Consider the following 144,179-nt stretch of genomic DNA (forward strand, 5'->3'; position numbering starts at 1 on the left):
GATGGGGGAAGCTTTTTCTATACATATTCATAGTGGTGAAACAGCGCGCGAAAAACAAGGACAAAAGGAAGAGGACAACAACACGAGCGCTGACTAACAACTGAAGTATTTATTACACCGTGAAAAAGTATATAAGAGCGTGCATGATCATAAGAATCTTCATGTACAGCCGTGAGCTGAAGTAAACGGACCACGGGAGCGGTGGCCAAAACTAATCGCTGCGCCGTCTGGTTGCGCGACGCCTGCTGTCGAGACCGCGCACAGCGCAGGCGCGGCCTAGCAGTACAGAACACATGCCGCTATCGCTCGCCTCTTCGCGACTGCTTCTTGCTTCGATAAATCAGCGCCAGGGGAACCGCGCTTTCCTTTTGCTGTCTGCTGTTCAACACACCTGTGGAAACGGTGCGCTGGCGAAATCGGCGGCAACGCGGCTCCGCTGGCAGGGTGAGCGCACGTTTTTTTTTTTTTTTGCCCCCCCCCCCCTCCCCCATTCTCCGCTGCATATATTTTGAAGCAGAAAATGAAGCAGAAAAAAATAACTTTGCAGTCGAAGAAAATAAGACAAAACTCCATCTTTGTCGGTTTTGAGGATAGATGCGAAATTATAGCCTCCCGAGAATATCATCGAACTCGAAAAATTATTGATGCTGAACGTACAGTCGGGGACTTAATTTTGCAGACCACGCGAGCGCGTGGCAAAAGCCACCGATGCGCGCTCTGGAGGCCCGGCGCCTGTTGTCGAGACCGGCGCGGCGCGCATGCGCGTCCTGTTTTACTTGCAGGCACGCTGATTTTCTCGCTTCCTGCAGCGGTGCTTAAATGGTCACTCAAGCACCGCATAGCGACGCCTTTGTAGCATTCCTTTCTTCCCGATGGCACATTTAGGGCCTAACGTGACGATTGCGAGGGCTTTGGCGCAAGTGCTGCTCGCGTCATGATAAACACTTGCGCGTCATGTTTTATTTGTTTGTTTTGTGCTTTATCATTTACAGACGAGGAGACTAGCGGCTTGCAAACGGCGTCCACGAATGAAGCTCGTACGAAGCACAGTCTCACGGTACCGCGCTACCGACGACGAAATGCCAGCTATATGAATAGCGAACCTTTATTCACCTTGTTTATTGTGTAATTTGGCCATTGAACATATATTCCAGCTCGCTCTCCGCTGCTCATAAAGTGGCGATTTGCAAGTTTGATAAAAGAAATTATTTCGATGTTTTTGCTTCCTACTTCATTATTTAAAAATGATAGAAATACGTACTCACATAAATTGTCTGTTCGCTCTGCCCGTCGCATCTGTAAAAATGGCACCTCTGTCTCCCATTGAATGCCGTAAAATTATTCGCTACTTTTGAGAAGCTGTTTTTCAAAGGTACCTTTGCCGGCTTACTAATAGGCCAAGAGATGCTGTTAGCCGAGGAATTCATTCCTACGGGGGTGAATTGCTTCAAGGCCGGAGCAATTCTTCAAGGTCGGCTTGCATTGAGTGATTATGAGGTTTTAACGCTCCGATGCTACAAAGCCGATAAGGCGCATCGTAGTTGAAAGCTCCGGATTAATTTTGATTACCTGGAATGTGTAACATGCGCCGAAATCCCGAACACACTTGTGCATTTTCTCTTTTCGCCTCCATCAGAAAAGGGCCACCTTGCAGATGCCCAGCGGAGCGGAAGGACAAGGTCAGCAAGAAAACAGGAGGACAAGCTGATTGTTTTTCAGTGGTTAAACACCCGTTCATTAGTGACAAAACATTCGAAAGGCCCTAAGTAGCAATTAATATTACGGCGAAAAGTAGGAATAAGGTTATGTCGTACTTCGACGGGAACCCTAGGTGCCGTCTTGAATCATGCCGACGCGCCGAACGAACAGACAATACATATGGGTATGTCTTACAATAATTTTCAAGTAAGGAAGTGGACATTAAAATAAAACAGAGGGTTTCTTTTATCAAACTTGCAAATGGCCACTTTATGGGCAGCGGAGATCGAGCTGAAATATATGTTCAGTGGCCAAATTACACAATAAACAAGGTGAATAACGGTTCGCTATTCATATAGCTGGCATTTCGTCGTCGGTAGCACGGTACCGTGAGACTGCTTCATACGAACAAGCCACTAGTCTCATCGTCTATAAACGATGAAGCACAAAACAAACAAATAAAACATCACGCGCAAGTGTTTATCAGGACGCGAGCCGCACTCGCGCCAAAGCCCTCGCAATCGTCACGTCAGGCCCCATCTGGAAAAAGGGAATGCTACAAAGGCGTCGCTAAGCGGTGCTTGAGTGACCGTTGCAGCACCCCTGCAGGAAGCGAGAAAATCAGCGTGCCTGCGAGTAAAACAGGACGCGCATGCGCGCCGCGGCGGTCTCGACAACAGGCGCCGGGCCTCCAGAGCGCGCATCGGTGGCTTTTTCCACGCGCTCGCGTGGTCTGCAAAATTAAGTCCCCGACTGTACATGCTAAGGCTTTGACAAATACTGCTGTGCTTAGGTATGTACTGCATTGCTTTATGAAACTTCGTTTGCCGTATGCGGCATAAGTGCCAGTTCGCAAATGCTCAGGAAAATCCAGCTTCGCAATTTTCTTCAAGTTCGAGGCACCGAAACATACATTTAATGTTAAAAAAACTATATTGCGATATGAGATACGATTGAACCACGCCTTGAATGCACAGCGACTATCGAGACGAATGCAAACTACATTTTTCGGTTAGATTTATTTGCACTTGAAAACATTATTCATAGTTCTTGCGCACTTCTGTGGCACGAGTTGAAATTGAAGGATTTAATCCAAAGGGGGTCGTTCAGTCGATGATTGAAGATAAAAAGATTACTAGCTTATGGTCGACGGCCGACCAGGTCGACTAGGTTCACCGAAACCACTGTGAAAATCGCTTTACAGCATCCACATTTCTGACTGCTAGGATAATTCTAAGTTTCATCCATCACACAAAACTAGGTTAATGGCCGACTAGAAATGATTCCGTTTAGTTTCTTGGGCTAATTTGGTTAATACCTTCGTAAAAATTTGAAAAACTCGTAAGCCGTGTTTTTATATATCCTACATCGTAATAACTTCAATATAAACTGCGAAACAAAGCAACGTGGAAACGTCAGCTTCGCTGGATGCATTCATGTTATCAATGAATTAGTGGGCCACTATTTCTGCCTTTTGGTTTTGATAACTTCGAAGCAGTAATAAATGCTCCAAAAGCAAGATTTACGGTGTTTCACTTAACCAATCCCCCGTGTGGTATTTCTTTTTGAGCCGTTTAATTTATAGGAAACATACGAACTGCCCCGAGCACGCACACGCACCGACACATTGTTCACAAAAAAGCTGCTATGCTCGATTCGGTGGGTGTCCTTGGCAAAAACCTAAGTGCTATAACAAGGTGTGGTGTGAACAATTGCGGGATTCGGTGACGGGGCGTAAGGGGTTGTGGCAGTTAAATAGGATAGGATTTACTGTATTGTGATGGGAAGCCTGTTTCGGGGACAAGTTTTCCCTGGATGAGGCGCAAATATACCAAAACAAGCAAAATAGCCCGTTAGCTAAGAGAAAGCACCCACGTTGGTTGGACATTTTTTCGGATGTATTTGTGATACTGAATAATAAAAAAAGGCTACGAGACCAATTCTGTAGCACACTATGTGTGGCGGCGTAGCACCATTGCCGCATATCAGGTGAGTCGCATCGCTTTCAATGATAGGGCGGCACCCTGCAGCTTTCCTCTAACTGCGGGGCGTGATTCCTCCGGCGCTGATTTATCGAATCAAGAAGCAGTCGCGAAGAGGCGAGCGATAGCGGCATGTGTACGGTACTGCTAGGCCGCGCCTGCGCTGTGCGCGGTCTCGACAGCAGGCGCCGCGCAAGCAGACGGCGCAGCGATTAGTTTTGGCCACCGCTCCCGTGGTCCGTTTACTTCAGCTCACGGCTGTACGTCTCACATATGCACAGAACAGCCACTCATTCAACAACTGGCAAGATAGGCTACTTCAAAATCCAGTAGCGATATGGATGGGCAACTAATACAATCATCTGAATTATTTTTCATACAAAAGGCTTCAGCTATCTCCCCTACTATCCTATATTTGTGAGTCATTAAAACAGCAGTAGCAATAAACAAGGGATAGCATCCGCAGCTCTTACAATGCGATGATAAATGTGACGTGGGCGTGCCCTTGAGGGAGTTTCGATGTTCGCGGTGGTGTATTGCGTTTCTTTGAAGTGCAAAAGAAAGTACATCGGGCAAACAGGGCGATGCCTCAATGAGCGCTTGCGCGAACATTGAAATTGGCTGCATCGAAGCGGCTGCAAGTATGCAAGTTTATATCACTCCTGCCTTGGCCACCAAGAGGTGGCTGGCAGTATTTATTAAATAAATAAATAAATAAATAAATAAATAAATAAATAAATAAATAAATATCCCGTCATGGGGACACCTGTTATGCAGCCAACTGATTGAATTCTTTAGCACACGTTTTTTTATTATTTACGTCAGGTTGTTAATTTATATTCGCCCTTTATTTGTGGCATGCAAGTTAGATAAGACAATTGACTGGTGTTTACGATGGTCTAACGCCTTCTTTACGTAAGTTTTTTAAATTACATGCAATAAAAATTACATAAATTACATGCACGCTCTCAATATCCCAAACATAACAAACATATGTTAGCCCCCAAAAATGCAACAAATCTTATGAAAAGTATTACGGTGACTCGGGTATTACGTAGGCTGGGCTGTCATGCTAAAAAGAATTAGCGAACGCTGTTCCCTCCAGCTTTTTTTTTTATTTTTTACGGACACGTCTAAGATATTGTCGTGGAGGAAGAACGGGCCTTTTTGAAAACATATTTGAAAACATATGTGCAAGTTAACGCGGGAAAGAACTTTAATGAAGTACACAATGAGCATTTCAAATTTTTTTACAGAATTGAGTACGCAGACGGGCTACATACAGAAAAAGTTTACAAATTGTTGCAGATTTTTCACAACTTCTGGCGTGCGCGTCTTGGCGAAATTTTTGTCACGATGGGTGGGCGTTAGTTCTACTCCCGGAACTGCTGTGTTGCTTGCTTCCGTGTTCTCCTCAGTTAATCCATAGAAATGCAGTTGCTTATGACTTTCAGGATAGTGTTTTTCTAGGCATGTTGGAGAGTAACTGGCCTGCCATGCGGCCACATGTGCCTCAGAACCTAGCAATGAGCCCGAATATAGTACGGGTCGTCAACGTCTAGGTTCCATGCTCGACTGCAATGTTTAACGCGCCGGCGCAACGCATATGCTGAGCCGCGCCGTAGTGGAGGGCTCCGGATTAATTTTGACCACCTGGGAACCTTTAACGTGCGCCGAAATCTCGTACACACGGGCGATTCTGCTTTTCGCCTCCATCAGAAAAGCGGTCGCGGCGCCTCACTCACTAGGCTTTAGCTGCGTGAACTTTCCTGCCTTCCCTCTACATCCTTTTTTACTTCCTTCCTAAGTATCCGGTCGGACTGAAGCATTTAAATTTCGCCACAAAGGACTGACACTTCATTCTTCTGCTGGAGTTCTTTTTTCTTTACTTGCAGGCAGGGAGGCACGACCGTCTTTGCCCCCCCCCCCCCCCCCCCCGCGGAACGAGCTCGCACAATGCCAGGCGGGGCTCCCCTGCTCGTTACCACTAAAAGGGGCGCTCCCTCTCCAGCTCAGGGAGACGGCTTTCGCGGCCGGGGGAGGCGAAACAGGGGGGAAGAAAGACAGGGATTATGGACAGTGGAATTTTGAGACACGGGGGGAGCGGGGCGGGAAAACTGCGACGGGGGAAATGCGACATGGGGAAACGTGCTACACCCCTGGTCTTTTACCGTCCCATCCTTCGAGTTGTTGCGATCCAGGTACTGACGTACCAACTTAGCCAATTTTTTCGCATTTGTTTTAGGCGTTAGCTCTCTCTGTATCTCAGCTTGTTTGGTTTCGCACGAAAAGCGGTCTCGCACTGCGCCACATTAGTTGCGCGTTGGCGAGTAAGCATACCAGACAGACAGAGGCATGGTCTCAGTGCACTGAGCTAAGTATTTTATTTAACTGATAACCACACCAGCCCCACAGCCCAACTGGTTAAGCAGCGTTGCTTTGGTCGTGTGATGAATAGTAAAAATGGTACTATGAAGTGTTTGTTTCTGTTTGCAGGTTTCTTATCACAGATTCCCAGCTGAAAAAGAAATGAAGAGGAGATGGATCGCTGCGATCAAGAGAGACGGAGGACCACACTTTCAAATTTCAAAAGCAACCGCAGTTTGCTTGGAGCACTTTGTAGAGTCCGACTTCTGGACTAGTGTAGCAAGTGGGCGGCGGCTGCTCCGTGACTCAGCTGTGCCTTCAGTTTTTTCGTTTCGAAAATCAAAGCCGCCAAGGAAGCCACCTCGTGAACGAACGTTCAACCCTGCCACGAAAAAGCAGCACAGCAAAGAATGTCACCTACCCAATCCAGACCCCAGTCGGCTTTCACTGCACGATGCAGAACATGGAAGTGAAAACCAACCTCCCACGCTGGATGTTCTCTCTCAGCAGCTAGCTGCACCCAGCACAGTTCATGAAAATCACGCCCCACTACAGGAAATATTTCTGGGTAGTGAATTTCAAATTCAGGGGCAGGCTTCAGCTGTTGTGTGCGGCTGCAGAGACACCATTGCTGCACTGGAAATGGAACTTGCAGCAAGCAGGGAAAATGAGCAAAAACTGCAGCAGCAGTTGGACAGACAAGAAAGTGCAAAAAGGGAAAGTTTGTTGAGCCTGCAAGCACAGCTAAATGCGCAAAGAAGTGAGCTACAGGATTTTACTGCTGCAAGCAAGCAAAAAGAAGCTGATCTGCAAAAAGAGCTCCAGGACGTACAGCATAAACTGACTGCTCAGGGCAAGGAACTTGGCCTGCTTCGTGACGAGCTCGTTCAGGCTCAGCGCAACATTGAAAGCCTGGAAGAAAAGAATTCTCCATTTGGAATAGAAAAATTTCAAGAAAGTGATGAGGACATTCAGTTCTATACTGGGTTGAGGAGCTATGGCCATTTTGTTCGTTTTCTGAAGTTTCTGGACGCTGGGGAAGACGGCGAAAACATTAGACGGCACCAGGGCAGCAGTGGCCATAGAAACAGTGGCCGACGGCGCAAGGTCAATGGCGAAAACCAACTTTTTCTGGTTTTGATTAAGCTCCGGCTTGGGTTATTTCATCGGCACATTGGCGACTTGTTCAATGTATCAACCAGCACTGTATCCAGGATATTTTCATCCTGGATCGACTTTATGTACTCGCAGATGACTGAACTGCCCATATGGCAATCCCGATGTGCAGTTGACGCTGCCATGCCAGCAGCATTTATAGACAAATACAGGTCAACTCGTGTGCTTGTCGATGCAACCGAGATTCACTGTGATGTGTCGTCATCATTCGTGACGCAATCGGATGTGTATTCACATTACAAGTCAGGCCACACGTTTAAAGGGATTGTTGGTGTGGCACCTAGTGGGGTGCTGACCCACGTGTCAGAACTATTCACAGGAAGCACGTCCGACAGAGAATGTGTTATCAGGAGCGGTTTCCTGAAAAAGAGGTTCGATCCCGGTGATTCAGTAATGGCCGACAAAGGTTTTCGAATCGAGGACCTTCTTGCGGAAAAGGGTGTTCAGCTAAACATACCGCCTTTCTTGAAAGACGGGAAATTTACGGAGCGTGAAGCCCAGAAGACCCAAGAAATTGCAGCGCTCCGCATCCATGTTGAACGGAGGATTCAGCGTATCAAGACATACCACATTTTTGATCGTTCCATTCCGATCTCCTTAGCCCCCTTGGCCAATCAAATATGGGCAGTTTGTGCTATCTTGAGCAACCTGCAACCTCCTCTGCTGAAGGAAGAAAACTGATGAGTGCATACTGAGCACTATATACAAACACGTGTAAATAATAAACCTGTACGCTTATTGTGGTAATGTTTGACTTGGTGCCCTACTACGGCAGTGTGCCTCTTGCTGACAGCTTTCCAGGTACGGCAGCAAAGTAGAAAAATAGAAGTCGTCCAGGTCTGCTTTTAACGCTTCCCACTCGCTCAGGCACAGTCTAATCCTCTCAACGAGCATGAAATCTTTTCCAAAAATGACGAAGTCTCCCCAGCTCAGGACAGACACGCCCATCTGACCGATTACCTGCGAGTAGTAAAAATGATTTCGCTTAAGCCTGGGGCCACTGTCACTCAGTTCAGAACAAAAGCTTTCTGCAACAAGCTCGTCTGCGGTCTTGTCACGGACTGAATATGGGCACTTGATTTCTAAAACACCATAGCCCAGCTCTGTCGGGTCAAAGACAATCCTGTCGGGTGATGCTCCAAGCCATGGAAATTCCGGATTCACCAGCAGGCCGCAAGTGCTGACAGTCGCGTGGTGTCCCATGGTGTGCAAAACCTCCTCATACCTTCTGGCTGCTAGAGGCCCGTTCGAAATTCCGTACCTGCAAATGAAACAGCAAAAAATAGTGTTCGTACAAAGTAAAAGTACAAACCCAAACCGGCATTCCCAGCATTGTAACCAGTTGAACCATAGAACTACTATGACTTCCCCACAAGGTGCAGCTTAACCCACTGCAGTACAAAGAGCCAGAGTGCTCGATTTGATGCTTTGCACGCAACAGCGTCGAAGTTCATTTTCAGACATGCAGTTTTTAGAGCCTTATTGCAGGATATACACTAGAAGGAATCTGACGTAGCCAAGTACCAACTATAAAATTTCAAGGAAAAGGTAAAACTACCTACATTGAGCCGAATAGTAGCGAACGAGAACGCTCAGTTAAATATTCAACCGGTAATGCTGCAACCATAGTAAGGCTACTTTCCAAGATCTTGCAACTGTATATACAAGTAGCATAAATATGCTTGGCAGACATTCAGCAGCATGCCCCCCCCCCTTCTTCCCCCCAAATGGTGAAGTCTCTTCGAAAAGGCCGAGTTTGGTTGTGCCTCTTTACTGAAAGGTATTTTGAAAACAGTGAAAAATGATGTTTGGGCCAATTTACGTACTTTATGGGAGCGATGTTAGACAGGTCCTTGGTGTCCGTAAAGGCTTTTCGAGGTCCAACGAGCCCTTGTTGCCACGACACCGAAGTTGGATGATGTCACCCGCAGGCTCCTTTCCTCTCTCCACCTCCCACTTTTTGCCTGTTTCCGTGTGTCCTGCTCAAGCTGAGCAGAAGAAGCTGGCGTCGTGCACACCTTCTGTTCATCGGGAAAAAAAAAACGAATACATTCGCTTACACTAACTAACCAAGCTTCATTTGTGGCAGATAAAATTCACTCTAAATATATGGACTAATAATGCACAAGCTGCACGTCAGTGCACCTGGGCACTACTCTGGTAAAAAATAAATATTGTCATTTGTACACATGCGTTTCAGCGGCTCAATGGTTCAACAGCGTTTGGTAAAGGCTAGTACGCATGAGGTAAACTTTGATAAAAATAAAGCCAATGAAGGGGCACAATGTGCAAACATACCTGCAGGATCCTGTTTTCTTTCAGATGGGTGGGAGGAACCCATGTGTCGGAACCTTCAAAAAAAGTTGGTGCAGGTAGAGCTTCAGCAGGGGAAGGGGCTGCAGGTGAAATCCCTGACACACGCACATCGAAGCCATGAGGCAGGAGTGACTGTTGGCAGGCCATTGGAGAAGAAGCCGGTGCCAGGCCATATCTAGTCTTTTTGTACGGCTGCCCAGGAGTGTTCAACAAACCCAGCGCAAACTCATCGCCGGGGTCCAGTGACAACAAATTTCTGGCGAGCTCAACTTTGGCCGCTTCTTGCTGCTGTTCGTTGCGGGGGAAAAGCCGACGCTCAGTCGGCCGTCCGAACTTTGGAACAATCAGTCCACCTTCTCTCACGCTCCTCCAGTCAACGTCCTGAATGGACCTTCCTTTTGTAGAACAGGTACGGGGCACCCGCCATTGTTGGGGAAGGTCCGTACATGACAAGAGTTCAGGGGGTTCCGAGAACCCTTTGGCCTGGAGGAGGGAAACTGTACGCAGCATTGCCATCAAATGATTGCACGCTAGTTTTCCAGCCACGCACTCACAGCTGCCATCGACAATGGCCCCTTGCCTGTCTATTGCAGCAATAACGCTGTAAGGTTTGGAATTGTTCTTCTTGATGCGGTGGCATTCCGCCTTCAAAAAAAATAGTCCATCACTGAAAAAAAAAAAGTTACACACAACATTTATACTTACAAATGGTGAACTTTACGCACATTCCACAAACTCATCTCTCAGATGGTTAATAAAGTGCCTTGGCTTTTACTGCGAAAGCAGGTCGTAATGTTGAAACGCTGTGTCTGAAACCTCCTTGAGCTCCTCCACTGTCCAGGGGAGAAAATGATTCGTGGAACATAATGGGCATGCATAGGTGCATAGGGGAATGCTAGAGAAAGGGATGAGCTATTGCAGATTAAACACAGAATGCTGCGTGGCCATAGCATTGAATTTATGCCGAGATCAGAGCAGTTTAACGCGAAAGTACACTAGCCGAGCTCAATGCTGCTCAGGTTTGGTTGAACCACATCTGGCGTACATGGATGTAGCACGTTCTGACACAGCCTTGCATGAAAACTTGCACATTTTCGTTCCTCGTCGCTTTCCTCGAGCCGAAATTTATGGGACACTTTATGTAACACTTTTCGTCACCTTCATGGCAAGCTCTTCACATTTAGAACCTTTCTGTAACTGCTTGTCAGAACTTCAGTAACACTTATGAAATTTAGTTGCACAGAAATTAATAACTTCACGAGTGCCGTACTGATTCCGGAGCTTGTAGTACATGTTTTAATTTGCAATGCACTTCTACTGGCGCCATTTTTCTCTAATAAGCAGCCACTTCATAGTTAAGCACGTTTAGCTGTCTTTCCTCTTTAATGTATTTAGAGCTTATAGAATTCGTTTAGGACGCACTCCTAGAAGCTTACACTTAGCGTTGCTGGTTTCTCAAGACGAATTTCCGGCTGTTTCACAGAAACACAAGCTCCTTCCCTATTAATAAAATTACTACTTGGTCGGGATTTCGTTGGTGTTGCTCACTCGCAGGCACAGTTACAGCGATGTAAGAGCGCGCGCAACTTCCGAGGGGGAATGCATATTTTACCGAACCTCAAGCGCTGTGCGAATTAGTGCTGCAGGAATGTTCACACTTTAGAGAACGACGCAACAAAAACGACGAATTCTGTGACTGTTGCTTCCACTTTACGATCCAGTAGTCGCAGTTACGTCCACTTTTTGGGTGCATCAAACTGCTCAGCGCCTACTTTGTACGATCGACTCTCACGCAAACATTTATATGGTAACAAGCTTGCTGCAGTGTAATACACACAGTATTGATACGAAGTGCGCTTTGATCATTCGTGAACCTTAATGAGAGAGAGAGCATACCTTTGCTTGCAGCTGTTTGTCTTCACGGACGACGGCACAACGTAGGATTCTACGCTAAAGTTGTAGCTGCGCTCCAAGCAACGCTCCGTGGTAGACTTGATAGAGTAAAACTCCAATATGCGCTTCTCGCTGAGAGTCGGTATACCGGAGAGGTTGTCCCATCCGGTAATAGGAAATACCAATTTTCGAGACGCGCACGCCATATCACTCGCCCGGTACTGCGTAGCTACTGTAGCTGTACTGTAGCTACAGCTACAGCCACTTCGGTACCGCCGTTGCCGCCGTATCGCGGCTTCCTTCATCATGGCCGCGCTCCAGGTTGCCCGACTGGCTTTCCGCTCGTCGGCTATGCCCGTAGCATTCTGAAAATGGTCTATGGCGGAGCGAATCGTCAGAAACGGTCAGCTAAAAGTCCTGTCGCTCACGTTGAGGCTCCGCAACAGCTTTTGCTGGTCGTCCTTAGTCATCCTTCTAGTGTGGTGGCGCCACTGAATTTGTTCCATTCGCGCCCCCTGTCATACCGCGCCGTATCTTTTGCTTGTTTCGTACTACGCCGGTCCGCGTATCTCATTTGCACGGCCAGGATGACTGCGCGAAGCCGGCCGTGTGTGAACTGCTCTGCGGTTACCAAATTGGAGCCCTGAGAAACACTGAAAAAATAAAGGATATATTTCACTCGCCAAAAAAGAAACACTAGACGCCAGTAACCACGTCTTCGGCGTCAACGAAAAAAGTCAGACCGAAGCAGGGACGCCTGTAGTCCCGCAAAATGGCGTAATTTAAATTAATAGTTTTAAATACAAGTGCGTCTGGAGGTGAGAGGAAGTATGGAATACAATTTAATGCGTCAGGATCCTTTGCTATCTACCCCAGAGCACGAACTGGGTAATGCCTGGCATTTGCACAAAAACGCGCAACGGGAGATCGAAGTTAGTACGTGTAGTCGTTGTAATAGAGTAAATGTAGACCATTTGTCGAACGAAATCAGAAATACATACCGATTCCGCGACCGATTCCACGCCCCCGTCGTGGGCGCCGGGGGATCGGTCGAACAGATCAGCGCCTGCATGCAGTGTTCTTTATCGTGACGTTTATGAATGCTTCTCTGTTTTTTGACAGTGCCAATATAAGCCGAAACGGCAGCCAGCCACATTTAAGCCCCGTTTACATTGACCCGACGAGGGCGCGTTGAGTCGAAATAAACAGGTTTTTTGGACTCGACCCCCCCATGTATAAGCGGACGGGGTGGGTCAGAGAGCCGTCGCGGCGAGTCCAGTCAACTCGGAAGCAGGGGGTTGGTTAGCTCTCTCGTCGGGCTGAGTCGGCGGGCCGCGGGGAGCAGAATACCGTATTTTCGCGGTTCTAACGCGCCCCTAATCGTAACGCGCGGGTAACTTCGCGCAGGAAAATTCGAAAAAAAAAAAAATGTGACACTGACGGTACTGCGCAGATGGAAAAGACATGACACCACGTACCTGGAAGAGGGAGATTTTATTTGGCGTATGCAGCTCTGGAAGTCAATAATGAATTGTGCTTCACAAGGTTGCTTATCCAGCTGCTGCTGGAAATAAAGTTATAGCGGGGAACACTGAAGCTGCCTGCGATTTCAAGTGCCTTGATCTTCATAATTCTAAGCGTTAGGGGCTAAGCAGAAGCACAAAAAAATGTGCAACAGCTGACCAGGGTATTCGGCATGCCATTGAGGAATCAGTGCGCCGAAATTCACTCACGTGGTGTTGACGGATTGTTTTTATTGGACTGAGTTGGATTTTGCGGGTACTTGGTGTCCGTTGCGGATGGGAATGCTGCTGGCCGCTTTAAAGCCTATTTCGGTTTTGAGCCCGATTGTAACGAGCACACAAATATTAAGCTACCTTTTTGCAAGAGAGGGTGCGCGTTAGAATCGTGAAAATACGGTAGCCCCTTTTCCGGGAACCCCGCCGCTCCCCTCACCTCGATTCTTGGACGGGGTTCATATAAACTCGGACGCGTCGAGGTAAGCTGAACCCGCCACTCAACTCACCCCGCCCCCGTCGCGTCCATGTACACGGGGCTTTAGAAACGCCATATCCACGCGATTCACCTGTTCCAGGCCCATTTGTTCCGGGACCATTCTTTACATGGCCGGATTCGCCTCACCTCCAGTTGAGCAGTTTTCAAACGAAGCCATTGAAAATACCACTCTGGGTGAAATGGCATATTCCGATCATTCTTCGGCATGAAAACAGTACCTTTTCACGCCCTTAATATTGCGAAATGAATAGACCGTATTTCAGTAACGTTTACTTATTTAAACATTCACTTTAAGCCTCAGCACCAAGGATACGTAAGAAACCCCTCTGGTCAGCACTTCGTAAAAGGACTGAAACAAGGGGTTTATGCGAATGCTATGAAAGGTTTGTGTCCCGAAAATAAAGACTGTAGCGATATATTTCACTTTATTGAATTTTTGGACAAAGCCGGCCAAATACGGGTGGTTCAGCTACAACGAAAAGTTAAAAAACAGTTTCCCGCCAAAAAAATAATAAACGTGTTTTGAATGCAACTGAGCACACTCTGTTTGAGCGGTATGGCACTTCGCAAGATCATTTCCGGCTTGTTCTCTCTCTCTCTCTCTCTCTCTCTCTCTTAGCATGCTTGAAGCCTTGTACTGCCGCGGCTTTCCACATCTGCCCACAAGACTGCTCCGAAAATGAAACAAAAAAATTACGCCCACCTCCCCTCGCGGGAACACTGGTGTGATGCGACACTGAGGGGGTTCAAGCGCAAGCGGAGAGCAACCGTCGACCGAAAGGCCGCCGGGGAGAGGCACACCGGTTATATTCTAGGCACTATATATGCGCAGCGCGCCCGAAGGAGAGGAAACCGCGGAGAGAGCAGCACCGCGCGCAGCGCCGCCCACCGGCGGAGTGAGAGCGCGCTGGGCCGCACACGCTCTCACCTGGGCACGCGCCGGCGCCAGTGCGTCTGCCGCGGCTATGACGCAACACAATCCAACACAATCCAATTTAATCCAATCCAATCCAATCCAAATTTAATCCAAGCCAAGCGAAGCCAAGCCAATCGAATCCAATCCAATGCCCCTCGCGAGAGAGTGTTCGCTATCGGAGAGGAGAGCGGGAGAGTGGCTGCGGACAACGGACGCACGCCGCGGACAACAACGGACGCACGCAGGAAGGACAGGGCCGCCGACAAGAGATGCTCTGAGCGTCGCATCTAAAAAAGAAAGCAAGGAAAGCGACGCACATACGATGCAGCAGCAAATTAGTTGTTGAGAAGTTACGCTAGGCTTCCACTTCAAAGCATCTAGGCAGACGTAAGTGCCCCGAAAAGTTTTGTTTCGGCTAAATAAAATGTTTGCCTGTTCCTCTCGGCTATACATCTAGAATTTTCGAGTAATGAATGGCAGTCAGAGGCGGCGTCTATCCTTCGCTAATGTGTAATAATTTCGGGTATGCTTCAATAGGACAGGTGTCTTCACGGTATAAAATGACCGAAATATGAAATATAAATGAAATAAAATTTAACATAGATATAAAATTCTTGCGCATGATCTCACTATAGATTTCCAGATGGATAGAGGTAATAAGCCACCATGCGAGGTGTTCTCGCATCATATGCTTTCGCATGATGGATACTCTCAACCTTCTCATCTAATGAATGGAACTAACGTTGAGGGAATGTGCCCGAAATGGTATCTGAAAGGCTGAAGCTCCGACTAATAATATTTTTTTAGTCGTAGTGATGCGTCACTCCGCTGTAATTGACTGTATGGGGTTTATCAACAATGTTGACGCTATTTGACAAGAATGCAGAATCAGTTGTGGTAAAATTCTTCACGCAGCGATCATGCGCGTGAACACAACGCAAACCAATGACCTAGTGTCCCGAATCATTGTATTGCACTTCAAAAAAAAAAATTGCTGAAACCACTCCGCAATACACCGATCCCTTTTAAATTCGCCTTCACTGCAATACACAGCTGAATTGCTGAGAAGATAATTTTAGGTACCATATAGCCAGCGTGGCGTCGAAGTAGGAAGGCCCCGGGGTTATTTATAAATACTTCCATAAGACCCCATGCATCTCTATGAGACACCGTTGTAAAGTCGACTTCACTGCTACACCCAAATGCATTGAGGCTAAGGCCCAAATTTTAAAACCTTCCTTACCTTACTAAGGTCGCCTTAGAATTCGCAAGGAGGCCTTAGTTCAATTTTGGAACGTTCCCTACTGAGGCTTCCTTACGAAACGCTCCCTTGATGTCTCCTTACTGCAAGGTCGCTCGCGGGCTACCTTGATGCGACCTTACCCCGCTCTTTCAACTGGACGCACACTTCTCCGCAGCACTTGGCACACGCCTCGTTAAGGCGCGTTCCCACTAGCCCGACACGACGGCGACGACGACGCGACGGCGACGCCGACGAGTCGCCAAACCATCGGCCAACTGCCGAGTTTACCGACCGCGCCGGGTTGACCGAGTTGACCGACGCGTCCGGCGACCGGTCGTCCGACCGGTCGCCGGACGCGTCGTCGGGAATCGACCGAGAAGCGAAAACTGCTCCCCGACAACATTCGTGCCGCAATGAATGCGGCTCTATTTTGATAGTTTCTGGAGTGTAATAAACTCAGTAACGTCCACGAAGCCCATACAACTACAATCCGTATTTTGGCGTTCGAGGCTTCGGCCGTGCTCTTCGGCGACGCCGCTACCCCGCAGCTGCCACCTGCAAATGCGTGTGCGATCGGCTCGCCTGTAGAAAATGTAAGGTCAGTTTCGTGCAGAAGAAGAGTTACGTAGGGTAATTTGGGTAATAAGGCATCAACATCGGCCAAGGTTTTTCATGTGAAACGTAAAACCAAAGTACAGCAAGCACTATCCCCGCAGTGGGAAATCGTAGTCGCAGCCGGCAGCCGTGCACACACATTATTGCGAGCGCTTTCGCGAAGCAGCGGAGTTGATGGCGATAAGCTATTGTGGGGGCTTCGGGGAACGTTGCTGTGCAAGCGCTATTTAAGAAATTTCAGTTTACCAGCCAGGAATTGTGTAAACCAGCTAGTAAACACCGACGTATGACACGGAAGGATGGGCCTCCATCTATTACCCAGGCTATTTCGCAACGGAGCACCATTTGGGCAGTGGCGCAGTGCTCTCGCGCGTCGCGCCCGTGCGCTGAAGTTGGGGGTTCAATTCCCGGCGGGGTGAGGTTTTTTTTTTTTTTTTTTTTTTTTTGCGCGTGTGTGTGTGTGGTGTGTGAGCGGTTGTTTAGAGGGTATGGTTTGCGCATCCAATTTGGGAATCGCGTGATTTTGAGAAGCAACCTCGTCAACGTTTCGCAGCCCACAGTCAGCAATGGGCTCTGGGTAGTTACGCAGGCGGTGTGCTTGCGCCTGTTCCCAAAGTACGTCGGCTACCAAACGCAACGAAGAGGAAACGCTTATGACGCGGAGTTGTTTTACATCACGCGGGCACACGTTGGGCATGCTGTTGTATTCGTCGCAAAGTCGCTTCCACACTTTAGGTTTCGCGTGCAGCGACATGGCGTTGCTCTTGTTGCACTCTACAAAGTTTTTGTATTTTCGTACCAGTTCTTGGAGAAGTTCTTTTTTTTTTTTTTCTGTGTAATACACTTTCCCGGGCATGGTTACACTGGCGCTACGCTCGCACAAAACGTTGGCTCGCACGTTTCGACGCTAAATGCGATGTTGACAAAAATCAACGTGAGACTGTTGCCAGACTAGATTTGACTTACAAGCAACTGCAGTAACCGACCGGTACAAATTGTTTCAAGAACTGCGCAATAAGCAAACATTAAATATATATGCCCGTATAAATGTAAAACACGACAAATTACATGCCTATCACGGCTAATGAAGGCACATTTTAAGAACAAATTGCGCTTACCCTCGCACCCATGTGCACGAATGTCTTCCTTGACGGGAGTAAGGGCGCCCTTTGGTAAGGAAGGTTGAGGGAGGCTTTAAAAATGAGAATCGGAGCTGCAAGGTCGCCTCACTGTAAGGGAGCATGAAGGGCTCCTTCAGTAAGGTGAGGAAATGGGGTAAGGTAAGGAAGGTTTTAAAATTTGGGCCTAAGAAATCTTCAAAGACAATATAAAAGGTTTTGCTTCGTATTTATTTATTTATTTATTTATTTATTTATTTATGCGAGAGGTTGCTCTACGGGATAAAGATCCCCAGTTCTTAAAGGTACAGGATTGCAGCAGTTTTGCGCAGAAAGTTCCGAGCAGAGACCCAAACCTGAACGTTAGGCCTACGGAGTGCACACCCCGGTCGGCGGCAGTCGTTACGACACACGACCGACTGATCGTCACAGCGTCAACGAGGACGAGAGATCCCGTGACGGCAGAAGAGGTGGCTGTGGCTCTGGCGCTCGTTCAACCGGGCGTCGAGGCCGTGGTCACGGACTCCAAGACTGCGTACGGCAACTACCCAACTGCGTACGCCAACTACACACCCTGGCGGCCAGCGGCCAGGAGTTGTTGGTGACATATGGGTCCCGTGAATAGGGAACCACCCCCGTCTGGTGCCTGTGCACCACCAAATCTTTTGGGCTCAATAAATGTTGTTTCATCATCATCGCAGTGTGTGGATTGACCAACCAAAGAATCCTCCACAAGAAAGCTTCGCGTTCAACCACCATCGTCGCTAGACGGAGGGGGGCATGATTTTTTACTTTGCATGTTTTTACGCAGCGGAAATACCGTACATCACACCTTACAGACGCACAGACGGATCTCCTCGTTTAGTCCCTACATCAGTGATTACGGAATCGAAAACCAGGTTGAAATTATTTATTCCGCCACCCCTGTGACGAACTTTCCTACGTCTCGAACTTGCGCATGACGAATGATCCTAGGCACCAAACGGCCGGTGACGAAGCGGCTTATGACGAAACGACACGTGACGAACGGACCTGCACCCGTTTCAAACAATGTGGCACTCGCAGCACAAGCCGACGCGCAAAGCATGGATTCCTCCATGACAAAAAAAAAAAAAATTAGCAGTGGCCTAGCTCGGCTATGCCAGGATATAGGTAACGTAAGCTAAGGTTCAGCTGGTTATTCTTAGCTTTCCTGGTTGTTTAGGATAAGCTGATTATCATGCTTACTGCTGCTAAAACGATTTCCAACCCAATCCAGTCCAGTCCGATTTCGGCAGCGATTTCGGCACCTTCGTGCAACCGGCCTCCACCCTGGCCGCCCTCCCGACCTGCAGCGCTGGGTTCACGGACCATTTCATCGGCACCTTCTGGACTTTATACGAGAAGCAAACTTGTTCGTGTACCTGTGAATCGTGCACCGTTATGCCGCAGGGCAAACTTTAGAATAATAAAGAAGAAAAAGTCACTGCTCCTCGCGCACGCGCAGCACGGCTCTCCAGGAGCCACGCGAAACGGCTATCAAGCGGCTCCGGCGCAGCGTCAGACTTTGCTGGGTCTAGGAGAACTCGTCAAAAGTGAACTCGTCGCAGCCAACTCGTCATAGGTGAATTCGTCACATAGGGCAAGTCGTCATAGGCCATCTCGCACTAGGGAAACTCGTAACCTAGGGCAACTGGACACTCGGCCAACTCGTCACAATTTACGTTTTTCGTCTATCATGTTCAAATGAAAGAGTACAGAAGCTTGTATATTTCTCATCTTATGCGTAAAAATTCTTACACTCCTCCTTCAATTCACCACCCTTAATGTTTCCTTTGTCGCCTTCGAGGAACGCGCCAGCCAGACAGCGTATCTTATTTTTTTTTTTTTGTGCAGCTAATTACGTGAGCCTTTTATATTAGGTTTCTTTTGCCCGTTCTTTTTTTTCTAATACATTTTTTTTATTTTTGGTAATTAAGTGACGGCGCTGTATTGGGATTGCGATTTCGTTCTGTGTGTTCGCTTTTTAGTATTTTGATCTTTTGTTTTCATGCTTGCTGACAAACGATGATTGTCAAGCTGGGTAACTTTCATTATGTTAGTCTTCATATCACCTGAAAGTCAAGGCTGGACTTAAAAGTTGACCCCCCCCCCCCACACACACACACACTCACACAAAAAAGTGTGACGAATATTTTTTAGAAGGAGAAGAAAAGCAAAAAAAGAAACCGGAAGTTGTGCTGAAACCAAAAAGCCAATTTCAACCAACACCTTCAAACAACCAAGAGGCCAACATTTTGCCCTATTTGTAGATATATACACAAACAGGCAAAAAGCTTCAAAAGAAAACGCAAAACAAAGAAAAAGTCGACCCCCCCTCCACAGAAAAAGCGTGACGAATATTTTTTTGGAAGGAGAAGAAAAAAATAAACCTGAAAAGAAACCCCTTACCTAGTATAAAAATGTGATTTTTTTTTTTGCAACAAGAAGCGAAATAAGAAGGGGACAGAGGAACATGTGTTAAAATAGAAAAACCATTTCAACCACCGCCTGCAAACTAACAAAAGCAGGGGACCCCCCGAACTCTGTAGAGGTCAACCTGGGAGTAATTATAAGATTAGAAGCCACTAGCTTCCTCTCCCCATTTTCACGACATAGGCCGAAAATGGAACCGCGAGACGACTTTTCCTAGCACGAGAAAGTCAGTGCTACCACTTTTCCTAGTACGGGATCACCTAGAACGAGATTCCCTCTTTGACCAGGTTTCCCTATGACCAGTTTTCCTAGGACGAGTTGGCTGCGACGAGTGGACCGGTTCCCGACTTTGCTACTGCGCAACGGATGCGCACAGCTGGGCACGCACCTGCGCCAGTGCGTCTGCCGCGGCTATGACGTCACTCCTCTGGCATGCGCAGACCGGCGAATGTGCAGACCCAATTCTCTACACACCCGTACTCCAATTGGATTGGATTAAATTGGATTTTATTGGATTGGAAATCCAATCCAGCAAATCCAACCCAATCCAATCCAAATCCAATCCAATCCAATCCAATCCAATGCTCCTCGCGCGTGCGCAGCTCGGGCCTTCAAGGTCCACGCGAAACTGCTCAACCTCGGCCAGTGGAGCTTACGCTACAAAAATCTCGGCCGTTCTCCACACTAGGACACCCACCCGGGGACGAAAGCAGACGGGCGCTGAATAGGCAGGTGAAACGAAGAGGGAAGGGGCTTCGTGGGAGGGAGAGTGGTACCGTCGGCAAGGCGTCAAGGTCGTCCTTCTCGCTGCGGGGGGTCGACGCCGAATCAATTAGGGGGCGCCCCCGCCGCGAGCTGCGCCTAAGCCTCGATAATCCGGGCATTAATCTGCGGGGAACCCAGGGCGCTAATCCCCCGTTTAAGTGCGACCGCCCTCCGCACTGCTGCGGCCATCCATCACGCGCGATCGGCCATCGGGCCGCGTATTGTCAACGCTCGCGCTCCGCCGCCTGGCTTGGGTGCAGCGTGCCGGAGGGGAACCACCGTGCGAGGGCGACAGCGACGCAGACATGGCGGCGCCGCAAGTTGGCGGGGTTTCAGTGCCAAAAACGTTGCTCGGCTCCTTATTTGAAAAAAGAAAAAAGAAAAAAGTCCTTATCACAAATACGCTTTCCGGCGCGAGGAAATGGATCACGGTTTTGGTGCTCATCGCTGCTCCCGAGGCAAGTGCATCGTCTCAAGCACTTCCAGTTACTCCTCGAAGGATGCATTTGACGAAATGGAAATGTGTGTGCAATCATGGAGTCCAGTTGTTGCGTGAAACACAGAACACACCAAAGCTTTTCTACGTGCTAGTGTAAAATCGCAGTCACCGACCAAGTCAAAATAGAACGTCTGACTTGGTCAGGGACTGCGATTTGACACTCCCAAATATGACCCCTGACCAGACGAAGTTTCGTCGAAAACTTGACCAACTTTTTGATAGGTATGATGAGAGGCCCAGTTGGGAAAGGGGGGGGGGGGGAGGGGAAGCCTCAGAGGCAAATCTCGATAGTGAGCTCTCGTCAAAGGTTATCATCTTCACGTGTACTCCTGAATCTTAGTTTTCAGCAGTGCGCAGTAGTCATATCAGTGAGGCAAGCGCAAGCATCTTACCTTCTGATGGCTTCGCGACGACAGTCGTTAGTTTAGACGGGTGGGTCCTTCTATAATGAGCGCAAAGCAAACAAAAGAAGGAGGGGGGACGCATCGGAGGAGGGGAACAAACACAGCGCTGAATATCAGCTGAATGGTGTATTGTTGAACAAAGATATGAAAACATGTGCCCGCGCACGCAAATTAAACCCGTGCATCCCATCCCCCGAAAAGAAGAAATAAGCTGATCGTAACCACTCACGTCCTCAAGATAAGAGAACTGATTCTCTTGTAAATTTAGGTGCGAAGCACCTTACGACATCGCTTTGTGTGTGCCTTGGCGTCCGTGTACACTGTGTTATGAAACGAATACGTGTATGTCGGCCCACTTTAAAGGTTGCAAAACGCTAAAAAAAGCCCACACCATAACCAGAGTCCTTCAATGCTTCTCTGGTCATGAAACTCCCGGCCAAGTTTCGTACGGGAACAAAGGCTACCGCGAGTGGCGCCACCGCAGAACGGAGGGCATCGAGCGGCCGCCGCTGCTCTGTAGCCATACCAGCAGGCAGGAACGCAGTAGCAGCATGCCCGTACGCAGCAAATGTTTTCGCCACTCACGAAATGATAAGTCCATGCTGATAAGGCGGCGAACGCCTGTTTTATCTTACTCCGTTGTCCGTTCCCTGCCAAACGCGCTCTGACCACGCCCCCGGCTGCCCTCCGATCAACACCAGCGCCGTGGCGTGGCAGCGAACAAAGCTCTCCCATAGCGTGATGGCGAAGTTTCATGACCAGAAAGCCATTGAAGGACTCTGCCATAACCATCAACGCTGATTCGCGGGGAAAAGGTGAGAGAGAGAGAGAGAGAGAGAGAGAGAGAGAGAGAGAGAGAGAGAGGGGAGAGAGGGGGGGAAGAGACGCACAGCACCGTGTAAATCGAAACATCTATGAACAAAAGGTTCACAAAAGGTTAACAAGAACAAAATAAAAGGTTCACGAACGGTTAGAGAAAGAGAGAGAGATAGAGAGAGGGGGACAGAGAGAAAGAGCAGTTTCCTGTGGCTCGTGGAGAGCCGTGCTGCGCATGCGCGAGGAGCATTGGTATGGATTGGATTGGATTGAATTGGATTAAAATGTATTAGATTTGATTTGGATTGGATTTGATTGCAGGGGATTGGATTGGATTGGATTGGAATTGTATATACTGTACACACGCGTTGTCACTCATTTACATGCGCGAGTGGGCAATGCCACGGGTGATTTGCGGTAAGAACGATCCCCAGTGCTTCGCCCACTCGTCATGATTCACTTCGTGGAGATGCGTGAATTTTTTTTTTTTTTTTCGAATTTTTTGCCCGAACAGTACGCATGCCCTCGAAATCAGATAGGCATTTGCGGGAGGCACAATAACCCGCTAACCGTAAAGGGCATTTCGTAGAGGGAGCAACTTGTCCGGTGATTCGGGCTATGTGAACGACGCTTTCCCCTGCTTCGGGGACAACGTGGCATCCAGGACGGCGCAGACTGCGAAAGATAAACCTCCGAGGTGGGAATACTGCACGCCCCTCGTCGCAACCACGACGGCGCCTTTCTCGTGTGGACATAGTGCACACTAGAGTGACACCAGTGCACACATCGAGAGAGGGACTACAACGGGCTTCAAGTGCACGTGTTTTCGTGGCTGCTCCAAAATGAGTGCCCACGCTGGAATGAGGGCTACTTGTCCGTGCTGGTGGGCTGGTAATGAATGACCTGCGAGCCCTGCCCGGCAGCGTAAACCTGCATCATCAACTGATGAACGGCAAGTTCAGGCCTTTCTTCACCCGTGGCTCTCTTTTCTTCTTTCACGCTAGTCCCTATTCGTTTCACGCCTGTTTCGTGCCGATCGGTGCCTATCAGGGGCGTAGAGGGTGCTTGGGGGGGGGTTCTAACCCCTCCTGAAATTTTTTCCAGGCAGTCCGTAAGAAAGACTTAGGGTTCCTTTAAGCAAAACTCACCCCATTTCATAACCCAAAGCCCCCTCCAAAAAAAAAAAACCACTGAGGGGAGGTGCGAACGTCAGCGTTAGGTGAAGTGATTATCGATTGCAATGTTTAATTTAAATATCGCGGTAATTTGATTGCACTTATTGACTAAAATTATTTCTTTAAATTACAAGCGTCATCGTGACCAATCCCGCCACGGCTTGCGTTACTTTGTGGGTATATGTAATCCGCGAATATCAACTAAATGCCATGCGCAACTTTTGTTTAACACGGAAGTTTTTTATTCCAGGATACACAAAAATGGAAAAGTAGCACACTGGCCTGTCACTCGGTCTGGTTTCTCGCCATGCTGGAAAGGAAGGCGGCGAAGGCAAAGGTGCAGAAACATCCCCCTCGCGAGGGGCACGATCAAATGCAGAGCATTTCCGGGGGCGCACGACGTTAAGTAGTTTGCGTTACGTTAATGTTGTTGCACTTGTTGCTGTTGGTTGCGCCACGCGCGCGCGATGCTGACGTCACGATCACGTCAGCGTTTAGTGTTTGGGGAGTTGGTGGTAGCGAATGCGTTGTATCAGCAGCTTCTTGACGTAGTTTGAATGAGTCAAGGATATAAGGCGCGTTCGTAGCCTATCATTCTGTGTCGGCTTTGTGGCGCAATGAGTAGAGCACCATGTACCTTGCGTTCCGCCCGCAGGGTCGTGGGATCGAAACCAGGCACCGGTATGTATTATTTTTTTTATATAGTGTAGGGGGAGGGGTGCGGACTACTACGGACAACTAGAACGGGTGACATCGTGAGTTAAAGAAATGCTCTGCATTTAAAACTTTCACAGACGTCATATCCGCCACGGAAATGACGCCAGCACAACGGAGCAAGCGGCCCGTAAAGGGTGAACCCCTACACATAGGGTCTTCTTGCGGGGAAGCAACCTTTAGTACTAAAGAGTACGTTATGCTAGGGGTTATTTGTTTTGGGGTTTTATATTCTGACACAACAGTGTTTTATGCCGGTATACAACAATATTTCGCTGACGTCATATCCGTCACAGAAATGACGCCAGTACACTTTGCCGAAGCGACCCGCCAGGAGGACGTTACTCGCCAAGCAAACCCACAAGACAGCCGCCGACCCCAAATCATGCTCAGTTGCACATTTCGCTGCGCATTTCACTTTCGTGTATTACTGATTCCTATGGCAGAGAAATCACCCACGGTTTCTTTAACCACCCACTACGTCATACGTCACGGATGAAGAAATTCCGATATCATGCCGTAAACTAAAAGACCGCATGGATGCAGCCAATTTCACCGGGTAATATGAAGCCAGCGGTGATGATTACGAAGCCACTGCCTTCGTTCATTGTACGATGCTATCACTGCGATGGCAACGCCATCTATTACACAACCCCCTCGCTGCAGCCGTAAGGGCTTTTAACTGTTTGGCGATACCTATGCGGTAAGCACGCGTCATCCCAACCAGCCAACCGTGATACTGCTTTTGCACAGACTGCTCTCGATGTGAAAACAAGACAAGCCTTGTTCACTACAGCTGCGGAAATTCATGGCATTATCGAGTGGAAGGGGTTTATGATCAACTGTTTTGTGTACGCGTGTTGTTTGCGTATCTTGAATGCGCGTGCATGTTCTGGGCCTTCCTATACCATAAGCGACGTTGATCAGAAACCCATACGCGCCGCATTTTGATAGACTCGTGATTCTTCTGCCTGAAGACTCAACGAAAGTTGAAGTAACGGGCCGCACATAATGACAAACGAAAGTTACTTTTGTTTTGTTTCTTGTTTTGGAATGAAGGAACATATTCACTGCTGGTGTCGCTGAACACAGAGACACCCGCACATTTAATGCGGCATTAAGGTCAATAAGTTTTTAAGCCTAAAATAACACTAATACGGAACTCAACCAAGAAGACGCGCTGCAGACGCAGCGCTGTGTTCTGGACCATTCTAAGTTTAACGATGTAGCAGCTCACCTAATGCTCAGTCTTAATAATTCGGTCCCACAAGCATTACTACAAGAACGCGGTGAATGGAATATTTTTAACCCGCTGTCATGACTTGAATACCCGAGACACATTTAAGTAACAGTGTCAGTCTACGGCTCCAAGCTTTTCAGGTAATCCCCCCCCCCCCCCCCCCCCCTTCCGCTCTAAACTTATTCTCAAAATGGCATTATACTTCGCACTGCCAACACTACCGCACAACATGAATTACATACTGAAGTTACGCGTAGCCGTAAATTCGCTTTTCCGCAAAAATGACAGTGATCTGCAGCCACCTAACGGGCGTATCAGTGGCTATTTTCCACCCGAACAGGATACTCGACGGTCGGACAACCGGCGGCTGTTCTTCAAAGCGCTTTCGAACGCCGCTCGCTCCCTTGCACCGTGCTCCTCGAAGTAAAAGCGGGCGTGCGAGACGAGCGAGAAGGCACCGAGAAGACGCAGCGTCGCGAAGGCGTTTACACAGCGCTTAGGGCCAAACGGTTCCAGCGTCGGGTTTCCCGCGACGGGCGGCGTGTCCTCCCCCAGGGCTTCGTTCCGACCGCGACGACGACACAGCCGCGACGCGACCGGTCGCTTTCGCAGAACGCCTCTCCCGCGACGCGATTTCTTTCCGCGAACGGCGGCTAACGAGCTGTCGTCAGTGGCGCGGCCGCAGCAGCGGTCGCGTTTTGCGAAACGAGCCCCGGGAGAGCTCAGGGTCCCCTTTGTGCTAGCGCGCTGGGAGGCCGTGGGGAGCCCATTGATGAAGAGTTGGTGCTAAACAAGTGCTGGACGCCTCGATGGTGGTCTCCGATCCCCGCTTGGGTCCGTCGTCGTGTGGGCGTTTCTAGGCACGCCGTTTTCGGAAGCTCGGTAGTTTATGGCCTTTTTTATGACGCGCTCAAAAGTAAGTGTACGCGGCCGGAACGGAGCCTCTCTCCGAGCACACCGAGAGGTCCGGGGAAATGGAAGAGCGCGTTCAGCTTTCTCTACAGTTCGTTGCGTCTGTGTTTGCATTCGTAAAGAACTAAGCCTTGTGATGGGGCAGGCATTCTGCCTTTTGAAGTACCTTTCTCTTGGAAGAGTCGCAGAGGTATTGTGATAGGGTAGGTGTATCCGCAGGCGGCTTTTTTTGGAATTCCTGAGATTGTTAGCCACGTAAGGGCACCAAGCTCAAAGTGGTGTGCATGCATACATACGTGTATGCATGCACATATGCATACGCACACAGATGCATGCATACGTGCATACATACGTGCATTCATATATACATACGTAGAGTGACGATCGATTTGAAGGTGATCGCGAGAGCATATCGATCAGTAGGCTTTTCTAGCTGCATAGAGGCCGTATTCAGAACTTTGGAGATGTAGCGCTGCATATTCCCCCCGTAGCCTCTTGCATGATACAATCATAATAGAACCCGTAACATGACACTACTGCTTGTTTCTTTTCCACTAGAGTGATAATCTTCAAATTGATCGCGACTGTGCATACATACATGCATACATACATGAATACGTACGTACACACATAAACACAAACGTACGTACATGCATACATACATACATGTATGCATGCGTACATTCATGCACGTACATACATACATACATACACACATACATACATACATACATACATACATACGTGCACACATGCATACGTGCATACATACATGCATACATACGTATGTGCATACATACATACATACGTACACACATGCATACGTGCATACATACGTATGTGCATACACATACGTACATACATACATACATACGTGCACACATGCATACGTGCATACATACGTATGTGCATACACGCACATACATACATGCATACATACATACGTGCACACATGCATACGTGCATACATCCGTATGTGCATACACACACATACATACATACATACATACATACGTGCACACATACATACGTGCATACGTGCACACATGCATACGTGCATACATACATGCAGACATACGTGCATACATACGTATGTGCATACACGCACATACATACATACATACATACGTGCACACATGCATACGTGCATACATACGTATGTGCATACACACATACATACATACATGCATACATACATATGTGCATACACGCACATACATACATACATGCATACATACATACATACGTGCATACATACATGCATACATACGTGCATACATACGTATGTGCATACACACATACATACATACATACATACATACATACGTGCACACATGCATATGTGCATACATACATGCATACATACGTGCATACATACGTATGTGCATACATGCATACATACATACATACATACATACATACATGCATACATACATACATACGTGCACACATGCATACGTGCATACATACATGCATACATACGTGCATACATACGTATGTGCATACACACATACATACATACATACATACATGCATATGTGCACACATACATGCATACATACGTGCATACATACGTATGTGCATACACGCACATACATACATACGTGCACACATCCATACGTGCATACATACATGCATACATACGTGCATACATACGTATGTGCATACACACATACATACATACATACATACATACATGCATACATCATACATACGTACATGCATACATACGTACATACATACATGCATACGTGCATACATACATGCACACATACGTGCATGCATACGTATGTGCATACACACACATATATACATACATACATACATACATGCATACATACATACATACATACATACATACATACATACATACATACATACATACATGCATACATACGTGCATACATACGTATGTGCATACATACATACATACATACATACATACATACATACATACATACATACATACATACATACATACATACATACATACATGCATGCATACATACATACGTGCATACATGCATACGTACATACGGGCATACATACGTACATGCATACCAAGCAGGTTAGAAAAAACTTGTTTTTGTTAAACCTCCTTGATGCATACATGCATACGTACATGCATGCATGCATGCGACTGCGTAAACATTTAAGTAAAATACTTCGTGTGATAAAGATAACAAAACCATAAACAGAAGTAACACTTCGCGTGCGGGCTGGTGGCCAAGCTTCATCGGCACGCCGATTTCGTGAATGAAGCGTTTCTGCATCCGTGCTGATGCGGCATCGCCACTCATCTCCGCATATATACCGTGGACGCTGTTGCATGCGCGGCGGACGGACACACTCGTCAGTCTGATGCCACGAAAAGCGCGCATTCGCCACCGTGTTGCAACGCCAGGAGGGGGGGAAGAAGCGACTACACGCGGCGGATTTCACCCTGCTCTCCCCGGGCAGCGGCGCGAGCATCCCTCTGCGTCGACCAGCGGCCGCCGCGTCGTTTGTCAGGCGCTGTCGCACGCGCGATTTGGCCGCGAGCCATGGTCGCCACCGGGCGCGCGCGTTGCCGCAGCGATCGGGAGGGCGGGCACCCGGTAATGAGCCGTGGCCGAGGCCCCGCTTCGTTCCCGGCCTCTTCCTTGCGCGCCTCCGACTGAGCTAGCCGAGGCATCCCGGCCGTGTCCTCAGGTTTGCAGCTGCGCGACGCACCGGTATGTGGTCGGTGCGCGCGAGACAGCGCGGATATAGCACGGAAGCGCCGTTAGGTACATAACGTGCACTGAGTGACAACTGCGAAATTTTCCTCTCTCGCTCAACGCCGACGCAGGAGGCGGCGTGCTCAACGGTGAATCTTGGAGCCACCGGTATTATCCGTTTCGAAAGTAATTTAGAAAGGCACGCTAGGCCTCCCTCCAAGCGATTTGTCTCAATCGCCTAAAAAGCGAGGGGTCGTCTGTTTCTCGTGTTTCAAATAAGGCGATTTTTTATTGATGATTTTAGGTTTAACGCGCTGACGCAACGCAGGCGATGAGGCGCGCCGTAGTGGAGGGCTCCTGATTAATTTTGACCACCTGGGGACGTGCGCCGAAATCTTGTACACACGGGCGTTCTTGCTTTTCGCCTCCATCAGAAAAGCGGCCGCCGCGGCCGGGAATCGAACCCGCCACCTCGTGCAGGAAGGCGATTTTTTGGTGGTATATATATATGACTGGCACCGCTTCTGCTTATGTCCATGAAGCGTTTACCACCACACTTGTGCGCAGTGCGCTGTCTGCTCAGGCACAATTACTGAGCGAAGAAAACGCGGGTCAGTGACTGTGTCAAAAACAAAACGCCGTTTCTCTAACTGGTCGTGCGTCCCCGGCCTAAATATGGACTGGGTAACACGCACGCGCAGTAAGACACCCCAGAAACCAACACGATCCTTCATCTGCGGGTAAAACTGTATGTTAACTGTTTCCGATTACGATGTCGGGGTAAATCGGATTTTTCATAGAAAACCTGCGGTCACAGGACGTGTGTATGCGTCGAAAGTATTTGATAAGATAAAAAAAAAGATGGGGCTAGGCATGGCATCGGCAGGATTTGGTCTTGAGGGGGCAAGCCCTTTGCATCGCGGGGAGAGGAGAGGGCCGGGGAGTGGAAAGTGCTGGTGTGGCTTGAGGGGGGGGGGGGGGGGGGCGAGTGCACCTCCTTGTCGACGACGATGGTGTTCTGATGCATAACGTTGAAGAGTAAACATTAGGGAACATTGCTTAGCCACAGTTGAAAGGTAGTAGTTCTGAATATTGCCTCGAAGTATGCCTTTAGAATCGTTTTGCTTGTTTTGCTAAGGCTTTGAGCTGCTGAGTCAAAGGACGCGGCTTCGGGTCCCGGCGCAGCGGCCGCTGTTCAAGTGGACGCGAAAAGTGAAATGCGGGTATAGATTTCTGCGCGTGCTAAAGTTCCACCGGTGGTCAAGATTAATTCCGAGTCCTCCCACTACAAGCGCGGTTCATAGAACAGGTGTAGCTTAGGAGCGTTCAACACCCTTTTCTTTTTAGATGCAGAGCATCTGATTCACTCGCCTTGTCCCTCTGGCGTCGTCGTCGTTGTCGTCGTCGTCGTCGTCGTCGGCGTTGTCCACCTCTCCCCCATTCTCCTCGCCGCGCCAGCTGCGCTCTCCGCCGCTCACCCCCTCTCCTCTCCGATAGCGAACACTCTCTCGCGAGGGGCATTGGATTGGATTCGATTGGCTTGGCTTGGCTTGGCTTGGCTTGGATTTATGTGGATTGTGTTGGATTGTGTTGCGTCATAGCCGCGGCACGTTGCGTCATTGCCGCGGCAGGCGCGCTGGGGCCGGCGCATGTGCAGTACTCTTTCTTCCGCGGTTTCCTCTCCTTCGGGCGCGCTGCGCATATAACCGGTGTGCCGTTCTCTGGCGAAGCAACATCCACGCTTGGCTCAAACACCTAGAGTCCACGCCACTTTACAAGTACGCCAACGTCGTCATCGACTGGGACCGGCTTACGCAGTCCCCTCAACGTTATGCGCGCTATAAAACGCGGTCCAATTCGCCGCTCCGCCTATGCGTCGCATCTACACAGGGGTTCCCGCGAGGGGAGGTGGGAGTTTTCTTTTGTTACCAATGTCTCGCCGGGCAGGTTTTCTTATCTCGTGTTGAAAAACCGGACCTTGTGTGTGTTCCTTCTGGCGTTAGACCGCCTTGCGCTGTTTTGTTTGATAAGAAAAAAGTGTAAACTATTCGCCGCTCACCTGTGGACTCCTTTCAGTGTTCTCTTACTGGTTGTTTCTAAAAATTGGAGCGCTCCAAGATAAATGCGTGGCGAACAAACGCCGCGGTATTCAGTTCGCTTACTACTGAGCACGTAACTTTGTTTGACTGCTTCTTCGACGAGTACGTTTTTCTTGTTGTTTATTGCTGAGCACAATGTCGCTCCAGTAAACTTAAATTTCTACAAAAACCTTGCGTCGTTCTTTGCTACGTGACGGTAACGATATTTCCTGACGTATGAGAATAAAAATGAATGTTTATTTGTATTTCCAGCTCGCATTCAGAAATTCCATAGAATTTCTGAATGTGGGCTGTAAACCCGGAACTTCACCCTGGTTTGCAAGTTCCGACTTCTGTTTGCAACCCTCCTTCAACACCTTGTATTCAGAAATTATGAATACCGAAAAACCTATACGAATCGGTGACAAACAAATACGACACGAACGTCGTTTCCCCATTTGTCACCTATTGCAAAGTTTGATTAAAAGCATTTTTCCCATACTCAACTAAATGGAACTCGACGCGTGTATGCATTGTGTTTACAGGTCAGATGTGGTCTGGCCTCTTTAAAGTGGGCAGTGTACTACAAAATTCTTTTCCGCTTCTCTATGCACGGATGAACTAAATACGACTACCAGAGAGGACGGATATGTTGTCAGTGTTTTAGTGACTGCCTCGTAACAAAGGCTCTAAGTACATTTAAACTTAAAGCCCTCTGAATAATATTGTAAAGCTCTAATAGGGTGATCATAATCCAACCGGAACGTACAAGAATCTGTGTAGTTGTAGTTAACTGACCATGGAGAGCGCGAGTATTCCTGTAAAAGACGCAGTGGTTTAGTTTAGACGAACGCGGTGGGTGACGGCCCTGAAGTGTACTCTACGATAATATATATGTTCCAAATTTACGTTTCTTTCGACGGCTTCGAATAACACCAAGTCTGAGATGCACTGAGGTAGGTTCTTTGAAATTGAGAAGAATGGCGCCTGCATCACAGTCTGTCCACAGTTTGTCCAAAGGATGTCCGCAGGATGTCTACAGGATGTTCACAGGATGATTAGGCGTTTTAGTGCTGCAAGTTGGAGTGAAGATAGTTCGTGTGTGCTCCTCAGGTGAGAGGTGGGCTCGGGGTGTTCCTGAGGACCACGCATTCCTCGCGGCGAGGAGGGGGATCCCCTCGAAAGGAATCTTCCACACTGAGTCAAAGCGGGACAGCGGTCATTCATTCTACGCTATTACACTCTCATCGGCCGCCGTCTCTTTGGATGATGAAACAGGTATAGAACGACCTCGGTGCTGTTCGATGATCCTGTTCACTGCTTATGCTTTCGCGAATAGCGCGAGGTCCCAAGGATCCTCTTATTAGGCTGACCTACCAACGTCTCGTCCGAGGAGCGGATGATTATGACGACGACGACGACGACGACGACGATTGTGATGATGAAAATGACAATGGCAACGACGACAATAATGATCATTATGCGTGTGGACGTGCGTACGGATACAAGCCTGTTTTTTCGGACCCAGGTGCGGGCAGCTCATTCTCTGACAAAGGAACATGGCTGCCAGTTTTTAACACAAAAGTGTTCCCGGATACACGAAGGTTTCGCTGACGTCATATCCGTCACGGAAGTGACGCCAGTACAACAAAGCAAGCGGCCTGTAAAGGGTGCACCTCTGCACACAGGTGTTCCTGCAGGGAAGCAACCTTTAGTGCTAATGAGTAAGCTTTAGTGTCTGCCCTAAGCAGCGCTAGTATTAAACCAAGAGTGTAAAACATGGTTATATTAGTCCTTTTTGGTAAGATGACATGTCATCACCCCGCTTCAAAGGGGAAACCAATAGCAATCATCATCAGTACGTTGTACTTCGAGTTTTTCGTTTTCAGGTTTTATATTTTAACACAAAAGTGTTTTATGCCGCGATACCCCAAGATTTCACTGACGTCATATCCGTCACGGAAATGACGCCAGTACACCTTTGCTGATGCGACCCGCCAGCAGGACGCCGCTCGCCAAGCACACCCACAAGACAGCCGCCGGCCAGCTAATCATGCTCAGCTGCACATTTCGCTGCACATTTCACTTTCGTGTTTTGCTGATTACTATGACTGAGGAATCAACCACAGTTTTTTTTTTTTTTTTTTTCAGCGTCGCTGGCTGGTTCTCTGGCTGGTTTATACAAGCGGCCGGAGTTGGCACAGCGCTTCGGATGGCCCCCGCGAACTGCGGTGGGCGGTCGGAACTGTCCGGTGGGTCCCCCCCTCCGCGAACGGCGTGACCCGGCGCGTGAGCTGGCCGCCTCATCTGCTGCTCGCGGGGCCGGATTCTTCTTCCTCGGCGGGCGCGAGCGACGACGACACGCAGGCCGACGGCGGAGACGCCGTCGCGGTCGCTTAGCGTAGCGCAGCGTCGTGCAGCGCCGCTTCCGGATGCGCTTTGTGCGCGTCGCATTGTTTTCCTGCTAGTCGCCTTTCTATTTGCGCGCGCCGCGCGTGCGCCCGCGCCTCGCTCACGCCATTCGTTGCGCGCCGTTGCTATATACGCCGCGCTCTTAGAGCTGGACGCTGGACGCCGTTCACGGCGGACTCGAGGAAAAAGCGCGCAGCCGCCCGGTCCGAGGCGGCGTCAACGCGGAGGGGCCATCAGCTCGGCTCGCATGCGGGCCCGCGCTGCAGCAATCGCGGGCTGCGCGTGTAGTAAACGCGCATGCTAGTGGAGTGCATAAAGCGAGCACACACACCGTAATGGTGTCTGCCAGCGAGAAGGCGACGAGGCAAATACGCGCCTCGGAGTCCGCGATGTCAAGCGCTGTGCACGCCTTGCGCCGGAAGTATATATGTAAACGGCTAGGCTTGCACGCATGCATTGTCGACGCGTTTTAACCAGTTCCGCTCACGTTAAAGAACTATGCTGGTGCTAGACTAGCCGTATAACTATCGGCAAGTTACCAAAGCAGTAGTGATAGCTTACTCTCTGGGACTTACTGCGTAGCCATTCGCTGCCTTGCATTGAGAACCATTACCTTGTGCGCAGTACACGTCTTCCGTGCAACGCCTGCAATAACCGCCGCCAGCCGGTTTTTCAGTCTCCTATAGCTCTTCACAAGAGTGCACAAACTCCCCGTCAGATGCTGAGTGCCAAATTACGCAACAGCATATTCTTCCCCGCTAGATGCGCGTAGAAGAAAGTAAAATTGGCTAGGTACGTATACGACGTCCAGCTCACAATCGGTGGCTGTACGCGTGCACATAAGGCAAGCACATCTGCGCAGGCGCCGTTGCACCACATGTGGACCAGGTGGTGTTCACGGATTTTTTAGTATGCTATAGAACACTCTTCGTCCACATCGGCAGCGCAGACGTACATGCCTCCTCGAGGAATAATATTCACTTTATTCACGATAATACATTCGTGGCTAAATAGAAACAAATTTAGCGCACTCCCTTGGCAACGGAAAAAACCGGGCCATCTCCACTAACCTGAAACCTGCAGAGGGGCGAAGCATGCAGTATGTATGTTTATTCTCGGCGCCTTGGCGTTTTTGCCCGCGGAGATGAAACCGTTGGGTGGTAGAGGTATACAGCTTTGCTGTAAAAGTCTCGTGTCTTTGAAGCGCAAGCGTTCTAGCGCGAAGCCTTGGAAAGCGAGTGTCCCGGTGGGTTCTTTTAAAACGCGTTACGTTCTACCGCGAGGCGTTGCAAAACGAGTGTCCCGGTCTTTTAGTATACGCTGACTAAATATGAAATGACGACGATGACAGGAGACGCCGACAACCTGAGCCCCTAAACACGCGCTGTGGTGTGACGAGAGAAATGAGCGGGTGGGTCGTACGACGGCCGTTCGGGCTTCGTTCATTTCTGTAGTAAATGCATATATCGTCGGTCACTTTCATTGCAGCAGCATGGTTGCGGCTGGTTGCTTTGCAACTGCTCGACGCCTGAGCCATGGATAGTTTCAACCAATAGAGGAAACGTTGTCAAGTAAGTTTAAAACAGTTTGTGATTTGGCGAAGTTTTCAAATCACTTCTCTATGAAAAAAAAAAAAAAACTATTGGAATACAGCTTTAGTAACTGAGCACTGCTCTTGGAAAATGAGGAAAAGGGTATGATTAACGCATAGAACCCGCAAACACCGGCATTCGCGAAAGCTGTAACTGAAAGACAGGGGTTAAAAATTATGTGCACTCCTCTATCATAAAACCTAACACGAAAGAAACCATAGGCCCAAGATAGATAGAGAATAAACGTTTAATGAAGTAAACGGTGGTGGTAGAGCCGTCACTCGGTGAGGCACGAAGTTGGTCTTTTTTGTACGAAACAAGCTCCCTCCTTATTCACCGGTGTCCTGTTTACGTCGCATGTGTTCTCCGGACTCTGGAGATACCTTCACGCATCATGTGTATATGCAGACGCGACTATGCACGACACGAGCGCTCCGGTATGTAAAAAATATATATAAATCTAGGGAAAGAAAACTCACAAAGCACCCGTAGAAATAGTACAAGTAGACAGTCCGAGACACGGCAAAAACAATAACAACGAAGTTTACTCACGTATGGGCGATGGGACTTCCCATCATTAGAGTAAAGTTACACCCCATTGCTGCCTGCAACAGTATACTTTGATGAAGGCAAGTGTGTTATTGTTCTTGTTGTGTATCCAACTCTTTACTTATACTGTATATATATATATATATATATATATATATATATATATATATATATATATATATATATATATATATATATATATATATATATATATATATATATATATATAGAAAACTTCTAACAAGGTAGCGATTGTTGCCAACGTTTCGCAAAGAGACTTGCCTTTGTCAGGGCCTTCGTATATATAAAATATACATGTATATACGTATAAAATATATATTATAGATAAAATATAATATATACTTGCCTTCGTATGTATCAAATATGCGTAAAACTTGTAACACGAAGCTGACTGCGGAACCTTTTGCCTGTGCGCCTCGGAATACTTCGGCTGCCACGCTGATTTTGCTCGTGCTGCACTGTGCACCTTACTTGTTACTTTACCGCGTACACAAATTGCGTTAACCGCTTGTGCGCGCCCTCACAGGCGTAGGCTCTCGCTCAGAGCAGAAAGCAAAGAGAGCGTTACACCGAGTCAACGCACAAAACACGCGAGGCATGTCGTAAGATGCCGGCAGTCACGCACTTCCGCCGTGGGGACATGCGGGTTTGCGCTCATTTTCCTCCGGGAAGCAAGGCGTAATGACGGCGACAGAAAAAGACCAGCACTCAGAAAGGAGGCTATCACGAACGCACTGGCTTTCCTCACCCCTTCCGTCCCCCTTCTCCTCCGGTTCTTAATTCTTTCATTCCGAGAATCTTGTTCGTGCAGTTCTCACTCCGACAAATGTAATGGATGTGAGGTAATTAATGCGAGTTTTTAATGACACTCACAAAATTTAATCGATGTGAATTAATGGATGGGAGTTTGTTCTGAGATGTGACAAAAGACGGGTACTGAAAAAAGGGGGTGTAGTAGTGCCACAGGCCTTGTGTATAAAGTTTTTAAGACATATAGTATTTATTTTTGAATTCTCTCTCTCTCTCTCTCAACAAGGACTCCAAACAATCCGTGTACGAACTATTTCCAATCAAAGTTCAGTGTTTGGGATCGTATACAACGATGTCGCCGCAAAATACCAATGCACTTTTTTTGTAAAAAAATTTAGTAGTGCATTTTGTGATCGAACTATATATTTTTACAATACGTAAATACGAAACCAAGCAACTGCGAAACAGTTCCGTTTAAATGGTTTGCGTAAATTGGCCGTGTTTCCTACTAAGTCTTACACAGTACGAATTGGTTTTTGGTGGTCACATTATATCCAGTCGAGTCCATCATGCGATCCAGAAGTTTACGCCACACGTTCTGTGAAATTTATGGGGTACCAAAGCAAAGTTAAACACTAACTGCATTCACAGCCGCTGTGCATACTGCACGAGCAAAGATAAAACGGTTTGATGCGTTTAAGAACTTCTGGTTGTTGGTGCCTGTGTAGAACGATTTCTAGGCACGGTTCTGCGTCTTCTTTATAAATACATATCACGAAGAACGCGATCACCTTCGCGCCCGTTTTCTCCTAGATTATTTATTCATAAATTGCACATGGTGTTTTTTATTTGTGCGCAAGCTAATGATCGAAATGGAGCCCTCAGAAACAACATAGAACCATTCCGAAATAGGTAACCTGAATATAAGCTTCTGGGCGCATCACGTTGTTTTCTAGAAGTGATAAAAAGGACGACCTGGTTATTTTGACTCGCGTTGTGAAATAAATGTTTTTTTTTTTTTTCATTTGGCACGTAACACCAACAGTTGAATGTTACGTATATTTTACTACTGTGCACTGTATGTACTCCTGTCATGACGCCAAACTGATCTGATCGTATTTGCATTTTATTATTTTATATTGCTCTGACATAGGAACAAAGTGCATTTTTCAGTGTGTTCTGTACATATAGCGTCTCAGCGCACACGCCGTTCATTGCTGGACGGGGTCGAGGGCCCTGTCAAGCCGCTTCTTGCAGGTTTTTCCTTGCCCCTTCGATGTACCTTTTTTCACTTGGATGTAATTACTGTGGGTGAAATAAACTTTGACTTTGATGCAGTGGGCACGTGCTAAATTTCCAAACATTTACACATACGCATGTGAGGTCAAAGTGACCAGCGAGCAAAAATTTGTAGATTCGTTGTCGCATTTTATTGAAGATAAAGAACGGAAACGTTCTTTCGATATGCATACCCACGTATTTCTTCTGGCCCATACAGCTGTCCCCTGTAAACAACGCGCAGTAGTTTTTTTCAGGTTGAAAACATGCCTAACAACGTGGCCTCTGGTGATTTTGGTGTTAGTGCGGTGAGACTGAAAGTTGAGGTTGTGTATGAGCTTAAAGTTGGGCTAGGGTAAGGGGTGGATTGAGGGGTCGATGGCAGCTTCAATTTGAGGCTGCACACACACACACACACACACACACACACACACACACATATATATATATATATATATATATATAAATCTTGAGAGACAGAGCTCCGAGATGCTGAAGGACCACTTTTAATTAGGCTCCCGAGCACAGGCCACCGAAAGACGGAACTGTCCGGGGATGATGATGGTTATACACAGATGACAGTGGCGATGGGTTTGGATGGGTAGAAGGAACAGAGGGATTGACCCGCCGTGTTCCACACTGAATATAACAATGGTCATGTCGCTTCCACGCATAAATATCACAACAGTACACCCCCAATGCCCACAATATATATATATATATATATATATATATATATATATATATATATATATATATATATATATATATATATATATATATATATAATACAGAAATAAGGGTTGGCAGTCAAGAAAACCTCGGAAAGCAAAGGGGAGGATGTGGTAGGTCATTGAAACAGATAAAGAATTTGGAAAGACAGAAAGAAACCCTTATTTCTGTCTTATTTCAACGAGCCCCTCATTTCCTATTCTGATTCGCTACATGCATAGCGAGGGCCTCTGTTCTAGCAGTCTTGGTACCATTGGGAGCCTAAGAGGGTTCAACGCTGGTCGACCACTCTCGACATGTCGTAGACACTCGAGTCACGGCCCGGGGGTTAAAAAGAAGGTCCCCTTCTCCCCGAGTAGTCGGAGTGGCACTGGCTACCACTCCCAAGCGCAGCAAAAAAAGGTACCTTAACATAAATACCCCAGAAAGTGGAGGGGAAAATAGCCCCGCCAGTAGCGTAGTGGTCATCGTACCAGACCGGTATTCTGGAGGTCGTGGGTTCGGATCCCACCTGGCGGGCATTTTTTCTCCACTTTCTTTCTGTCTTTCCAAATTCTTTATCTGTTTCAATGACCTACCACATCCTCCCTTTTGCTTTCCGAGGTTTTCTTGACTGCCAACCCTTATTTCTGTCTTATTTCAACGAGCCCCTCATTTCGTATTCCCGGATACACGAAGATTTCACTGGCGTCATATACGTCACGGAAATGACGCGTACACCTTTGGTGAAACGACCCGCCAGCAGGAGGTCGCTCACCAAGCACATCCACAAGACAGCCGCCGACCCGCAAATCATGCTCAGCTGCAGATTTCGCTGCACGTTTTACTTTGGTATTTTACTGATTCCTATGACAAAAAAAAACAACCCCAGTTTTTTTTTTTTTTTTTTGCGTATACGACTACACTCAATGCCCATGTATACTACAAATTTTCCGTTACGCCAGTATGGAGCAGGCGCTATTGCGGATAAAGTTTATAAACGCCGAGGGAAATATACAGCTGCGTCACCTGGCGGCAGTTCGCCCTATTTTTCGATCTACGCTTGGCGCATGCGCAACACTACTGTGTTCGCCTGGCTTCACACTCACTTTAGTGACACGTGTTTTATTAGGCTGCATACTGCGCTTTGTCTCCATGATGGTCAGCGCAGACGAAAACTGGACAAGAAGAGTAAGGACGACACAAGCGCTGTCTAGCAACTGAACTTTCATTTGAAAGCAACACGTGTTATATAGGCAAAAAAAGTGAGACAATTACCACAAACGGCTCAAAAAACTTAAGTCACGCAACCACTTAAACACCAGACTTGTCTAGAAAGAAAACGTCATCATCCGTAAGCGAAATTGACGGACGTTTTTGAGCCGTTTGTGTTTTTTATCTCACTTTTTTGCTTATATAAGACGTGTTCCTTCCTAACTTGCCCTGCAGTTTTCGTCTGCGCTGACCATCGTGAACGCACTCCAACTCGCTCAATTCGCCACCTTATTGCGCTTTGTCTGCAACAAATTCACTACATGACGCGCATCGTGAGGTTATTTTTGACGACTGCCTTTCACGCCTTTTTCGATAGAGTTAAACGCTGTCGTTACACGGCTGCGAACGAAGTGAAGCAATCGGCGCCGTCGATACAGTTGGCTTTTCGTAAATGTACCGAATCTTGCGTCCCGATTCTCGAAATGCTTTTGATGAAACGGTCAAAGGGAGGAGTGAAAGTGTGTGACCAAACATCTCTTGCTTCAAAAAACAGTGACCCGACACGTGAACATAACCGTGCAAGAAGCGATGCTCGCCAGTTCGTTCAGCAGTTTGGTGTGTGGAAACAATGGGGAACAGTCCGCAGTTGGCGTTAAGCTGTAGTTTAGGTTTCAGGCTGTCTCGGTCCGGGAACCGAATTCTATTTTTACTGCAGCTTGCGTGGTCGCGTGCAAACTTTGCGTGCCATGTTTCGGCGAAAACAAACTTTTCTTGAAAGCGCTATAGACTTTATTCGGTTCTTTCCGTCAAAAATAAACAGTAAAAGCTCCGGTGGAGTCGACAGTGGGACGCACCGTCTGCTTCAGAGGCTTATGTTTTGGCTTATTTACGCTTAGCAAGGCTTGCAGCAAAACAGTGGAAACTGTTCAGCTGCAAATTCTTACAATCGCGGAGAAAAGCTTTTTCCACGCATGCGCGGTGAGTTCGGGCCGGAAGTGGATACATTCTATGCCAGCTTGGCAAGGCGCAAGAATGTTTCGTTGAGGGACGGCGACGGACAGCTCGCAAAGCGGAGCTCCGTGAAATGCACTCCCACAACGTGCCCGGCATTCACTTCCGCGGGCGAATCGCGCGAGATCTCGATGACCGGTGCCCGATGGCAGCACACACCTTTCCTCTCCTCGGCGCCGGCCATGGGGGTGCCCGCCAGGTGCGCGTCGCGGGCGGTTCGGGCGGGCGTCCCCCGGAGGCACCGCCTCCTCGGCGCGCCGCCTCCCGCCTCCTGGCGAGCACAGCGCCGAGCGTCGGCAGCAGCGATCCGCTCGGGACAAGACGCGCGCCAGCCGCCCTCGCCTGTGCGCGTGCGAGCCAAGAGTGTGCGTGATTGATGCGACGGCCGCGTATGTACCGTCACCGGCAGCGCCCTCGGCTAGAAGTCATCGAGCGACGACGAACGTCCCGTCTCCGGAGCGGCGCTTCTCCGTCGTCCTCAACGTGCCGCTTAATTAACGAGTGCGACGAGAAGGTGTTTCCGGCTTTGAGCTGGTCGCGACATCCGCTGTTGTGCGCGAGTGTTCCGTTTCCCGGGGAACAGCTCTGCCGTTGGCCAAGCCCCACTGTCAGCGAAGTTCCGTGCTGAGCGTGTAGCGCCGCTGAGCTGAGGAACCTCGTCCAACAGCTTCAGCGGAACAGTGTGCGTGGTGTGTGCCGGTTTCTGCGTCGGGTCCGGTGGTTTGCCGAGTCGCGCGTTTGCGGCGACGGCGGTGCCCTGGAGGGCAACTCGTTCCCCGGGCTGGGCGGAGCCGACTGGTCGCCGGGTGCGGGCCGCTGCTGGATGCAGGCGCCCCACTCGGCCCCCGGCATGGCACTCGGCTCCATCCGACCGCTCTTCGCCGGCTACCCCTTCCAGGGTGAGTCTCGATCATCGTTAGCCACAGAGGCGATTGCATGGAGGCTCAAGCTGGTTCCTTCAGTCAGCGTCTCTTTAAAGTGCCCTAAAAGGCTGCGGTACGCTCCCGCGTGCTTTACACAACACGGAAACAACTACGCAAAGCGTAATCGTCGTGCTATCACCAAATGCGGCTTCTCATATGGGCAACCCACAAATGGTAAACGTCTAACGTCAGCGACAATGTTCGGGAGGTACAATTTTGTAATGCGGTCGGCTATTCGCTATGTGTCGATGACGTTGAAAGCTTAACATTATCTTTAAGTAAACCATCGGAACGGATCTTGTCCCCGAACTTTATGTAGAACACACAGACCAGTTACAGCTTCCCAGGTCATAAGTTATTTAAAGTACGAGTCCTGTGGAGTTCGTGAGTGTTAAAAAAATGCATTTTTTCAAAGCTGTTATTGCAGGTGACAACTTTCTCTGAGCGAAGGTTTAAGTCCGAAAGGTGGTTCTAACTGGTTCCAGACGCCTGGAAGTACCTAAACCGCTACTCTGGGCAGTACCCGTTGACGGCGAATTACTCAAAAAGTTATTGATAAGAAAGTATTCTTTGCAGTGTTCGCCATCAGTGTGAATCCTTTTTTTTTTTTTTCATACAACATAAATTTTCAGGTATGGTTCTTTACTATAGCTTTCGGAACAGTTCGTCATTTCATCGAAATTGGTGGGGATGGCGACATACGAAGCATGGTCGACGGCGTCGTAATATGCAGACTGCTTTAATGGGCTAGCATGGATTGTCAGATGACATGTCAAGACCTCTGGCAATGCTCCGGCCTTCGCTTTATTCGACAGACATGCGAAATTCAACGCAAACTTAAGGTATTCGTGTCTAGAATGCGTCACCGGCTGGTCACTTCTGAATCCTGATTCAACCTTGCTGGAAAGGCCTGTCACCAGCCGTGCACAATGGATGGGAGCACGTGGTCACTCGTATCAAACCTCTGAGGGCGCAGGAACAGTCGGTGTCGCACGGTATACCAGCAGCCGACTGGCACCACTATGCATGCGCAGGGGAGGCGAAACTGGTTCCGGGAATGCACAAGGGCGCCTACCGTGTATCGGAGCCGGTACACCGCTCTAAGAACCCTCTATTGTTGAGCCGTACGGATGCACGTTGTAGCTGAAAGCACGCTGGTCAAGTATACAATAAAGCCATCGGCGACCCCGTGCGCCTGCCGTTTGCGTTGCTCAACTTTCCCTATAGCCTAACTTCATTGCTGCTGTACAAGGATTGATATTGAGGCGCGAAAACTGCACGACGTGTAACTTGTGTTCAAAAGTATCGGGTTCAATTGCATAAATGACCATTGGCTGTGTCCAGTTGTCACGGGGGGCCATTTAGCTGACCATTGCTGCCTCTGCGTTCCACACAGTGTTCCACTTTTTGAGAACACACCGATATTGCGCTGTTTTAAGGGCCAAGCTGCAGCCGTGAATTGTTTGAAGCGTGGTGCATCATGAAAGCCGGTGATAAGTGTGTAAGCACGGCATCTATTAGTTTGTCAAAAAATAAATCAATTATCTGAATGCGAACTTGCCACGTGCGCAACACAATGCACCACTTGACTTTATCGTGATTTTTTTCTTGGTGCTTTGGCCATGTTCACGCACGCGCCTTCCTGTATATCTGCTTATGTGCGGTAAAAATTTGATTGATTGACTGTAGGAATGCGCCAACGCAACGCAGGCGATGAGGCTCGCCGTAGTGGAGGGCTCCGGATTAATTTTGACCACCTGGGGATCTTTAACGTGCGCCGAAATCTCGTACACACGGGCGTTTTTGCTTTTCGCCTCCATCAGCGGTAAAACTTTCAGTTGATGTCTAGCGCTAGTTCAGTGTGGTCTCTCCCGTCTTTACCGCGCTACTTAACCATGTTTCACAGTCTGAACCAACTAGCCCACATTTATGCGTTGACATATATTAAGGGAGTTGTATGAGGCAGACAAATCCTGTGCACAAGGAAAAATTTTTTCTCTTGAAAACGGTAACGATGAATTAATTATAGCAGAATATAAGGAATGAAGTCATTATACCATACTAGAAAATTACCGTAGTGATTTCTTAATCGCGCAAGAATGTTGCCCCAGGACCAGGCGATTCTAGAGCCTCGTTTGTACAATGTCTATACAATAATCACAAATTATTTCGTAATCTTTACAACGCATGCCTCAAAATTGGATGCAATCAATCAAAGTGAAAGGAACAAAACGTAATGTTAATTGCAAAAGTAGTCGAGAACCAGGGAGCCAAAGATATATACCTATAGCAGTAAACTCGATATCACGGAAAGTAGTAGAAAAATACTTACGGACAGATTATATCACTTAACAAAGAAAAAAGTATTCATAGTACAAAATAATCCGGATTCACACGTAAAACTTCGCTAACCATAGCTTCAGACGAGCTAAAAAAGGAAATTGACTGAGCAGAACTATTTAGATATAAAGAACGCACTTAACTAGATCAAACAATTTGGGATTATAAATTCTCTGAAATCACGAGGCTGTCCAAGAAACCTGATCATTTCGGCTCATATTTTTCTTAAAAATAAAAAAAGTCACCTATAACACGGGGGGATCAAAGCTTCAATTAGATATTAATGCAGGTTCTCCGCAAGGATCACTTTAAGGTCTATTATTTTGAAAGTATAAACAGCAAATTTCCTAGATATGCATATATATCCAGACTATTGCTGACGACATAAACTCGCCTATAAAAGGCACTACATTGAACAAAAGGCAGCCAAGCCCAAGATCTCAGAAGAGTTAACAGAGCCTTAACAATAAAACCCAAACCATTGAACAAAAGGCAGCCCAAGCGATCAAACTGTAGAAAACTGGAGAACGGACACGAAGCTTACATTTAACAAAACGAAATCGAAATTCATATAATTGGCGAAGAATACAGAAAAAGAACTTCCATTATCAAACTCGCAAACAAAAATCTCAAACTGTGCAGGCAAATGAAAGTATACAGTAATACCCCGTTAACTCGAAGTAGTAAAAACCGGGAAATTTTTCGAGATAAGCAAAGTTGCGCGAATTGCCATGAAATATCGAGTTCTCCGGGAAACGCCTCTGTGCTCCATACCATGTTTTTCATCGCAAAAGGAACCCGCGCTCTCCATAGGGTTTTTCCGAGCATGGACACACCTCTATCTTCTTGTACACTGTACCTCTGCGCTTGTCTGTACTGTCACGTGACGTGCCACAGGGTTGCTTGACGAAGTTGATATAGGCATCACTTTCGGGGAAAACATCGGCTTCGTGGTAGGCGCGGCTAAACGAGAAAGAAATCCGGGGGGCTTAGGCACGGCAGCATCGCACCAATTCTGTGAAACGGTCCGCGGCGGCGGAATTTTCGTTCCACTCTCAGTCAAGATTTCGAGATATCCGCAGCTTGGCCCAAAAATACTTCGAACCAAGGGCAACAATTACATGGGACGTACAAGAAATGGTTCGGTGCGGCGGAAAATTTCGACATAGCGAATGTTTCGAGATATGTGAGTTCGAGTTGACGAGGTATTACTGCATTATACAAGCTGAGTTTCATTCTTCACATTAACTACACAAAGGAAAAAAATTAAACGAAATAAGAAGCAGCCTACAGCCTACGAGAGCAAACACCTGCAAAAATGTATATCCAAGCTATAAAAAGGATTATAGTGCGGCGCTTTCATTTGGCATAAGCAACACGCCATAATGAAGAAATCTAAGTATTCAAAGAAGAGGTTCCGTTAAAATTATCACAGCAATTAGAAAAAAAAACATCATAGCAAACGTCCCGCCAATTCACTTCACGATCCAAAAACAACTGGAGATATTTAACGAATTCTTTGCTCGAAAAATGTTTTCCTGGTAAAACCGCACTTTTACAAGAGAGCAAATAAGGAATGAGGTGGATATATCTGACACAGCTTCCAGCAGAGAAGAAATCTTTCACATACCTGGCTCAACCAATTGGCAAGCACACTTCACAGTCGCGACAGGCGGCTCTCAGGATAACACATCGTAGCAGCTTTCATAACTTCAGATTTAAAAAAATCAGAAGTCCCTCGTTGTAACGACGACGATAATTGAGCACGAAACCTTCTTGCGTGCAAAGTGCCAAAGTCAAAGCCGCTGTGATCAAAGTCCAAGCGTCAAAAATCAAAGGGCAAACTGCCTGCGAGCCCGTCCAAACTCAGACGACAGCAAATTAGGGATGTTCCGTACTGAGTAAAAAAAACCCATTATGAGGTTAAGAAATTCCCGATTTTTAGCATGTTTTCCCCGGGGGTTTCTAAATAATTCCCCGCGAATTTCCCTGCATTCTCTTTTTGCAACTGATTTGTACGTGGACTTCTGTTCGGTTTTAAGCATTAGCCAGTGCCACCTATGTCTACGTAGCGTTTCGGGGGCAGGCGGCAGAATCAGAGTTTCAGTGTGAACTAAATTCCTCTGCATCTGCCGCTCAGCAGCGTTTGACTATGCAATTCACGTTTTGTAGCAAACAGCCTGCTCACTTTGCATGCTAAAGATCCAAGTTAAAGCTCAGGCCCGTATGAAAAAGAAAGAGACATTGCTGGGTAATTGATGTAATTTTAGCTCAGCACCGGGATTGCTGGCGCCGTCTTGTGTTGACAGCTCGCGGACTAAGGCGCACCCGAAATTCCACGAAGTTCGAAATACGTTTTTGTATATTGTGCAAGAGTACATGCGAACAGGCTTCAGCCCTTCAGACGCCGCCGCTTCACGCTTGACTAGCTCTTTCTCATGAAGTATTCTTTCCTCTGTGCTCCCTCCTGTTTTATTGAACTGGATTATGAGCGGTGTTGGATGCTTGTGGCATGCGGGAGCACGACCGCGGATATCTCAACATAAATCCGACGAAGTGTTTCGAGAACTTTTAGAAAGAAAACAAAGTAATCATTGATGCGAGGTACAGTTTACTGACATTATTTTTTTTTTTCTTTTTGCTCCACGACTCCTAAAAATACCAACTTTTATTAAAGATTCCCCATTTCCCTTTTGGCTAAGATTACAACCGAAAATTCCCCGAAAAGGGGGAAACATCACTGCAGCAAACGAGTCTTTCACGAGAAAGCTGAGCGCCCCCTTCCCTCTCCCATCGCCGCCCAAAGTCTAAAGACCAACGCCCACGCTGCGAAAACCAAATGAAATGCTGAGTGACCCGAATGTGATGATGGCGCAATCGGACAGACGTCGGCTTCGTAACTCGAGAGACCCAGGTTCGATTCCGACCAGGAGAAGCGTTTCTTTCTTGTGCCATCATCTCCATCATCATGTGTCCTCCCATTGTTTCAAGCTAGCTTTCCTGCAGCGCGTTTTGGTTACCACACCGCCATCAGTGAGACCAAGAAAGATTCGCTTTAGTTAAGGTAAAGCAGCTATGAAGAACGTACAAATGTTCACCCATAGTCTACCAACTCTAAAACCAATTACCAATCCAAATAATCAGAAGAAAGTTAAATTTAGAATTACGGAGGGGCTAAGAAAGATGCGAAACCATGGTCAACACAAAGTTAACTTATATAAGACGTCACAGTGTTGGCAATGAAATAGCGGATGAAATAGCCAAAAATGACGAAAATATAAACTGGCCTATCCTAGTACAATTTATTCAGAAAAGTTCAATATTCACCTGAGAAAATATTATAATATTGAATGGCAGCAAGATGGAACTGAAATTAAGCTGCACGCTCTACTGGATCAAATCTCTCCACAAAATTCCGACCTGCTTCCCCACAAACTATTACACGTCGCAAGTTATACTCGACACGATAGATTTTCATCTTACTTTCAAAGGTTAACTATGACAAATAACAGAAAAGGCAAATGCAAACTGCAAGCAGGCAGGTTTTACTACTACACACATGAATACCAAAACCAGAAGCACAGAACTTGTTGTAGTCTACGAAGGTAATCTCTAAAGAAGAAAACGCGAACTAGCAAACATTAGAAATTCTAGAAAAATTGACTATCATATTGAACAGTAATATTACAGTATTGCAATATTACAGTAATATTACATAATAAACAGAAGGTAAGAGCAACAATGTTACCTCCATGAAATATTTTAATACAAAATTACACGTTCACACATTTACAGGCACTTTGCAGTGACACAAAATTGATGGCGAAAACCGCAAGATAGATTATGTGATAATTATCGTGTGTGCCGTTGGACCCGTTATGCCTTGGTGGCAGGGGAGACTGCAGTGTTATGATTTTTGTTGTGTAACACGTCTCCGTCCACCTCGAAGCAACAGCGACGTAGTTTTATTTATCGCTATCTTGGCCAATTCTTTTATTTCACCCACAAGCGAAGACGCATTACAGACGAGCGGAAAGAAAAAAAAACGCAATAAGTATAAGGCGCGGCACGACAGGTCAACACTGTGTGACAGGTCAGCGCCAAACAAATGTAGACACTGTCTAGAATACAGTGAATAAAACTCACAAAAACCTGGGAACAAGCAGAATAAGTGCACTATCAAAACAAAGAGCAAACAGTATAAAAGTGCAATTTACAGATCCTGGTGAAGAACAAAATCCGACAGTTAAGCGTGAAATAGTGCATTATCAGCTATTGCCACCATATTTGAGGGGAGACAATTCCACCAAGAAGCAGTGCGTGGTATAAATGAAAAAAAAAATCATGATTACACGTGGGGACATAGACGTTGCTGCAATCATCGCAGCGAGACGAAACGTAGAAGGGGCGCCTAATAAACTGGTGGCTCACGGTTCGGTGATGGTAAACTTTGGTAATGGTTGAATGATGGTAAGTTTAATCGCTGCTCCGTCTCTTTACTCACCGCGTGTTTGTCCGACGTCTTTCACAGCTCCAGATCATTTTCTTATGCAAGGAGAGCGGCATATAGCCATTATTTTTGTCCAGTGCGTTGCATACGCGAATATCAAGCAGCTTTCTAGCACGTAAAACTTGAGCTGTTACATTAAATTCGGTGAAAGTGCCGGAAATATAATGTCTCTAAACTGTCTGTTAGCTAGACATTGTGCACGATTATACTTCTAGATGCCCCCCACCCCTTCAAGTCTGTCGTCGTCCATGCACCATCTCACGCACATAACTCTGGTGGGCTAGCTTTCGCCACTAAAATACTTTTTTAGTCGGTTACACATGGGTGGTGTGTAACCGAATATTAACCACTATTAATAGTCGGTTACCCCACTATTAATCACACAGGAAGCACAAAAATAAAAAAGAAACACGCGTAAGACTTGAAGGTATAGCGAAGCTGTATACGCACCTTCACGACAGTTGAAGTCCACGATTGCAGCCGATTCGCTTTTGCTGTATACCTTAAGTGTGAGCTTCATTTTTTTTTTTTTTTTTGAAGGGATGATCCTTGGACGTCACCTTGCGGGGGCGTACGCTATGACGTGTCTTTCTCGTTCCAAGCAAGTGTTGCCACGATTACAGCGAACGCCGGAGTTTTTTTTTGTTCCGAGCAAGTGTACGCGGGCGACATTACAGTGTGGACTGTTCACTCAGACCTGACTCAGCAAACCGCGTGCCTCCAACAAGCCTTGCCTGAAACGCAAAACTGGTGTGAATACGCCGGACTGACACTTTCCCTCGAAAAGACAGCTATTCTGTCTGCCGCCATGTGCTTGGGGCCGTCGCCGACTGGAGGTGTCTCCGATCACATTACAACTCTGCATCTGACCTGTACGCACTGCCACCTCACTTCGCGTGCTGAGATTAGAAATTTCCGCTTCTTGATCAGCGTCTATGTGGCTACGTTACGTTCGCCAAAAAGCGGGACAGATGCTCCACCTCATCCGACGAATCTCACAGAAGTCTGGTGGCTCCTGTTCCAAAATGGCCCGTATATTGGTGCGGTCTGTACTCCAGCATCTACTTGTTTACCAGGCCCAACTCCAACACTTGAACCAGGCGGAGTGGTCTCGACTTGAGGCAATTACCGAGCCGTAATGCGTGCAATTACCTGCCTCCCTAGGATAACACCGATCCTTGCTCTTAAGGCTGAAGCTCAAGTTAACACTTTGGATAAGCTTGTCCATCAGCGTCGGTCCGCCCGCATGCATAAACTTTTGTTGCTGAGGCAACGGCGTTAGGTAGTTCATTAACTACATGGGTCGTTCACTACCCACATCCCCAGCCTGCGTCGTTACCAGGCCACTTCCGCTATACCACAAGGTGACTGACAACAGGCCGACTGCACAATCAATCCAACGGAAATACAGACACGCTTTTCGCGGTCGCAAAAGTACCGGTGGCTGAGTTTCAACCCCAGGTGGTACAGGCATTTGTGGACGCTGGGGCCAAATACCACGTGCTGACCACAGTCAAACTTGCTTCTACGGAACACGCCGCGCCCTGCCATCTGTGCTGGCCGAGCTTACAGCCATCCGGGACGGCTCACAAGCACTAACTCCTGCTCTTCTTCAAGCCCCTGGAGGTACTACTTTACAAAGCTATACAGATTCCACGGCGACCACGCGTGATTTACGCCGAGTAAATAACAACTCGGCTCTCGTGGTTTCGGCGAAATGCGCTCCCCGCTCACATTGCGGCTGATAGTGTCTGTCACCCTACATCCGTTCCACGACCATTGCCATTGCTGACAATAGATTCCCCAGGACAATTTCTCCAACAGAAAGATCTCCGTCGCGCCACACTTGATCTAATCGCTTCGTGTGGAATGGACCTCCCCAGATAGACTCGGTCGCTGGGAAGAGGTCTTGCTGCGAAGACTTCGTGTTGGCGTAGCCCTCTCTCCCGCTGTTACCCGGGAGTGGCCACCACGTTACCATGCCCCGTTCACACAGAACTGCCCCTTCTGCACGACTGCTGGCGAAGATGCTGATACAGAACACCTGCTGTGGACGTGTTCTTCATTGGAAGCGGCCAGAACGCGACACCTTGATTCGATGCAAAGCCTCCACCCTGACAGACCACCTGATCTCCATCGGTGGATACGGGGACCGCACCATCGCTCCCTCCTTGCGTTTCTCAGCAAAACGGGAGTGCACTTATACCTGCAATGTAGTCTTTATGCCATAAGGCATGCTACCGCAATAAAAGGGAAGTGGTATTGCCACGATTGTGGCGAACGCTGAAGATATTTTTGCCTATCTTGGCCAATCTCCCTAAGTATGCTTGGCTTGACAAACGGGCGCCGGGGACGCTGGGTGGTCGCCGCAAGGCACGCACACACGTGCACTCGACATATCCTTGGTATTTTTAACTGCAGACACCGCTCTAACGATTTGCTAAACAGCTTCGCTGTTAAAAAGTGCAAATAAGGCTTGGAAATACCTTCGAAATGAACACCCTCCACCGTATACTGTATCATGAAGTCTATGGGGAAGCGGAAATTATGCATTATAATACAAGCTGCGTAAATAGGAATTTAAAGTTTCATTGTGACGGTTTATTCCATAGTTACGAGTCTGCAAAACGCTCCGCGAGGAACCTAACATTAAGCAAACAAACACTGCGAAGCACAACAGACAAAGAAAGGCAGCGATTGCTGTTATGTGTTTACGATGTATACCGTTACCAGAACTGGCTAAACATAACCGCCGTAACGTAACCTATCATAAAGCCTTCGAACTTGCTTGCACGTATACAACGCATGCATGCATGCAGCAAAGAAGTCCAATGTTCTCCTGCTCCCACTAAACAGCCCGTTTCAAGGTTCAACTCATTTGCTGTTCTGGCAACAGAAGTTTCAGAAGCAAACAGACTGACACTTGCTTGGAACCTGCTTGCGTACGAATGAGTAAATCTAACTGAACTTTTTGCGGAGCTCCACCGCAAACAAGGCGTATTTAGATCAAACCGCGCTTGGTGAAATGAGCATGACACGACGTTCAATCGACGACGCTTCGTAAAACCACTTTCGGTGCCCGCATTTTCGATACAAGGGCCTCCGACCTAACCAAGAAGGTGGAGAGACAATTGTGCGGTTGTCATTTCCTGATACAATGAACAGTCAGGTGCGTTGGCAAAGATTCGCACTTTCAAAAAGAATCTGACGTGTTCGCCTTGCAATGCGCAACGAAAGTGCAGCGAATGCTAGCTCTGTAATATAACTATGCCAACATTTTTAAAGCAAAGCTTTCTACCTCTACCAGCACGGTTCTTTCGTGGTGTGCGGGACAACAAACTCCCAACGCGGCTGGGGAGGCGGAGGGCGCTTTTCACTCACGGAGCACATGCGTAGATGGCGCAGTGATAGGGCGCTATTACCCAGCGTTCCCCGTGCTCGCACCGGCGGGCGCGTTGGAGGGACGGCTTTGTCGTCTGCTTTAGCGACGGTGTTGGGCCTGTTTTGGTGTAACTTCGCGTTGATTGTGTGCTTACTTCGCACGGCTTGATTAACTTGTTCGACAGCACCTTCTGGGTAACCCGGACCCGACGGAATTAAGTGGTCGTACGGCAAAGATACGTTAAGTATTGGTTTCCAGGGCGGGGAAAACAAAATGTAGAGACCACGGACATACAGCCGGCTGCTAGAGAAACGCTACCTTTTGCGCACTGATTGTCACGAATGGGACTTCGTTTTCTAAATTTCTGAGTACCGATTCAGTTATGTTTTAACAGGTATTACAAAATACGAATGGAGCAACTGGATCTAATAAATAGCGATTATAAAAGTTCCGTCAGCTTTCTCGCAATCCTCAAACTTCCGAAACTATTTAGTTTAAATCTGTATAAATGGGAATCACTAAGCTCACATGCCGGATTGTTTCGGTGTCTGCGCTTGTGTCGCGCGGTGATGTAGCCCGAGCTAGCAAATAAGGATGGCTAGGTCCGCTGTCTCGCCCTTCGAAATACGCTCATCTCCGTTTTAAGTGCGAATGCACTTTATAAGCGACCCCAAACCTTCCACCGCCGGCGGCGGCGGCGTCCGCAGTCCTCCTCTCCCTAGCAACGGCGTGGAGCGGAGAGGAGCGTCGGTAGCAACGGCGCGGTGACGTCACTTCACCACGTGACCGCGCTCGCTCCGCCTCCTCGCCGTGGCTGCGCGGGTGCGCGTCGCTCCCCGCACCGCTCCTCACGCCGTGACGTCATGGTATGACGTAACAGCGCGCCTCCTCTCCCCAGCAGCTGCCGCGCGCCTCTCTCTCCACCGTGACGTCACACTCTCTCCTCTCCCCCTCGCTCGGCTGCAGCTGCCGTGCGCCGCTGCCCCTCTCCCCTTGCGCTCGCCTCCTCTCACAGCCACCTGGCTCGGCGCGCTCGGCGCGGCGTACCCCCCTATGTATGCAGCGATAAACTGCCAGACCTCCATGGGTCGGCTCGCGCGCGCTCACGGGCGAATGCCAACGGATTTTAACTTTACTCCCCCTTATAGCATCACCCCGTGCATTCGCACTTAACCATGTTCACCCTCGGGGAAATGCTTGGGAGTTTTTTCTTTCTTCCGACGCACGGCCGGGCTACAGCGGCGGCGTCCGCCGCTCGAGCCCTGCCGTGGCCGACGCTGCTGCGTTCGGGACAGCGCCCCCGCGAATCCCGGGTAACGGCTGGCAGAATCTCTGGTTTCACTCTTTCTACAGCCACGTGTGTGAATCCAAGCGACATCGCATGTGGAATTGTTGAAGGGGGGGGGGGGGGTCGTTCACAGCTTTGCTTTCCAACCACCTTCACAGCGTGAATTGGAGCCAATTTTTTTCCTTCATTTTTCAACTCTAACTATTATGCAGTGCTGCTGGCTGTCCACGGCAGCAATAATTGCGTTTACAGCTTTTCGCCCAACGTCCTCCTCCCATGCAGGACGACCACGGCAAAGAAGATGACGGTTCTGGCGCTGCCATTTTTTTTGTTGTTGTTGTTGTTGTTTCAAGCGGGTCAGCTCTCACTGCACAAGCATACGACTAAGCACAAACGAAGGGCATGACGCCGCACACACGTCAGTCGTTTTATATGGCGCAGGCTATATGCGCGCTGCGGGAGGGGCGGTTCCACCAATTAAAAATTACGTTTCTCCTCGTGCAGCTATGATCTGCTCCGTACTGAGGACCCCGTGCTACATGAAGCGAAGGCAGACGAACGCCGTCACTGCAGTCTGGAACTTGCCCGGGAAGTTTTTTTCCTTCTCTTTCGGGATTCGGAATTCCAGAGGGGGAATCGTGATGATGTGGTGCGTAAGCATGCTTTGCAGGAGCTCATCTGCGTACATGCATTGTCTATAAGGCCTTTTATTAAAGGCGCTTGTATTAATTACATGACTGTTTATTATAACTAAATAAATGCCCAATACGGATCATGCATACCTAATAAAGCGCACTGTCACGCGTAAAAACGGACAGATTTTTGCACGGGAATAAATGCGCTCTCCTCATTACATGCTGATTCTTTTATAAATGTTGTAGTCGGTGGCCTGAAACGAAAGGAAACCCTCATATCAACATAACAGAGGGAGAGAGAGAATCGTCGCCCCCTTTCCTACGTGTCGCCGAACACTACACAAGTCACAATGTGTTGAAATATGATATTTGTGAAATGATCCTACTTATATACTGAAGTTTGCTGCACCTCGATGTACTCCCCCATGAGCTTCCCCCCTCTCTTTTTAGGGGCGAAGCCTCTCGGGGCTTCGCCCCTAACCTCCAACTTTGGAGGCAGTTTGTACCTGTTTACACGGGTGGACTGAACATTTTCTACAAGCGGGGTGTGTTTTGTACCTCACGATGTTTAAAGCAATATGAATTGGCATAATTCATTACCAGTGAAGCTGTTTAAGCTTGAGGTAGTTTCGGTGGCATTAGCAAAAAAAATACAAAGAAAAAGAACAGCGGCACCTGTAAAGGGTGCACCACCACAGATAAGGTATTATAACAGTGAAGCCGGCTTTCGAGCTTGTTAGAGTGAGCACAAGGGGCGTATGCGTATGCGCACCTCTTACTATATCATTTCAAAGGTACTAGCCTTTTTTGGATTCTAAAAAGCAAAAAAATGGCGCAGCTTGCAATAGTGGTGCAAGGCTGCAGAAGCAGCATAGCTGGGGGTCGACCTAGCTCGTTTCCTCCTTGGATCCCCTGGCAGCGGGGGAGGTGGGCACACTGGAACAGCCTTGTAAAATCCGGTTAAACTTGGTCTCACCCCTCAGCGGTCATCCTAGCTTATACTCGGTGACAACCGTTAAGAACGGCACCGGAAGTTGCCGCTGTGCCTTATCACCGTAGCCGGATGTTTCTCCGCGCGGCGCAAGTAGGGCGTTACTGGGAATATTTTGAACATGGCGTGAGCCGTTCCCGTGATTTTGGACTTAATATGCTTATAAACGACTCCAGTGACGACAAACAAACTGCGTGAGACAAGGCAGACGATATCACGCATTCATAGCAAACCCCTTTCAAAACGCGCGCGCACTGACGTCACGGGTCCGGCGCTTTGGCGGAGTGATACACTACATGAGGTGGTGCCGTTCTTGAGTTGTAACCGAGTATAGCAAGAACATTGCAAAGCTTAGCAAACATAACAAAAATTAGCAACATCGGAAGAAGCTAGGTTGACCCCCGGCTCCGTTGTTCTTTTTTTTGCAACTGAACACCTATTTCACACCGTTTCAACAACCTACAGAAAGCAAAGCGTGTTGCATCGGTAAACACCCTTTTCGCCACACGACTATAGTCTATGTAATTTTGAAGGTTACAATTGGTGTTTCACGTGCCAAAGCTAAACTTGAGGCATGAAGTGCACCGCATATGAAAACGAGCGATTATTGCATACGAGCAATTATTATTATTTTTTTGCGTTTGAAAATTTCTTGCCAGTAGAGAAGTATATGAGGGGATGTCTTGTTCTTTACAGGGCTATTATACATCCAAGCATGCAGGCTTGGATGCGTAAGGCCATGGCGTTATTCAATGAACAGCTGAACACCTTTTCCACACCCTTTCAACACCCTAAGAAAAACCAAGGGTGTTGAAGTTGATCAACACCTTTTCACACAAAATGGGTGTAGAGCTAGGAAAAGGGTGTTGAGATTCAAGAAAAAGGGTGTAAAGGCCTCCCAACGCCCCTTTCCCACTTATCTACACCCTTTTTGGCTAAAAAAAGTTTAGTGTGTACGTAAGATGGAAAGAGCTATTTAAAACCTTATCCCCGGCTAAAACAACAATGATGAGCAGTTTCTTTCCTATTTCCTTATGAGGTTTCTGAATCACGCTTTGGAACCGACGGAGTTGTTTGGACACGTACGGTCAAGTCACATGTTGACACTTAATAGCTCCACCTTTCAGATTTCAGAAAGTACAGTGCCAAATTAAAATTATTTCGCCTGTTTATGTCGAAATTCCGTTGCAGTCGCCCTACTATATAAAACGCTGGCTTCCATATGAGTTAGAGGACCTGCACTACACAAAAATATGTTGTCTGTCCCTTTAAAATATTCTCCTCTCGAGATGCCTGTTGCAGGCGCGAGAGGAAAGGCTGCGCTCCCAGCAGATTCCTCCGCTGGATAACCAATATTGCCGGCCGCTGCCATGTTTTATTCAATTTACAGCAAAACACCTCGCTGGGGTAGGTTGAACTTATGCGTATTGCGACATCCCATGCCCTCCCCCTCTCATACTTCATCTTATACTCCTCCTCGCCTTCCTCCAACATCTCATCGATCCACAACAGTTGTAAACAAAGAATTCACGCGAATTGCCAACACAAACTATCGTGAAAAAGCGCGGTTAAAAGCACGCGCTCGAACAGTTCGCACCGGTCCAAGATGTCACGTGTCCGCCCATCGCGTCATGACGTCCGGAACGCGTCCAGTCACACTGTACAGCAGCGGCCTTCGCGGCCCTTATAAACAAGAACTTTCTCATGATTGGAATTTTCTCGGAATCTTCCCGCTCCCAACTACACGCCTTTCGTCGCAGTGCTCCCTTGAAGACGGGGTTCCTTTATTGCATATTCGCTCTGGCGCTCTTTTTGCCTGTCACTAAGCGCCCAGCATCAATCATCATTTGCAGTGCGCGCGCGCTCGCTGTTCGTCGCAAATTTCGCTTCCTGTCTCGGCCGCTTTACTTTCTACCTCGGCACCGGTGTCTCGCTAAACGAATCAACACCTGCGCGAGAGCGGTCTACCAAGAACCTCCGAAGAGAAAAAAAAAAATGAATGAGAGACCAAGCTGGTGAGCTGCGGTGTAAGCAAAGCAAGGCACAAGTGAATACGGTATACCCACGGGCGGAGACGTAGGTTGCCTTCTTTTCGTTTTTGTACAGATTAGAGCAGAGATATAGATATGTCAGCTGATAGAAACTGGGTTTATAAATATTCAGAAATGTTTTTCGTCCCGTATTTATCTATCTGCACGTCACCCGTTCAGCTGACACACCGAGCAGGCTTTTCCAGTTTGCCCGGGAAAAAAAGTGAGGCATTACGTTTGCAATTGCTGAGCTATTACATCTACACGTACTCATTTTTAAATGAAGCTCACCTTTCCATTAGAAAATTCATGTGTTTTGTTTTCTGCTTTGAAATCCATTTTGGGCGCGACGAAACAGCCAAACGAGCAAAAACATGTAGTTCAGAAACGCGTATGTTTATCTGCTTCTTCATTTATTACTAGGACTAGCAGTAATATTCCATCATAGTTCTGTTATAATTTTGCCTCGCATGCACAGAAATTGGGGGAGGAAAACCACGCAGCGGGGGACAACAGGCTGCATGCCCTTGGGTGTCGTCACAGGTCTCGCGTTGGTTGCGTACGGATAGCCAACCCTGTTATTTAAGAGTGCTAGGTAATCTCCCCAGCCCATAATAATTCTACGCCGGATTTCCTTCTCCTGGTTGGGAGCAGCGCTTACTTGTCCAAGACGGCTATATGCATCTAACTTTTTAATTATGGGGTTACTTAAGCTAAAGGTGAACCTTTGTGCGTGTCTTTATGAGTTAAGAAGGAGCGTGATGCCTCACTCAAATCACAGCGCCTTCCTTAATTGAGGGAAAAGTTCCGTCACACCAACCAGCCGTAGAAAGAAGGATGGCGCTTAGGTGTAGGTAACAAGCGTCTTGTACCCGCCGCGGTGGCTCAGTGGCTAAGGCGTTGCGCTGCTGAGCACGAGGTCGCGGGTTCGATTCCCGGCCGCGGCGGCGGCTTTTCTGATGGAGGCGAAAAGCAAAAACGCCCGTGTGTACGAGATTTCGGCGCACGTTAAAGATCCCCAGGTGGTCAAAATTAATCCGGAGCCCTCCACTACGGCGCGCCTCATCGCCTGCGTTGCGTCGGCGCGTTAAACCCTGTAATCAATCAATCAACAAGCGTCTTGTACTCTACTCGGTACAACTCGGTACAACGACAACGGAAGTTGCCGCTGTGCATCACGCAAGTAGTGCGGAATATTTTGAACATGGCACGAGCCGTTTCCGTAATTTTTTGGGGCTTAATGTGCTTATAAATGCAGAGACGACAAACTGCGTGAGAAAAGGTAGACGATATCACACATTTACAGAAATCTCCTTTCGAAACGCGCGTGCCTGTTGACATCCGGGTCCGTCGTTTAGGAATGATACCGATACCTGAGCTATTGCCGTTCATAACAAGTGTTCCCGAGTGTAGAAAACAAGCTCGACTGGAAGACGTCAGGTATCATAGCTGCAATCAGGAGAAAGTAGCGGAGCTGGGGCGGTATGTAATGCGGAGAACTGCAGCGTGGACCATCCGGCTATAGCAGCGTGGCTACTATGTGCGCTACTATATTCATTGCCCACCCCTAAAGGGGTGGGGAATGCAGGGATTAACTAAGGGAGCTCGGGGTCAAGGCATGGACTAAGACAACATAGGGCAGGAGTGGTTGGAAGCCTACGGGAGAGGCCTCCGCCGCACAGCACATAACGAGGATGTCGATGATGACGATTACGAAGACGGCGACATGTTTCGGGAGAAATGTAACCCACCATTGCGGTTGCACAACGCCACCTGAGCGCATGCGACTTTTGTCGAACGTGCCATTCATGTGCAGCTTTCCGGCTCATCGCAATTCTTTCAGAAGTAATTACTCTGCAGTTATTTAGCGTTATTTAAAGAATGTTGGCACTGCTAATACTTATAGGCGACAGCGGGAATTGTGCGGAGTTTGAAGTTCTGCGCTTAACTCTACTACGTTCCAGAGCCAAGAAAACTATCCCATTGAAATGTATGGGCGGTAACCTTTAACAGCGAGTTATAAGGCAAAAATTATTCAGAGTTCTGGAAACTTCTTTCACAGTGTGAATGTCCAAGCCGACTCTCTGCTCCACGCGAAATATCACTTTCCTGCAATGGTTCCACTAGGTTCCTGAGAATTCGGAATTTTGGGCGAGAAAGCTGGGGATGTTGGTCGCGATGGCGAAAGAAGCAAAAACAAAACGGAGGAGAGCACGTTACTCATTTGCGCTTCGCTTGTATTCATTTGTCCTCTGTTTGCATCAGTGCTATAAATACCGATTTCAAAAACTCTATTCTCTTTTCCCTGCTACCAGCGAAACCTGATCATCGAAGACGAGCTCGTTTTGTCTCAGGTTATCTGTCGGCGATATCTTCGCTCGAATGTGGATGCACCCCGACCTTTGACATGCTTCAGCTGAGGCCAGTTGGGAAGGGGGAGACAAAAGTTACTGGAACGGCTACGTCGCCGTTATGCCGGAGGAATTTGTTTCTCCCTTTTTGCGCACCTTAACCACCGCTTTTCCCTTCACCAGCAGGAAGCAGAATAGGGGATGCCCGTTAACAGGCGTTAGCAGGCCTCTGCCATAACACGCTAATTGCATTGTGGCAGAAATAAAAGAACCCCGCTTCTGGTAATATATGTTCACCTAAGCACGGGCGGCTCATGTCGAATTGTATTTCATTGATTATTTTTGCGTGAGATGTGCATGTCATGTACTCGTAATGTCGACTGCTTAGCGACAGTCGCTGGCCAAAAGGGTTGGCGTCGCACGGATTACCTGGAAAGGGCGCTGTCCCGTGCATCATACCGGAAAATACCGATGCTCCTTGAGCAGTTTGGGGTGCTGGTCGCCAAGAGACTTTGGGCAGTGTATGCCTCCAGACTGTAGCATTGTCTCGGTGCATGATATTACGACGCGTTTTCGAATACATGCTCGCTTCCGCTCCGTGACCACTTCGTGGCCTGACGCTTGCCGAGAGGAAGGTAAACAGCTATTTATTTTTTTTTATATTGCACCTTAATCATTGTGAAACACGAAACACCAAAACACAAGGAGAGTAGAGACCATGCTTTCGCGAAACACGCGGCCGCAGACACACGAGTGTACACAAACGCCTTCGACCTGCAGCCTCTTGCAGCCGCGAAGCCAAACCGAGCCGTCGATGTCACCTTGGGCATAATCGTTTATCGCTTATTCGCGAGAAGGCTAATGAATTCAAAGTGCTCGTCGTCGTGTGGCGAATGGCAGCACCGTTATGCACATTGGAGTGCACGAAAATTTCGGTCCCCGCCGCGACCAGCTGCAGTCGTCGAGGACGGAAGGGCCGCTGTGGCTACACGCGCGCGTTAATCGAGTTAAGCGAATCACTCGGCCGCCGCCGGGTCCCGCTTTGGCGGCGGCGGCGGCGGCGAGCCCTTTCAAAGGCGTCCACGCCGGCGCTGCGCGGTGCACGGGCCAATTACTCCCGCCAATTACGGGCTCCTCCCTGTCGGGCCTGCGGCGAGACCGTTCGGCCGCGCTGGGCACGCCGTGCTGGGCGCGTCGCCCGGCATCCACGGCGGCCGCACTGCGGAGCAGCAGACGCATGCGGCACGAAAACCCTTCTTCGCGCTGAACTATATATGCACTATCTGTCTTGCCAGCAGCCGACGTTACATGCGCAGTATAGTAGTCTCGCACCCGCACGTATACACCATACAAGTGGTACTGCAATGCGGCTATACGGGTGTAATATTCTTGCGCAAGCTCCGGCCCATGCTGTGCTCAAACACGCGGCCTTACGAAGGCTGCGTGTGTAAACAGCAGTAAGGATGCAACCGCCCGTATTGTTGTATAATTCGTAATAATTTGGTATGGGCTCTTGTTAGATAATTTCTTGTGTGACCCCTAGTTATAATACGCCCGAAAAGAACATTCCGCGTATCTGCTTGCTTCGCATCAAACGTCGCCACAAGATAACAGTATTGCCCCGAGATAGATCCTGTATATGTGTATCCTCCACTTCTCTCTCTCCTCCTTTTCCTGTCTGCCTGTGTTCCCCGTTCCCTTCCGGTGTCCACCCTTAGGTGAGACAAACCACGCCTGCTGGTGGTCTTTCCTTCCCATTTTGAGAATAAATTCATTCATTCATTCGAGGCAGCAGCGCCGATAAGCCAGCACAAGTTGTGGTCTTCGATTGACCATGGATTTTCACGCGTCTAAAAGTCGTTGGGTAGGGAAGCCAAGTTTAAGGCTTGGCATCCTTGTTTTGACAAAACTGTATTGTCAGAAAGCAACTCGCTGAAATGAAAAAAAAAAGTTCGGCTATTGTCCACATTAAGTCTATGGTAATCGAAATACATATATATGCACTCGAAATGTGCGAACCAGAACTCAGAAATCCATGCTTTAGTTCACGGTCGCCTTTTTATACATAGGTGTATATGTCGCCCGCCGAGTATTTGGCGAGTGCGGCGAAGGCTCGGGTGCAGGACTCCCCACTTGCCTGTGTACACGCCTCTTCAAAGCTAAAGCGGACGGCATCCTCCCGAAGGCTACGGGTGGAGATATTGGTTCACATGCTTTTCCAAAATATTTTGCCTAAAGGCATGCAGTTCCTTCAGCAGCATCAAACTAATTTTTGCATTTTTTTGTCTAGGCGCTCGTGTGCTGATTAACTCGGATTTGGGAAATCAAACACACTTGTCAGTAAATCGAACCCACGCCCGCATGTTTTGAGGGGTGGGAAACGCCCCCACCTCAACTCATTTGCTCATAAGAGAGGATGGGCACGTTATTATTCGTATACTCAAACTTTCCCGTTTAAACCTACACCCGGATGTTCTTAATTGGATGCAAAAGTTTTTAACGCACAGAAAGCAGTTTGTTCATGTCAACTCGCACTGTTCCTACTGTTACGAATCAGCCCGCCGCGGGGCTTTTTTTCAAAACTCTTCAGCTGTGCGGCGAAGCCTCGACTACGTGCGCCTTTTGAGCAGGCCTCCCTGTCGGTGACTCACACTTGCAGCCGACGATTCAAACGAGCTGCGACATGTCTGGGTCTGGATCGGCGTGATTCAAACCGGCGTCGGCAGACGAGGCACGCTTCAACTTGTCCGAAGGACGCGGAAGCCGCTGCAGAGACCTCCTCTCTCCCCTCTCTCGGACTCAGCGTGCGCCGCTACTACCGACCGCTTACGAACTCTGGAAAGAGCGTTGTGTGTGTCTGTGCCATTCGTGTCATGTGCACAATCTAGAGGGAACGCTTGTTTTGACCGTTGGCCCCCCAAGCGCTATAGTTCATTCCTGTTTGAACAATGAATCAATGCTGTCACTCTACTCGAGTCCTGTACTGTAACCTCGCCCGTCGGGCATTGTTCTTGTCTGGCTTCGGCCATCTTTCGCCATGCAGTAAACAAGTTACGTTTGCCTTCGGCTTCTGGTCTTCTTCGAGGCAGCAATATTTCTGGCCGCTGGCATCACCACGCTACCACACCCATGTCGGAGGTGACGGAGCTCGGCTCGGGTACGCCTTCCCGTATGCAAGAACGGGTTGTCAGCGGTGGGATGACAACTTCCCAACGCTGCTTATCACCTGTACTGTCTGGTGTTCCCCAGGGAACAACTCGGCCCATGACTATTTCTGATTTATATTAATGATCTGCCGCGCAGTCTCATTTAATATCCATCTTTTCGCAGATTGCGTAATTTACCGTTCCATACTCACCTCAGACGATACCGCTATCCTTCAACAAGACTTGTTTAATATCCAGGAATGCTGCCTGAAATGGCTAATGAAAATAACGTTACCAAGTCCTCTCTAGTTTTCTTCAACCGATGTCGCAATTATATAAATTCCACGTATGTTTGTAATACAGCCGCAATAGTTGCCACTTACTCATTCAGATGCTTAGGTATTATCATCACCCATGATCTAACTTGGACCCTTCACATCAACTACATTACAAATTCTGCTAACCATGCCCTCGGCTTTTTGCGCAGAAATCTATCCTCCGCTACGACTGCGATTAAATTATTGGCGTACGAAACATTTGTCTTGCATAAATTAGAGTACGCCAGTGCTGCCTTTGACCCACATCAGGCTAACTTTAAGCACTCCATCGAATCCGTTCAAAATCGTGCTGCGCGTTTCTTTTCGTTACTCTTTTCGTTCCACCATCTCAGCATTGAAACGTCAGCTCCACCTGCCGTCATTAGAATCCCGCCGCCACATATCTCATCTCTGCCTTTATCACCGATTTTGCTACTCTGTCTCCCCAAAACTAGATCATAGTTCCAGCGCATCGTATCTCTCGCCATTCTCACTTCAATGCCGTGTATGTTCCACGTACCCTGACCACAAATTTTCAACGTTCATTTCTTATCTTCATTGCGCATGAATTGAACAACCTTCGCTAACATCGCCACTATTACCAGTAATGTCAACTTCAAGGGTGCCATTGAAAACGCTTATCTTGATTCATCGTCTTCTTTGTATTTGTTCCCATGATGCTGATTTCCCACCCCTCATGTAGTACTCCCGAGGTGAGGAACTAATAAATAAATAAATATAAATAAACTAGCCTCCGACTGGAACCCGTACTGGCAGAGATATGTATACGGCTCAGGTGTACACCCACATGCGGTGCACGTGTGGAGTCCAGGCCAACCGACTGGCATGGGCCAGACTTGGAGGGTCATCCGGTGGGAAAAAGAAAATTACTTCGTACCAACACGACCCACATTCGCGGTCCACGAATGTCGGCTTGCTCACTCGCTTTCCTGCTTGCTCATTTAAAAACTTCGGTTTCGCATTTTATGCCTGGACGGATTTCTTGGGGAAATGTCAGCTGCCGCTTTTGTGTTCAGCCTCTAATATACTGTTTAGGCGTTTAAACACGTTACCGCGTATATATTTTTATTCGGTGAACAACACTATGGCCCACTATAGACGCATTTAGGCTGTTCTGGATGTGCGATTGTGCGTCTCCCTCATTTTGGCAAAGAATATTCGCGCAATGCGAGAGGTTTCCGCAGAAAGTTGAGCTCCAGAATACAGCGAATAAATTTTCCAATGAATGACTCGATCTGCATGACATTTTCCTCCGGCCTGCACGATAAGATAGTCTGCGTGGAGTTCGAGATAACGCATCGTAGTCTCAGAATAGTGGCGTATTTTAAGAGCGAAGCTGTCGAGCAAATAGTAATTTTTTTGCGTCCGCAGTTAAAAATACCAAGAAAATTCCGAGCGCTCGTGTGTGCTTTGCCTCGCAATGACCACCCAGCGTCTCCTGCGCACGCTTGTCGAGCCAGGCATACCCGCTTACGGAGATTGGCTAAGACTGGTAAAAAAAAAACACAAACGTTCGCCGTAATCGTGGCAACACTTTCTCGGAACGAGAAAGCCACGTCATAGCATAGGCCTTCCAAAATGATGTCCAATGATTATCATTTCCAAAAAAAAAAATGAATGACGCTCACACATAACATTGATGGAGTAAAGGTCGTTGCGGCAGCGAAGAAGCAAATCGGCTGCAATCGTGGACTTAACCTTCGTGATGGTCGTGAAGGTTGCATGCGTACAGCTTCGGTACCTTCAAGTCTTTCGCATTAGTGTGAGTTTGCTTTATTTTTTGTGGTTGCTTTCATCCTGCACGTGAAGGCGCGCAGTTTAGAACGCTTCGTTTTTGGTGACCGCTTTCTTCGCTTACTATCGTAAAAACCAACCCAACGGGCGTTCCTAACTATATTTAAAATGAACGCGGGGGCAGCCGGTTATATACACAGATTTTGCATCAAATATACCCGCGTTTTCTTTGCGCTAAACAACAGGGAGATGTACGACAAGCGCCAACGGTTCAGGAGTTTCGAACGGTAATGATTATATAAACTGCTTGTTTATTGAAGCCTCTGTTTGGGTCCGTTACGCTGTAACGCCGTGGGGCTCTACTTGGGCCCGTTATCTCGCGGCGCCGTCTGATTCCGACAGTCGCTAAACATTGTGACACCGAACGAGCTACGACGACAAGGCGAGCCCTAAAGTGTTCTGCACTTAAAAACTCACTGGAGTTCGTGTGGTGATTTAAACAAGGGTCTTAAGAGCCAATTAAGAACCTTACTGCCGCCATATTCCTCACGTTGCAAGCGACGGAACAAAATACCTTGGGGATTGACCAGTAAGCGGCAGCTTTGAGGCGTTCATGTTCCTGATTCACAATATTATGAATTGGAAACGTAAAAATTGGAATAGAGAAGAAAGCGCACAGTCAACCATGAAAGCTGGTAAACGGGAAGGTCGATCGATGCCAGAGGTTTGAACTGAACAGAAAGAAAAGTGAACTTTTTGTATAGCACAAATAAACTCAAGAAGAGAAGCTAACGCTTTAGGCGCCTGGTCTCGGAAACGTATGCGCGAATGGCTGCAACCGGATCCCTGTGACCGAATGTCAGCGGCGTGGCCCCAACCGAAGGCACGACCGGCGTTGAACAATTTTAAGTCGAAGTGAATTGTAGCAGCAAAGTGTCGTCTGCTGCGTGAGTTTGAATGTGATGGTGCGTGACTAGAAAAGATGCACCCCCAGCCCCGCATAACGCTGATTATGGGGCGGCTGTGGCGTAAAGTGTCAGCAGTCTGAGTGTTGACGAAATTCTCCCCCAAAAACAAAGAAACGAAAGCGAGGGAAGAGGCGCAAATACGATGTAGCAGTAAATAAATCTAAGTGTTGCCAGGCTTTCGCTTTCAATTGCTCCGACGATTTTTTTTTTTTCTGTGAGTAATCAAGCTTTGACACGCATTCCTTTTAGACAAGTACTTTAGTAATAAAATATTTTTTTTGAAAACAAAAGGGAACGAACGGTGACGTAAAGACCGGTAGCAACTGAGAGGAAATGCGATGAGCAGATGAAAACCCTGGACGTAAGAGAACAACTGCTACCTTAGCTGCAGTATGGCTACTGGATCCGCAGTGACCCTGTCACTGTACCTTAGTAGCCAGGACGAAGTGCCAAGGTATGCGGAATGGGACCAGTGCTGCGAGGGATCCCCTGAGTGCATTTTCCATAAAAAAAGCCGATATCGTTTGAACGACGTGTTCCGTCGCGCGACAGGCCAAAACCACAAGCTTGAAAAAAAAAAAGAGAAAAGAAACACAGCGTGTGAGGGGGAGAGAAAGGGAATACAAACATTTTCGGAGAAATTACCTCGACAGCTGCTGTGAGGCCCTGCGATTCCAACTGCGCCACAGCGTCGCGGTGCAGTTGGAATCCCATCCACTCACTAGTCGCACTCTCTCCCTACTCGCCCCTCTCTCCTCCTCTCCACTTCCCCCTAGGCCTCAAACTGCTAACGACTGTCAACGACACCCGGTCTTCGCAAAATTACTCTGCTACTGCTAGCGCCGGCAGTAAAATAAAGGTGGAATTCCAAGTTGGATCGTATCAAGGCAAAATTGTTCGAAAATTCCTTAAAAAATAAATGATGTTGATAAGAACATGGATGGCCTTTTCTCAAAATTTTGTTCGTCACGGCTATGAGATAGAAACAGGAGGAAAGAATAGAACAGAAGAGAATAACTTTATATATGGCCACAGCCGGGGCAATTAGTCCGGTGACGTCTTCATCGTCGTCCGTCGGGCTGAAGGGCCTCTTTTGGGAGGTTGCGGGCATCACTGCATGACATGCGGATGGGAATAAATGCAAGACGTTAGTCAATGAGAACATATACACGATTAAGGGACAAGCAGGCGTACGGCTTCCCAGCTTGACTTTCCTTGTGCTTCGCATTAATGCGAGACGCGTGCACGTGCCTGCAGCTCGCCTTCTCAGAGTCGACATGGGCTACTGCGAAACAAGCGAGAGTATATCGTTGCACTGATATTGGCCGCATCAGCAGCAGCGCCACTCGTGGTTCAGGGCGTCATTTCTAGAGATGTCATGCTCATCACGGCCTCGGTTCGCAGCATTCAATTTACGCAAGCGTCGCCGCCCTGACAGAGATACCGAGTGAAGCCACGGGCTCCCAAACACAGGAGGGTCTGCGTAATGTCATAACAAAAGCCAAGACGAAAAAACAGTTTAAGCGGGGCAAGTGACAAGACTTCATTCGCTGATATTGTTGTGACCCAATCAGGTTGTAGTTAATGAAAAAGGCAAGGAGGAATCGATGTATTCATCACGGCTGTCTTTACGCCTTGCGTCAGTATGAGCCCCGTAGACCGTTGTCACGGCACGCTGCAGGCAGTGGGTGATAACTGGTCTAGAAAAACCGCTCCCTGGTCGACGACCTATAGCGTAGGCTACAGACAATTTTATTAGGTAAAATGGTGCCCTAACAGCGTCATCTGTCTTGCGCCAGATGTTTTGTTGTAGCCTTAGTTGTTAGTGCCCGTTTTTTGCGCTGTTTCACAGGGTTCATTATGAACCAACTGGCACCGCTTCAGACATTAATTCGTCGCGGTGGGCGAAGCGCCGAATAAATGAGCTGCCCTTCGAGCGCGTTTGGAACCTACGCATGGGTAGCCATTTTCTTGATTCCACGGCTGACATGCACGCATTCCCCTCCCTATGGATTTTTTAACCTTGATCGAGCACGCTAGAGGAATCACCAGCGGCTTTCAGATGGCGATGGCAGCACCGAGGCCTACCCCGGCTTAGTCGTATATAGTAGTAGTTTGACATGAGGGGGCTTGATAACCGAAGCGCCATGCTCCTACAACGAGATCCGGTCAACAGGTTAAGAATGTCGGTGTTGTCGTCGGGTGAGTGGCAGCCCTTGTCGTTCTCCTGATTTTTATCTTGCCCATTAGCACGGACCGAAGGCCTGCACTACAGTAAAACCGAGAACAGACGCTTTTCAGATGCTGTTGGTTGAGTGCAGTTTGCGTTACGGCATCGTAGGCCTTGAAGGCACCGAAAGCTGACAGTGAACGGGTTTTAATCGGTAGCCAAATTTTTCATTGCAGATTCTTCCCATCCCCTGCAGGCAGGAGATGGGTATCGAGCCATATATCAATCGCTGTGCACCGGTTTTCCCGTTTGTCACTCTCTCCCGCGATGATGCTTGGCTTCTTTATGAACATCTTGTCCCTCCATCCCCCTCCACGGAGCTTCCTCCGCGCGCACTGCCCGTCGTGCCAGCGTGCATCCTGCAGCCTTTCCTTCGTCGGAACCGCCCCGTCGATTCATTACACGAGTGTTGTCAAGCGGTCTCGGTGACCGTCGGGCGGTTTGGCGAAAGCACACTCGCCCCACCCGCTGGGCAACCCCGCACCTGCCGTCCTCGAACTGCGCGCACGTCGCTTGCCTCGAGGAGGAGGGAGGGACGCCGGGGAGCCAGCCCAGCACCTGCACCTGTCTTCTTTTTTTTCTTTTTCGCCCCGCACGAAGGCGAACCCGTGTGAACGTGGGGTTTCCGGCTGCGTACCGATGTTTGGAAAACGAGCGTGGTTGAGAGTAAAGTCAGCGGAAGTTTCACTGACTTTCGTTGACAAAAGTCTGGCGCACACCAGATTACAAATTAAAGCCGTTCCACTCAATGTGAAAGCTGTCGGAGTGCAGAGCAGTGATTTGCCGTAATGGGTTGCAGCGCCGTTATCCCCTCAATGCTGCCACCCTGTGCATTTCAAATTTACCGCCTTCGCAGTGCTCACGCGCCCCCTGCCTGAAACTGCGCCAGAGGGAGTTCTGTTCTTATTGTGCTTGCTTTCATTTCGTCCACGATGCACAAACACTGAGAAGAATACAAACCAACACATTCCCACACAAATCAAGGCTGGCGCTTATGTTCCCAGACAGATTTAGTGAGGACTGTTATGAATGCAATGAAAATCCACCCTTTTCCACACCATATGGAATTGCCCAGTTATATGGCAAACACAGAACAATACACCTCATTCACTAGAAACGTGGGAGGCGACTCTGGCCAGCGAGGCCTTGGAAGACCAGCGCCAGCTGATCGACAGGGCCTTGGCCGGGGCACAAGCTTCTGGGGCCCTGGAAAGAGGACTCCACCCAAGTTTCTCCCTTTAATCCCTTCCCCCACCTCAATAAAGTTTTACTGAACTGAACTGATACTGGAGCTGTTTTGCGTCATTTCGAACGCGCTTTTTTTTTTTTTTTCTTGCGGGGCTGGAGCCTTTCTGGGTCATTTAAAACGCTCCATTTTTTTCTTGCGGTGCTGGAGCCTTTCTGCGTCATTTTGAACTCGCCATTTTTTCTTGCGTGGCTGGAGCCTTTCTGCGTCATTTCGAACGCGGCATTTTTTTTTTTTTTCTTGCGCGGCCGCTTTTTCCGCTTACTATCGTAAAAAGCAACCAAACGCGGAGGCTGCCGGATATACACAGATTTTGCCTGAAATGTACCTGCAGTTTTCTTTGCACTAAACGACGGGGAAATGTATGACAAGCGCCAGCGATTGACGAGGTTCGAACGGTTATGACTATTTAAACCGCGTGGTTTTCGAAGCCTCACCGTGACTCCCTGACTATGGTACACCAGGCTCTACCTGGGTCCGTTATCTCGCTGCGCCGCCTGATTCCGGCAGTCGCTTGACATCGGCCGTTAGTGAGCTACGACGACAAGGCGAGCCCATAAAGTGCTCTGCACTTAAAAGTAGAAGTCACTGACTCGCGACTCCGTGCGACAGAGCTGTGCGCGATGGCGCGAACGGCTTTTTCTGAACGAAGAGCTGTAAAAGCGTAGAAACGAGTATGCTTGTCGCCTTTGCATTTACGTATATTGCTGCGGCACTTTTAAGTGAAACTGTACCCCATAAGGTACGCATTTGGGCTGGTTGGTTCATGATTACGAGTGAAAAAACAGCGCTAAAAAGACAGGACAAGGACAAAGGACACAAGGACAAAGGACAAGGACAAATGACACAGCGCCGTGGTCCTGTGTCCTTTCTTGTCCTGTCTTTTCAGCGCTGTTTTTTCACTTGTACACCATAAACAGCCTCTTTTCAGCCTCTTATTTTAGAGGCGAAGCACCTTAGGGGCTCGGGCTGTCGGCGTCTCCTGTCGCCGTCGTCGTTTCATGTAGCCACGGTACCGGGGCACTCGTTTTCCAACACCTCGCGCTAGAAAGTTTCATCTCCGGGGAAAAACGCGTACTAAAAGAGCACACCTAGACACACGTTTTCCAACAGCTCGGGTTAGAACGCTTCGTGTTTCAAAGAGAGGAACCCTTTACAGCAAAGCTCTATACCTCCACCTGCACTCGGCACGATACGACTTGGAAGCGCAGGAGCCTCATCAACGCCAGGTGAACTAGGACGAGGGAGGAGAACCCAAGAAACACATTATGCATATTGACTGCAATGGGCTACGCGATTGCGGATTGTATATAATAAATGTACATATGTATATAGTTGAAACAAAATCGTTTTCTGTGTCTCATTGCCCATTAGCAGCGATGTTGCTCTGGGAAACACCGGCGCAAGCTATATACTTATTTCCTAAAGTCGGCTTCACTGCTATAGATTGTTGCTTTACTGGGAAGACACTTTTTTTTTTTTTTTGGGGGGGGGGGGGGGGTGAGGAGTGGGATATTGAAGTGGGATGGTCCTAGGGCCTTGTTTATCAACAGAGCTGTTGTAGGTTAGGTTCTCATAAAAATTGCGTGCGTCCACATGGTGTGTAGAAAAATGTCGCGTAATCCTGCGGCAAAGCCAACGTTCTGGTGAATGCTTCGTATCTCCCAATATAACGAAAGCATCTTTAAAAAATCATACTGAAATTGACCGCTAGGGCGACTCTATCATAACGCCGGGTTTCATTTATTTGTCATAATTAGGTAACAGTGAAGTTGTAAACGTTGCATAATTGCCCGGCTGCGCTGTCAATACAGAGCCGTCTACGGACTGAGTATGGTTACAGAAAACGGTTGTGACTGTTGCTTTGCCAGCATTATCCCGAAAACAGTGTGGCAATCAGACGACTCTAACATTACGCAGTTTCATCACATCTCATAATACGTAGTTCACTGAAAATGTAAATATTGTGGAATTTTCGTATTCTGTCAATACGTGGGCTTTTAAGGGAAGGAATTAATGGACAGCCCCATGTCTGTCCGCTAGAATAAAACTGCCGTCCATTTAAGTTTCATTCAGCTAATCATCCAGGAAGTATGCTCAGTCGGGAATTACAAACAACGTGTTTGTTTCGTGCATTTCTTGGATCGTCATCTTTCCACCGGTCTTCCTTCTTCACAAAGTGGAAGGGCGCTGATTTTCTTTCTGTTTTCGGGAGACAGCAGCAATGGGATAGTTGGTTATTGCTCCTATGACTCACATTACCACCGCTAAAGGGACGCAGAAGAAAAAGGCACTGCAAACGCTGCGTTTCATCTGACGTTTCTATTGATTGGTTGATTGCGGGGTTTAACGCACCAACGATATCGATGAGGCGTGCCATAGTGGAGGGCTCCGGATTAGTTTTGGCCCCCTGGAGATATTTAACATGCGCCGAAATCTTGAACACCCGGGCGTTCTCGCTTTTTGCCTTCACCAGAAACGCAACTGACGTTTCTAATTTTCAGTATACGCTACCTCTCACTAAAAGGCAAGGAATACAATGGATGCGTACTCCAGCTGTCGACTTAAGTTGAGGCCTGTTTTGGGTCCTTCGTCCGGTCCCAGTCAGGCGCGCCACGTGCAACCAAAGCTCTCGGTGTTTTTTCGGGGCACATAACTAGAGGGTTCTGTGAAAACCCTTTTCTATGTGACTCAGAATTTTGTGCGGATCATTGGACATCTTTTCATTTTGATTGTTTTTTTTCTGTTTTTTTTATAACCTGGCGTAGCAAGCCAGCTTCGCCGTTTTCTGTTAAAACTTTATGCTCTCTCTCTCTCTGATTGAGCAGTGGGAGGGTCGCTTGACCAGCTCCAACCCGGATCACCAACAACATCTGGTAGGCCGGGCGAGACAGGCCGCCAAGTCCCAGGGCTTCCTAGACTAAGCAGGTCCCCCACCTGGCGGTCAACCCAACATTGACTGCTCAATTAAATGTTTATTCCTCCTACTCCTCTCTCTGTGGTGACTTGTGGGAAGAAATTTGACGCCACACTTAACATTTGAAAGTGAACAGTCAGCCAAATGCGCTACTGAAAGAATAATCATAGCATTAACGCACAGATAGAACACCAGCATCTCATATCAGGGAATAACTTGGGTGCCAGTTCCCCTTCAGAGAAGGAAGTGCAGTCGGGCTGGGCGCGTAACGCGGAGAACCGACACCCGGATGAACACCAGGGCAGCACAGGAGTGGCTATACCGAGAGACTGGATTAGAAGTATAAGGACGACAAGTCGATGGAGGGAAGTCGCAACAAAGGCGTAAATAAGGGCGCGAATTCCAAACTGGCGAAAAGAGACTGAGGAACAGACAAGGCAACATTCTCTGCCTGCCTTATCTTCTTTTAAGAAGCTTCCACCTTCCAAACTCGCCAAATTAACTATCAAACACGCCAAAAAAACTTCAGTCGTGAGTCAACCTTCATCAGTTAAAGGAAGTATAGATCAACAAGGATACTTGTAGACGTAGCGCAAAAATGGACACGGGACAAGTTAATTTTTGCGCTACGTGTATACAAGTATGCATCACCAACAAGCCCAACTTAACGCCCTCGTCATCACCAGGGAGCCAACCTGACCTAAGCGCCCACTTCAAGGAAGCAGGTATACGTCCGCGCCGGGAAGCTCAGCGCTACCTTGCGCGGTAGCTGCGGATGCCCCAGCCGCAGAAATTCCCAGGAGGAACGTGTAACTCGCCAATTCCGGGAGGTCCTGACCCTAAATACGCGCGCGTAACGGCCAACGCCGGCTCGTGCGGTACTGCATCCCTTCGTCGGACCTTGGAGTGTCGCCGACGCGTCTGTTCATCGGCGCAGAAGACAGGCCCGGGGAGGATCTACTGCGGCCAATCGGTTTGCACGCCGCCCGGCTGCCGCGTGTGCGGCCGCAACTGACCGCTCAAGGCCTGTCCAGCCGCTGCTCGTCATCGCCCCGCACGAACGCCGCGCGACGCCTCTGCTGTCGTTGCCTACACGCGCGAGATACCAACAAGTTCGTTAGGCCTCGGCACGTGGTCACTGTGGTACAACCGATGAAGATCAGTTTTTTGTATTGATTGGCCGAGATCCACAATGACGTCATGCGATAGCGGAGCCAGCCAATCGCCCTGTGAAAGAACTTGCTGCAGCGAAGAAACGATTCGTATGCCTTCTCATCTTCGGAAGGTATTGGCCGAGACTTGTAGCGTGCTTTCGCGCGTGTGGTCGCCCGTTCAGTGTTGGTTGGTCGTTGTTGTAAACCCCGAGGTGGCAATGCGATGCCTGTACGCCGCGAAGGACGCGACCGCCAGCCGGACGTAGCGGTGGTGGCGGTTCCAGCGGGCGTTTACGACGAGGAAGCGAAGCAACGCAATTGCTGTGGCGCGCCTAACGTGGATAATATAACCCGCGCAAAGGATGAATCCGAAGCGCGTGGTTTTGATGTATTCTATACGCACATAGCCGTGCGGGAAGTGACTTACAAGACGCCCGTCCTCACAAGACCCAAGTTTCTTGTGCATACCCTCTTTATAAATCACTTAAATCGGTGTTTTTGTCTTGCAAATACAAGGAATGCAAAAACCAGCGATGTAATCTCGCCTGACCCTGTAATGCCAACGCACCCTGCTGGCGTAGCATTACTCTCTCTTACTTTGTTTTCTGGTAACCCAGATGAAGATGAATATGCCACAGCCTTGGAAACGGCCTCAGCTAAAAAAATAAAATGTGGGTATACGAGGAGAGGATTGATTTATGTTGTTCTGACTTGCAGAGTGAACATTCCTACAGTTTCATACCGACCTTTTTTTTTTCCCCGCTCGGATTCACTGACATGTTTTGGTTTTCGATTTGTGTCCGTGAGCGGCAAAAAGCACACCTCTCGTTCACATTTCGGACGAAAGAAGCAGTCGCCACACAAACACAGGAACTCAGTCGGCGTCCGAAGAAGCATTCTACTCGTACGCCCACCGCTCGTCGTATCCGTTGCGAAACTGAGGGTTGGAGTGACACCGGGCAGATAAGAAAGCCTCATATAATATGCCTCCCCCGTGCCTTGTCCCCAACTTGCCATCGGATAAACAAGACGAGCTCCGCATGGTGGCTGTTTCTGGCGCGCTTTCCAAACCTGGCCCCTCTCATCAGCCTGCTCGCCTTCGAATTATGATCCTGTAGTTTGTATCCTGTAGTCTGGGCGGTCAAGGTTCACCTTACCGACTCTAATTAAAAATGAGGCTTTGGGAACAATGTTTTTCACGCATCGAATCCGGATCGCTCAAAGTCTAAGCTTTCGGTTCAGTTGTTTGGGGGCAAAAAAAAAATGCTCCACTTGAATTCTTGGTAACAGAACGCACAGGCGGGGACTTAATATTCCGGACCACGCGAGCGCGTGGCAAAAGCCACCGAAGCGCACTCTGGAGGCTTGGCGCCTGTTGTCGAGACCGACGCGGCGCGCATGCGCGTCCCTTTTCACTCGCAGGCACGCTGCCTGCAGCGGTACTGCGATGCTCACTGAAGCACGGAAGAGGGACGCTTTGTAGCATTCTCTTCATGATACATTTGCGGCCTAATGTGACGATTGCGCCAGCTTCGGCACAAATGCTCTTCGCATCCTGATAAATGCTTACGAGTAATGCTGTGTTTGCTTTTTTTTTTTTTTTTGTGCTTTACCGTTCTTCCACGATGAGACTAGCGGCTTCCGAACGGCGTCGCCGAATGAAGCGAGTATGAAGCACAATCGCAGGGCGCCGTGCTATCGACAACTAAATGCCGGCGAAAGGATTCGTGAGCCTTCATTGATCGTCTTTATTTTGTATGAACTTGACCACTGAACTTACCTTTCAGCACGCTTTCCGCTTCCGATAAAGTAGGCATTTAGGAAGGTTTGCAAAAGACACTATCTGTTTTTTTTTGTTGTTGTTGTTGTTGTATACTTGATTACTGAAAATTGACCCAAAAAGATAGTCCTATATATTTTCTGTTCGCTCTGCCCTTGGGTATTCGTCAAAATGGCACCTCGGCTTGCCATCGAAGAACACCGTCAGATTATTCTCATAAGGCCTTCCGAATTTATTTGTCATAATTGCAACATGTCTTCTACCACTGCAGCGACAATCAGCTTGTCCTTCTCTTCTGTTTTGGACATTGTCCTTCCGCTCTGATGGCCATCTGCAAGCCGGCCTTCTTAATTCCTGTAGGCATGACTTGCTCGGCTAACAGTCGACCCATTTCCCTTTTTGCAATGCCTTCTAGAAGTAGCGAACAATCTAACGGCGTTCTGCAATTGGGGACGAATGATGACGTGTAGAGTGAACAGAAAATTAAATGAGTATGTCTTTGGATCATTTTTAAGTATGGAAATAGGCAGCAAAAAACAAAACGAATAAATTTTCTTTCAATACACTTGAAAATTACCTACTTTATCGGCAGCGGAAAGCGAGCTGAAACACAAGTTCAGTAGTTGAGTAGTATACATAATAAAGAAAATGAATAAAGGCTCACGACTCATGTCGCTGGCATTTCGTTGTCGACAGCGCAGTACCCTGCGATTGCACTTCACACACGCTCCATTTTACAACGCCGCTCGCAATTGGCGCTAGTATCAACGTGTAACACGATGAAGCACAAAACAGGAAAATACCAAACAAAACAATCCCCGTAAACATTTATCAGGACGCGAGGAGCACTTGCGCCAAAGCAGGCGCAATCGTCACATTAGGCCACAAATGTGCCATCGGGATGAAAGGAATGCTACAAAGGCTTCACTCTACGGGGTTTCAGCGTGCCTGCGTGCCTGCGATCAGCGTGCCTGCGTGCCTGCGAGTAAATCAGCGTGCCTGCGAGTAAAAAAGGACGCGCATGCGCGCCGCGCCGGTCTCGACAACAGGCGCCAGGCCTCCAGAGGGCGCATCGGTGGCTTCCGTCCCGCGCTCGCGTGGTCCGGAATATTAGGTCCCCGCCTGTACACTCGTCTAAGAACTGTGCTCACCATGGCGGATGTTCAAACCTTTCAATGGGCTTCTTTCAAATGACAGGCCTACCCTTTAAGTCTTTAATTAGGTCCTAAATGAAATAACAAAATGTTTACGTTAATAAATTCCAACTCATCCTTGATGTTCGCTGCAAGTATTCTCTCATTAGATTTCCGTTCAGATATATTGTATATACAACGGCTTGCTGTTTCCAGCAAATATATTCTTACGCAAATCGAAGGCGTGCGCACGTAAAATTTGTGATGTAGTTCAATCGTTTGCTCTTTTTTCCCCCCTACATTTGGTGCACAATTTGTTGCTTGCTAACCGAGTGGTTCTTGCACTAAATATAAGTGTATGGTGTAAATTTCAGCGTCAAGGGAAGTTGTTATTGGCTAAAATGATTATTTAATAGAGATTGATTTATTCATTTAACTAGTTGATTAGTTGTAAGTGTTGGACTGGTACTATTTACTTGGTTAGCTGTCCTATCAAGCCTTGCCTAATCGCCATCCGTGGTCATGCGTTCCTCCGTATGGCAAAGGTAGGGCGAACCGAGGGAGAAAGTTTCAAATTGCCACCGTTTTTTATGTTTCAGGTGATTAAATAAACCGTTGATGTCAGAATATTCTTTGCCTCGTTGGAGTTGCGGTCAGGGAATGTGAAAATGCTGGATGCAGTCAAATACACGTAAAATAGCGGTTTCTGTAGTCGCAGATGTCTCATTTTGTCCTCCCGCGAACGGACCGTGACTCTCGAGAGGCAATGCGAAGGAGCCATTCAAATATTTAAATAATTAATCACACTTCTGTTACGAGAAGAGAAAGCAGCAGATAATATATTTAACAGAATGCCTTGTACTTGAACCGAATGAGCCTCCGGCCCTTGAAACCAAGTGGGCTGTCTTTCTGAATGTTCGCTCTTCATGAAAGAACACAGCGAATCTTTTCACCGTCTGCGGATCCTTATGGCGGGCCCAGAAATTCTCTTGAGACGATGCGACGGCCGTCCAGTGCCCGATCTCGGCTGGTGCGCCAAGGCACGCGGCGCACTACCAGCCCACATATATATGCACCGATAAACTACCAGACCTCCGTGGGTCAGCTTCGAGTACCGCTATGTGGCGAGTATCGCTGTGAGCGACCCCCGCCTCTGCGGGAGGTAGCCGCCAGCCTGTCGAGGTCAGCTCCGCTGTTTCAACGGACTTCACAGGCATGGAACAGGCTTTAATGTTTTTCTGGTAAAGGGCGCAAGCAAGTCTTTCCTGTGCTTACAATGCGATCTGCAAGGGAGACGAGAGGATCCTATGAAGAGGCGGGCCAATTTCTGATCGAGAGGGCAGTAGGAAAGCGGACATTTCAGTTAGGCCCGAACCCCTAAAATGGATAAAATGGAACTTTATTTGGTGCACGAGCGCCACCGTTGCAGTACCGGAGCATTCTAGGTCAGTTTCCTTCAACGCTGATGTCCACTCGCCGCCCTGAAATGCCAGGCGCACCTGCCGGCAAGAAACGCACTCTGTAATCCCGGTAGCCAACGGCTAATCTCGGGAAAACATGACGTCCTCAAAGTTTACGGCCGCTGTTGCTTTTGCCACGAATTCTTTCGAGGCGCAACCTGGAGCTTAATTGCTTGTCTTTCGTGCTGCGTATTTTGAGCATCGTTCGTTGCTTGTTGTTCGTGAACTCCTCACAGCTTAGTACACGTCCCGGCAAATAATTTTCCCCGCAATCTCTGCCGACCACCCCGATTTCGTGATTAAAAACTAATCTGATGTGTCGTAGGCGCGGCCCATTCAAGGCTTCACCCGCTTGAGGCTTCAATGGGTGGGAAGAAGCTGGCTGCCGACCGTCCACAACTCCCTGTCCCCGAAAGGCACGCATTACCGCGGCGCTATACCGCTCCCGTGAATCGGCCCGCGCGCAACTCCCCGTGGCAGCGCCGACTGCGACCTCGGTTTAGGCAAATACTTGACACGCTTTAACGATCTGTACGCCGCTCGGCAGTGAGGCCGCCCCAGCAATAAGCAGTCGTGCTGTCTTTAGCAGGACGGTGACCCAAAGGCGTATGCCCCTAGAAGGGACCGAGGGAACCAGAGCGATCGCGTGGCGGTGTCGGGCGACGCCATCGTGAATGGAAGTTCGCGTGGAGAAATTGCAGGCTCCCGGGCGATAATGGGGGTCCCCGATGGCGCGTGAAACGGGCGCCGGCATCGGGCACACGGAGTAACGAAATTGGCGCTGCAAGTGCGCACGGTAGCGCACGCCGTTCACGCACAAGACTCCCGCAGGGCGCGCCCGAGGCGCTTTCACCCTCGTGCGAAGAAGGGCGCGCCGCAGGGCCCGGCGTTCGCCACCGCTCTGTTCCTTCAGCGGCGGCGCGCCTCTCGCGCATTAGGTGCCTGCTGCCGACCAAATCGTTGCCTCTAAGAGATCGTGGGAGGTGTGGGACAGCGCCGATTACCACTGGGCCCGGTGCGCAGACGCGGTGTGTACAGGCGAGCCAAATTTATACCTCTGCGCTTGTCGGCCGCTGATTAAGGTTTTCTGGCTCCGTATAGGCCGGAAGCACCGAGGCTCAGTCGGGCACGGTTCCCGTGCTCGCGCCTGGTTAATAGCGCCGCGCAGGAAGCCTATCATTTGCTCGCGCGCCAAGAAGCGTCCAAGTGCCTTTTCGCTGCGGCGCAAGAGCCGCCGGCACGGAGAAGAAGCGAGCGGCTGCGTATTGACGGCCACGTGACCTTTTTCCAATTTGGAGGAAGCTGTGCAACCATCGGTACTGTGCGCGTTACCGGCGGTGTGCGTGTGAGCTGGGCTCGATGCAGGTCATTCCATAGGTGCGGTGCACAGCTAACGCGAGGTAAGATGAACCAATGACCGCGCTTATACGTGGCAAAAAGCGAGCCGCCTCGTGTCTTATGCAAAAAGGATAATTCGATAGCATGGGCCCGTCACACGCAGATCGAACGTTCACCTGATATGGCAGTGCTAACAGCTGGAACATTTTAGGAAGGAGAACTTTTACGGTTCTCGAACAACCCGAGGAGCAGAAAACGGTAACACCTCACAAGTCTCAAACGACACGGGTTTCTGGCGTCATTCGTTGAGAACGCTTCAGTCCGCTTCTCCCGCAGACTTTCAACCACTCCCATTCTGTGCTCACGATCCATTGTTTCTCCCTAAATTCTCTCATCTTGTCCCTTCATCGTATTATCTGCCTTTTCCCTATATACTTCAGCCCCGTGTTCGGTGGCCACTCTATGATGCGGATGCCACCCCTGTCGTCAGTCCCTCTATTGTTTGTGATTTGAAGGGAGAAAGAAAGGAAGTGCACTGGGAATATTTTTGAACTCGACATCCTGGTTACATGCCGACACATAATATAAGTGATTATTATGAAAGAAAAAGTGTGAAGAACGAAGTGTGCACATTCCATGGCTTCGTATAGAAAAAAAAAATGCACACAAACAGGGGAGAGACGAACGCGCGTCTGCTCGTTCACCTCTCTCCTGCCTGTCGTCTCCTTTTAAGGGCACGACGTACGCAACTCCATGTATATGTGCTATTAATCTGCGTCCTGTCCATCTATTGGTATACAAATTCCAGTTTCATTAAGTGCCCCCCCCCCGGAAGCGTACCCTCTGTCTTTCTCCCTAATAAGTATTCAGTGATTGTAACTTTTGGATGCCTGCGATGTAAACTCGCTTCATTCTTCGAATTCTGCGCATTTAGAGATGGTCACAGATTCTGCGTGCACTTTTTAACAGCAGAGCTGTTAAAAGTGCACGACAGTTCTGGCCCTAACAACAGTATCTGCTGATATCGGGTCACGCTCCCTCCGGATCAGGTTTCTCCGCCCCGAAAAACCAGTTCCCGGTACAGAAAAAATCATTAAACAATAAAAAAGGGCCCCAGGGCGTTCATATTTTACTATCACAGCTTTTATTCCCCCCAAAATACGCCTTCCTAGCAATAATTTTGTGCTTAGAGGTGAAGCCGACTTAAAAAAATGTCGGTGTAAGCTTGGGTTTTGTAAGCTGGCTTTCCCACATGGCCTGTTTCGCAGTGAAGCACGGCCATCAACGGGGGGAGCAGTACTAACAAAAATAGACCACTCTTGTTTTATCGAAAGTATCCCGAAAAATATTCCATGAAAATTAATCGCTAAGGCGACTCTATCACTCTGCCGAGTTTCATTCAGTTATCATCATTAGTTAACTCACAGTGAAACGTTACAAAATTGTCTGCGGTCAATACATGGCCACCTACGGAGAGAGTATGCATGGTTACAGAAAATGGCTGTCACTGTTGTTTTACCGGAACTATCCGGAAACACATTATATTGCAATTAGCTGCTAAAGTGACTCTAACATTACGCACAAGGAAGAAGTCGAAGATGAACGGAATCTTTGTAAAGGCAACCCCACAGCTCCGCTGTTTAAGTAGATTTCACACTAGATGAAACTGTGTTTAGAGTCTTTTTTATTATTATTATTATTTCAACCATCATTGCCTGCCGCACAGAGTATACGCACGCGCACGAGTATTGAGCGGCTTTCCTTGCTGCAGCCTTCGTCTCCAACACGTTCCTTCTCACGCGGCGAAATTCCGAGGAAATGAAATTCCTTTGAGGCGCGACACTCCAGTGAGGGTTTGTATAACCGATTTGGTATTGGGGCGCTTGTTGAACGAATGTGTGTGTGGTAAGTGCAGCGAACGTTTATAGCGATAATTATGGTGAATAGGACGATGGCGTATTGGTATCACACGCCCTACGCCTGTATAAGTCCTGGCACCTCACCCGTGTACCCGACACAACAACGCTAAAACACTGTGCAATTTATTTTTAATCAACTTGCCCAACAATGCATCCCTTTGTTCATTATTCAAGTTGAAGCGCGTCAGACAAGAGAGAAAACATGGGCGCTAGTGGAGTTCAAGTCAACACAATAAACGAAGAAAAAAGCTAGCGTATGGATGTTCCACAGGATTGGATCAGCGCCACTGTCTTAACGCAGTCGGGTATTACAGGTTCACAAGTTTTTTTCAGTTCGCATGTCGTGAGAAACCGCTTAACTTGAAGCTTCTTCCGTTATTTTCAGGTCTTTTTATAAACTGTAATGTTCGCTGCTGTCTAGTATAGCACAAGGCAGCCTCTACCGCAAAAGAGCAGTGCGCAGTCAGGAGTCGGCGGTCGAATCCACTGACTTGCAGACGGATTGTGTCAGCGCCTCCTAGAACAAGAAAGCCTCCTCAGTAACGTCGTCCCTACAGCATCGACCAGCAGACTGTCCTTAGGAGAGGCTCCCATTAGCCATCTGTGACGGTCTGCAGATGCGTCCAGGGTGATCACTCGGTGCGTAAATCTGGCAGCGACGACGCGGCTTCTTTGTCTTGGGGGCGTTGCTCCAGTCTTCACGCCTCCGTCGTCGTCGGCGCCGACCGGGCGCGCTGGAGGAACCTTTGACGGCGACCGGCGGCGGCGACGAGCACACAATCGGTCGGCCGCGTCAAATCACGGCGCGCACACTGGGGTCCTGTAGCAGCAGCAGCAGCAAGCCCGGCCGGCAGAAGAATGGAGCGCTGGCGAGCGGTGTCGACGTCGTGCGTGAATATGTAGCTTACGGAGCCGACCGGGGTACGACGCTAGGAGATGCGGAAGCGAGTCGTGTATAGCCAGAGTTGTTGCACGACCTCCCTGGCTTGTGTACCTCACTAGTATAGGCTCTCGCAGGCGGGAAGGCAGGTCGTCACCCCCCTTCTTCAATTCTTTTTTTTTTTCTTTCGTTCTCAGGAGGTGGTATCGGCACACCTTATCGCTTTCCTTGCTTTATTCGACCTGACCTCGTGGTGTTTGAGGGTTTCTGGAAAGAGAGCATCCAGCGCCTGGCCACGTATATGAAGATTATTTCGATGCCCTGTTTATTGGCGGTGAGATGTTTGAGTGGCGCCCCCTGGCTCTGACGTCGGCTTAGGGACTCGCGCCGCTGTCGTCTGCTACACTCCGCTTGTGAGGGGCAGCAGTGCCTGGGCTAGAAATCACCCGCTTCGTTGCTGTAGGGCGTTAAAAAGCGTATTTCTAGCGACTAAGTTATTTTGCCAGCTCCTGACGCATCTGAATAATTTGAAGCTGTATCCCCCGCAAGTTTGCAACACACGAAGAGATAGAGAACATCTTTCTTCAAAGTATCGGTCAGAAGATCGTGTGTAACTCGTCCTTTCTTGCTTATTCGCGAGGATCAGCGATCAGAGCTTCTCGATAAGTATTCAAAATGCGTAGGCTTCCCTGCAGTATTTTTGAGATGCTCCTATGAAGACTCAACAGTTTAATGCTACGTACCAGGCAGCGGCCTCTACACGCGCATCGCACAGCAGGAAATAAAGCGGCTTTCTTCTGTTTCTTTCGTTGTTGTCTTGTATCAGATTAATGTTTCTTGTTTTTTTTCTGCCCAACGCATTACTTTTTCTGCGCCGTCACCACCTTCTTATTAGGAGGTTTCGGGATGTTTGGGAGGCTCACAAAGGTCGTGTGGATACTTCCTTCATGTTGTATGTCATACATTCCCTTCTTCACAAATTGGCTTTCATTACGGCTGCGTGCAAGAAGGTGCATATCCGCAACGTGCTTTGTTTATTCGCATGCAAATACACTGAGAAGGTTTGTGCTACGCCCCCGCGATCGCGCCCTAAACGACGTGGTCCACAGTACTCGAAGGCGGCTTTTGTGCTCCGAATTTCTATCGTAATTATATTGTTATCATAACGAACTGACTCAACTCGAACAATGATGACATGATTACAGTGATGAAGGCATGATATACTCGCTAACTAACGTAATAAATTGTATACCTGCATATATTAAAAGAATCGAAACCGAAGAGGAATTCCAAGTAGCTCTTTATTGCTTTTCAACCCTTCCAGGCGCGAAGAACAAATCCTATTCTACTCGGGATGGCGTTCTATGATTTGAAGAAAATTACTTTTACCTGTCCTGGGCTGAGGACCCGTCCCACTAACCAGATCGATTTAATTGTTAAATAAAGTTTTCCCTCCTCCCCTTACTCCTCCTCCTCCTCTTGAGTGCAGTTTTCCTATAACGCATATCCGAATATCGGGAAGATATGGCTGTGCAAAATGTTCCGAAATATCCCTCCAGGTCTTAACAAACATATATGTGTTACTATAAATTTAACGAACACGTGACTCGTTTTGCTCACTACACCCCCATACTGGTTAGATGCCTGGTATAGAATCAGCACGCGCGTATATACACACTGGGTTATTTGGAACTCAACCTACAGTTTTTGCAGTGCATGTCGGCAAATTTTCATGCCTTGACAACGTAAAGAGATGTGACAAAACACATTCGAGCGTTCGGCAAGGTTGCAAAAACTGTTTTACCTTACATATGATTACCGGGAATCGTTATGCCTTCTGCCAAAGCCAACAGCCCTGAAGGCGTAGAATTTGTTTTGGTCTTCCATTTTCGCTGTTGTCGGAGCTGACTGTTCCTTTTGTACGAATGCTTACTTGAGAAGCTGACGCCTAGCTCCGACTCTTCGCGCTCCGCTCAGGACCGGCTTCGCAAGGAATGGGGTGGCGCCGGCAATGTTTCTTCCGTAGCGGTATCCAAAACTATACTTTAATTGACACCATGAGTTAGTGTATGCGATTTTAAGCCTATTATTATGATAAAGAGTTACCCACACACCAATTCTGGTGCGCACAAGCATCAGACGTTGACCGAGCGCAAAGAAACAGCAGGGTGAACGAGCCTGAGTGAAGCAGACGACAAATGCGAGAATCCCTAAGCTGACGTCACGGAGGCGGGCTTCGCAGCGCCGCCTGTGTTTGCGCTCACCGCCAATTCCACAAATGGCCTCCGTTGCCGGATTTATGGTATGCGGAATGCTATTTGTACGATTATTTTCTTCATTTTGATTTTATATCTCGGCCTTTTGCGGCAACATGCAAATATATGGCAGATAGTATCTACACGTACCCGCCGCGGTGGCTCAGTGGCGTCGTGCTGCTGGGCCCAAAGACGCGGGTTAGATTCCCGGCCACGGCGGCTGCTTTTCTGATGGAGGCGAAAAGCGAGAACGCCCGTGTGTTGGAGATTTCGGCGCACGTTAAAGATCCCCAGGTGGTCAAAATTAATCCGGAGCCCTCCACTACGCGCGCATCATCGCCTCCGTAGCGACTGCGCGTTAAACGTCGTAATCAATCAATCAATATTATCTACACGTTAGGGGGCGTCTTGAGTGAGCTCTGCGTAGGGTGCCCCGATGCATGCCCGCCTACTCTGCGTTCCGCAAAGGTACAGCCGGGGCGAAACGCTCCAGTATAGAGCATCCTATCCGTCATGAAATCTCTCAAAGTGGGAATCTAGTGTCTTATCGGCCCAAGTGCTTGCTGGGAAGAAAAAAAAAAACCATGCACCCCTCCGTCTAATGACGACGGTGGTTGAACACGAAGCTTTATCGTGATGGATTCTTTGGTTGGCCAATCGCATACTGCGAGTATGTGCTACTCTGGAGGTACGCACCACTTTTCTAAGATACCCACAGAAAATCTCGGGAGTGCACTCCGCAGTCCTAACGTTTCCATGGGTTTGGGGTGTACGGCAAGAATCGGTAACCGCTGCTTGGCGTTCGCTTCGACCATGTCGAAATGCAGCATGCACTCGGACAGACGCCGGCTTCATATGCAAGGGCCCAGGTTCGATTCCGGCCACGGGAAACGTTTCTTTCTTGCACTTCACGCACAACTGGCTTTCCTGCACGGCGTATTGGAGTACAACGGCATCAGTGAGGACACTAAAGCTTCGCTTTAAAAGAGGAACCCATCGCCATAGTTTCGGTTTATGTTCGCATTTTGTGATTTCGCTGCACATTAATTGTAAATAACAACTGGCGAGAGAAGTGGCGTGTTTTGCACCATGGGGCGAGTTGACGCTCCGTGCTGGCAAAGCTTCCTCCTTTACCATCGTTGTACCCTCTTGCCAGACTAAGGCGTGGAGGACGGCCAAGAACGGGCACCGTACGCGTCCGACCAGCGCACCCAATTCATTTCGCTAATAGAGAAATCCTCGGCGCCCGTCCCGCGCTGGGCGCGTTTCGCTGTGGTCTACCGCACGACGCCGATCTACATTAGCTTGGCGGCGGTCGCGGCGCGACCGATGAGGTTAATCTGTGACATTTGCCCGCTGAACTCGGGGCGGCGGCGGCGGCTGTGGTTCCCGCCGAACGCGGCGACATTAAAAGCCCCCGCCGCGTGACGTAACGTGTGGCTGCCTGCCCCCGTACCGGGCCGTCCGCATTCTTGTTTCGTCATTCACGCACGCAGCCGCTGCCCCCGTCGCGCCGGGGGAGCGTCCCCCCAGCGCGGGCGGCCTCCTTTGATGTTCGCCGCGGGGATCGCACCTTGATCCTGCGCCGCCGCTCTAATGACGACTGGCGCGGCGCTTAATTCTTGCCCCGGGGGACGACGCTGACCATTTATCGTCCACGTCTCCGCCGCATGACTCAGCCGCGCCGTCGCGGACTCGTCGTGAAGAAGCAGCGCCGCCTCATCCCGTGATTGCCCGCGTGTTGGCGAACAATCCTTCCACTGCAGCGTGTGTTTACGTTTAACGCGTTGCTGTCCCGAGCTTGGTGCACGGCGTCGCTTGTCATATACGAGAGAGAGGGAGAGAACCCAAATTGCAGGCGGCGACGGCGATGCGCTGCCGAATCACTAGTGTTCTATCAATAAAGCGCGTCATGGTCATGCATACGCACATTTAGTGAAAGAGAAAGGGAACATGACAGGAAGATGCACTCAGGTTTCGTGGTGGGGATATGGTTTGCGCTTTTCTGCTCAGACGAAGGGGTATTCTGTAGGATCTGTGAAGTTACTCGATCCACCCATCAGCCAAGAAAATACATTTTGTGATGAGAATGACGCTGATTTTACGCACTAAATCCGCCAACGGCATTGTTGCCGTGCTCTCTTCACTTAGCGCAACTTCCTTGACCGAAGTAAGCCAGAGCAGCGAGGTTAAAATTTCCCTCGACACTTTTTCCTCTTGTCGTGGCGAGCCTATCAATAAAATATACGCGCGTTGCGTCGTGCCAATATGCATTTGCGGCGGAACGGTAAACATTGGTTTTCACTTCATCGGTATATCATTCACGAAACCCTTTTGAAGCAGCGCAGAGTCATAGCATGTACACGTCGATGTTCAAGAACCGAATTCTTTACGCCAAAAGGCTGACATAAACAACAGACTGTAACCACAAGGGTATACAACTGCTTAGGCACTGCAATGCGATTATGATGACCCCCTTGTGAAAGCTCAAGCGTCCGCTGCCATTGCGCGAGCGCTCGTGTTGCACCATCGCACGGTGATTTCCCCCCTCTCCCTTGCAGGCCAGCTCGCCACGTTGCCTGGACCGAGTGGGGCCGAGCAAACGTTAACGAACTCCTGCCCGAATTGAAAGCGTCAGTGACTGATGCGGTGATAAAGCCAAGCGGCCACTGTCAAGAGCGTGCACTTGCGCGCCGAGGCCTCGTATAGCCTTTCCGTATTCCCGTTCCACGGCCGTTCGGCTTACAGTTGAAGGGGAATGCGCTTCTGTAATCGGGAGGTTGGCGTCTAAATAAACGTCTCTCTCAGAACTTTGAGGGTCTTCTTTTGTCGCTCCTGCTCCGCTTGTCGCCCCTCCCCCCTGCATTTTTAGATCATCTTGCAAATTGATCTAAGTTTTGGTTGCCATCCCGCAACAGCTATCAGCGAGGGAGGATTATATGTCACTAAATGGAGCGCCATGACTGACCTCTAGTTAACGACCGGACAAACTGGCGACCAAGCTGTGGCGACGTTGAAAAAGAAAACTAAAACCTTGTCAATTCGAATTTCCACCAATCATACCCTTGCAATATGGTGATTACATTGCCATGTTCATGTCTAAGAGAGAGAGAGAGAAAGAGAGAACGATGTTAATCAGAAACACAGAAAGGCTTTTTTGTCGCTATTGCGCGATTTTAGACGGCAGTCTTGCATTAGTGCGAAAGTTTAGAGGGGCATGTTGCTGTTCATATGAGCAGTGCACGTTTCATTAAGAGGACAAGTGGGAAATATCTTGAAATCCATGCAGGACAGTTACTCAGCTGTCATTGACGGCGACAATCCAAACGGTTTATTCGTATACTAAAGATGCAACTGTTGTATTTTTTACGACGCTGTGATTTTAGTGAACGCGTTTGGAATCCCCAGCGGAAGTACATAGTTGTGTAGAAAGGCATGACGACGTTGGGCTTCCTTCATGACTTTTTTTTTTTTCCAGTTTGCGCTGTTGTTCGCCGTACGGCATTCATGAGTTCACGTAACAGTTGTCGGCTACCATCAACCCCATTTATAATGGCTGCTTTATAAACTGCCGTTTTTCTTTATTTGTTTTTGTTTTTGTTTTTGAAAAGTGCTCCTGCTAAGAAGCGCTTTGACCAAAAGTGCGTACGCATATTGACCAGACGCCTTTGTGAATGGAGAACTGCCTACGTACCCGAAGTGTATTCAGGAAGCCGCATTGCGGAGAAATGCTCTTAAATTCGCGAACCCGTGCTCCGTTTATTAGGGCGAAAGGCTCCTGCGTCGTATTGGAACATGACCTTGAAGGACCGCGGCGTCGACACGAACAGTGCGAAAACTGAAAGAAGGTCAGAGGCGAGCCAAAGCATCCCAGTCGTCTATAAGAAATGTACCTGATCACAAAGTTAATTAATGCTTGGTTAACGATTGACAGTAACGATTATTAAGGTGGGATTAAGATGGAATAAGGAATGTTAAGGTGGGTAAAGACAAATTAATGGTTGATAGTGAGGTCGGATTAAATGAATTCGGAAGGATTAAGGGAGATTAAGTTGAACGTGCATTGAGAATGACAAAATAGCGTGGCTGCTGTCTAGACGGGTGGACGTGCAATAAAAACACCCGTCGCAATAGTACCCAAGCTTTCGCATTCGAAACATGTTAGCATATTTAAGTGTCTGAGAAAGCTTTGAATGCACCTGAACATGATTCTTTCCTCTTCTTTCTTATTATGACTATTCTCGATGCTTCACTATATGTACTTTAATCCTGGGGACCGTCAGAAGCGATAGCAACCACGAGTGTACCCATGTGAGAAGCAATACTCCTTCTGGGGCGGTATTCTCGTGTTTTGTCCGTTTTGTGTCCGTTTCATAAGTGTCCGTTTTGAGCAAGCCATCATTGGCTAAAAGCGAACACCCGGATGTGACGTCATTCAAGCGCTGCAGAACTATGAGCCGCAGCTTCTCAGAGCAGACGATTTTTCGTCTCGCTGTTGTTAGTTCTCTGGCGGAACAATAAACACATACAAGATAGTTTAAAATAGGTTTATTCGTTTAAAAATGTGCTTAAGAGAACATTTGCGCGAGAGTCAAGCCAAAGCCTGCCTACAACTGGAAGTACGTCACAATAAAAGGGACGCAAAACGGACTTTTTCAAAACGGACAAACACGAGAATATCCGCCCCTGATCAAGGGTGGGCGGCTCTTCCGCGGTAGCGGTGTCAGCGGCAGGCAGCAGCGGCGCGGGCCATGAATGCGCCGCCCTGTTCCCATTAGCGACGATTTCACGCCGATTAGTTTCGCCATTCCGCGCGGCCGCAAGGAAGCGCTCGGCTCCTCGAGGATGCTGAGCCCTCATCGGTTCCGCTTTGTATCGACCAGCTTCAGGGCGAACCATCAATCAGCGCGGTAATCACCAACACTGCGCATACACTGCCGTTGTATACGTGGCCGCAATTTAGGAGGTACGGTTATGAGCCTAACGTTGTCGGTAAAACTAGACATGCCGCGAAGACGCATATATTCGCTTTTCAATCTGCTGCTGCGGGCGCGTATCCTTATACTGTGAGCGAAGTTCCTTGCGTAAGCGCTTCATGATCTTGCTACCAGAAAGCGGACGTGCACAGATGAAAGAATCATCGAGTATCATACTTATGTATACTAGAGGGAAATCTGGCGCTGCAATCGCGGGCCGCCGCGGGCTCTGATTGCAGTGCAGTGAACTAGAATAGCTTGATCTAGTTCACTATAGATTGCAGCTAGCGACGTTCCCGCCTACTTGGCTTAGCTAGCCATATGGCTACTTTTTTGGTTGGAGCCTAATTAAATCTCAGTTCGGCTACTTTTTTGTCTCGAAGCCAGAAAGGTGACTTTTTTTTCTTCTGCATCGTGCATAAAGCTTCTAAATAATTACTGACAAATAACTTTCTGGAAGTTCAATTTTATTATAACAAAACCAATTTCAAAAATCTTTTAGAGTAATATTGTTGCCTTTTTGCAGTCAGAGGCAACTTTTCAGCCTATTCAGGAGCCATGCCAAGGACAAGTGGACCATGACGGAACGCTCGCTGAAGCGCGGCTCCCCTAGACAGTGGCGCCAGATTTCGCTCTCTAGTATATATTAGCATGAAACTCTATGGAAACAATGTACCAGAGTGGGGTTAAATTGCAGAAAGCAGATGATGGGTTTTACGGCGTCGTGTTCGCAAAACACCGCGGTGAAGTATAGGCGTTTTGGGTATACGTCTTACTACTGCATAGATGAAATGCCTGTGTATATGATTACCGTGGGTTTTCTTGGCCCAAGGGCATCAACGCATATGGGGTACCCACAAGGGGGGTCCGGCCAAGGCTTGACAGAACTTCACCTTATGAGCACTGTCATTTACAGCACCCTTGTGTTGCCGGCGATGTTTTGTTCCGGGGTAGATACAAACCAGGTACTTCCGGGACCATGCAGAAAGTTAATAAAATGTGTGTATATCCCGCGTACCGCCTCTAAACAAACCTAAAGGATACCAAACCACCATCGTTTACAAAATTAATTATTAAAACCGAGTCAAAAGACCCTTTTGCAGTATATAAAAAGATCACGTGTCTTGAAAAAAAAAATGGCATTCGTCGCTTGCGCCATAGCCCGCGATTATACCCCGGAGCTATTGAGGCCGATCATGGACATGGGGACTTTTTTGGCAGTTGTTCAAAGCAATAGAAGTCTTCGAAGCAAACCAGTAGATGTTATTCCTCTGTGTCGTTGTGTTTATCGCTGTCTACATTTTTTTAGACCAGCTTTTAGAACAAGTACGCACCAACTTGCCCAACAGTGTGTTTTATTTGATGTTGCCCTGCCCTGAGACCATTTTCTCCGAGGGAGGAGCCAAGACAGGGGAAAGGCCCTCAATTTCGAGGTTAATGGACCTTTTTCCCAGTAGCGCACCCCTCTTTCATGGGCCGCCCTGAAACACACTTAGGGGATTATAGAAGAACACGCCCCCCCTTTTTTTTCGCCTGCCTTGCCCAGTTGAAGAAGCCGTCACAGGCGCCACGCATGGTTTTGGTGGCAGAGAATTGTTTCGATGGCAGCCGTATCGCCTACCCGTCGGCCGCTTTCAGGGCTCAGAAAACGATGCAGTACTTAGATGGCTCGGAGTTCGCAACGGGCTAATCCAATATGGCGTCGTTTTGTTTACATTTCGCCCCACAATAATGTCGTATCGGTTGCTGGGAGCGAGAGTAGCGCATGCGCAGAGCGATACTGGACCAAGGTCCATTGCATGCAGGCTGCAGCTGAGCGAGCGCAGCCACACCTTTTTGTAAGTCGTTAAGAACTTGTCCCAAGGTTTGTGTAGGAACAGAGCACAACTTCTATTCCTCTGGTTGCGGGCCACAGCTGAACAATTTCTGCTCTCGGGGTCCTCTCCATACTCCAGTCCTTCTCACATGTAGCTGAAATGAGCGAACTTCGCGTTCAGATAAAGCAACACAGTAGATAAGGTGCCACAGAGTGCGGCATACCGCAAAAGAAAGTACTCTTTTTCCGACTATACTACTCTATTCCGGGGTTGTTGTTTTGATACCTAAAGTTTCGCCGAATGGCACAGTTCATGCAGCAGCGAAGCAGTCTCTATACGCACGAAAGGGCAACATATGCAAGGAAGAGCGCATGCAAATAGAGTGCAGAATCAGTATGTTCACATTGTCGCGCTCAGCTTTCACTTGTTACTCACCACAGACATCTTGCGCGCGTGTGCGCCAATTTACGATAGCACGAACGAGAGAGGGTTGCAAAAAAATTCCCCGCATTTCCCCGAGGGGAAGAATGTGAAAGTGCGAATGCACGAGTTGAATTTGCGCGGTTCGGTAATGTTCTCGAAAGAGAGATCACACACACACACACAACTACAAAGAAAGAAAGATGCATTTATTCACAGACACCTATTTGTGTTGTCGTAGTACTTGATTGCTGATCTCAGCTTTGAAATTTCGTGTCAGTACTCCTTTAAGCGGGCGCATTAGCCCTTCTCACGCCCGATTCCTGGCCAATCCCCCACGTGGGTATGTGCCATGTCAGCGGCCAGGCAGCGCGCGCCCATCTCCCCCCGTTGCCAAGGAAGACGAGGAGATTCCTGGCCAATCCCCCACGTGGGTATGTGATGCGGACATCGCCGGTGGACGCAGGTTCAGGGTCGCTTAAGAAGTGCATTGCACTTAAAAATTGGCCGCGTATCTGCTCCTTTCATTGCAAATGTCGCCCAAAGACGATAGTCGACTGGCGCCCCTGCCAAGTAAAGGCCTCTCTTCTCTTTTCCCCTCACCTCTCATGTTGTTCCTTCTCCGTCTCTTTCCTCCCAAGATAACACGCCAGAGGTTTGCTCAAGTCAATTGAAATTTACCGCGTTTTTACAAGTTTACAAATTTACAAATTTACAAGTCGGGTGTCTTGATGCCAGCGCTGCCGTACGGTGGAGACGCGCGTGAATTGAGGCACTCTACTACAACATTTATAGAACCACGGTGCCCTACTGCACGAGCGTTCCAAGCGGAACGTGGATCCCATCTAGTGGAACCTTTCGTTGCTATTGCCGTTTGATTTCTTAAATGCCGCCAGGAGATATATATAGCGCTGGCAACAGCAGGTCACGGTTTTCTGCCGTTGATGTAGTATTTCATTTGCTATCACAAAAACCAAGCATACATGAATTTTTAAATAAAGGAACACTGCAAATATTACTTATGTTTTGATTATCTGCCTTATATTTGCGTAATGTCTTGTTCTTGTTGATAAATGTTGACAAGTATACACACTGACACCGAACTTAGACCTTCAGATTTGGCTGTGAGTATACAATACTATTGCGCAGCTTCGGTTTCGCTTTGGCCGGGTGGCTAATTCGAGTCACTCACAGACAGACAGACAGACAGACGTAGACCGAAATTTCTGCGTTTAAGTAGCCCAAGAAAGACTGTCGTCTTCATATGCTAAAGGTGTCTGTGTTCCCCGCGTGCAGGCCAAGGGCGCGTGAACCAGCTGGGCGGCGTGTTCATCAACGGCCGACCGCTGCCCAACCACATTCGGCTCAAGATCGTCGAGATGGCGGCCGCCGGCATCCGGCCCTGCGTCATCTCGCGCCAGCTACGGGTGTCGCATGGATGCGTCTCCAAGATCCTCAACCGCTACCAGGTACGCTCGTCGACCCCCGCGGATAATCCCCGCGGCCGGCCGGAAAAAGTCAGGCCGGCCCCCTGGGATAATCCGATTTGGCCGCCGCACAACGAGCGGCTCATCTCCTCCCGGCATTCGCCTTTGCGCCTGCAGCGCCCAAAGTTGGCCGCAGCGAACACGCGGTGCAACACGTGCTCGCGCTGGGCGCCCTTCGTGCGACATTGTGAATGGCGCTGAGCCGAATATACGGGCCCACTTTGCTCTCACAGCTGCGTTCGCCAACACGCTGCACACGCAAACTTAAAAGAAGCGCAAATACTCACCCGCAGCAATACGTTTGTGCGCAGATTTGAGCACTGTTCTGAACATATGTGACACCCTTCAAGCTGCACAACTTGGAATTACGTGTTAATATTAGTAGAGTCAAATGATAGTTGATTGATTCATTGATTGATTGTAGGGTTTAACGTGCCGTCGCAACGCAGGAGATGAGAAGTGCCGTAGTGGAGGGCTCCGCATTAATTTTGACCACCTGGGGATCTTTAGCGTGCGCCGAAATGCCGTACGCATGCGGGCATTTTTGCTTTTCGCCTCCATCAGAAAAGCGGCCACCGCGGCCGGGAATAGCCAAACGATCATGGGCAATATATTGATTGAGAAGTATGTGTACTGTATCTGAGCGAATATATGCACGTGAATTTGCAAACCCAACTTGCGTGTTAAGTTTTGAGGCGCGAGACGAACCCGTGCGGTAAATTTACTTGCAACGTTAAAACGGCAAATGAGGCCAAGCGGCTGGAATGGCCGGCCGTGCTGCCACAGCGTCTTCCCATGTCCTCGCGGTTCTAGACGAGCTTCCGCAGTGATGCATGCAAGTTCAATTCGCGCCGCGGGTCGCCGCGCGGGGCTTGTCAAAGCGACTGTATATATAACACAATGGCGTCAATGGTCCGCACGGTTCGCGTTTGCGGTCGCTTTGAGGCTGTTTCGTGGCTTTGTGTGGCGCAGGCGATTAGGACGTCTCCCTGTGGTCGGGTGACACCGAGTCAATGGTGTAGCCAGCTGAAGGCAACGGTTCAGAAGCGACAGAAATCCGACCTTCTTTGTGCCCACCGCTAAGCCTGCAGGCTTTCCTTTCCTTCCCAGCCGGCTTCTATTAACAGGCGATTCTCCACATATACCGAGCCTATCTTCTCCCAGTAGGAAAAAAAAAATGTGTGGCGTGTCGAAAGGTGGCAGTGAATGCGCGACTATATTCGTGCTCTCACGTAGAACGTTTTTTTTCTTTTTTTCTTTGCCGCGAAATCAACAATACGAGTATAACGTGCGCATGCATAGCCTCTGGCTATACCGATCAGTCAATCAAAGCCACCTCTGCGTCCTTTCGACCTCTCAGCCACGTCCCTGCTTCTTATACGCGTTTCTTCCGTCATGCTGGCCTCTCTTCATCCTGAATCGTAATTCTGAACGGCAGGGCTATATCGTAGACTCCTTATTTGCGATTTATATTGTTGCAACTAAGAAACCTTCCGTTCAAGCGAGTTCACGCTTATCTCTCTGGTAAGGCGTTGCGCTGCTGAGCACAAGGTTGCGGGTTCGATTCCCGGCGGGTCGGCTGCTTTTCTGATGGAGGCGAAAAGCAAACTGACGCCTGTGTGTACGAGATTTCGGCGCACGTTAAAGATCCCCAGGTGGTCAAAATTAAACCGGGCGCGCCTTATCGCCTCTGTTGCGTCGGTGCGTTAAACCAATCAATCAAGCTTATCTCTCTGGCTATCTATAGGACTATCTTATGACTATCTTATGGCTATCTTATGGCTATCTTAATGACTATCTATATGGCTATCTATATGGATATCTCTCTGGCTATCTCTCTGGCTATCGCTCTGGCTATTTATATGGATATCGCTCTCGCTGTCTATATGCGATCACTTTAGTTAACAGTCTGGCTATTTATGTGGCTATCGTTCTGGCTATCTCTTCGGCTAGCTATATGGCTATTTATATGGCTATCTATATGGCTACCTCTCTGGCCATCTATATGGCTGTTTATGTCTCATAGTTTGCATCTACAATGGGATAAAAGGAGACTGCTTTAAAGATTACGTTGGCGTAGCTGTAGAACACCCGCGTGATGACGCGTCCTCGCAGGAGACCGGCAGCATCCGACCGGGCGTGATCGGCGGCAGCAAGCCCCGGGTGGCGACGCCCGAGGTCGAGCGGCGCATCGAGGAGTACAAGCGCGAGAACCCGGGCATCTTCAGCTGGGAGATCCGCGACCGGCTCATCAAGGAGGGCATCTGCGAGCGTGCGGGCGCGCCCTCCGTCTCCTCCATCAGCAGGCTGCTGCGCGGACCCCGCGACGACGAGGACGACACCAAGAGCATGCTGCTGCAGCACAAGCACTCCATCGACGGCATCCTGGCCGCCAAGGAGATGAACACCACCGGTCAGTATGCCCCCCTCCATCCCCCCGCCTCGCCACTCTCGCACTGTCGGTAATACACATGTGCGGGGAACGACGCGTTTACACGCGCGTCTGGAAACCGGTCCGGCAGGGAAAAAAGCGCGTGCGGAAACGCGTCGTTTTCCGCACATGTGTATCGCCCTTAAGAACTCGACGTCATTAGCTAGAGCATGGCTCCGCAGCTACCCACGAATGGTTACGTGATAATTACTGCCAATACGGTAATTTCGCCAAAAGTGATAGGTATTACACCAAACAGTCTCCATTGACCACCTGCACACTATACTTTGAGCTACGTGTTATAGGAGAAGCTATAGGTGGGCGTGGGACCGTCTGCCATAGGTAAACACAATGTACCAGAGTAGCGGGCTCTATACTTGATTAGGGGCAGACAGTGGGTGTTATTTAGGTGTTAATTATAGCAACATTTCTTCTAACTCTGCAAGAATGGGTTGTGTGCACGCACAGTTCTGTGCAGGACGATGGACTTTCTGCGGTCGGAGGTGGGTGAAAAGGTGAGGCGGAAAGAGTCAGTTGCTACTTCCGCAGTTCCGCATGCCTGTCCGAGAGGCTTTTTCAGGAAGGCGTATGCCGAGGCAGTCTATAGTCCCGGGAAACGGCGTTCTATTCGCAGTTCTTCGCAGTATGGGCGCGCGGCGACAAAGTGGAGGCAGCACCTGCTTTGCACGGCGCACACACATAGTTACGAAATGTCCCTAAAGGTCCGCCCCCTCAAAAAAGTGCGCATCTGCGCGGCGGCGGCGAGGTTTATTAGGCGGCGGCGGCGTCCCTGCGGTTGTTTCACGCACGAGTCAAAGGCGACGGGGTCAACTCGTGACGCCCCCACTGCGGCGGCGGCAGCCTCGGGGGCCATTAGTGCGTCCCGCTTTCCTACCCCCCCCCCCCCCTTTCACCCTCGCCTTGAATAAAGGGGGGGGGGGGGGGATATGTTAGAACGAAACGTACGGCAGACCACGCCGCACCGTCTCTTTGAAGATGAAAACAGACCTCTTCCGCCTCCATCAACTACAGGATGCCGTACGCCTTTATCTGTGGACACAATTAAATAACAAAAATCGAGATTCAATCCGATGGCTTGTGAGACTGATAATTTGGTCGCGCATCTGTAATGCGATATTGACGCTCGGAAGTCTTTCCTTTGGTCTAGGGTGATGACGGCTGGGGCGGCGGCTCCGAGCTGCTGCCTCTTCGGGAAGGACGGAGGTTCAATCGTGGCGTAGTCGAGTAACTGGTTCCCTCGTGCGTCGTTCAATTAAATGGGCGCCGCAAAGAAGGGCTCGCCGGATGAAACAGCTGTACAGTCTGTGCCCACTTCTCGCGCGCAAGCGGCAGGTATTTTTCGCGTTCCTTCCCCTCCGCCTTACAGCGCCCTGTGTGCGCGTGTGCATTTTCACGTCGCCCTCGGACATCTCTGTTACCGGGACCTTCTGCCGCGAGGTGTACCGTGCGCGTGTCCCTCGCATTAATGCGGTCCGCAGTGCGGGCAAGCGCCTGCGATACGCGCGATGCCTTCGCGGTGGTTTCTTCAAGGTGCCTCCGAAACCGCCTTTGCCCGCGAGTGCAGCCTTGTGTTTGGCGTATATACAAAGTGACATGCTCATAAGCGCTGCTTCTGGCGCAGTTCTTGCACTTAAATGTTGTTTGAAAGTTTTCTCACATGTCCATGTTCCGCCAAACGGTGTAATACCACAGCTTCGCCATTTCTGGACACGGCTGACGAAGCTACGGGGCTCTGCAGCGTTAATCGGGTCAATCCTGCAGGCAGTTTTGCGTGCCTGGTTGGTTGACGTAGACACGTTTGCTCTTCTAAGTTATTCCAAATTATTGTGCTTGACAGAGAGAGAGAGAGAGAGAGAGAGAGAGAGAGAGAGAGAGAGAGAGAGAGAGAGAGAGAGAGAGAGAGAGAGAGAGAGAGAGAGAGAGAGAGAGAGAGAGAGAGAGAGAGAGAGAGTTTATTGCAAAATGCAGTTAAGAGTTGGCGGGATGGCCGCCGGCATGAGCCTGCGGCGACCAGCGGTGGTTCGGTTCACCAAGAAAATTTGGATCCCTAGATCCGAGAGACCCAGTGCCTCATCCTTCAGCTCTTAACGCCTCATGGAGGGGAAGGAATCATTTGGACATGCCCATATGGAGTGGGACACGGTCGCTAGAGCACCGCACGAAGGGCAGTTGGGTATGTGGGACGGATATGGCGCAGTACTGCACGACACGGAAGAGTGTCGGGTTGCAAGAACCGCCACGTGCAGAGGTGTGACGATCTGTATGAGGGGCGCTGGATAGCTCGGATCCAGGGATCCACATCTCCATGGTGAACCGATCCACCGCTGTCGCCGCCTTGCTTGTGCCGGCAGGATCACATGAGCGGGGGGAAACACGCGGTGACGAGACGGTAGTGCGAGACCAAGTCGTGATTGCTGAGGAGGCTATCTCGAGCCGATGTGGCACCATATGAGGGAACTTGGCGCCCCCTCTGCCGCGTTGCAATGGTCAACCAGGATATTTTGGTTCGTGGCGGCGTCTACAGCCACCTGGATTAGATGGATTAGGGATCATTAGGGGATCGGAGCGGCGCAGCAAGGTCTACCAGCGCTCAGCGTGTTTTATGTCTATGGGGAGTATACGGGGGTCTTGTTCGAACGGTGGTTTCTTCTGGTTTTTTTCGAACGGTGGTTTCTTCCCACATGCATGTGCGCGAGGACTCCACGGTGACCGCAGTGCTTGCAGTTATCTGAGAATATTTCCGCATGGAAGTTACCTAAGGCTACCGGGTTTCCGTAGATGTTGGTTTTTAGAGTTGCCTCGCCAATTAGGATTGAACTTACGCTGTACTGCGCGGAACGAAGTGAAAGCGAATAGATCAAGTATACATGCGGACATGTACAGTGCCATTCCGCAAACAGACGTAACTACAAGCCCACCAATATCAATTGCACGTATTAACCTGGGGAGGAAGAATGGTGATTGAAACCTATTTATTCTTTACGATAACCACAGTGCCAGTCTGGCTTTACAGTTAAGGAGAAGGAGAGCTGGGAAGGGGAGGAGCTACGCATATTGGCAGATAAAAACAGTTATCGCTTTTACAAAGCTGATAAGAAAAAAATCCTCGTTTCATTCGTGACAAAAATAATAATGAAACGTAATTAACTGTAATAAAAGGTAACAAAATATAAGCGAAACAAATTCTTACGCGCACAAGGCGAAAAAATTGGCTTTCCCAGGAGAAAGGTGCACAAGAGCAAAACGTGAATGCAGAAGAATTACATGGATGAAGCGAAATTATCGTTAAACTGCATATCGACACATCGACGTGAGGCAATACGTACGATCATTGTTGTACAGTTTGGCCGCGACTATACGGTGACGCCCCGGGTTTCTTGAAGGCACGCGTGATTCAAGCGGCAGACACATGTGCGACCGAGCAAATTCGGTTTCCGACACGGCGCGGCAAAATGTCTAGCATGTTGGAAGCGTGCGGGAGCTGCCAATCCGGGGGTCTTCCGGCAGATAAACTGGTCCTCGGAGCGGGAGATGCGTGCGCCGACGTGTCCTTTTCCGCTCCTATGTTTCGCCCTTCAGGCTCGTGTGTTTCACCCTTCAGGCTCGTGTGTTTCACCCTTCAGGCTCCTGTGTTTCACCCTTCAGGCTCGTATGCTTTGCCCTTTCGCCCTTCAGGCTCGTATGTTTCGCCCTTCAGGTTCCTATGTTTTGCCCTTCAGGCTCGCGGCTGTCGGGCGGCGACTGCAGCCTGGACTCGTTCTCGGACGGCGAGTGCGGCGGCGACCCGGGGGCAGAGCCGGGGCTGACGCTGAAGCGCAAGCAGCGCCGCTCGCGGACCACCTTCACGGCTGCCCAGCTGGACGAGCTGGAGAAGGCGTTCGAGAGGACCCAGTACCCGGACATCTACACGCGCGAGGAGCTGGCCCAGCGCACACGACTCACCGAGGCAAGGGTCCAGGTACACACACACTCTCCGCGGGAATACCACACGCACACACACACACACGAATCGGCGGCCGCGCGGCGACGTTGTGCCTGGCACCTCTGCTGAACAATCTGTTTACCAGAGGTGCACAGGCACAACACAGATTTCACGAACCCGCCGCGGTGGCTCAGTTGCTAAGGCGTTGTGCTGCTGAGCCCAAGGACGCGGGTTTGATCTCGGCCGCGGTGGCTGAAGCGAGAACGCCGCCTGTCGATATTTCGGTGCCCGTTAAAGATCCCCAGGTGGTCGAAATTAATACGGAGTCCTCCGCTACGGCGCGCCTCATAGCGGTGGGTTACCCCCAAAATAAATCAACTGATTTTATGAAGCAGACATGCTTATTTGGGAGCCTTTTCTTGAAATTTAGCGCCCGTTCTGGCGAAACCTCTTCAAGGCAGATCTGGACGAGGGCAGCAGCCCCTTGCAAAAAAGCAAATACCTATCCTTTACGCGCAGATATGACTAAATGACACGTGATGTAGCTTGAGTATGAGATAGCCGGGACACTGCCTCTCTGCAGCGATAGTATAGTTCACTAGTCCCTGCAGGCTAACGTCACTTCGAAGTACCTAGCGGTCAATCTCAGTGGCCAAGGCGACGGCTATCGTGCATACAACGTCGCGGGTTCGACTCTCGGCGGCCATTTTTCTGGTGGAGACGTAGAAAAACGCCCGTGTACCGAGACCTGGGCGCAGGTTTAAAGGGATCCTGCAACACTTACAACCGACTATTTGGTATGGATGTTTGGTTAAAGTCTATTGTCTCAGGAATCTCCTGCCGCAAGAATCCGTTCAGTATCACCGTAGATACACGCGATGAAAAATCGCGCATAATCGTTCCCTCTCAACTCAGCGTGGACTACGCGGCCAAGGCTGCGCGCTCTCTCCCGGAGAGGGGGGAGCCTCGTGACGTTCTCTTTTGGAGCCTTCAATATGTCATGGGCCGGCAGGTTTTCACTTTATCTCGGCAACGGGGAGTCGGTCGTTTCCGGTGCGGAAGGAGCGGTGCGGCAATTCAGGCATAGTTGCCTTCATGTGGGTTATCCGACTGTTGTGTTTTCGGATACCTTCCTTCGCTACCGTGCGTTTCGTCGTGCGATAGACCCAGCTCTGCGAGCGCGGCTCGAAGCGGCGAGCGCAGACATGGGTTTCGACCCGTATGCGGACACTCCTCGCCGCAAAGCCAGGAAAAGAGCCGGCGGCGGTCCCCCGGAGCCACCCCACCATCACGGTACAGTGTAGTAACGGTACACCCGCGCGAACGGCCACAGCAACAGTACGCGCCGTCGACGGAACTCCGTTTGCTCGAAACAGGGCCACTCATACGCTCGCAAGCGCTCGCGCAGACTCGCTGTACGCCATTTTTGGAACCACAAACATCAAGCAGGTTGCCAGATGTTGCGGTCTAGATGAGTTTAGTGCACAGCGCCACTATGGTCCCTAGAAATTTCTAGGGACCATAGCACCACCGACGGCAGCGGATTGCACCGGAACACGAAAGGAAAATATCTTTTTTGTCATTTTGATCATTTTAACTGTGACGTCAACAGCGCGGCCCGAGTGACGTCCCTCGGGCCGCGATTGAGCTGCATACTGAGGAAAATAGAAAGGAGCGCGGTTGATTTTTCCGCGTCTTTCACAGCGATTTGCGCGGTTACCGCTTCACGTACACGTGTAATGTTTGGCTCAGGTATTCCTGGGGGTGTAATCTAAATGTCGCGCAGGTTTACTTGCGCTGCTCAAAGAGTGTTGCAGGGTCCCTTTAAGGTCCCCTGGCGGTCAAGATTACTCCTTGCACCTTGTAGCTTGGACACGCATAACCTCGATTTCATTTTGCGTGGGTTCTAGGGGTTGTGCGTGTAATATGAATGATCTAGTAACAGTATGGACACGGAAAACTGGCACGAGCCAGATAGGAATTACAAAGAGAGAGAGAGAACATAGTTTATTGTCATCCCTTTTAAGGCGAATTAAGGAAACACATAGATATATAAAACGCTTGCAGGTAAAGCGCCATGAGAAAAGTTTTTTTTTTTTTTTTTTGGTTGGAAAAACTGGCGTTGCAAAGACTGCAGCGCCTCCGTTTTTTCCAATGTGCTGAGTAGGACTAGGAGTCGGTAAAAAATCAGTTAATCGGTTGCGTTGGTTTAGCAAGAAAAATTACCAAATATAATACTGTAGTAATATTCAGAGAGAGAGAGAGAGAGAGAGAGAGAGAGAGAGAGAGAGAGATCTTTAATGAAGTCTGGCGATGTTAGCTGGGCTAAAATGCCTAACTGGCTATGCCAGTTGGTGACGTGATGAAGATAATGGCGATGATGTTCAAGAACTTGATGAACACAGAAAGGGCTAGTTATTCACAGCGACTGGTTTAGACCTGTGTGTTGCAGGTACTCTATCAGAGCTTTGGTAGCCCGTAAAGCACGTTAGGGATAAATACCATAATAAAAACAATGATGGATATGCTCGTCGGCCTGTTCAGAGACATTCCGAATGAGGTAAGTAGGTCATCATCACGGCGCTGATGCGGGCGGGACGCTTATCATTGCGTTCGTCATTCCCACTTTTCTAATATCAAGAATATCAGCACCCACCGTAATTGCAGGGGGCGCCGATTTATCGTCGTTTACTTACTACAGAAATTATACAACGGCCAAACGGTATAATCGCCCGCTAGCCGTTTATTATCATATGTTTCTTGTTCCAAAGTTTGCCCTGTGGTATAAGGATACGCGTGAGTTCAGAGGTGCACACAAAAGTTGACTTAGTGTATAAAGTCCAAGGGTTGCCGTGTGAGGGGCGACGCGGGCCAGCGAGGGCCCGAGACGCGACCAAGGCACTCGAAGGCAGAAAACTAACTTTATTAGCGAGGCAAGACGCCTCGAGGAGCCTCTCAAGCTACTACCGCCGGCCGCGCGCCGCACACTCGCTCTGCTCGGCTTCGTGCTCGCTTTCGATGTGTCAGGCAGGTGTCGCCATAGTCTGTGCGCTTGCGGCGCTGGCTTCTGATGTGTCGGGCAGGTGTCGCTAGTAGTCAGTGCGCTGGCTCACATCCGGCTCCTCTCTGTTGGACCAAGTCCCTTTGGTCACGGAAGTGGCACTGCTTGCTGCCTTCATTGCGAGAGGGAATAGTCCTTCAAGCGCTCGGGTAGGCGCCTTTGGCGCTGGGGGTTCGGGCCAACGTTTATAGAACCAAGGTCAGTTTTAAAACTCTCCGCCTCCGCCATGTCAGCAATACGGCGCCCGAGCGACCCACAGCGCCAGGTGGCGTCGCCGTCGCAACCGGCTCCCTTCAGCCGCTGGGGAAGCACGAGCGAAAGCAGCGCAGGCCGCATCTGTACTGCCGTTGCGAGCGTAATCGCGAAATATGCCGATCACCGTGTTTATAACCTTTTATTTACGCGTGTAAGTGGTAAGTCTAGCCACATCTCACCGGAGCTACGGCGCTCAATCGGCGACAACCATTGCGCAGTAGCCGCTTGCATTTCAAAGGCCGCGCGGCTTTGTGGCTGCACTTCCGCGTTCGTTTGGAGCATCGTCTGCCATTTCACATAATATAATTTACGTTTCTTGTTGAGGCGGCTGCATATTATAACCCTCTAGGCAGGAAATGTGGCTGGTGCGTTATGCAGAGACATTATTGAGGGCTGGCAAACATTGTCATCATTTCGTTAAAAAAGCTTTATCGGTTGAATAAAAGAACCAAAAAGTGGATTTTTTTTTAGTTTCTAGGTAAGGAGATATTTCCACGGGATATCCCTCTTGGCGAAAAGAATAGGCTGTCAAGTATCAGCTTCGCGTGGTGATGGGGCCGAGAAGAGAATCAAGACGAAGACGACGATCGCAGTGCGCCTGGCACAAACCGTATTTCTGTGTCTCCGCTGCAGTGCCTGTAGCTCTCTAAATAGTGCAGATACCGCTATTATAATCTCGTCTATTTCGTGTCATTCCTTCGTGCCGGTAAATGAGATTATAGTAACTGTATTTACGCTATTGACAGAGCTTCTAGGTACTGCAGCGGAGACAGCAGCTGACCGAAATAGTTACTTCTTCCCCGATTAAAACATTTTAAACGAAAAGAAGCTATGCCTCTATTTTCTGAACAACAACAACAAAAAAAAAAACATAACTTCTATTGTAATCTCTGCCAACATTATTTCCCCAGCTCGCCAATGGAAAACGAACTCCTTCCATGTCTCTCAACGAAGGTTTACTGCTCGCTGCCAGCACGTCTAAATTTGCAGCACTTTCTTCGGCTGCACCATTAGCGCTTGTTTTGGCTTTCTGTGCAGACGAGGTCTGTGCAACAATCTGCATGTTTCGGCGTGGAAATTTCTTTCTATTTGCGGGCGGTTTGGATAGGTAAGGAAGCAGGTTTGGAAATATTTTCTGGACGGCTCCTTCGACGAGGCTCCACTTTCCTCACTCAGTTTCTACTTTTTCGCTGTTAATGAAATGGGTGTAGCTCCTTGCTATGTCCTCAGGGTAAAAATTCACGCCACACGTGCGATTTGGCTGAGAGGTTTCGGTCAAGACACGCATTGGCACAGTACCATATATCTACACGAAGGCCGAAGTAACTTGAAGTGTGAGAAAAGCGCCTTTGGGTTTGGTTTCCCCTGTAACCACCCGTGCAATCGGGGACACAACACGCCGGCATGGTGCTCGCCTAACCATGTACAACTGGAGTGCGCACGCACGCACGTGCACGTACGCAAGCACGCGCGCGCGGAGACGCTAGCCGCACAACGGCAGGTGTATCCCTCAGAACGTGCTGACCTCAGCCACCCGGTGCTCCGCGCGGGAGCCGGGTGCGACTGCAGCGCCATCAATGCGGCTTGGTGCGGTGGCGCCGGGAAACACTTCGAAGTTTTACAACTGACCTTGGTTCTATAAACGTTGGTTCGGGCGGCTTCCGCTCCAGGGGCTTCGCTGGCAGCTTCCACTCCAGAGGCTCTGGCCGTAACTTCCGTTCCGACTTCTGCTTTCGCGGTTTGTTGGAAGGGGGAGGCGGCGACGATGGTGGACGACGTAGCACGGAGCTGCTCATTGAAGGCTTTGCGGAGGCGGGTTCTGCGTGTGCTGGCGGTGGAAGCGAAGAGACTTTCAATGCTGCTTCTTTTTGAGAACTGTGCCCCTTGGAGGAACGCTTTTTGTAGCTTTTGTCCTTCGACTTGTCTCGGTGCTTCTGCGTTGACTTCTCTGCTCGCCTTGAATCAGTTTCTGACGATGAACTTTTGGCCTCAGATAGTTTTGGCTCTGGAATTTTGGCTTCCAACTGCTTTAGTTCGGGTGGCTTGTGCTCTGCATTGTGCTCAACATCTCCTGCAGATGAAGGTTTGGCGTCACATGACTTGTTTTTCTCCTGGGGTGGATCTTTGTGCCGCTCCTTGTTTCTTGAACTGCTCTTGTGCGCTTTACAGCTCGATGAGGACGAGGGCTTGCGGGAACTGCCACTTGTGCTGTTGCTGCTGCGACTTTTGCTCAACTTGCTTTTGGACTGGCTGCGTTTCTGCTCAACTATTGGAGAAGCAGCTTGCTTGCATTCAGGAGAGGGGCTGTAGTTGTTGGGAACATCATCTTGGCGAGATAGTGCTAACCACGGCTGCTCATCTGGTCCTGGGAGTGGCAAACACTGTAGGCCTGCTGATCTGTGGTGTCCAGGCATATGGTGATTGAAAGAGGGCCCCTGGATCATGACAGCGTTCGACATCCTGGGCAACAGTCGTTCATGGCACCGAACAATCGTTCTTGTGGGTGCGTGGCGAATTTCAGTTGGCATGGGTGGCTGAAACACCAATTGTGCATGGCTTGCAGAAAACCAGTCTTCACCTAATATAAGTGGCACAGCATTATTATGGAGGGCGGCTGCTTCAACCAAGGCGGTGATAGGTCCGACAGAAACCTTCAAACATACGGCACCAGCTGGAGCTACTGTTTCTCCACCGACGACGACTAGAGGGGGTCTAGTCCAGGGCAAGAGGGGCAAAGAGCTGACCAGGCAGCGGGAAACAAGCGTCACTTTCGATCCACTGTCCGGAAATGCATCCACTTAACCAATCCCAGCAATTGTGGTGGTAACAAGGGCACACTGGACCAGTGATCCATCGAGGGTTTCCGAAGGGGTACTGTGGAGAGCTGGGGAAGAATGTGTACTAGACGTTGGAGCGGTAGCTCTAGATGGACACTTGGATGCGAGATGTCCTTTTTGGCGGCATTGGAAGCACACGGCTTCGGCCAAGTTCTGTCCAGGACGGTAGGCAGGAGCACCATGTTTAGCGGAGATGGTGTGGTATCGGAACTATTGTTGGTCTGGTGGCAGGGCTGAAATTCGCTGTGGCCGGCTCGTTCTGTCTGACACAGCCTGAGGATTCATGTACGCTGAGTTGCGGGAAGGCGACTGTAGGCTTGGAGTGGGTGGTGTGGCGTTTAGATACCCTGGGCGTGAAAATGGAATGGCCGAATGGCTCAGTGTTTGATCAAGCTGAGTGACAATGTCCATATATGCTGCGACGGTCGCTGGGCGTTGTGCTGCTATAGTAGTGGCCAGGTTCGAGTCGGCAATGCCTTGAAGGGCGTACTCTATGCGCTGAGTGTCCGAGAGAGTGACTGGGCATCCAGAGATGAGCTTAAGCTTTGCCAGAGAGTAGTTGACAAGATTCTCTTCGTATGCTTGCACGCGACAAGTAACTGCTTGTTGCCACTGCAGCAAGGTCTGCTTGGCGCTGAATTGATCTAGGAACGCTTGCCTGAACGTTTCCCACGTCGGGCATTGACGGCCAATGACGGCTTTCCAATCAGCGGCCGCTCCACGAAGTTTGCCCATGGCGACGGCGAGTAGTGTTGAAGGCTGCCACGAAGCAAGGTTTTGAGTTCGCTCCAACTCTTCAATCCAGTGGGACGCTGAAATGCCGCCGTCCCCACTGTAAGAAGGAAGCGATGCGGACAGGTCTGGAAGAGTTGTGACTTGAACAGGGACTGCAGCGCGTTGCGACACATGAAGGAGCTGCTGAAGTAAACCTGTCAGCAACTCGGTAGTTTGTGCTGCATCGGAGCTCGGCGGAGGCGGTGCTGTGTCAGGCCGCTGGGTGGACGCCGCGGAGTCTGGGGAAGTGGGCGTGGCTGAGCGGTTTTCAGCGATGTCGGCGATAAGGCGGTTTATTACTTCTTCCTTCGGCCCGGTAGCGTCCAGATTTCGGCGAGCCAACTCTTCACGGAGATAATCTGCTGTAAAGCCTGCGAGGTCCTCTGGCGTAGCCTCGTTCCAATTCACGAGCGGCATGGCGGTACAAGGCAGCAAACTGGTTACGAGACGAGAGGGCGAGTAGGGCGAACGGTTTGGGCACTGAAGGCAGGTTACTTCATCGGGCGGGCAGGCGCCAACACGACAGTCGGCGAAACACAGGGCGAAGCGCGAAATGGCTCCGGCGAAGTGGGCGGTAGCACCTGCACACGGAGGGAGCGCTGGGCGACGAAACTTCACGGGGCGATGCTCCAGGCACGGTTCGAGGTCGACTGCGCCAGTTGTGAGGGGCGACGCGGGCCAGCGAGGGCCCGAGACGCGACCAAGGCACTCGAAGGCAGAAAACTAACTTTATTAGCGAGGCAAGACGCCTCGAGGAGCCTCTCAAGCTACTACCGCCGGCCGCGCGCCGCACACTCGCTCTGCTCGGCTTCGTGCTCGCTTTCGATGTGTCAGGCTGGTGTCGCCATAGTCTGTGCGCTTGCGGCGCTGGCTTCTGATGTGTCGGGCAGGTGTCGCTAGTAGTCAGTGCGCTGGCTCACAGCCGACGAAATTGTATTAAGAGCAGCCATTTTCCCATCACTCTTGGCTATATGCTTTCGGTTTATCATCTCTTCGGTTTATCATACTGGCATCGTTTTCTGTTGTGACGCAAAGGCGGGCTCTTTTAACAGGAATATGACGTTCGACACGCTCACTCACAATTTCGACATGGCACTGTTGTTCCATTTTGCTCACGTGACTTTAACCGGTAAAAAATATAAATCGTGAATAAAGCATTAAGCGATCAATCGGAAGGTTAATCGATCAATCGCCCGCCCTTAGTGCTAACGGGAAGTAACACTACCGACAAATTCTCTACACTGTACTTCATCAGCCGCCCATATCCTGCTCCATCTTTCCCTCTAGTGTTGTCACGTGTGCAGTGTGCTAGCTTTGTGTGTTTTTTTTTTTTTTTTTTGCAAATTAGGGAATAAATAGACAATAAGGAGAAGATAGGTGTTCCGGAACGATGTTCAGACAACGTAATACTTGCAAAGGCTTAATGACATATTGCGCTCAAGTATGCTGTCATGGGTGTGCGCCTCCAATGAGAATTTCCCACTCTTCTTACCGGAATCGGTTATTTCGCGGAGGGTGTGGCTGACGAAGGAGCGGCGGTCGCTTGTGCGCAGGTCTGGTTCAGCAACCGTCGCGCTCGCTGGCGGAAGCAGATGGGCAGCCAGCAGATGAACGGCTTCTCGGCGCTCAGCCTGCCAGTCTACCCGGCAGCCGCGGCCAACCCGTACTTGCTCCAGACGGCCGAGCAGCCCTACGCACCGCCGCACCACGCGCCGCTGCAGGGCCCGCAAGGTGAGCACATCGCGTGCACACCCCGGAGGTTATATCAATGATGAGGCTCAGACTCATTGGCTCGGTTCTTTGTGAGCCCAATTTCACAAAAATTGGAAAGTGTACCCGTGTCACCGCTCGCACATGCATCAGAAAGTGCTTTGTCTGGCGTTCGTCTAAAGCTACGTGCACACTAGCGTCGAACTTGCCGTGGCGCCCTGCCTGTCGGCCGCCAGTGGCGCCACGGCAAGTTCGACGCTAGTGTGGACGTAGCTTAATACATGTGCTACACGACAATTTCAAACGTCTTCCGAAGGCCCTCCAACCGACTCTCCAACTATTAGGCGCACTTGTAAGTAAGCGTTCAACTATCAATTAAAGTTGCCGTGCAGCGCAGGCACAACACGGATGGCGATTATGTAGCAAACACCGGCGCTCCTGAGTTGGACAAACTTGAAAAGCTGCGGGGACAAAAAAGCAAGATATAGATATCCCTGCCAGCTTTCGGCTGCCTGCATGTGAAGTTCCTTTCCGTTGTTCGTATAGCATGACCGCAAACGGTACAAAGTTCTGCCCTTGCCAACTTAAAATAAAGCCAAGCTCAGTGAGCAGACCTGTTGCAATACCGTGGCACAACCCACACTTTAATGGCGGTATTCACAACTTCGCAGCAGTTGCGCAGAAGCCTCGGCCTTTTACGATAGCTCTAGATTGTATAACGACTCTCGGCAACCTCACTGGGCAACTAAGCCTGCAAACAGCACCCTTGCACGCGGTCATCGTGCAGAGACGAACTTGTTGCGAGACGTTGGCTCTTCATGTGCAGAGGCCGGCCCCCCTCCGGCGATGCAGAGTATGAGCGGACACGTCACCCCGGATCCGAGGTCTGGCGGCTACGGCGCCGACCAGCACTACGGGCCGCCCCAGCAGGCGTCGCTCAAACCGCAGGTGGGCACCACGTTTTCATCTGCGCTTCTCGTTGTGCGAAAAAATTAGCAGTGGCTTAGCTCGCGGCTATGCCGGGATATACGTGGCATGAGCTACGGTTCATCTGGTTATTCTTAGGTTTCCTGGTTGTCTAGGATTAGCCGATCATCATGCTTACTGCTGCTAAAACGATTTACAATCCAATCCAATTAATTCCAGACCAATTTAATGCAATCCAAATCAATTTAATCCAGTCCAATTCAATTCAGTCGCGGCGGCTCCGGCGCGCCAGCTGTGCGCCGTGAGATGTCACTGCTCCTCGCGCATGCGCAGCACGACTCTCCAGGAGCCACGCGAAACTGCTCAATCTCGGCCAGTGTAGCTCACGCTACGAGACCATGCACTACCGCCATCTGTGTGCGTTCCGTAATAGCGAGCCTGAGGACGAAGTGTGTAAAGCTTTGCAAAAGCGACATTCGGTTTCCAATGTACAAGCCCAATACTTTCGGCGCGATCATCATCATCACCAGCCTATCTACGCCCACTGCAGGGCAAAGGCCTCTCCCATTGATCTCCAATTACCCCGGTCCTGTGCTGATGATGATGATAGTTGGGTTTTATTGGCGCAAGGCCGACTATGGGCAAAGAGCGCCAAAGAAGAAGTTACTGAATTATGATGAGACCGTAAGTACTAAAACATGTGACTAAAAGTAAAGGTGATGCAAAACAAAAGACAATGGAGATGGCTGGTGTATAGGGCCAGGGTGATTACACATGATATGACAAGAGCTGCAGAAAGTTCACCTCAGCTAAAAACTTAAAAACACGTTGACTAGAAAACATTGGTTCGTCGGCCCCGGTCCTGTGCTAACTGCGACCAATTTATCCCCGCAAACTTCTTGATCTTATCTGCCCATCTAACTTTCTGCCGCCCCTGCAACGCTTTCCTTTAGGGATCCACTCTGTTACCCTTAGTGACCAACGGTTATCTTGCCTTCGCATTACATGCCCTGCCCACGTCCATTTCTTCTTCTTAATTTCTAATAATATGTCCTTAACACGTGTTTGTTACCGGACCCACTCCGCTCTCTTCTTGTCCCTTAAACGTTACACATCATATTCTGTTCCATTGCTCGCTGAATCGTCCTCAATTTGAGTTGAAACCTATTGTGAGCCTCCAAGTTTCTGCCCCACACGTGAGTACAAATAAGATGCAGCTGTCATACACTTTCTTCTTCAGTGACAATGGTAGGGTGCCATTCATTACCTGAGAATGCCTGCCGAATGCACTCCAGCCCACTCTTATCCTTCGAAAACAACGCGTACAATTGATCTTAGAAACCATTTTTGCGTTGTCAACCCGGGAAGGCTCGAACTCGGGTCTCAAGAGCAGAACTCCACCCTGAGGCCACAGAGACCGAACGGCAGGCTCCTTCAGCAGTTGCGCAAGCGAATGGCGAGAGTATTCAAAGTGAACCAGCAGTATAGGCGGCGCCAGCTTAGGAAGTTCTTGTACTCACAGCGGGAAAACAGGGCGAAGACGGGACTGTAAAAAAGACAAACACATAAGCCCTATTTCACAGTCTTCGAGCTGTTTTACAGTACATTCAGTTCCTACCAACCAGCCCAACACGGCAAGATTAATTACCCTGCAGGGAGATTCGACGCAACTTATTTTTGCGAAGTTAGAATTGTGGTAAAAAGTAGTGATGTGCATATATATTTTCCCGAGTGCGCATTGATTCCCTCTGCGTGTCGCCTTGTTGCGTTTAAAGAGCATTTTCCCGGCATTTCTTTTCGTGCCCCGCGGTGTACACAACTCGCGCGCGGGTTTTCCGCAGATGCTGAACATGCTTCCGAGCCCGGCGGACTACGGGGGCCTCCAGCAGGCGGATGAGTGGCGTACGCAGGCTGCGGCCGTCGCCAGCCAGGGCTGGCCCTCGCCAGCGGCGCCGACTTCGGCGCCCAGCGCGATGGCCGCCGACCCGTCGTCGTCGTCGTCGTTCGGCGCGGACGCCTTCGTGTCACCGCCGTTCGCCGCCGCGGGACTGGACCTGAAGCCTCCCTTCTACTACTCCGGACTCCGGGGGCTCTCTCTCTGACCCCGCCGCATTGCGCAACTCTGTACATAGAGACGTCTCCTCCGCTCCTCAAGGACATTTCGGCCTCCCGTTAAAGCTACGTGCACACTAGCGTCAAACTTGCCGTGCCGCGCTGCCAACGGCCGCGAGCGGCGTCGCGCCGCAGCCTTCACCCGCAACGAGGGCGACGCCGCTGGCGGCCGACAGCAGCTGGCGGCACGGCAGGTTTGACGCTAGTGTGCACGTAGCTTAACTCAGTGCTTGCTTGACGTGATGGCGGACAGAGCCCACCGTTCGCGCCGTGCGCATTCCGCGATTGGTGCGTCGTAGTAGAGCCTGATAATTTTAGACTTGTTCGCTTCTTCATTTCATGCTTTGTGAAGCTTTTTGCAAACACCGGATAGAGAGGACGTTCGTCTTTACCTCTTACCATTTGGAAGTATGAGGCTCCCATGTCCATCTTGTAGTGTATACCTTCATGTCTCGCTCCAGAAACGAGGGGTCTGTGCTGTGTCGGGGTTTAGTACGTTGGACCAGTTTGCGTCCGGCGCTGCAGTGAGTAGTTCCGATTTCAAGTGCAATAAGTCGCGTCTTTTAGCAGGTCGACCAACGCTGACATGCGATCACTGCAAAACAGCGCCCTTGCTTTGTGATGCTGCTGCCTGCTTATAATGAAGCCTACAAATTTTGGCCGCTTAAATGATGTTCCAATGAATCCTGCGTTGGAATCAAAGTTGTTATGACTTCAAGTATACTGCGCGGCACTGCTGAGATTTGGATTGGTACGCGCTACCGCCCGGTGGCTTTCCCCATAAAGATGGCCGCATTGAGTTTCGAGCGCATCTTCCGGTTTTTTTTATTCCAAAGTGAACGGCGGGTAGTTCTTTTTCTGTGGTTCGATTCCAGGCTACTGCGGCCGATTTTTAGGTGGAGGCGAAAAGCGAAAACGCCCGTGTGTTCGAGATTTCGGCGCACGTTAAAGATCCCCAGTTGGTCAAAATTAATCCGGGCACCTCCACTACGCCGCGCCTCATAGCCCAAATGTAGCTTCGGCGCGTTAAGCCCCCCAAATTTGAATCTCGTCCGGTTGCGCGGTGTCGCCGAGTTAAGACGGCTGAAGCTCTCAACCGAGTCCCAGAATACGAGCGCAGCATTTCCTGAGAGAAGTTCCGCAGTTATTACGACCCCCGCCCGCCGTTTCCCCCAAACCCGCCGTTTCCCCCGAACAGGTCCTTTTGTTTCTGTTCGCTGGATCTAAATTTTAAGCGGCTAGGATAAATGCAGAGCGATATAGGTTGCTGGCGCGGCAGCAAATGCTGTGAAAGAGAAGGTTGTGTACTAGAGGGAGAGAGGGAGAGAAAGACGGGCTTGGATGGCCGTAAACCAAAGAATCCTTGCGTGAGTCCATTCAGTGCTTTGTGTTCATCCTTTGTCGCCACACTGAGTTTTACACACAGATCTGAGTGAAAGTAATTAATAAAACTAGGCATTGAACTTACACTGTCTCAATCAGTGATTCTTCGACGAGAAATCGCCCGTGCCCCTGCCAACCACACGTGACGCATGCGCCGCGATCTCCTTTCGCGCTTATTGTTAAATCTGACTTAAACTTGTCGTCACCCGGCCGGATGACGACAAATTTAGCCTGATGATGTCATGTAAGCCGGAGGGCCCATGCAAGGTTACCAACAACTCTGGAGGAACCCAGCACGGCAATCCTGGAAGCAATTTCTCCTCGTGCCTAATAAAGACACTGGAGCTACGCTCATGCAGCTGTTCTAGCCGCGACTACCAGCTTGCTTCAGTCCAACGGCATGGGGCAGAATTCGGCTCCATCAGCTGTGCACGGTGTTCATGACCGCATAGAGCGCCGGGCGATATGTATACGCATATTGGTTATGCTGGGACGAATGTGCGGCTGTGATAGGCGCGGGTAATTTGAGAACCTCTACGGAAAAAAAGAAAAAGTTTGCTTTCTTCGTTGATAAATGTCCTCGTCAGTCCCTTGCTCCGCAACTTTCACGAACACTTCATGTTTTGTTCTTGCCAAGTACTTGCTGCACATTTCCAGCCCGGCGCCGATCTGCTACCCCGCCAATCTGCTTCTGTAAGCGTGCACGGGCAGCACATAAAATGTACGAGTGTTGCCCGCGCGGATATTTTCGGAGTGACATTCACCGACCGCCTAACGTCCAGACGAGCGTCTGCCAACGAGGCTGTGATCCGCCGCGGCGCGTAAGCCGGTGGTCGCATTGCAAGGCACTGCATGCACGAAGGGCAAGAGGCGCGGCCGCATGCAAGCTGTTGGAGCGCGCGCGGGATTTTCGAATATCGGCCCCCGGTCTGTTTCGGCCACCCACGGGGCCGTCACGGACCTGACAGGCGGCGCCTCAAAGGCTGCCAACGGGGCCCGCAATTATCACACGCCGGACCGCGGCGGCGGCCCGCCCCGCTGCAAGGCGCCGCTTCAAAGCGGCCGCCGCGCGCGCCAGCGCACGCATGTTCCAGGCGCGTGCCCGGGCCGCATCCCCCCGCTGTCAGGCGGCCAAGATTTGCCGCCGCCGCCGCCGGTGATGCACTTTCGCGCCTTCTTCTCGCCACCCGCGGCTCCTCTGGACGAGAACGCATCGATGATCCGCGCAAGGCGACGTCCCGGTTGCCGGCCGGCCTGCAGACGCGGCGAGTTTGTCGAGCTCGGCGCAGGGGCGGAGGTGTAGCGAGCGGAGGGTGCCGATGCGGGAGCCGAGGGCGCGCGGCGGAGTGATACCCGAGCCCCGTCATCGGCGTGCAACGGGAGCGGCCCCCGTGACGGAGAGGCCGGCCGCGCCGTGACAGGCGAACAACTCCGCACCGCAAAACAAGCCCGCGCCGGGACTGTCGTCGCAGACGCTTCGGGCCCACCTACCCCACGGAGCGGACCCGACGGCGCTAATGGCCACTTGCCAAAAACGTGAAGCACTCGGTGCGGCCGGTCATTACCGGGAAGGCCTCATTGGCACCTGTCTACGCGGGAGCACAATCGGCGCGCGCGACATGGCCGCCTTCCTCCAAATAGCAGCCTGTCGGGGTGGCCCTGTTTGCGCCGAGGGCGCGAACAAGAGCAGCAGCAGAGCTTGTTCCCAGCGCAGAGGTTCGGCCAGCCGGGTGGCCCGGCATTAAATAAGGCCCCCTTCTCGGTGTCACACGCGCGGTACGCGAACACTGCGAGAGCTGGGAAGAACTCGAGGACCACGAGCGAGTCTGTGATGGAGCGACAGCGTGAACTAGCTTTTCTTGTGCCTGTCTACTCGTCGCCGTGTGTAATGGCCTGTTGCTGCACTGCTCAGAGGCCCGCCAGCGTTACCTGGAGGCGCTGGTTTTGGCCTGCACGGTAGGCACTACACGGGTTTCAGATTATGCGCACAATTATAGAGAATTAGCACTCGGCGCGCGTAGGAGAGCCACAAGCTTGCGACGGAGCCAGCTACAGGACGCGTTCAACCACAGGGACAGCGATTTTCGAAATGTCCATCACGGGGAAACCATGCGCTGCAGTATAGAGAACACAACCAGTATCTAGCTACTAACGCAGCTATATTAGCAATTTCACTATTCCTCCATCCACCTTCCAACACTGGCTCGAAAGAACTCTCCACTGAACGCTTAGGGCAATGTAAGGGTCTCCATAACGATTCGCGGGCTCCGCAACCCTCGACGATAAAGGCGATGGGCCGCCGAAACGAGACATGTAGAACGCAACGGGTACCCCTACATACGAGGAAGTTCGCATAGGCTGTAAGGACGATACAACGGCTCATGTACTGAGTGTTTCCGTAGCCCTGCTTGTAAAGGGTGCTGGAAATATCCACTATCTTTTCCCGTGACCAGCGCCTTCGAAATAGCTGCGTTGTGCAGTGTTTGTCCACCATGGTTGTACCGGGATCCCTTCTGAGCTTGCGAAAGGGTCTCGGGGCTCCACGATAATATACGTAGATCCGTGCTACACTGCCAAACAATTTTCTGCAGCAGCTCAAGTCGCCGATGCACCTTTCCTGCCCGTGTACCTTTTGTTGGTCTGGCTTTTCCGCATAGCTGCAATGTTGCGCAAAAGCCGACTTTAAAAGCGCGTGCTATGCGGAGAAGCCTAACATGCGTGCCATGCAGCAAAGCACGTTGTGCTAAAAAAAAAAAACGGCATTGTTTCTCGGTGCAAAAAAAAAAAAAAATGGACGCCGCTGTAAAGAGGGAATAAAAAAAAAACATTCGAGTTCACGAGGGTTTTTAATCCAGGTCCCAAAGTAGGAGCAGAGTGCGTTACGTCCACGCTACCTCGGCACTTCGCCAGCGTTAGAAAAAGAGTAGGCCTAGTGCGTGCGGCACTGACGTCATGTCGGGTGAACGTGGCGGCGCCCGAGCAGAACGGGTGCACGCTGCGGCGTGAAGTGTCGTCAGTCTGCCTGACCAAACAGTTCGCGCCAAGTCACCAAGAAACGAAAGCGAAGAAAGAGCCGCAAACACGATGTAGCAGTGAAGAAGTGTTTGATAAGTATCGCGGCTAAAGATATGCATAATGCTTTCGCCTTCAAAGTCCGAAAGAAGGCTTAAGTACCCGATGATGATAATGAACAAACGTTTATTATAGAGCAAATGAGTAAGGGAAGGGGGTGTGTTCAACCTCCTACGTCCAGGAGGCCACGAAAGGACGCCGCCGTCACCGCCCGGTCGACCAGCATAGCTTGATCATCACGGTCGGAGCTGGTCAGCAACCTCTCCCACTGGGGTGGAGATTGCGAGCATTCAATGACAAGATGGAAAGTGTCTAGTGGGGTGACGAATATATATATACATATTTTTTTCTTCCGTTTTTATCAAGGTTTGCAAAAAACGGAGAACAAAGAGTCTTAGAGGGCTTAGTATACCCCCCGAAAAATCTGCTGCGGACCCCACTCGAGAACTGCAGTTATGGACCCCCCCAACCCAGCTTAGGTGTATACACCTATGGTGAAAAAAAAGAGAAGAAAGTGCCAGCGCTAGCTCGACCCCACACGTTGCATTCCACCAAGGAAGTTGTATACAACCTCCTTGCATTCCACTGATCTCCGTTCCGGTCCCGAAAAAGTTTCGTGATTGGTTGATTTCAAGAACGCGCCGTTGACGTCTCACCTGCGGTGTTCTCTGACGGTGGAATAAGAGTGGTGCCTTTGAATTCGTCCCGATAACTTCTCGCTGCCGGTTTACGACATGAGGTAGGCTAGGTTAGGTATAACTTTATTGTTGCCTGCAAAACGACGGTTTCTACTCGCCGCGACGCGGGCCTGGCGTCTACCTAGGGTTTGCTGTTACTCTGCACAGCGCCAACGCACCCCGTTGCCGGGTCGCCTGGTCTGTGTTTTTCGAGCGCACCCCGGGCCTGCTGGACGGCCCAAAGTTGAACGTCTTTGTCGTTACTGCGCACTGCTTCTTGGAGTTTCGGCGGATAAGTCCTTGACTTGGCTTCGTCTGGAAACCGGACACAGTCCCAGAAGATGTGCCACTGGTCTGCCCGACATCAGGTAAATTTCCTTCAAACACAACTGCTGTCGCGATTGCGAAAAACAAACCAAACAAAACCGCAAGCCCGCACCCGTGAGCATGCACTAAATATGGTATCACAAGCTCGCTAGTCTAGATATGCTTTCCTTTAGGCTTCGCAAGCACGTGGTATGCTTCAAGAAGCTTAGGAAATTTATTTTCGTTTACAGAATATGAAAATTGCACCATAATTTCACCTCAGCCAATTTTTTTTCTGAACCTACCGTACATACCACAAAGCGAACTGCAACATGCCTTGTCCAGCCATCGCCAGGTGCCTCCGGTTCGCCCACATAGGTACATCCAGCTCTCGAGGTGGTCTTAATCTACGTGCGGCAGCTGCCTACCCTCCTCTGGCACTGCTGTTTACTGTTCCTGGCGCGCAAGCCTCGGCTCGCGCGCTCTTTTTGCGCCACCGATTTGCTGCCCCTCACAGTGCTGGTACTTCAAACATGGAAATTTAAGACTCTCGTTTTAAAGAGAGTTTGCTGCCGCCGATATAAAATATAACAAAAACGGGTCAAATAGAAAAATACAAAGTCTGTGTCGATGGACGGGAAGAAGGGCATGGATGAATGAATAAATAGATCCGTTTATAAAAGGACATGGATGGATAGACGGGTAGATGGACGGACGGACCGGTGCGGGTAAGATGGGTTGCTACACTCGCACGAAAACGGTTTGTGTTGATCCAACTTAAGTCTTACAACTTTCCATGCACGTTTGCTCTGCTCTCCCCAACAAAAATAATGTGTTGACAAAAGCATACTACGCGTCCAGGCACGTTTTGGGCACATGTACATGTACCGTCAGAAGTAATTGAAACACGGTAGCTGTGTCCGAACTAAGGCCGAACCGCATAGGAGCGCCGTGAAGCTGCACCGGCGGTAAATGAAAGGAGCAGAACACGCATGCGCGCCTGCCGACGGTGATAGTTAATCTATATCTCTCAAAGCACTTCTTTTAACCCATGGCGTAGAGCCGTGTTCACTGCTGGTCTCAGCGATGGCGCTGATAGCGGACGCACAAAAAACTATTAAAAAAAATGGCACTTGTGATAGCGCTGCTTCTCCCGCACCTCACGTGCGCTGGAAGGGTGCGAGAGACGCTGTCATATGTGCCTCCTCTATCAGCGCCATCGGTTAAGCCAGTATGCTGCGAAGAAGTCTCTTGGACACGTAAAGGAAGTGGGTTGAGGTAGCGTCACTAAATAAGCTACGCTTAAGGGTACCGCCACTTCGTGCACCCCATGGAGGAAAAAAAAGCTTAGGAGAGGCCCCAAGCTATCCCCGCGCATTGGCAAAAGTGGGGAGGAAGTCACGTGTTTTCGGCGGCCATTGGAAGTCGCGTCAGGGGGATGAAACTCCGCCGTTTTTCTGTCCCGTGACTGCAGCGATCCTAACGTTTGGGGGCTGTACTACATGCGAGCATAAATGAACGTTGTTGTTGCATCTTATATTTAATACTAGGTTAATTATTAATTACGAAGTTTTTAATATGCAAGTAAACTTAAAAGTTGCAGTTCGAGATTGCGAAAATACGAGCGCCACCAGCAGTGGAAAACAGGAACCGCGCCTTTCTGCTTCGCACCGCTGAAAAGGGACGTTTCTTGTCGCGCCCATAGGTATGCTACGATCCACGGTGTTCCTAGGGCCGTTTTTACCACCGTAAAGTCTGTTTCATCGAAACAGACGCATGAATGGATTCGCGCCGTCATCGCAGATCGTGCTGTACTGAGTGGTGTCAAAATTCTTCACGCCAGGCCGGCATAAACTTCTTTTGGATCCCGGCGGACGGAAGGTACGGTCTGCATGCTGCTTGTTTTGCTTTTCTGCGCTTGCACGAGATAGCAGGATGCGGTTGCAGCAGTAGCTGTATAATTTAAGGGAGCATGCACGTGCACTATCTATTTATTACATTCTGATTGTCTTCTTTGACTCTTGACTGAAGCATGAAATGCGCGGCAGAGCATCTGGTAATTAATCCAATCACTACATTAGCTACACACGTTTGTTTATACGTGCGTTATTGATTTAATGCGTTTAGATCGTGTGTTTTGCATTTTAGCGCAAGTGAATGCGCGGTATGCAGCAAAGTGTATATGAGGCAACATATACAATAACTAATGGAACAGTGTGAGCTTATCTGCACTATTTTTATTATCTTTTGATTGCCGGTGTTTAGTTTGTTTTCGTAGCATGCGTTGCTGTTATTATTATTAATATTATTGTGATTATTATAATTATTACCAATATTATTGTTATCAGCCTGTTTTTGTCCACAGCTGGAGGAAGGCATCTCCCATACACTAATGGCTCAAAGGCTGGGTCCGCAGGTTCATATCGTGTTGTTAGCACTATGTTAACTAAGCAGTGACTACATCAATTATTTTATTGCGTTTCAATTGTGTGTTCTGTGTGTTCTGCATTTTGTCGTCACGTGAATCAATGGCACATAGAATAAATTTGTAGCAATAACTATATAAAGTAAGCAATTACTTTATATGTTTATAATACAATCATAACTATAATTACGCCACTTATAATTTATAATTTCCCCTTCAGTTCCGTGCTTGCAGTTTCAGCTGTAGCACAAGAACGATCGATGTATTCACAAGAACGCAGTTACAGCTATAAGCCGATAAATAATTAGACAGTGCAGGCTTAACCTTTGCTAGGAATTTATTAGAAGTTTTGAAATAAGGTTTTTATAACCGGTTTATTGCAGCGCCCGAAAAATACCTGATGAATACATAGGGCGCCAAAGTATATATGCATGAATAATTAGCGATTCTGGTGTGGGATGGCTCCTTTTGTCTGCCGAAGTGTATTTTGGATTAGGAGGAAAGGTGGGTCGTTGCCACCGAACATTATCATCGCACAAATAGAAAAACGTATCTGCGTCTCTTAATAATAAAGGATGATTTTAATTTAAAATTTGCCTTTACGATTGGTCACAAGTTGTCTTTGTAGCCAAAATCAATTTAAGAAAGAAAGATTCCTAATATATCAGATAACGTTTATTCCGAATACAGATGCTAGATGAAAGCAGCAGTAAAGCTAGTATTCATTCTAACCCAAATATACACACGTGCTTGTTGATGTTCCAGATCTCGCGTTTGGCTCCAGTGTGCGAGAAGGCAGAACCTGGCTCATTTACCACCTCGACAGATCTACAGCAGCTACCGGCTGTGTCCTGCCCATTTCACCACCAGAGACTACGAAGACCTTGGACAGAAAAGGCACTGGAAAGATATGCACTGGCTGGATCCCTAATTAGCATGCGGCCATGTGCCATACACTTTTGTTTGCGACTAAAAGTGTAAAATATCCAAGTTGTGTTTTTACTGTATGAATGTTACATTTAGCAATAAAAATGAAAATACCCGTACTCTTTATCCTTGTCTAGATTGTGTGTACCAATAAACCAAAAACAACGTCGTACTTAGAATAAGTGGTGCAAAAAGAAGTGGACGCGTAAAACTTCATCAATCAGAACAAAACAATTGCCCTTTCGATAATGTGGCGGGTTGCGCAACAGGAAAAAGGTCGTGCGCTGGCCATCTGAATATCTTCCACTCGCTCAATTTACCTTCCATGTGCGTCCCAATTGAATTTGGCGCTAATTTGCCCCCCCCCCCCCCCCTTACCCCGCTCGGCTTTTCAGTCCTCATCAAGATGGCGTTTCCAAGTGCATGTCTGCAACACGCCGCCATTGGCCCCCGTCGGCTTGGGACGCCGACGGGGGCCAATATTACTTGTTCAGCTTAAAAGGCTTTCAGAGCGGCATGTTCGACAGTGTCTTCTAAGCACCCGCTCATGACCGCTTGCCGGTTTATGCGTGCACGGGTAGGGAGTGGAGAGAGGGGGAGGGGGTAGCCCAGGTGGCGGCCACTTTCCTTTCGTCGGAAACCAGGTGTTGCACCTCAGATTTATTTCCGAACTTGCCGCCGAAAGTTCTCCATTAAGCTGCAGACACGTGTGCATTTGAGCAATCCGGTTTCCGACGCGACGCGGCAAGGTTCGACGCGCGCGGAAGCGGCAGACGCGGCGGGTCATCCGGCTGTCAAAATGGTTCTCGGAGCGGAGACACGTGCGGGGACGCGTCCTTTGTTCGACCCTTTAGTAGCAGACCGGGACCGTTTCGTCCGCAGGCTTTCACATCTCTCGCAAAGTGGGCCGCGTTAGCACGCTCTAGGACCCGCGGCCAAGTCCAAAGCCATCGCCCGCGCCACGATCCAAAGGAAATGCTATGCGCCCGGAATGCGATGATAGCTCAGTCGGATAGATGCCGGTTTAATAACGCGAGGGGCCCATCCAGGTACGATACCGACCACGGGGAGCGTTTAGTAGTTAGGTTGCCGGTTTCGTGGCGTAAAGGTGCCGGGTTCGAGTCCCGTGACCTCCCAACTACATCTTTTCCTTGAGGCGCGCACTGCCAACATCTGATGACCGATCCGACGCAGAGAAAGTTGGCTTCCCGGCAGTGCGTTTTGGTGCGCACTGCTGATGACGTCAGTGAGGCAAAGAAAGTTTCGCTTTAATAACGCAATAGAATAAAGACACGTAATCAACCAATACTCTGAGGATACCTAAGGGCTTCTTGTGACTTGTTTATGCGACAGCGTAAATGTCCATTTGAACGCCATGGGTGTTCCTTGCAGTTTTTCGCTGTGAGTAATGTTCGATATATTTTCGTTCGGCTGCGTTCTTCCGCCCCACCTGCAGTGTACTTGTGTGAACGGTAGAAAAGAGCAGGGGTGGAATTGTGAGCTTGCCTGGCTCTCTGTTTCGCGTCCGTGTCAGTCCGACTCAGTCGTGACGAAGTGCACTGGCGAGGTCTCTGACGAATGAGGTGCACAGATACCGACGCCCCGCCTTGCCTGTGTGGCGTCACACCTGGCCGTCTGCTTTAAGCCAATCAGGGCTCGCTCGCAACGGACACTCTGAAAGGGACATGAAATGGACGAAACTGATAATTCCGCTCCTGCAGCCGCGTGTGCTGCTTCCGCCCTCTGAACGGTGGCCGCTGTCGCACTTTCTCTGTGCATGGCCAGGCATTGGCACGCGCTAAGTTTAGGAGCCGTTTCTCCGATGCACACACCCACAAGGCCGGCTCTTAAAGGAGTACTGACACGAAATTTTTATGTTACGTTTTCTTCGCTGCTATGCGTGCCTACCAGCCCACTAATCATAGAATGACAGATTAGACGGTCGAGCGCAGCGTAAACATTCATTTACGGCGTCGTTTATTCGCGCCAGTTTCGGTTTCGACAAAAAAACGCCGAGCGGCCGCCATGACAGCATGTATCACATGGCGTCACCATTCTTGCCTATCGCTGCCTCTCTGGAAGCGCGCGCGAGCGAGCGCACGCGCGCGCCCAGACCGACCGAGGTCTTCGCCGTCCCCACAGGCCCGGGCAGCATGACGTCAGTCCCAAAACCATGACGTGTACACACGCCCGAGCAGCGCGCGCCAACCACAGCCAGCGCGTCGGCTTCGTCACGGGAGCCCCGACGTCGACAGTTTGGGGCACAGCAGATGATGTCACGTCGACCCGCTCTGGCCTTTCTCGTGCGGGCGAAGATTAAAATGGATTTTAAATATGTTTCGCTGAACGGTTGCTGTTGAAACTTGCTGGGAGATATCTCCTGATAAAAAGGAAGCGTTTTACATAGTTATCTCAGCTTTGAAATTTCGTGTCAGTACTCCTTTAAAGACGATCGTCTTTTTGGGGCTACGTAAACCCGAAAATTTTGGTCTGTCTGTCTGTGTCCCTCAAGTGAGCCTTCCGGCCAGAATCTAAAAGAATACTTGAACGAGAGGTTTATATACGCAAAACTTTTCCGTGCCACTAAATCCGGAAACACGTACACTTCATACTTGTCAAAATTGTTAACCAAAAAGAAAACATTAGGCATATTTGAGGCAAGAAATAAATACGTAGGTGGTATTCGCAGGTGTCTTCTAATTAAACATACGTGGCTAATTGATTTTTTGGGATGTCAAATAAAAAATACTCAATGAAAACACGATTTTGACCCAGAAATTAGATAACTCCCGACGACCCTTGACCACGTGGCGGCGTTCCAAACACAGCCGGGATAAGGTCCCTGGGACCTTAAGCCGGGAGCGCGGAAAGGGAGTTGAGTTCGGCCGTTGCTCCAAGTTTAACAGTAACAAAAAAGTCCCATTGATGGCGCGCGAGCCGTGGAGCGCGCGAAAATTCAATCGGCTTTAGCAAATCTCCCTGCTTCTAGGGGGGAGTGAAACTGGAGGTGTAACGCGTGACAGGTGGGCGGAAAAAAAAAGAGAGGCACTTACGTAACAAGGGCGGGGAGGGGGGGGGGGCGCAGAGATAAAGCAACCGATTTTCGAAGGCTTTCGCTCATTTAATGGGCCATGTAGAGCTTTCGCTTTAAGATGCCGTAGTAGCATCTATATTGACGAAGAAAGGCCTAAAGCCGTGTTTGTTAGAGTGAGGGGAGGTCTCCGTAAGAAAATGGGGGGGGGGGGGGTCATTGTCGATCCCGATTACGCCGCTCGTGCAAGGTAAGTCTTAATAGGATGAAGTCGTATAGAATGTAAGTCGTCTTTACGGATGAGAAAGAGAGAGAGAGAGAAACAACGAAAACTCTATTTAGAACGACAGACGGTTCAGTCGACCCGACTACAGGTCGTCTTCACTGAATCGACTGAATCATGAACTCTGCTCTGGTGCGTTTTTGGTGTACCGCACTATCTGCTCCTCAAAAGTGGAGGCGAGAGTCAGCCAGGTTGGGTCAATGGGATATGGCAGCTGCGTTGGTTTGCGTACGTCAGGAATGCTTGGAGTATTGTAAGGACCGTCCCATAGGACATGTTGCTGATTGGGATATCCACCACAGTGTTGGCACGCTGGTGGTTCTTCTGCCCTCCTTTTAGAGAAAAGATGTCATCTATAGCTGGGGTGCATCTAGTGTTGGTCTGCGCTTGTCTCAGTCATACTGTTGCTGCGTGTCTAGGTTAGGGTGAGGCGGATGTTTTTCCCTTCTATTCAGTTTAAGGTCTCTTAGTGTATTGTTTGTGGTGTCATGAAAATTGTACCTCTCCAGGGAGATGTTCGGTGCCCGGATTCTTAACTCACGGGCAAGCGTGTCTGCCCGAACATTGCCAAACATCTCCGCGTGGCCAGGTGTCCAAATAATATCGTAGTGATGATGACAGTGACAATTAAAAAAAATTCTGTATCTATTTATGCCGTTCAGTATAATTTGCCTGTATGCTTCGTGAGAGTCTGTGAAAATGATCACCGGGGGTTCTGTAGCATGGGAGCTATGCAGTGTGAAGGTGTCGTGGTATCTGATGGCTCTGGCAATGGCGCTGAGTTCAATACTTGCTGTGGTGATGTTGGCGACTTTTGAGAATGCTAGCTACTTCTCGATGAAGGCCCCTGTTCAACACTACGATGCTGTGCTTGCCTCTGCTGGAACTGATATCTACATTATATTTTGCATGGCTTGTTGGAGATCTTTTCGCAAGTTTCTGTAAAAATTTAACCCTTTGCCGTCTTCTGTCCTCACTCTTTTCGGGATCCATATTCCTGGTAAAAGGGCAACTTCACGCAGGTCTCGAGTTTAGCTGTGGAGAAATGGGCCTTTGGTTTCCTGTGCCTCGTTTCGAGGTGTGAGATCGAAATTGATGCTGCTGAGGATGTTCCTGTCTTGCTCTGTTGACCGAAGTCTTTGAACTTGGTTTGCTAAATGAACCGAAACCATCTCATCAATCGTATTGTGAGTACTTGTCCTGAACTTGTCCAGAACTTGTCCTGCTTTCTGATGAGCGCCTCTACCCTTTCTGATGAGCGCCTCTAGCTTAAGTTTTTAGATGCGAAGCATCTCTTGCTCGGGGGGATGTCCCGCGTCCGTGCCCCGTCCGCAGCGCCTCTGACGATGATTGTGGCAGGATGCCCCTAGGTATTGGCCAACCAAAGAATCCATCACGAGATAGCTTCGCGTTCAACCACAGTCGTCATCTTCCCGTAAAGCAACCGTTGAAGAAGAAGAAGATTAGATGCGAAGCATCTCTCGCTCGGGGGGATGTCCCGCGTCCGTGCCCCGTTCGCAGCGCCTCTGATGGTGATTGTGGCAAGATACCCCTAGGGATTGGCCAACCAAAGAATCCATCACGAGATAGCTTCGCGTTCAAACACCGTCGTCATCTTCCCGTAGGGGAACCGCTGAAGAAGAAGGAGAAGAAGACAAAGCTGTGAAGAGGAGGGCGTGTACGTTGCTCTCAGCCGGTGCACCAACGTCAACAACCTTTACCTCACCAACGCTGACGGAGGCTACCGATTCTACCACATAGACGACAACATCGACAAGAACATGATGGGCGAGTTTCGGCGCCTCGAGAACCACCGCCTACTCACCGTAACTCAACAGTACTTGCGTGCCTTTGCCACCGGTGTGGACCCGGACGCAGAATTCCCTCTGGTGCTACTAAACACCAGATCACTCAACATAACGGCAACACAAGGGAACCACACGGAACCCCCATGATTCTTCGCATCCTCATCATGGTTCCCCACGGGAAGATGGTGTAATTTTCTGCTTGTGATGGGTTAAGTACAGAAAGGGATATCTAAACCTAGAAATTATCAAGGCATCCCTTAGCCTCATCCCTTAGCTCGAAATCTCGAGCGTGACTCTGCTGCATGCTTCACAATATATGCAGATGACGTAACCATATGGACTGAATCAGCCGACTTTTCATGCCCGGAAGACATGCAAACCGAACTCCAAGCCGCAGCAAATAGCCTTGAATGCTCCTTGGCCACTCTTGGAATCGAATTAGCCCCCGAAAAAAAAAAACGAATTTTTACCCGTATTTGGCCACAAACCCCCTCCGCACTACAATCCTCTAACTCTTCTCACCGGTGCCCCTATAACCGCTAGTTTCCAACCCATACGATTACTCGGAATCCCAATCGGACACAAAAATAGCCCGTCAATATGGCTACAACAACTGAAACCTAAATGGAAAACAATCCAACATGCCATACGTCGCCTCTCGAACAAATTTGGTGGAGCAAGCCAGAAGGCGACCCAAACTTTAGCACAAGCTGTCGCCATTGGTACCGTAACTTACGCAGCCCAATCCTACGGCCTTGACAAAACGCACATGAGAACACTTCAAAATCTGCACAGAGCCACCCTTCGCACCATCAGTGGACTGCCCAAACATACTCGTCTTGAGAACCTGCAACCTGTATGCTCTTCCCCCCTTGGAAAATATTATTCAAGAGCAAGTACATCAATGCCTTCATAAACGCTCATTAACTCATCAAGGTGTCTCCATCATCGCCTGGGACAATCTCAAGCCGTTACAACCCCACGACATACCACCGCCTTTGGCTCCCTGGAACCGCCCTTCTGTCACGGACTATACGGCCCCCATCCCGTCCCGCGTAACGCCCACCCCGTCCGCGCAACCCGCATCAACGTCCTCCGGAACAGTAAACGCCCCCACGAAATAGATATTTACAACGACGCAAGCATAGCTCATCCACTAGTTGGCACCTCATGGGCATCACCTGATCCCCCCTCCATTCAAGGCAAACGAACCCTTGATATTCTATGTGCTACCATCCTGTAAGCGAAACTCCGCGTCCTCATTCAAGCCATCGACTTCCTCATAATCGACTTTCATTCCTCCGTCCCTTCACAAATACGCATCCTGACGGACTCATTAGAATCACTAAAGATTCTACAAAGTCCCACATCAACCAATCCCATTTCCAAAAAAATCCCGCATCAGATCTCCATCCTAAAATCTCATCTTCGCATCGACTGGTCGCCTGGACACGAGGAGTCATCACCGGGGAACCAGGCAGCCCACTCGGCTGCACGGGAGTGTATAACTTCCAGTCCTCCGCTGCTACCCGACTTGCCTCCTCCGCCTCCTGAGTCATTACCACCAGCCATACAGATTCTACGGTACAAAAAAAAAAAAAAAAAAAAAAAAGACCGCCTCAAGACCCTCACTCCAACCGGCTTTTTATCTGCTCTGCCCCTGCTCCCAAGATCAGCCGAAATTTTTATGAACAAATATTTTGCCAATGCTAGCTTAATCCCAGAAACATTCTGTAAATGGTACACCCCACCCCTGCCGCCTTGATGTCCCTTGTGCGCCTCCCTCACACCCGCCAATCTCCAGCACCTAATTTGGCACTGTCAGAAATTTACGCGTTACACAACCTTCAACCCTCCTCCAAATGCCCCCTCATACATCGACCCTCGAACACTGGAACCCTCCACGGTGTCTTTAATTGCGCAATACTCTCTAAAAAGCGGTTTAGCGCGAGCAGTTTAGAGCCGTGAGCCTGCTCTCCTCACCCCACGTGGCCTCTTCCGCCTTCGTAAGGAGCCAACCAGATTCAACTTGAACGGTTTATTTTCAAGATGTCTCAAGCTACGAACATCCCACCCTTTACGCCCGCTTCCCCCACTTGACCTAGCGTCTTCCTGATGTAATAAAGGCTATCTCCTCTCCTCCTCTTATCCTTCAATCCGGTATTATGGTTTGTGATTCTTTTCATCATGTAAGTGATCTGATTGCCTTGCTTCAAAAGTTGCCGAGTTGTTGCATAAGACTTGCTGTCTTTCTGTATGCGAAGCCCCAAGACCTTAATTTCCGCTCTTTGTGGTATATATGTGAATTTCCTTTAGGTCAAATTAACTTTTCTTTGGGGGTTTCGTTTGGTGTGCTTGGTTGCGATTAGAACTTCTGATTTGGCAGGGGAGCAATGGAGGCCTTTTATTTTAGCCTCCTCTTCGATCGTATTTAGTGCTACTTGTACAGTGCTTTCAATGTGCCTTAAATAATCATTAGTTACCTATACTGTTATGTCATCCGCGTATAAGGTGCACTTAATGTCTGGAATTTTATCCAGTTTTATGGAGACTCCATACATCGCTAGGTTAAAAAGCATGGGTGACAGTACCGATCCCTGTGGGGTACCTCTGCTTGGCTGCTTTTTATTTTCGGAAGTGTGCGATCCAAGGGCAATGCATTGCCCTTGCTCTTTGAAAGACCGTACTCTACGCATGCGTAGAGTGCGGTCTTTTAAAGAGTTTCTCACGTAGTTGTAGATACGGTCGCCGAAGTCAGTTTTTTCCTAGCTCCTCTAAGATACCGTCATGTGTGACATTATCGAATGCTTTAGCTAAATCGACTGCTAATATGGCGTTATTTTGAGCTCCGCTTGGATTGTTGATCACGTCTTCTTTGATCTCAGAGGGCGTCTTGGGTTGAAATATGTTCTCTGAAGCCAATCGTCTGAAATGGTAACCACTTCTCGTTTAAATATCGTACTAACCGTTTTAAGATTATGCGTTCTAACAACGTGTCTTGACATGATGTTAGAGAGATGGGTCTCAGGTTTCCAATCTCTATCGGTTTTCCAGGTGTAGGGATGAAGGTACCTATAGGTCCTTCCACTCCTCCGGCAATGTTCCGCTTTCCCAAGCCTTATTCATCACCTGCAGAAGATACTCATAATTTGATTCGTTTAGATTGCGAAGAATTTGTTTCCAATTTGATCTGGTCCCGGAGCTGAGTGCTTGTTAGATTCAGAAATGTCTTCAGTAACCTCTGCCCTGATGATTGGCTGGTTAAGGTAGCACGTGTTGTCTTGCCGTTGTAGTCTTTGTAGGCCGGATAGTCTCTTTTGGGAAGATAGAGATTTGCTAGTCGCCTAGCAGGTCCTCTACCTTGTTATAAGTGCAATCAGTAGTGTGCGGGTCTGCTGGTTGCGTGTTGAGTAGGAAGCGCGAAGCCCCAGCTTCCCGTGCGTCCCGCGTCCGATGTAGGCGTTGTAGAATCGAGTGTGTACAGCTGCAGTGCGTCGGCAAAGCAAGGAGTGGGAATGACGGCGATGGGATGCCGCTACTGGTCGACAACAAAATGAGCGACATACAGCCGATGCCGCTTCTAAAGCGAGCTGACGTGAACACCGAAACGCAACGAGGGGCTTGCGAGAAAAACTGAGTTGCGGGCTGGCACGCGCATTGGGCCGAGCCTCAAGGTCGCAAAGGAGACAGATGAGACGCTTATGCGCTCGCGCTCTTAGAGATCCACCGATAAATATTCCACTCACTTTTAGATGCGAAGCATCTCTTGCTCGGGGGGATGTCCCGCGTCCGTGCCCCGTCCGCAGCGCCTCTGATGATGATTGTGGCAGGATGCCCCTAGGGATTGGCCAACCAAAGAATCCATCACGAGATAGCTCGCGTTCAACCACCGTCGTCATCTTCCCGTAGGGGAACCGCTGAAGAAGAAGGAGAAGAAGACAAAGCTGCGAAGAGGAGGGCGTGTACGTTGCTCTCAGCCGGTGCCCCAACGTCAACAACCTTTACCTCACCAACGCTGACGGAGTCTACCGATTCTACCACAGAGACGACAACATCGACAAGAACATGATGGACGAGTTTCGGCGCCTCGAGAACCACCGCCTACTCACCGTTACACAACAGTACTTGCGTGCCTTTGCCACCGGTTATAACAGGTGGTTATAACGGCAACACAATGGAACCACACGGAACCCCCATGATGCTTCGGATCCTCATCAGGGTTCCCCACGGGAAGGTGGTGTAATTTTTTTTCGTAGCGTAAGCTACACTGGCCGAGGTTGAGTAGTTTCGCGTAGACCTCGAAGGCTTGAAGGGCCGTGCTGCGCAAGCGCGAGGAGCATTGGATTGGATTGGAAACCTAATCCAATTGGAGTACGGGTGTGTAGAGAATTGGGTCTGCACATTCGCCGGTTTGCGCATTCCAGACGTCATTGCCGCGGCAGACGCACTGGCGCCGGCGTGTGATCAGCTGTGCGTCTCCGTTGCGCAGTAGCCGAGTCTGACGCTGTGCCGGAGCCGCTTGATAGCCGTTTCGCGTGGCTCCTGGAGAGCCTTGCTGCGCATGCGCGAGGAGCACTGACTGGACTGGACCGGACTGGACTGGAGTCCCGGACCGGACTGGACTGGACTGGACTGGACTGGATTGGATTGGATTGGATTGGATTGGATTGGATTGCTGAACCTTCGCTCACGTTACGTATATCCTGGCATAGCCGAGCTAAGCCACTGCTAATTTTTTTTACCTTTTTGTTTCAGATAATGCACGAGGCGGCGCGTAGCGCGGGAGCAGTTTATTCTGTTGGAATCAGTGCAGGGGCGGGGTTTGAACTCCCTTACTCCAACGTGCACAGCTTGAAATCTACCAGCGCGAGATGCATCGTCGTGTTTCGGTACTCAGACAGCACGTACAAGTGTACGGTCGTCGGGCAGGTCAGTGTGACTGAAGATCATAATTGGTTGTGTTTTAAAAGGAATATGTTGAGATACGCATGTCTGAGATGATTGCTTGAGAGGCATCGTAAATAATGAAGTTGAGGGTGCACATGACTCAGTTGTTGTATTGACCAGAAATCTTAGAAGTGTAGCAGGCGCCACATATGATTTTCGTCATTGCAGTGCCACGCTAGTCTAATGTTATCTTTTGACAGACTAGCGTCAGTGTAAATATACGTCTCTCCACGCAGACGAGATCGATAGGGTTCTGTTAAAAGCATTGAGTGCAAAGTAATGAATTATGTTTCAGCACCTGTTTCGAGGGGGAACGAGGCTGTGCGCTATGCATGCGATAGCAGGCGACGCTGTGGAGTCGTGAGCGTGCCGTCATAGCTGACGTCACCGAATCGGCAAGGAGAACAGCGAAATGAAGACGGCGACGCTTTTACAGCAAAGCTGTTAACTTCTTCCGTAGGGATTTTTCGTGGCATCCGTTAGAAGAAAGGCGATGGAAGGGGACCGAAACGCGGAGAGCGAGAAAGCAAAAAAAAAAAAAAAAAAAAACGAAGAGCGCGGAACCATACATGAAGTGACCACGGTTGCATATATATATATATATATACAAGCTTATTTCGTGTACGGGGCTTTAAAGAAACACAAAGGTGACAAAAAGCGCTCAGTAGCAGGCGCCATTAAAGGGCTCACGAAGACCAAATACAACTTCATCCAGTTAGAAAGAACTAGGTCACTCACTCAGCTTCATTCCAGCCACGAAAGACGCTTCTCTAATCGGGAAAGCAGAAGAAACATTGAAAAACCTCCAAACATCGCGCTGCAGGAATGTAATGTGCATGGGCAGGCATGACGTGAAATGGGCCAGCATTGAGAACATTCTAATCATTGTCTTAACTGCTCGTTAGCATTCAAGTGATACTGATTGTTGATTGATTGATTGCAGGGTGTAACGCGCCGACGCAACGCAGGCGATGAGGCGCGCCATAGTGGAGGGCTCCGGATTAATTCCGACCCCGTGGGGATCTTTAACGTGCGCCGAAATCTCGCACACACGGGCGTTTTTGCTGTTCGCCTCCATCAGAAAAGCGGTCGCCGCGGCCAGGAATCGAACCCGCGACCTCGTGCTGAGCAGCGCAACGCCCACTGAGCTACCGCGGCGGGTGCATTCAAGTGATACGACCAAACGGAACTACAAAGGCCCCTTTATATTGCTCAGTCATGCTTCTTGGCGTTGAACGGCCGCCAGTCACGCAAGTAAGACTGCGACGGCATAGGGAAATCACCGGAAAGTGTCCGCAGAATCCCACTGCGTCATCTGTTTTCTCTAATGTCTCGATTATTTGTTTGAACTTTGCGATAAAATACGTAGCATTGTTATCAGGACAAAGCAGTATTTTTAATGAACCATGCCAACTTGCATTTTGTCTTCGTGGCCCCTCACCTGATCACGTCCCCTTGGGGCCACTAATTGATGACCCACGGGCTTAAAAAGTATCGTGCGTCAATTAAAAAATTTCTACAAATCCGTTTAAAATCCTAACGGCGTAGTTTGTTTCTTTTTAGAAATATGGCCCATATTTACTGAAATAAGAAATAACAATAAATGCATTTTAGTTTATCTAGTTTTCTTTACATGGCGCTAGCTGTTTTCCGTGCGAGAGTTTTATTTGTTTACTTCAGTACAGAAGGGACATATGTCTAAAATAAGCAGACTAGGCCGTTGTGCACATGTATATGTACTTTTAAAACTTTTCGCCTTCGTGTACGATGGTTTTTAAGACTGAGCGTCATGAAGTAGCTAGTCCCATAGGAATGTTTGCAGGTGAGTCCCCGTTAAAGGGGCCCTAAATAGGCTTCCGAAGGTCGCCATTTCAATCGCGCAATCGCTAGAGTACCCCTTCACGACAACGTGTACCAAATATTACAACTCTGCGTAAAGCAGGGGCCGCACAAACACGAAAAAAAGATTTCACTTTCTCTCCTGGCTCACCAACCATACCTTGCCGCCACACTTGCGCGCTCTGACGCACTTCTTTCCGGCTCTGACGCGCCTCTATGACGCACGAGACACTGCCCAGTGCGGCGCCGCGAACGCGAACCACAGCGACAGCGCTCACCGTGCAACCGGTATCTGGTGGGCGGAGCATGCGCGTCGAGTGCTAAAAAAAAAAAAAGCGCGCGCAGGGCTTGGCGCAGCCAATGACTGCACGTACATCAAGGAGGGTGATGGATTGCCCTGTTTCTCTCGGTGGTCTTGCGCCGGGTCGATGACGTCGCGGCTTCCACAGTGCTTCGGAGGAGCTACTAGAGGAGGAGAGCCCCAGGCCTTATGGGTGGCCCCTTTTAATGAGCGATAACTCGGCTAATACTTAACGAATTTAAACAATTTTTGCGGGATGACGTTCCTTGGATAGTACTCCAGTGACTGCGCACGCAAAATCGTAAGATTCGGCAGCCTATTTAGGGCCCCTTTAAAGGAAGATAAAGGTGACAAAAACAAAAAATTGGCTGCGTATCTTCTGCTCCTTTCGTTGCAAATGTCGACGAAAGACCATAGTCTTTGGTCGACATTTGCCAAGAAAATTCTCCCCTTTGCTTTCCCGCTCACCTCTCATGCTGTCCCTCTTGCGTCGCGCTCCTCCCTATGTAAACACGATAAAGGTTTGCTCAAGTCAATTTAAATTTACCGCGTTCCACTGCTCCAGACCGGGTGCCTCGATGTCAGCGCTGCCGTACGGCGGAGACGCACGTGAATCAAGGCGCCCTACTTTAACATTTAACTATAGTGCCTATTCTAGGCACTATAATTTAACGTTGCCCTAGTCCACGTGCATGTCCACGTGCGTTCCAAGCAGAACGTGGAACCTATATAGTGGAGTAACTTTTGCCGCTTGATTTCTTAAAATGTCGCCAGAAGCTATAGTGGCGCGGGCGACAGCAGGCGACAGTGTAAACTTTTTTTTCTGCTGTGGATGTCGTGTTTCATACCGCAAAAATCAAGCATCTATGAATTATTTTACAAGGAACACTGTAAGTATCCTATGTGTATTAATTTTCTGTCTTATATTTGCGTAATGCCTCGTTTCTTGTTCAACAATTTTGTCAAGTATGAACACTGACACCGGACTTAGACGTTTAGATTTAGCTGTGAGTATATAAGACTATTGCACAGACTTCGTTTCACTTTGACCGAGTGGCTGAATCGAGTCACAGACAGACAGACAGACAGACAGACCAAAATTTCTGGGTGTAAATAGCCCAACAAAGACAGTCGTCTTTAAAAAAAGTAGCAGCTAGGCGCCATTAACCTGGCACTATATGCAGGGTGGGCGATGACACAGGGGACGTAGTCTTGTTTCATCCTCTCTTTTTTCCTCCGTTGCGCCCGGGAGGCAGGTGGACGCCTGCAGGCAGCAGCGCCGTGGTGTAGTAGTGTAGTGTGCGGGAGCCAATTGAGCGGCGCGCCGGCGAACGCGGAGCGCAAGCCGAGGCGCATGACGGGGCGCGGGTTTGACAGCTTCGGCCGGTTTCCGAGCTGCGAGGTCCTTGGCTCCGGCGGCGCCTTCAAAGGGAGCCACTGTGGGAAAGAGCACCTTCCTTCCACAAATGACGCGCGCCGCTCTCCGCAGCCGCGCGCACAGCTCGATAAGTCCAATCACCGTCTGTCCGTGCGCCGGGCCTTTCAAAAGCTGCCCTCGTCTCGGCAAACTTTGGCCGGCCGGCCCCGAAAAGTGCGGCACGGTGCGACGATCGAGTAGCAAGAATTTTGTCGAGGTGTTAGCAAGTGCACGTACAACGCGTACCTGTAACTTTATATTTGGTTTGGACTGGGTTCATTCCTGAAAGCTATAGAACTCGAACAATACGTTCAAGTTCTAGCTGCGGCAGGTTGTAAAAAGACGACGTCGTGGTAAAGGTCTCACGTTTAATGTACGAAAGTTACTACTCGGGAGTGTTAGTTTGACATTATCAATAGAAAAACAGCGCAGCTTGCGGACAGACGTATCAGGAAACACACGAGCGCTACACGCATGCTGGGCACGCACGCTAAACCGATGGTGCCCTTCAAGTCGCACTTATATCAAATAATAATCTGAAGGGTTACTATCACCAAAATGACTTCCCACACCATTGGTTTATTCGCTGCTCCCCGTTGCCTCCTCCTTAAACGCCGCTCGTTAATTTGTTCCCGTGGTTCGAGCTTTTTAGTTTCACATTGTATACTAAGCACTGCCACTTGTAAATGGCTCTTTTACATGTCATTCCATATACGGGCATTAAGTACCATTAAAGAAACAAAAAAAGATCTAGTGGTGCTTGGGAAGCATGCTCGCCTCGAGTTCCGGAGGTCCTGGGTTAGATCCCATCCAGACTCATACGTGCACGGCTTTCTTTGTAACTCAGTTACTGTACCTCTGTTGCCTTCGCACTGCTGTCCATATTGTGTGCCATTTCTTGCTTACGACGCAGGACTATAAGGTTACCTAATGCTTTCCGAGCGGGAGCCGATGATCGCGCTCATCATGGCACCGAAATGTCGGTCGGCTACGAACCGCTCCCGTAGCACCTTTCTCGAGCTTCCAACAAACCAGTTCCTCCCGTCACAAAACGAACGAATAAGACGCCTTAGTCGGAGTCAAGGTAACTAAAATTTCTTCCCAACGTTACTCTTACCAGGTATACAAAAAAAATCAGAAGTTGGGGGGTTTTGCGCGCCGAAGCCGTACCTGGGCGCGCCTTAGTGAAGGACTGCGAATTAATTTATACCATGTAATTATCTTTAACACGAACCGAAATATCCACACGCAGGCGTTTTCGTTTCGTCGGGGGCGGGAGCTCTTGCCCTTACAAACAAAAATGATTTAAGACGCCGCAAGATTGTTCGGCCATAATAAAAGTCACGCCAATCTCAACACAAACCTCAAACAGTCAAGCTAGATAATCGTAAAAACAGACGAAAGAGTGGCGACTCACCAATCACTTTATCACTCTCCCCTGCGAAGTGACTGGCGGTCGTCGACGAAAACTTCCGCCAATAGACATGATCGCGCAAGTGGGGTCTTTGGTTCCGTTTGATCACGCCGCTTTAGTGCAAGCATGGCGTTAACCAACGACGTCACTGCTGACGTTGCGGGGAGGGAAATTTGAAAGTTTGCAATTATTTGCGATTTTTTTTCTTGTGACAAAACAATAATTTTTGCAGTTGAGGGAGCTACAAAATGGTGCTTATTTCAAATTAATGGAGCCAGTATGTTGTATTCATAGGTCCTTTAAACAGCCAGAAAATACCCACCCCGAGACGCCTGAAGCCTACTGACAGACAGACATATTCAAAAACGAAGATCGTAAACGACTGCCTAAGTGGCCCGGCGTTCGTATCTGTCGGGTGAGGGTGTCAAAAGCCCTGAAACCAGGTCGGCAGCCGGTATCAACGCGCACTGCGTGCCTATCCGGATAAATCGCGCACGGCTTTGGGCAATCCACCACGTGCAATTTTGCCCTCCGCCAAAAATAAAAACAGTAAACTGGGCTTATTACCTTCTGAGGAAGTTCGCAGCCCGGAGAAAAACAAACGAACAAACAAATAAAAAAGCCCAGACAGCCGCAGTTCTTCCCCCGCGCTTCTAGGAGAAGGCGTGGCGGCCCTCGTTCTCTGGGCAGAGACGGATACACGCTGTACGTATACTACCACTGGGTCCGCCGCGGTGTAGTTGACGCCAGGCCACGCCGCTGTTGTACGCTACGGATTGTTACGATTAGACTTATACCGATCGCGACTCGAGCCGTCCCACATTATCCGTTTGCTCCCGTTCGGAGCAAGACGCTACCCTAACGTTGTATAACAAATGTATAGACGAGTGACCTCGTTGACTGGCGAACCAGTACACTGCCGGTATGTGGAGTACATTACATCTGCTTGGAGGATCAACGTGTTTTACGTTTACAGAGCGACTTTTGTTTAGTTTCCAAAACATCCGACCGTATTACACGTGTACACTCCTTGGGTCAGCCGTGAACGACTGAGCACATTACGTCAGCCGTGAACGATGTGGCCGACTGCATCGCGTCAGTCGGAAGCCATTTGCATGGAAGAGAGTTTCATAGCGGTGAGAACCTCCATGGGTGAGAAAATACCTGTAAAAGTGGCCCACAGACAGGTTCTTAATCTCAACGTACAACAACATCGATAATTTTATACAGCTCAGGACGACTATTTTTATTGGCCGCGAGAACATATATAGGCTGGCGTCACCCCCCCCCCCCAAAAAAAAAAAACAAAAAAAAAAACATACGCTGCTAACGCTATTTACAGGGTGTCCCAGCTATCATGCACCAAGATTTAAAAAAAGAGTAAAGGCGTAACTCGAAAGAAACCAGGTGCAAAATGTTTGCAGTACTGTGGAGAAGTGGGCAGTATTTTTTTCGTTAATGAGACTTAATTAACTAATTGTAATTAATTATCTAACTCGAGAAATACTGTCCTAATCACTAAAGTGTCAATGAGGCACTTGTAGGTAACCACGAGGGGCATCTAACTGCGGTATTTTCAGCGATGAACTAATTGCGTACACATTTATTCTGACTGATAAAGGAAACCCGCGAAATATGAAAAATACCACGTGACGGCGCCTCCGCGCGCACCGTAAAACAACGACCTCAAACAGGCTGCCTCTGAGTTAGCCAGAATGAAATAGACAAAAGAAAGAAAGAAGAAATCGCGACCGAGTTTGTTCCTTATCTGCACACGCGTCCCGCGAATCTTGCTGCTGCTGCTCCTTCCATGCATGCTATTATCAAGGTGATGCGCTGTCTCTTTGGGTGGGTGATGGGCAAAGCAGTTGCTTTCAATCGGCTTTGTTTGGGGACGCTGCTTTACAATGCGCGCGTAAGCGTCGTCACGTGGTATTTTTCATATTTCGCGGGTTTCCTTTATCAGTCAGAATAAATGAGTATGCAATTAGTTCGTCGCTGAAAATAGCGCGGTTAGATGCCCCTCGTGGTTACCTACAAGTGCCTCATTGACACTTTAGTGATTAGGACAGTATTTCTCGAGTTAGATAATTAATTACAATTAATTAATTAAGTCTCATTAACGAAAAAATTACTCTCCGCTTCTTCACAGTACTGCAAACATTATGCACTAGGTTTTCTTCGAGTTACGCAATTTCTCTTTTTTTAAATGTTGGTGCATGATAGCTGGGACACCCTGTATAGCACGCGGTCCTGTTCTCTACATGCTGTTTCCTCACTTCCGTTGGAATTCCCGTTTTGTTGGCTAGAACGTGCTGGATGTTCACGCGTATCACGATAATAACAATTTATGATAATCACTCGCCATCATAATTGCCATCACCACCACTACCATAATCATCATCATGTCATGTGATCCATGAGGAGGCGATGATAATTATAATGATAATTTACAATAACATGGCGTCATAAACGACAAAAGTAGTCGGTCGCTTTCATTTTCTTTGTACTAGTCCCCGTGCACATCTCAACAACCTGATGCGCTCTTTCTGACATGGATGCATCGATGCTGTGACAGCACTGACAATTAACGCGGAATTATCTACTATACGTAAGAGCAGAGCACTGCCAGAAAATTGTCGGCCGGGCAATACGTTTTTCGCTGCCCCAAAATTTTCGCCATCGGATAGACTAAAGGCTGTTTCTGTCGCACCCCCAAAATTTACGCTGTCGGCTGGACTTTATTTTCGCAACTGCGAAAGTCCCGCCGTCGGCTGGACTACACCCTTAATTTTTTTCGCAGCTCAAAATTTCCCGTGTCAGCTGGACCATAGCCTTTGTTACTTTCGCACCCCACGATTTCCGCTGTCGGCTGGACTATAGCCTATACAGTCAAATCTCGGTACAACGAACACCACATTAACGAACTTTTCAGATTAACGAACATTTAAGAAATCCCACGCTGACTGCTCATAGTTATAATGAAAAATGATTACACTACTACGTACTTCAGAATAGCGAACTTTTCAAAATTACGACCGTTTTATTTAACTCCGTGCCCTATTAAGAACGCCTCAGTACTACGAACTGATATTTTCAAGGCCAGAGATTCTTTGATTTCAGTGAAACAATTGCGGCAACCGGAGACGGCGGACGCAGCCGCGCGAGGACTGACCAACCGCGCGGCGGCGGTCTCTTCCCCACTGCCGAGCTCCGCGACAGAGGGAGGCCAACGCGAAGACGACGACGAAGACGACAACGACGACGTGGAGTGGGACCCGGAGCCCCTCCTCACGTACGGGGAGGTGCTGGAGTGGTACCGGCTCGGCCGGCGCTCCGGCGCCCCACCCGGAACTAACACGACAGCAGGCAGTGCTACTACGCCAACTACAAACACAGTCAGTGATCACGCCGGCGCTCGCGCGTCACGTGTGCCCGGACGTGTACGCCAGTGACGTGTGTAGTGTGTGCGGGCAACATCGCGCAACTCTGGCCCACATCCTGTGGGACTGTGCAGTGCACCCCGTGGAAGCTGCCGACCTCTACGGCCGGCTGCCGGACACCATAACGAGTGCCGTATATTCGACGGACCTGGCCGCACAAACTCTAGCCGTCCAGCAGCTCGAGGCTGCTCTCGCCAGGCAGAAGCGGAGCGAGTCGCAGACGGGGGGGAAAGGGCCGAACTCCCGAGTACCTTTCGCGCACCGCTCACGCCGACGCCGGCGGGGCCTAGTCCCGAAGACGTCGTGAACGTGGGTGGGATGTGGAGGCTCTGCGCATCCCGACCTCCCACTCCCTGCTGGCCATAAATAAAGTCTTTCTCTCTCTCTCTCTCGTAGGATAGCAGATGGCACGGCAAAGCACAGTAAGCGGAAGCCTTGCAACTTGCTCCACAGAAAGGGCAAGCCGATGCGAATGGAAAAGAAGATTAAAAAATTAAGGTAAAGTTAAAAGCAGAAAAAGAATGAAAAATTAAGGGTGCGCAGCCATTTTAGGCGACGATGGTGCAGGTTTTACGGGTGCCATGAAGCGCGGAGGCATGCGCAGAGGCTATCGGAGGTCAGAAAACCTGGTGCAATGTGGGAGGAGAAAAAATAAACGCAGAAAGGAACTTTTCTTACTTTTTTTTTTCGCCTATCATTTTCAGATGCCGCCGACAGGGCAACAGTCCGGCCTATACAAGTGAGACAACGTGATAAGAACGCAAACCGGCTAAATATTTTTTTTCATCTGTGACTTCCATTCGCGATGCCGAAGGTGGTTGCTTATCAGCCAACGTGCAGGTTGTGGAATCCTCCCGCGTTGCTCGGCTCGCTATCTCCACCTGTTCGAAACGGGAAAAGGGTTGTTGCTTATCTGCACAAGGTTGTAATCGCAACAAATTACTGCGCCCAAGGGTGGGGACCGGGCTCGCCATTTTCAGAGGCGTATTGAGAGCAAGGGCAGTTGTGGTTATCACGTGAGTGCAAACAGACATCGCCTCCTGTATTTTTACACTGCCAAACGCATCGCGCGCTTTCCAATGGGAATGAGTGGTACGCCTGCAGTGCCCACATGTCGCGAAGTGGGGCCCCGAGCTGAACCGGGATCACGCAACCGTAACTGACTTCGAGAGCGGCTTGTGCCTGGTTGCCAAGGCAACCGATGTTTGAGATTGTCAAAGAAATGGCGCTCGCGCCAGTGCTAGAAAGTTCAGAGCCGCGGCGGAGCATGTTTTGCCAACGTTGCCGCTCTCCAGCACGCGTCGCCCCAAGCTGAACTGGTCACATGATTGAAACTCTGGGAATGCTACCGATTGGGGGAAAGTGGCCGGAGTAGGAGAGGGCTTGGTTGGCCGGTCCGGGCTGATGCGTTTGGCATTGTAAAAATACAGGAGGCGATGCAACAAAACACACGAACTAAAGAGTGCCTATTTCTTTTATTTTCTGTGTCTGCGTTAGAGGAGACAAGAAAGCGCGGGCTGCTTCAGATGGCTGAATCCGTCTTTTTTCTTTCTTCTTTTGCGACCCTAAAACGATGCCCCAGCTGCACCGGTAGATCATCGTATCCGCCATAAAACCGCACTATAAGCAGTATTATGCTTCAGCACACCACATTATAACTGGCAAGCTTACGCATTGAGTTCTATGGGAGGCCTACCGAAGGCCCGGAAAACCCGCGTTATAACCGCCCTATGAGCGGCTATGTTATAAGTGGTCTACACTGTAATTTTTTGTCTTAAATTTTGCGATTTTCACTACAACGACATTTTAGAATAACGAGCAAATTCCCGCGGCCCCCTGAAGTTCGTTATACTGAGATTTTACTGTAGTTACTTTCGCAGCCCCATAATATCTGCAGTCGGCTGGACTTATAGCCTCACTACTTTCGCAGCCGCAAAATTTCCCGTTTCAGCCCGACCACAGCCTTTGTGACTTTCGCACACCAAAAATTTCTACTGTCGGCTGGACTTATAGCCTTAGTTACTTTCACAGCCACAAAATTCCCGCCGTCGGCTGGACTACACCCTTAGTTACTTTCGCAGTCCCATAATATCTGCTGTCGGCTGCAGACTTATAGCCTCACTACTTTTGAGGCCCCAAAACTTCCGCCGTCGGCTCGACTATACACCCTGTTACTTCGCTGCCCCAAAATTTCCCGTTTCAGCTCGACCACAGCCTTCGTCACTTTCGCACCTCAAAAATTTCCACTGTCGGCTGGACAAAATTTCCCGTTTCAGCTCGACCACAGCCTTTGTTACTTTCGCACACCAAAAATCAGCTGTCGGCTGGACTGTATGTAGCCTTGAAGTTAGTTACTTTCGCAGCCCCGAAATTCCCGCCGCCGTCTGGACTACAGCCTTAGTTACTTTCTCAGCCCCATAATATCTGCTGTTGGCTGGACTTAAAGCCTTACTACTTTTTCGGCGCCAAAATTTCCGCCGTCGGCTTGACTACATCCTTAGTTACTTTCGCAGCCCCAAAATTCCCGCCGTCGTCTGGACTACAGCCGTAGTTACTTTCTCGGCCTCATGCTGTCGGCTGGACTTATAGCCTCACTATTTTGCGGCCCCAAAATTTCCGCCGTCGGCTTGACTACAGCCTTAGTTACTTACGCAGCCCCAAAATTTCCCGTTTCAGCTCGACCACAGCCCTTGTTACTTTCGCACCCCAAAAATTTCAGCGGTCGGCTGGACTGTATATAGCCTTAGTTACTTTCGCAGCCACAAAATTCCCGCCGTCGGCTGGACTACAGTCTTAGTTACTTTCTCGGCCTCATGCTGTCGGCTGGACTTATAGCCTCACTATTTTGCGGCCCCAAAATTTCCGCCGTCGGCTTGACTATAGTTATTTACGCAGCCCCAAAATTTCCCGTTTCAGCTCGACCACAGCCCTTGTTACTTTCGCACCCCAAAAATTTCAGCGGTCGGCTGGACTGTATATAGCCTTAGTTACTTTCGCAGCCACAAAATTCCCGCCGTCGGCTGGACTACAGTCTTAGTTACTTTCTCGGCCTCATGCTGTCGGCTGGACTTATAGCCTCACTATTTTGCGGCCCCAAAATTTCCGCCGTCGGCTTGACTATAGTTATTTACGCAGCCCCAAAATTTCCCGTTTCAGCTCGACCACAGCCCTTGTTACTTTCGCACCCCAAAAATTTCAGCGGTCGGCTGGACTGTATATAGCCTTAGTTACTTTCGCAGCCACAAAATTCCCGCCGTCGGCTGGACTACAGTCTTAGTTACTTTCTCGGCCTCATGCTGTCGGCTGGACTTATAGCCTCACTATTTTGCGGCCCCAAAATTTCCGCCGTCGGCTTGACTATAGTTATTTACGCAGCCCCAAAATTTCCCGTTTCAGCTCGACCACAGCCCTTGTTACTTTCGCACCCCAAAAATTTCAGCGGTCGGCTGGACTGTATATAGCCTTAGTTACTTTCGCAGCCACAAAATTCCCGCCGTCGGCTGGACTACAGTCTTAGTTACTTTCTCGGCCTCATGCTGTCGGCTGGACTTATAGCCTCACTATTTTGCGGCCCCAAAATTTCCGCCGTCGGCTTGACTATAGTTATTTACGCAGCCCCAAAATTTCCCGTTTCAGCTCGACCACAGCCCTTGTTACTTTCGCACCCCAAAAATTTCAGCGGTCGGCTGGACTGTATATAGCCTTAGTTACTTTCGCAGCCACAAAATTCCCGCCGTCGGCTGGACTACAGTCTTAGTTACTTTCTCGGCCTCATGCTGTCGGCTGGACTTATAGCCTCACTATTTTGCGGCCCCAAAATTTCCGCCGTCGGCTTGACTATAGTTATTTACGCAGCCCCAAAATTTCCCGTTTCAGCTCGACCACAGCCCTTGTTACTTTCGCACCCCAAAAATTTCAGCGGTCGGCTGGACTGTATATAGCCTTAGTTACTTTCGCAGCCACAAAATTCCCGCCGTCGGCTGGACTACAGTCTTAGTTACTTTCTCGGCCTCATGCTGTCGGCTGGACTTATAGCCTCACTATTTTGCGGCCCCAAAATTTCCGCCGTCGGCTTGACTATAGTTATTTACGCAGCCCCAAAATTTCCCGTTTCAGCTCGACCACAGCCCTTGTTACTTTCGCACCCCAAAAATTTCAGCGGTCGGCTGGACTGTATATAGCCTTAGTTACTTTCGCAGCCACAAAATTCCCGCCGTCGGCTGGACTACAGTCTTAGTTACTTTCTCGGCCTCATGCTGTCGGCTGGACTTATAGCCTCACTATTTTGCGGCCCCAAAATTTCCGCCGTCGGCTTGACTATAGTTATTTACGCAGCCCCAAAATTTCCCGTTTCAGCTCGACCACAGCCCTTGTTACTTTCGCACCCCAAAAATTTCAGCGGTCGGCTGGACTGTATATAGCCTTAGTTACTTTCGCAGCCACAAAATTCCCGCCGTCGGCTGGACTACAGTCTTAGTTACTTTCTCGGCCTCATGCTGTCGGCTGGACTTATAGCCTCACTATTTTGCGGCCCCAAAATTTCCGCCGTCGGCTTGACTATAGTTATTTACGCAGCCCCAAAATTTCCCGTTTCAGCTCGACCACAGCCCTTGTTACTTTCGCACCCCAAAAATTTCAGCGGTCGGCTGGACTGTATATAGCCTTAGTTACTTTCGCAGCCACAAAATTCCCGCCGTCGGCTGGACTACAGTCTTAGTTACTTTCGCAGCCCCAAAATTTCCCGTTTCTTCTCGAGCACAGCCTTTGTTACTTTCGCACACCGAAAATTTCAGCTGTCGGCTGGACTGCATAGTTACCTTAGTTACTTTCCTTACTTCCTTAGTTAATTACTTCCTTACCTTACTTACTTCCTTCCTTACTACCTTACTTACTTCCTTAGTTACTTTCCTTAGTTACTTCCTTAGTTACCTTCCTTACCTTAGTTACTATGGACTGCCTTAGTTACTTTCGCAGCCCCGAAATTCCCGCTGTCGTCTGGACTTATAGACTCACTACTTTTGCGGCCCCCAAATTCCCGCCGTCGTCTGGACTACAGCCTTAGTTACTTTCGCAGCCCCAAAATATCCCGTTTCAGCTCTACCACAGCCTTTGTTACTTTCGCAGTCCAAAAATTTCCGGCTTGACTATAGCCGTACTATTATCGCTGCCCAAAATTTCCGCCGTCCGCTTGCTTACAGGTTCTTTCACTGCCCCAAAATTTCCGGCGTCGGCTGGGCCACGGCCTTAATGCTTTCGCAGCCCTAAATATCCACTGTCGGCGGTACTGCAACGTTCTTACACAGTCCCGAAATTTCCGCCGTCGAAATTTCGAAACTCCAAAATTACCGCTGTCGGCTGGACTACAACAGCCTTAGTTACTTTCGCTTTCCCAAAATTTCCGCCATCTGCTGGACCTAAAGCCCCTCGAGGGACTTTAGCTGGACCCTAAGCGCTAAGCGTTACTACTTTCGCTTCCCCAAAATTTCCGCTGTCGGCCGGACTACAGCCTTAGTATTTGCGCTGCCTCGAATATTCCGCCTTCGCTGGAATATTCGAGGCAGCGCCTTCGCTGCCGCAAAGTTCCCGCTGTCGGCCGAACTATGCACTCGTAACAAAATGCCAGTAAAAAGGTAGTAACAGGCTGCATTTACAAACTCCTTACAACCTTTACTACCTTCAGAACGGTAGATAGGTCCTGCCACTAAGTATGGAACCTAAATGCTATCGTTACTAGTCCAGACCGTGCACTTAGTAACTGCTGCTTGTTTGATACTAACATTCACGCCCCCCACCGGTGATGCTCTCACCATCCTGCACCATTAAGCTCCAAATTAAAGATGTTTATACTCTCTCTCTCTCACTGATAGTAACGAAATTCTATGAATTATTGGACGTAATAACCACAGCACTTTTTTCCCACTACAAATCACGATCAAAAAGTTTTTGAGAAGCCACATGCTCACTTGTATATGCTCACATCAAAGTGCATAATTCTAAAATTATCGCTAAAATATATGATTTTAGAGACAGCCCACCAACTCTATCAGAGGACTTTCAAGGGTCACTAGATAAGGGTACGGAGTATCGGCATGCCGCCACCATGATCGTGGTGTCACGTGTCTTCGCGCCCGACCGCAACGGGCGATGTTTCCATCGGAATACACCAATTTACATCAAATGCTGCAGGCTAGCCTAACCGCTCTACAGGCAAACATTGAGGCTGTTCGCTCTGAAATGCGTTCTTCTATTCAAGAAATTGTACGCAATATAACCAACCCCATCGCATTTGCCCCCGCCATGAATCCGCACTATGAATCGCCCATCGAGTAAAGACGCTGAGGTCATTCGCATCTGGCAGGGGAACTGCAGGGGCTACCGCCAGAAACGTGCAAACTTGCAGATGCACACTCAATCGCAGGATATATCGCCGGAAGTTATAGCCCTGAGGGAAACCGGCACGATGGTTAAGCTCCCTGGGTATAAAGCATTTCAAATATTTTATGATCCCAAGACGGCCGTCCTAATTCAACGTAAAATCCCCGCCGAAAGAATCCAATTCGACAGTGTAGACAT

The 144,179-nt window shown here is 49.3% G+C and overlaps 2 protein-coding genes across 3 annotated transcripts; both read left to right on the forward strand.

The window, feature by feature from the left end:
* The first annotated feature begins 7,286 nt into the window (after positions 1 to 7,286).
* LOC144145028 (uncharacterized) lies at positions 7,287 to 7,904 on the forward strand. The gene has a single exon (XM_077676531.1). It carries the CDS (start codon positions 7,287 to 7,289, stop codon positions 7,902 to 7,904), a length of 618 nt encoding a protein of 205 aa, XP_077532657.1.
* Positions 7,905 to 40,830: 32,926 nt separating this feature from the next.
* LOC144144533 (protein gooseberry-like) lies at positions 40,831 to 111,787 on the forward strand. 2 transcript variants are annotated; one of them, XM_077676032.1, is made up of 7 exons: positions 40,831 to 41,534; positions 92,093 to 92,265; positions 94,399 to 94,696; positions 98,455 to 98,681; positions 107,138 to 107,315; positions 108,121 to 108,242; positions 110,063 to 111,787. In XM_077676032.1, the coding sequence occupies exons 1-7, from the start codon at positions 41,459 to 41,461 to the stop codon at positions 110,321 to 110,323; spliced, it is 1,335 nt and encodes a 444-aa protein (XP_077532158.1). In that variant the 5' UTR covers positions 40,831 to 41,458; the 3' UTR covers positions 110,324 to 111,787. The 2 variants fall into 2 exon arrangements, with proteins under 2 accessions (XP_077532158.1, XP_077532157.1); XM_077676031.1 differs by having other exon boundaries at positions 40,832 to 41,534; positions 98,455 to 98,693.
* The last annotated feature ends 32,392 nt before the right edge of the window (positions 111,788 to 144,179 follow it).

Source organism: Haemaphysalis longicornis, unplaced genomic scaffold, assembly GCF_048455015.1.
Source record: "Haemaphysalis longicornis isolate Haplotype H1 unplaced genomic scaffold, Haemaphysalis longicornis Haplotype H1 scaffold_7, whole genome shotgun sequence".
Lineage (NCBI taxonomy): Eukaryota > Metazoa > Arthropoda > Arachnida > Ixodida > Ixodidae > Haemaphysalis > Haemaphysalis longicornis.

What these genes read in the sequence shown, in the direction of transcription:
- LOC144145028 (XM_077676531.1), top strand. Translation starts at nt 7,287, where the DNA reads ATGTACTCGCAGATGACTGAACTGCCCATATGGCAATCCCGATGTGCA.
- LOC144144533 (XM_077676031.1), top strand. Translation starts at nt 41,459, where the DNA reads ATGCAGGCGCCCCACTCGGCCCCCGGCATGGCACTCGGCTCCATCCGA. An exon ending in CAAGGAGATGAACACCACCG is followed by an intron (nt 94,697 to 98,454) that starts GTCAGTATGCCC and finishes TTTGCCCTTCAG; the next exon opens with GCTCGCGGCTGTCGGGCGGC. An exon ending in GCCGCTGCAGGGCCCGCAAG is followed by an intron (nt 107,316 to 108,120) that starts GTGAGCACATCG and finishes CTTCATGTGCAG; the next exon opens with AGGCCGGCCCCCCTCCGGCG.